The following is a 144,179-nucleotide window of genomic DNA, read 5'->3' on the forward strand; positions in this document are numbered from 1 at the left end:
TTGAACATTAATTTCTTGATAATTAGAGGAGTGAGTCTCTTGACTCTCTTTGTGAGGATTTAATTCAATACATTAAAATTTAAGTTGATGAGTTAAAACAAAATGATATTGTATTAATTACTCAATCATAGTATGTGGCTAATATAATATGAGACTTAACTGCTCAATTAATTAAATAAAATTTTCTTATTTTTTTAAATAATTAATTAAGACATTCATAGAAAAAAAAAAAAAAAAAAAACTTTTCAAAGATGCTTATTAAGATTTTTTGTTGCTAAATAATACATAAACATATTCATCTACATGTTAGAGTTGACAATATTGTATCAATTGCTTTAATTTTATCATTATTATATAACGTGAAACTTGACCAAATCAACTACATCACTTTTATTATATATACTTTCAAATTTCAACTAATTATGTACTTGACTTTATTTAATGCTTGGTCATTGTGAAATTCTTAAATTTGTGCGTGGAAATCACTCACTCCTCCCCACAATAAATCTTAATTTTATACAAAGTATGGCCGACATGCAAGACTATTATTGTATAACTCGTTTATATGCATAGTATAATAAAAATAATCACACTTACATATATATATATATATGAATTCAAATTATATCTAATTACACTTTTTTTTTTTAAGTTATATATGAGTTTTACTATCTAGTCTTTATCACTTTCTTTTCTTTTTCTTTTTCTTTTTTAGTTTTTTTTGGATATACACTAGTTTATTATTTTTTTTCAATTTTTATTGGGTTTTTGATGATTTATTTATATAAAACTCTTCATCTTTTGCAGAACATTAACTCACATATAATAAAAAATTTAAAAACTTAAATAGGACACATGGTACAAAATTAGATAACAATTGAAATACAATTTAAAATCTAATTAGATTTTCTCTCAACTTTGCCTTTATTTAATTTTATATATATATATATAGATTATTTGTAATTCACTTGAACTTAAAAAATCTTTCTCTAGTTGTAAGTTTGGTTGGGTTAGGAGAAAACTAAATTCTGCAATCCATGCTACTGCTAAGCTTGTTGTTAGGGATTAAAAGCCAATTTTGTTGTAATAAGCATGAAGCCCCTAAAGTCATCTTGGATACTTGCATGCATTATTTTAGGTGTCTTTGTTTGACTTAATTAATGAAGTTTGCAGTTACAAAAAAAAAAAAAAAAAAAAAAAAAAAATTGTTTATCTAATTACTTTTTCTTTTTCCTTCCCCTAGTGACCTTTCAATTTTTTTCTTTCTCACTTTTCTATCTCCTACTTTTTAAACCATGTGCCCGCCATTAAAATCTTAATCAAATATTAAACATGAACTCTAGTTTTGTAAGACTCATGTGCCCTTACTCAGGAGGCAACATAATAATACCGCGATTGGTACTATTATAATGGGCAAGACTTTAGGCGTCTTTGTTTGACTTAATTAATGAAGTTTGCAGGTTATAAAAGAAAAATTTTCTCACTTTTCTATCTCCTACCTTTTAAACCATGTGCCCGCCATTAAAATCTTACGCAGATATTAAACATGAACTCTAGTTTTGTAAGACCCATGTGCCCTTACTCAAAAGGTAACATAATAATACCGCGATTGGTACTATTATAATAGACAAGATTTAAGTACAGTACTTAGGTATTGTTCTTTAGTTTTTTCTTTTAAAATTCTGCCATTTTTTTTTTTTTTTTTTTTTTTTTTTTTTTATGGAATGGAAGACTATTTTTTAGTTAAGTAGCCACATGACTAAATTTTAAGAAGGGAACTTAAGGAATGACATCTAAAGTACTATACTTAAGTTTTGTCCTATTATAATACTATTTGGATAAATTAAAAAATTGTTTTTAGTTTTATAAACATAAAATGTTGCGGAGAACAAAAATGTCACAATTCGTAAGTCAGAAAAATAGTAATTTTTAAGCCATGCGGATCAATTAAAGGATTTATAAAAAGGGTGAGTATAGGACACAACGCTTTTGGCAATATTTTTGTTTAATAATACTATTCAATTAATAATATTATTAAATTGAAAATTATATATGAAGCAACAGATTATACCTTTAAAATCTAATCTTGATTCTTGACCATAAATTATAAACTAGATAAGATTTGAAAATAGCGAAACGAATTCGTAAAACGATTTTTTTATTTTTATTTTTTAAATTTTTGATGAACAGATTATACCTTTAAAATCTAATCTTGATTCTTGACCATAAATTATAAACTAGATAAGATTTGAAAATAGCGAAACGAATTCGTAAAACGATTTTTTTATTTTTATTTTTTAAATTTTTGATGAACGTAAAAACGATATTGACGTAACTGTTGTGACACAAGAATAAAAAAAATTGACGTAAAACATGGATCCAGAAACAAAAATCACACGACTGTTTTCCACTCACACAAAAAGACACCATATCAACTTTTGCCGCGTTTAAATGTCTGGTTCCAGCTCCTAACCAAAAAAACAACAACAACAACAACAGCAGCTAGCACTTATTTAACCAAAAAAAGAAAAAAAAAACTTATTTATCAAGATAGTTTGTTTGCATGCTATTGGCTTTGAGTATCATTATCATAATATTATTAAATTGAAAATTATATATGAAGCAACAGATTATACCTTTAAAATCTAATCTTGATTCTTGACCATAAATTATAAACTAGATAAGATTTGAAAATAGCGAAACGAATTCGTAAAACGATTTTTTTTATTTTTATTTTTTAAATTTTTGATGAACGTAAAAACGATATTGACGTAACTGTTGTGACACAAGAATAAAAAAAATTGACGTAAAACATGGATCCAGAAACAAAAATCACACGACTGTTTTCCACTCACACAAAAAGACACCATATCAACTCTTGCCGCGTTTAAATGTCTGGTTCCAGCTCCTAACCAAAAAAACAACAACAACAACAACAGCAGCTAGCACTTATTTAACCAAAAAAAAAAAAAAACTTATTTACCAAGATAGTTTGTTTGCATGCTATTGGCTTTGAGTATCATTATCATATATGCTCAACATGTTGAATCAAAATAAGTATATATTTGAACATTAATTTCTTGATGATTAGAGGAGTCTCTTTGTGAGGATTTAATACAATACATTATAATTTAATTTGATGATGAGTTAAAACAAAATGATATTGTATTAATTACTCACTCAATATTGTTACTATCTAGTATGTGGCTAGTATAATATGAGACTTAACTACTCAATTAATTAAAGCATTTTTTCCTTTTTTTTTAAATAATTAATTAAGACATTCATAGAAAAAAAAAAAAAAAAAAAAAAACCTTTCAAAGATGCTTATTAACATTTTTTGTTGCTAAATAATACATAAACATATTCATCTACATGTTAGGCTCAAGTTACATTAATTACTTCTTCTTAAAAAACACTACTTACTTGATTCTTAAAAAAAAAATCACACTAATTACTTTCTTATATAGTGTAGACCCTAGAGATAGATGCTTAAACTCTATTGTTTGTTCTTATCCAAAAAAAAAAAAAAAAAAAAAAAAAAAAAAAGAGAGGTTATTACCTATGTTACACCATAAACCTATTTATTGCGTTAATTTTCTAATTCAATTATTGGACTATACATTCCATTTTTTTAATATTCACACTTAGAGTCTGTTTGAAATCTACTTATTTTGCTGAAACTGATAAATGTAAAAGTTAGTTGAAATAATACAGTAAGATCCATAAATAGATCTTTGCCAAACAGACACTAAGCATGGATGGTATAAGGGAAAAATATAATTTAATATGGGATATTAAAAAAAACATTTAATACTCTTTCATCTTTGTAAAATATATTAAATAGCTTAATATTTAAAATGTAATATAATACATATGCGTTGTTTTCTCTTTATATTTCCACCTCTTTTATCAAATTTTCCATTTTTTTTTTCTTCTCACTATTCTGTCATCCTTTAATAATTAAAAAAAAAAAAAAAAAAAAAAAAAAACCTACATTTATGCTGAGAAATCAGTCTATCTCGGACCTTCTAAACCATGTGCCATTGTGCCCTAAGTCTTAATAAGATATTTGGAATGTCTTCTTTAAGATTTGACATAAGAGTTTGAAAAGTATTCTATCCAAATTCCAAAAACGTACGTTATAGTTGACAATATTGTATCAATCGCTTTTATCATTATTATATATCTTGAAACTTGACCAAATCAACTACATCAACTTGTATTAGATATACTTTCAAATTTCAACTAATAAGTAATAACGCACTTTGACTTTATTTCATGTTTGGTCATTGGGAAATTCTTAAATTTGTGCGTGGAATTCACTCTCTCTCCTCTCCACAATAAATCTTCATTTTTTGGTAGAAGACAATAAATCTTAATTTGATACAAATTACGGGACTTCTCAATAATAGCTCAAATTTAACTCGTAAGCCGACATGCAAGTGAAATATAATTATTACTAGTAATTGCTTACCCAACCTATTATTATTATTATTATTTATAATTCACTTGAACTTAAAAAATATTTCTTTAGTTGTAATTAAGTTTGGTTGTGTTTGGAGAAAACTAAATTTTGCAATCCATACTACTGCTAAGCTTGTTGTTAGGCTTAAAAGTCATTTTTGTTGTAATAAGCATGAAGACCCTAAAGCCATCTTGAATACTTGCACCCATTATTTTAGGTTTGCAGGTTATTAAAAAAAAAAAATTGTTTACCTAATTACTTTTTCTTTTTCTTTCGCCTAGTGTCCTTTCAAATTTTTTTCTTTCTCACTTTTTTATCTCCTACCTTTTAAACCATGTGACCGCCATTAAAATCTTACTTAGATATCAAACATGAAACTCTAATTTTGTAAGACCCATCTGCCCTGACTCAGCAGGCGGCATAATATAATACCATGCGGATCAATTATGGGATTTATAAAAAGGATAAGTATAGGACACAACACTTTTGGCAATATTTTTGTTTAATAATACTATTTCATAAATTATTTTATTAATTAAGACAGTTTAAAACTATTTTGACATATAATCTTTATAACATTGAATTACTAGTTACACAAAACATGAAGAGACGGGTTTCACTAAAACCTACATCTAGTCTTCTCCACGAGACAAATTCAGTGTTGAAAGATATAGGAAAGTTTACTTCTTAAAATAACTTTTAAGTTTTATTATTTTACTAAATATATTTCGAAAAGGTAGTAAAAATATTAAAGTATATTTTTGTCCCTTAAAGCTTTGGGTTGTTTTTACTTTGGTCATTTGTGTTTCAAAATTTTTATTTTGGTCCTTTATGTTCAATTTTTTCTTCATATTGGTCATACTAAGTTACTGTCCATTTCCGTGAGTATAGTGAGCTTTCAATTTTTTTTTTTTTTTTTTTTTTGCCTAGAAGAAGGAAATCTCTGCATTCCATGACATTTTATAACTAGTATTTCCTAAAACAATTAAACATAAAGGAAATCAACGATTGAATTATTAATAGAAATAAACGACAACCTAATGAAAGTGAAAGCAAATATAAAGAGGCGAAATGTTTGATTCCGTCTTCATGTTAGCCCCATCGTCAATTTCTATGTGTATAGTGACCGTCATTTTATACATATCTTTTTTCACAACATTTTAGAACTAATATTTCCTAAAGTAAATAAACATGAACACTCAACAATCAAACCATCATTAATGGAAACGGATGACAACCCAATATGAAAACAAAAGAATCTATTTTTTAAGAAGAAAAAACAAAAGCAAATACGAAAACGCAAAATGAAGACTTTAAAACATTAAAGGCCAAAAAGAAAAACAATCCTCCTTTTTTTCTTTTCTTTTTTTTATTCTTTTGAGATAAAAGATAGAAAAAAACAATCAAATTTTTAAGGTTTTTAACCATACATATCATTTTGTTTTAAATATACAATAAAAAATAGTAGTAAGTTTTGATCCTTGAGTGATATAGCAGACCCTCATTAAAACAAAATAAAATTCATTTTTAAAAAAGACTTGAGAAAAGCTAAATCTCAATTTTTAAAAGCCAAAAATATATTTTATTCTCGTGTCTTTCAAACACGATCTATTTATTACATTTCTCGAGACAAGATTATTAATATTTTTATAAAGTTATCCACTAGTCTAACACCCATATTATTAAAATGAAAATTTTAGTAAAGTAACAGATTACATATACCATTTACGTTCCTAAAATCTAATCTTGAAATAGAAACAAACCCGTAAAAACGATATCGACGTAACTGTCGTGGCACAAGAAACAATACAGAAGTTGACGTAAAATATGGATCCAAAAAAACAAAAAACAAAAAAATTAATAATAATAACGACTGTTTTCCACTCACCCAAAAAAAAAGACACCATATCTACCCTTGAAAATTTAAATCGCACTATTACTACCCATTACCCATATACATAAGGTACGGCATTGCAAGTAACACGAAGAACCAACCGTCAACGTTTGCCGCGTTTTATACGTCTGGTTCCAGCTCCTAATAACAAACAAACAAAAAAACAACACTTATTTATTAACGGCCTTTTTTTCCGCTCTATTTGTGTGGAACTAACGAGTACAAAAAATTAAAACCATCTCTCTCTCACTCTCAACCGCTTTACTTGGATCTCAAAACCTCTCCACTTTCTCAAATCTTGTCTAATTTTATTTTCACAAACTCAAACTCTCCCATTCATTCTCTCTCGGTATCGAGAGCTCTCGAGAAATCAATCTGCTCTCGATCCGAGTTTAAATAATATCATAGTGTATCATATCATATTATGTAAGTGTAAAATTGTTGTTTGTATTTAAGTATTGGAATTAGAATTTTTTTTTTTAAAAAAGTAATGGAGAATTTAGCGTCGCAATTGAAGCGAGGGATATCGCGGCAATTCTCGACGGGTTCGCTGCGGAAGACGCTGAGCCGGCAGTTCACGCGGCAGGCTTCGCTGGATCCGCGGCGGAACAATCAGCGGTTCAGCTTCGGACGGCAGTCGTCGCTGGATCCAATACGGCGTGGGGGCCAGGGAGGAGAGAGCGACAGCGGGGACGGGGAGAGCGCGGACCTCACCGTGCCGGAGAACTTGGACGCGACGATGCAGCTGCTGTTCATGGCGTGTAGAGGCGACACGAAAGGAGTGGAGGATTTGTTGAATGAGGAAGGGATTGACGTGAATAGCATTGACTTGGATGGGAGGACTGCGTTGCATATTGCGGCGTGTGAAGGACATGTTGAGGTTGTTAAGCTCTTGCTCAGCAGAAAGGCCAATATTGATGCTCGTGATCGCTGGGGGAGTACGGTACTAACTACTCCCATTATCTTTTAGTATTTTTTTAAAAAATTTTATTCTAAATTAATTATTAATTAATTAATTAATTACGTGTGCACGCATTTATGAGTTTTGAATTCACAACCTTTCTATTAGTTAAGGAAGTGTCATTTGAGTTAGAGCTTATTTGCAGGTTTTTTTTTTTTTTCTTTTTAAATTACATTTTTTTAATTTTAATTTTTTTTTTTGGTTTTTGGGGGTGGGTAGGTGGAATTGGTTAATTACATTTTGTTTATATGTGGTTTGGGTTGAATTTAATTTGTGGAAACTTGGTTTAAAAAGTTGTACTTTTGGTAATTTTTCCTTTAAAATGTGGGTTTTAATGATTTTGAGCTAATTTTTATTAAGGAATTGTAGATGGAGTGAGCAAAGTGCATCTTTTTAGATTATAGGTTGGCACACCAAGTTTGTTCTAAACTATAGATGGGTAAAACATAATTATCCTTTTTTAAGGTGGGGGTGGGGGATTCAATGAGCATTTTTGTATATGTATATGTTTGATAGAATTCTAAGTTTGGATTCTTCACAATTGGGTCAAGAAGCATGTATGTATTCAGGTTCTAAAGACTACATTTTACTTTAATTGGTTTTTGTGTCTATGGTCTTCATGCTACTGCATATTGACCGCCTAAGTGACACATAGTTCCCAACTCGATCTATGTTCTGTGCATGTGGGTTCATTCTGTGCATATTGGTTTTTAATTGGGTTTCATTTTGTCTGTCAGCTCGTACACGCACGCACGAGCACGCTCAACATACATTTGTATGTTAATCCGAGTTGCTTTCATCTTTTACTTTCCGTCTTTTGGCCATTCTATAGATTGAGGGAGAACTAAATTTTGCAGTGTTATGAAAGGTGTCCAATTAATGTCTTCTCTGCTGTCTTTCCTTTCAATTTGGCCTTTATGTTAAGCGCTCTTTATCTGGACAGGCAGCTGCTGATGCTAAGTATTATGGACATATGGACGTTTACAATATTTTAAAGGCCCGTGGAGCCAAAGCACCGGTACAATATGAATGTTTTATTTATTTACTTTTTATGTTAGACTTCATGCCTGTTAGAGATTTATAAATTAGTATTCTGCATACTTTTAGAAAACCAGGAAGACACCAATGGCTGTTGCGAATCCTCGAGAAGTTCCAGAGTATGAGCTTAATCCACTCGAGCTTCAAATTCGGAAGGGTGATAAAATTTCAAAGGTATGGTCCTGTTCCCTTAACTATCAGTAGATTGGTGATGTTTTGGAAACTCACATGTAGTTCTCTTTAATCAGCACTGATTTGTATGGGAGGCATAATGATGCATATAGGCTGCTTTTTTTTTTTCTTTTTTTTTTCTTTTTTCTGTTTTTTGAGGGAGGGCTGGGGGCTCTTTGAAAAAATTTTCAAGGAATAATTTGTTCTTGGTGCATTGCTCTATATCATGCACGACTCTTTGCATCAGTTTTTGTAAATTTTGTAAGTGGTCAACAAGCTGCTAATTTGTCATATGTTGAGATATCTGTTGAGAAATCATATTTATTTTAACTTGTGCAGCATGCTCCATATGCTAGAAATGATTTCTCTTGTTAGTCCTGGAAAGTGATAGTCATTGTTTGCTTTAATCATGTAGTATACAACTTGTCCATGATAACCTGGAATGTAAACTTTAGGAGATATATACCTATTCTTCCTTAAGAGTGTATCTGGTTATTACTTGTAAGGCCACTATGCCAATGATGGTGTGTGAACCTAATAGCTTGATGTATGCTGCAATGCTAAATTGTCAGACAAATCTTGCTTGTATAGGTGATTTAATTCTTTCCTTTTCAGAGTCATATTGTGTTATGATATAATGTTTGCTTGCTTCTTCAATATTATCCTTAGTTCTACTGTCCATGGATTGAAAATTCTTTAAAAAAATTTGCAAGGAGAATGCTTTGTATCTTGATAAATCTCTGGATGTTTCTTCAATCCCTTCTTTTCTTGAATGTTCTGTTTGTGATAATTATTCTCTCCCTTCAATATTATGTTAAAATTGAGCTAATGAAGCCATCTGAAATATTTTTATGGATAACTTTGTTCATTTATCTCTTTGCAGGGAACATATCAAGTGGCTAAATGGAATGGTACAAAGGTATCCGTAAAGATACTTGACAAGGACAGCTATTCTGACCCTGAGAGCATGTATGCTTTCATCCAATTTTGAGTGTTTTCCTCCTATATGTAGGATTAGTCCTTAAAGTAGCTTATTCAAGTATTCTTTAAATCCTAATATAAACTATTAAGACTCAACTTCACTTCTGTTCCGTTCTAAACTATATAGGATCTCACTTTATAGCTAGCATAATTACATTATTCATTTTTGTTCTGACAAGGACCTCTGTATTGCACCCTGATTCTTGTCTAGATTTTCATTTACATTGCAAAATTATTTTGCATTTTGGGAAGTAGGAAGGTCTAATAGGGGTTTAAGTTGCAAAGGATCAAAGGCAGATCAAAGTTTATATGGGTAGAAGTGATTACAAATGATATGGTCACCAAAGATGTAACCAAGTGGATGACTTTAGATAGAGTTGAGTGGCAAAATAGAATTCAGGTAGTGGAACACAATTAGTCAGAGGACTCATGTAACTGATGTCTATCATTTAAAAGAAAAGCTTAGTTGACTTCACATGTCACAAAGGATGGGCTAATGCTGCTTTTGTGTCTAAATATGATTTCTGATTTCAGATTACTAGGGTGCCTTGATGATGTACATAAGTAGATTACTTGCTCATGCTATGCATGGATGTGGGATACTCCTGGAATAGGGGAACTAATATTTTTGACATTTTATTTTTGCATTTAAACCAATCAAATACTGGTTTTGATTTACAATTATTCCCTTGTTTGTATGGATTTCTAAAGAATGAAAATCTGGGGAAGATTTTGAAAGCCAAAAGAGCCAAACCATGAATGCATATATCCTTCAATCAATGGAGGTGGTAAGGCAAATTCATAGGATCTTTGGTGCTATGGAAGCTGATGAACTATGTGGATTTTTTAATGACTATGTGTTGGTGATCTTGTCTCCCCCAAGGAATTTCCAAGGGACAGTAAAAGAAATTATTTTCTTCTTGTTCTTCTTCCCCCCCCCCCCCCCCCCCCACCACACCCCCCCCCCCCCCCCCCCCCCCCCCCAAAAAATGAATATGAACTTGCTTTGGGGCCAAAAAATCTGAAGAAGGGGAAGAGTATAAAGCCTTCAGTTACTTTCTGGACATACAACCACTTGTTTTTTTATATCATCTAGGCATCTAAAAAAGTGCTATAATGACACATATTTTTCCTCTAGGAGTCAGTGAAGGACTTGACTTACTGTTTATTTTCTCTTATATTCTTTTCTGGCGTTGTTTGAGTCATTCTCTGGAAGTTGGCAGTATTGTCATCTTTTTGGTCGCTAGGCCTTTTATTGATAACTCGGCACCAACTGATAGAAAGCTTTAGATTAGTTACTTTCCTGATCTAACTGATTGTCACATTCTTCACCTTGAAGTGACTGAACATGAACTATAAGTCTCTGTATGCAGCACACACTTTATTTTTGTCATGAGTACATTAGCTATCCAGTGTCATGGTGTACAGACTGTTTTCATCTTGTTTGTCAAAGTATGCGACTTTGTTCAGTCAAACCATTCCAAATAACATTACTTATATTGTTTATACATTTTTTTTTTTTTTTGTTAAAGTTTATTTATGGTTAATTAATAGAGTTTGGTTCAGCAGGATTATTAGATTTCTTGGTTTTTTTTATTAGGTAGCTGTAGGACATTATTTTGACATCCTTATTTTTCTTACTTTTAACAGAAGTGCTTTCAAACATGAGCTTACATTGTTAGAAAAGGTCCGGCATCCTAATGTGGTTCAGTTTGTTGGAGCTGTTACCCAAAACATACCCATGATGATTGTTTCAGAGTATCATTCAAAAGTAAGCAAGTATCTCTCTCTCTCTCTCTTCCCCACCCTCCTAGGGTGAGGATGGGGAATATGCATGTGTTTCTGTGTAAAGATTATTTTTTGGTAGCATATGAACACACTAACTAGAGTGGAGAAAAGTAGAGTAGAGAAGGAGGAGACTTGAATAGTCTCTCCCTTGCTAAGTGGATGCTTATCTAATACATTCAACTCTTATAGTTGCCATGTTCAACAACTACTTTCTGTTTTGAATTGTAAGCCTTCTTATTTGGAGGTTGTGATATTTTATTGTTGCATTTTAATTGTCATGTTGCACTAGTTTTCTATTTTTCAGTTGTGGCCTACTATAGGTTTAACTCCCTTTTTTCCTCTCTCTCACTCTCTTCTGATCAAATCACAGATTTTGAACCCATAACATTCATTCCATACCAGTTGCAGATAATTCCTTGTCCAGGACACCTGTGGATTACTGTGAAAATGAAAATCTTTTGGGAGGAGTTTTTTCTTGGGTTGATTAATTTTTCTCTACCCAGAATAGATTTAGCCTACTTTTTAAAATTCTGAGGAATGCTGCATTGATTTGTTAGAAATTTTCACTTTTTTTTTTTTTTTTTTGAATTTAAATATTTTAGTCAAAATTTGACATTGCTTATAATGGTGGTGATTTTCAGGGTGACTTGGCATGTTACCTTCTAAAGAAAGGGCGTCTCTCTCCATCCAAAGTTTTAAGATTTGCTCTTGATATTGCTAGGCATGTCCATCTTGCTGTAATCATATTCTAAAGGCTTTGTGGATGTTATCTTTTGAATAGAAAAGTGACCCCTGCTTCTTGCATATATCATACACATACTAATTTTCTAAGCGTGCCTTTTGTTTTTAATTGGCACATATCTACGAAATTTCTCAAACTGTTTATAGTTACTTAATATTTTTGACATAAATTTCCAGCTTATTCATGTTCTTGGTCAAATTTGTCTTATCAGGGGCATGAATTATCTGCATGAATGTAAACCAGATCCAATCATCCACTGTGACTTAAAGCCAAAGTAAGGCAACCAAATGCAAAAGTTGATTTGATGGGTATTGCAATTGTAAACTGAAATTGAGTTTTTCTTGTTGGGATATACTTTAATGTTAAAAATTTTGGTAAGGTGCCAGAAATATTTTGCTCGATAATGGGGGTCAGTTGAAGGTTGCTGGATTTGGATTGCTCAGATTGTCAAAAATGTCACCAGACAAAGCAAAACTAGTGCAGCCAGGGGCTGACCGTTCAAGTAAGTTCTTGCATACACCATATCATGAAACTCCTGCATTTGATTTTTAGTATACTTTATTGGACAGAGCATAATGTGCACTCTAGATAAAATTGTCTTTTCTTTTGACAGTATGAATATTAGAGTGTAATCTTTTTACGGATTCAAAATCCATTTGGTTTCTCAGACTCTGTATTTTGAACATCTCGTTGGCCTAGTGTAATACACTCCTTGAGCTAATTTAGAAAGATGAAAACAGAATTTGAACTAAGAGAGGTGTCTTGATTTAGTCAAGTATTTGAACAAACCAAGATGGTTTGTAAAGTCCTTTTTGATTTGTTAAAAAGAGTTGGAATTGTTACCGTTTGCTGCTAAGGAGTTCTTTGTCATGAAAAACTATTTCTTCTATGTTTTTGTTTGTTTGTTTTTTATTGGATAAGTAACAAAGTTCTATGGATTTTCTTATGGATATTGCATGTTCTTGCTAAATTGAATAGAATCACAGTTTAACACTTGTAGCCAAAATGCCAACTGTGAACAATTATGCTTATCCAATCTAGTGACCCAAGACTACAATGTTGATAAATGCGCCGGGTGCACTTAAGTGCAAAGGCCTCTTGGAGCCTAGGCACAAAGCGCAGTACCTGATTAAATTGAAGAGCGCATTTTTGAAAAATCATGTAATAAATTTGAAATTAATTATTAGTGGGCAATATAACAATCAAGTTATCAAATAATCTTATAAAATTGAAATATAATATTTAATTGATTCTTTTGTGCTTTACACAATATGTACAAATATGTTATTTGATAGCCATAATCAAAATCAAGACGTGTATTTCATGGTTGAATCCAATATACCCAAAATAAAAAGGCAAAAAAGTACTAGAATGGGAAATAATGGTTTCTATGCCACAAAAAAAAAAAAAAAAAAAAAAAAAAAAAAAAAGAAGAAGAAAAAAAAAATGCGTTGCAATCCTAAAAGAATATAATCATCATCCTCATTAAGCATAGGACCATTATCATTAGCATCATTAGATTTGTAACGCTCATTATTTGCCTCATATACTTCATCCAAATTAACAGCCTCTCTCTCATGAGGAGTGTTGTGAACTAGAACTTGAAATTGTTGCCCTCCCTCGTGACTTCATTCCTACTTGAGTCGCCTTTGATTGGGATGATCCATATGTGAAGTGTGTTCCCCGAATGCATTTACTGTCTAGAATTTGTAAAGGCGTGGAGGGGTGGGCTTAGGTGAATGATATGATACCATAAAATTGACTTGTGTATGACAAATCCATGGTGTATATCAACACCACCAAGATCTTATTGCTACATTGCATCTGGTTAATTTTTTTAAAATAAATAATATTATTCTTTCACACTGTACTTCCATTTTGGATTTCCAGCATTCTCTTAGTTTCTCTCGTTGTTTGGTTGTAATTGTTTTAGATACTTTGTGTTCACCATCGTGAACATAGGAGTTCTTGTTTCTTTTTCTATTATTTCTTAGTACTTATCAAAAATAGTAATAATAATAATAAAGCGCACTTTAGGTGAGCTTTTGCAAATGTGCTTGTGCATAAACACACTTTTACCAACAGTGCAAGACAGGCAATTTGTTATTAATAGAATCTACCCAACCTGGAATATTAAGTATATCCCTTCTTTAAATTTTTGTTTTCTTTCAATTCCATTGATGAAAATGCTATTTGGTTTTAATGTATGCACTAATTGATGAGTAATTGGTTGTAGATATTATTTGTTAATATATACTTGATGTACAATACTAAACATTAATTACTTGAGAAAATCTGGGGTTAGCTGCTATGGGCTCAATTAATTATTTGTTTTATTGGTTCAGACTTATATATGGCACCTGAGGTTTACAAAGATGAGATATTTGACAGAAGTGTGGATGCCTATTCTTTTGGTCTCATTTTGTATGAGGTACTTTTCTTTTCACAATCTTGTTTACGAGCTAAAATGCTTAATAGGTTGTCATGTTTAAATACTTAAATCCAAAGAAGTATTTGGGATAATTTTCACTTTCTCAGTTTCTTATATCTTCATTCCAGGTATGTTTTGCTTTTTCTTTAACCCATTTTCTAGCTGTGAATGACTTCACTTGTAATATCTTTGTAAGTTTATATATTTGATTCTGTTTTGGGAGATTTAATTGGTTTGGCATGTATCTGCCTCTACAACATGAAGGTTTTTTTTTTTTTCCTCCCTATTGTTGAATATGTCAGTAGGATATTTATCTCATAGTTTTATGTTGGTGGCTACTCATTATTAACCACCTGTTTTTTCTACTTTTTTTTGATGGGCTAGATGATTGAGGGTACACAACCTCTCTGTACCAGGTCTCCAGAAGAAGCTGCAAAAGTTTTGTGTTTAGAAGGAAAGAGACCACCATTCAAGATCAAAGCAAAAAGTTATCCTCCAGATCTAAAAGAGTAAGTTTGATTGTCTAGATAACTCACCAAATTTGCAATATGTCAAGATGTTTAACTTTCTTCGCTGAGATGCCCCTTCCTTATAATTCTGCATTTGAGAATCGATTTTCTTTTGCAAGTTTGATGAAATTTGTTAACCCAGTAATAGGGTCTTTTAAAATTGGGGCAATTCTTGAACATTCAGTAAGCTTGTAAGGTTTTTGTTGGCAATGCTTTGTTATTGGGATTTAAACTGCCTAGACAGTTGCTTGAAAATCCAGGTTTGGTATGGGTCTTTTTCATGGATGAGAGAAGAAGGGTTTATGGAGGTAGTAAGACCATTGGGTGCTTGGCAATTCATGGATATTCTCTGTCACTCCCATTCATGGAGTTCTATTTGATATCCTTCTTGTTACTAAGAAGATTTCTTCTAATTTGACTTCCTCAATTTAACAAGTTCAAAATACGTGTTGGAATTTCAGTGCAAGTCATGCTTTCAACTTATGAAAACTTGCAGAGCTTTCATTTTCTTTCAGTATAAAATTTTTATGAATGTGATGAATAATCTTTGACAACCTCATATGGAATTTATTTTTTCTTGTTAAATTTGAGAAGTTCTGCCTTTTGATACGTAATTTTACATATGCAGGTTGATTGAGGAATGCTGGGATCAAAGAGCAGTTGTTAGGCCAACTTTTTCTGAGATTATTGTACGGTTGGACAAAATAGTAGCAAATGGGTCAAAACAAGGATGGTGGAAAGATACTTTTAAGCTTCCTTGGTATGTTTCTCCTTCCAATTATCTCTAATAATTAATTTGTTGTATTTTTTTGACATAAATAATCCATATCAAGAATCTTGAAATATTTGATAACCATTGTTGAGCTTACAGGCAGAATTAGCCTTCCACAGTTATTGAAAAGCAAATAAATCTTGCACATGCTTAATGAATATCCAAGGCTCCTAGATGTGGGTCAATTTGTTGTAAAACTTTTTTGTTTTTTCTCTCCCTTTCGTGTCACATTGAATTTGAGATGCAGTATAATAGAACTGGTGTGGAATGTATAATTTTCCAAAAAATACGTTCTCCTAGAAGGAGGAGCTAGGGGTCAAAAATAGGGTTTTGCATTTCAAATTCTAGGATTGGTACTCTAGAATCAAGCTTGTTTGCAATACTTATAGGGGCATTAGAGTGGAAGAATGAAGTGAGGAAGTCGTATTTTTGGATTTTGTTTATACGCAGATGCAGTATATATTTAAACAAACCCAAGTGAGGGTATTTAGTCATTCGCCTGATAAATTGGGCCACTTGTACAAATTACTCATGGACAAATTTCACTACTGAAAGTTGAAACATGCTCTTCAAGATAAACTTAACAGATTTTCAGGTGACCATGGTAATCCAGTAAATATTATTAAATGTGTGAAAACACAAGCAAAGCAAAGGAGCCCATTGAATATTCATTCACATGATACACAGGTGACAGTACAATGAAGTATGACAAATGAGATGGTATCTGTTAACTTATTCAGTCTCATATCTATTCCTAAACTTACCACCCCAAAATCTCCACATACCATGACTTTTAGTAATAAATTATCTATCTCATTCAACCAAACTAATAATCATGCTCAGGGCATATCCTCTAGGAAGGGAGCTCTTAAACCATGATATGGATGTTGGAAACATTTGGCCAAGGAGCTCTAGCTTAAATTGCACCTTCTCCTAGTGGAAGGTTTGGTTATGGGTTCAAAACTGACCATGTGCATGTTTAGCTTACCTAAAAAAGAAGATAATATGTGGAAAATATGACAGGAAGATGTAGTTGTCTCTCGGCCGTGAATCCCCTGTTTCAGCAACCTTATATATATGATTATTGATAAGAAAAGGTTGTGTTCTTAAACTTATCTTATTTGGAGTATAGGGAATGAGTATAGAACACTGATGTAAGATGTGAATTCTTGTGGATTACTCAATGCACTTTAGCTTATCTGTAATTCAAGAGGTTTTTGCTTTTGATTTCTTCCCCTAACATATAATGATGCAATTATGTGCAGGATATAAGAGGCGGCACTCAATATCATAGGAAAAGGAAACGAGAAAAACATTAAGGGATTTTATTGGACTCGAGGAGTTTTGGAGCTTACTATTGCACTATTCCCCTTTTCAAATTTATTCAGAGTGAGAGAGCTTGAAGAAATCAATTGGATAAAGATTGGATAAAGATCCATAAAGGGGATTAAAAAAAGTCCCTCATTCTTTGTCCTCTTCAGGAGCTGGGACAGTCCCTTTCTATGTATAATGTGTGAAAGAGCTTTGTTTTAGACCATATGTTTACATACACAGATAGTAATAAATTTTGTTGTTGCATACAGAGACTTTTACTACCATAATTTGCAGCTAAAGGAAGAAAATCTAGAATATTAATCAATTGCTATGAATTGAAAACCTAGACAGGAGTCATAAGAGCAGAATTTGTAATTTAATCATTTTTTTTTTCAATTGTTAAGTTAATCACACACCCAAAAGGTCATATTTGATCACCTAGACAGCCTAGATTCAATTTGATAAAACTTGCATTTTCACTCCATATGATGCTAAAATTCTACTTAAACAAAAGAAAGAGGCTTCGGTTGAATCATTAGAATGTATGATAGAAGAGAAGCAAGGAACGAGGTAAGGAGCTGTAATGGTGCACCATGAGTTTCTGGAATACATGTCAAGGCTTTCAATTTTAGCACTTTTTAGTACCATTACTTCGGTAGAGCAAAAAGTCTTCATATCTAGCTTATTTGACCTTTTTGTCATTTCATTTTTGCTGGAAATTGATTATCGATTAAAGTATGAATTCACATTGAAAAAAAGTGAGTTTTTAGATAGTTGTATGGCAAAAGCGAAATTAAAAAGGTAAATGAAAAAGTTGACGGTAAATAGAATCTTTCATTTCAACTTCCATATTTGATATTACTCTTTTATATTCTTGCAAAAAGTATAATCTACTCTTTTGTTTTTACAAAAAAAAAAAAAAAAAAAAAAAAAAAAAAAAAAAAAAAAAACAAAGTATAACTTATGATTTAGTTGTGATTTACACTATACTTGAAAGTTTGATGGGAGAGGAATTGAGACTTGAGAGGATAAGAGAGAAAGAGAGAGAGATGAAAAGACATGAGAAGAGTGTGGAGTGGAATAGATATGAGATACTTTTCTCGTGTTTGAATCTTTTAAAATTTGAAAGAAATGGGGGAAAAAGAAAGGTTGAGGGGTGGTGTAGGGGCCTTTTTTACGTATTGTGCATTGGGTTGAACTGCCTCCTGCGGTAATGAGCCCGAATGTTTCTGAGTAAGGGAGTTAGGGTCAGTCCAATTGTAACTCAACTTGGGCAGGTTTGTGCACAAATTATGCCTCATCTGCCAGGAGTAGGATTACGGTAAGCAGAACTGTTTCAGATGAGTTACGGTAGGCAGATATAATAATAACAGCAAAACAGAGTACTCTAACTATTTAAACAAAAATGGCCAAGTAATTCCTACTTATAAAACATGAATACAATTTTGATAATGTCATTTACAGAGAGAAATAAAGGGGAACGAAAATAATATGAACTAATCAAGAAACGGGCATAGAATCAAGTTTTAAGTTTGGTCCGCCGAAGCAAAACCAAAGAGGGGAGAACGCCTCTTCTCAATGCAAATAATCTCCTAGGAAAAAAAGATCCTATCGTGGGGATTAATGGTTTTGAGGGAGTCGGACCTGAATGGTTATTGCCCAAAAGGAATCCTTGTTACGTTTTGGAAGAGAGCAATATTTAAAGGGGGAAAGAGAGAAATCGACCTACTGGTGCATGCTCATTGTATTATCTCTCTTTTTTCCTTAATTTCCTCTCTTCTTTCCTCTGTTTTCTATCTTTTCTTTCTCTTTTTTTCTTTTTTACTCTATTTTCTTTACTCCGTGACTACACTCTGTTTTTCGATCTCTCTCCCAGGGCATAGCAAGGGTCCTTTTATAGTGTCTACCGTGACCAGTTTTTTATCACTTTGCCCCTTAACCGCCTTTATCTGATCTGGGCGTACTTGCCAATCACTAAAGGGCTTGTCTGTGTGTCACTTACCCTTGCCCGACAAAAGCAGGTTTGTTTCATTCGTCAGTCCTTCGTAGCACTCTTACCTGCCATGGCATAAATGCTTTCTCTCTCTACCCTCAAGGCATGCACCTAGCGGTTCCCCTCTCATCCTTGCCTTTTTTGGGTGGTCTGTCATCCCAGCAGGACATACCTCCTAAAAGGGTTTGGGCAGGAACCACAAAATAGGCCTTTTCCCCTCTCCCCACCACCAAACCATACCCCCTTTACCTCTTACCTCTGGCCCATGGCCCCATCACGTCCCATATTGGCTGGGTACAGGTTGGTGGTGCCTGAGCCTTGCGCGTGCTTTCCTTTCAGATATGTCTAAAAGTCTGTCTACTGCTCATGTGTTTGCTATGATCTGGAGACTCTCCCTCCGTGTTTTCTGACCTCTTATGTGAGCTTTTCTTTGGTTTCCCACTCCACTCAAGAGCTGGACTTTGTCCGATGATGGGCCTTACATTTTTTTGGTCCACTCTCAGTTTTCTTTATTTCTTGCAACGTTGTATTGTTATTCCTGCCGTAATAACTTAATCCTACTGGACCTCTTTTGGGCCAGCTGTTTATTCCTTCTCTCAGTGGCTTGTCATGGCCACTGTTTTGCTTTTACTTATAGGCCCCTATGTCCCTTTGGGCTTTTCTTTGGGCATTCATGGCTCGTTTGCTTTCATTGGGCTTCCCTGGCCCAATAACCTTAGACTCATCCTTGGGGTTCATGGGCCTGTCATAAATTCCTTATTCTCTTAGTTTGCATTGCCTTGGGCCTGCGGTAGCCCTTTCTCGCTTTTTTACCTCATACACTGCCTATGGAATGCTATTTCTTTCTTTCCGGGTTTCTTTGAGCCCACTTGCCTCTTCAAGACCCATTTGTTTATTTGTTGGGCCTGTGATTTATTATTCTTGCCGCTTAGGCCTAATGGTTTTTGCTATCTATTTTGTTAATTCCTTGTTATCCTTATTATTGGGCTTTCTTTCTGTCTGCCTGGGCTCTCACAAATGGCCCTCAACAGGTGGAAAAGATAAGAAATGATAAATATTAATATAGGAAGAAATCGACAAATATACCATTAATTTATTGAACTCTATGTTTATAAAATAATAAGGGCAAAATAGGAAGTAAATATACCAAATCTTTATTTTACTAACAACCAAAATCCCTCCTCCAAATTCCTCCAATTTGGGAAATTAAAAATAAGAAACTATATTAAAGCCTTTATTCTTCCCTTTATAAAAATAATAAATATAGGTATACAATATTTCCTCCAGTGGAGGGACAAATCTCTCCCTTAGAAGGTATTGCCCGCTTTAGGTAAAGACTCTCATGGATTTGCTCAATCCCACATTGGAGAGAGACGCTTCCCACCCACAGCATATATGCATCAGCTCATATGTGGGGTGTATGTGAGTTCATGCATATATGTTGCGGGTGGGAGGCGTCTCTCTCTGATGTGGGATTAATGGATCCATATAAAAGTAATTTTAATTCAATCACAACTTATACCAAGTTGTGAAATTTTTTTCCTAACATTATTATTTAAAAAAAATAACATTATTATTTTTTTTCCGTTAATTTTTAAGCTTGATATGATCCATGAGCTTGTTTTTTGCTAATATGATACATGAGGCTCTGGATTTCAGGTTCTTGACCATTCCCGTTCCCAAAATACTTTGCTTTACTATGTTTGGACTATTGAATTGTTGGTTGAAAATTATTGTAGTTACTAATTAAGAGTTCTTCTAGAACCATAACTTTTGTGCCACAAACTCTAACATGCAAATTGTTAAGTAGTGGCAGCTCCACTTGTGAGTGAGGGTGGTCATAAGACTATCCTAATTGTCAATAAAAAAAAAGTTTAAACTAATTTGTTTTTCCTAACCCACATGATAATATTGAGAATTGGAGTTAAAAAAAAAAAAAAAAGAGTAATATTATGCCTACAACATTTTTACAAAAATTTCACAAATAATCCTAGGTGGCAAATTATTATTGGTTTTAAATTGAGTCCATTATTGACATTACTTTTTTATCTATAAATAACAATTTATTACCTATGATTTGTTGTGAAACATTGTGAACTTAAGATTTCTCACAAAAATAATTTAGTGCAAAACATAATCCTTGTGAGGGCCTTTTTTGTGTATTGCGTGTTAGGCTGGGCTACCTCCTGCGGTAATGGGCCAAAATGTTTCTGAGTAAGGGAGTTGGAACCGGTCCAACTGTAACTCAACTTGGGCCGGTTTGTGCACAAACTATGCCTTGTCTGCCAGGAGTAGGCTTACGGCAAGCAGAACTGTTTCAGATGAGTTACGACAGACAGATATAATAATAATAACAAAACAGAGTATTCTGATTATTTAATAAAAATGGCCAAGTAATCCATACTTATAAAACATGATTATAGTTGTGATAATGTCATTTACAGAGAAAGTAAAGGAGAAAGAAAATAATATGAACTAATCAAGAACGGGCACAAAGTCAAGTTTTAAGTTTGGTCTGCAGAAGCAAAATCAAAGAGGGGAGAACGCCTCCTCTCAATGCAAATAATCTCCCAGGAAAAGATCCTACCGTGGGGATTAATGGCTTTGAGGGAGTCGGACCTGAATGGTTAATGTCCAAGAGGAATCCTTGTTATGTTTTGGAAGAGAGCATGATTTGAAGGGGGAGAGAGAGAAACCGACCTACTGGTGCATACCCATTGCATTATCTCTCTTTTTTTCTCAATTTTCTCTCCTCTCTTTTTCTTTTCTTTCTCTTGTTTTCTTTTACTTTGTTTTTTTTTTTTTTTTTTTTTTTTACTCCGTGAATACCCTCTGTTTTTCGATTCCTTTTTTAGGGCATAGCAAGGGTCCTTTTATAGTGCCTGCTGTGACCAGTTTTTTATCACTTTGCCCCTTAACTGCCTTTGTTTGGTCTGGGCGTACTTGCCGACCACCAAAGGGCTCGTTTGTGTGCCACTCACCCTTGCCTGACAAAGGCAGGTTTGTTTAATTCGTTAGTCCACCGTAGCACTTTTACCTGCCACGGCATAAATGCTCTCTCTCTCTACTCTTAAGGCATGCACCTAGCGATTCTCCCCTCAACCTTGTCTCTTTTGGGTGGTTTGTCATCCTAGCAGGACGTACCTCCCAAAAGGGCTTGAGCAGGAATCACAAAATAGGTCTTTTCCCCTCTCCCTACCACCAAACCATACCCCCTTTACCTCTTAACTTTGGCCCATGACCACATCCGTTCCATATTGGCTGGGTACAGGCTGGTGGTGCTTAGGCCTTGCGCGTGCTTTCCTTTCAGATATGTCTAAAAGTCTGCCTACTGCTCATGTGTTTGCCGTGATCTGGAGACTCGCCGTCTGTGTTTTTTGACCTCTTATATGGGATTTTCTTTGTTTTCTTGCTCCATTCAAGAGCTGGACTGTGTTTGATGATGGGCCTTACATTTCTTTGGCTCGCTCCTTAATTTTCTTTATTTCCTGCAATGTTGTATTGTTATTCCTGCCGTAATAACTTAATCCTGCTGGGCCTCTTTTGGGCCAGCAATTTCTTCCTTCTCTTAGTGGCTTGAAATGACCACTGTTTTGCTTTTACTTCTGAGCTCCTATGTCCCTTTGGACTTTCCTTTGGGCATCCATGGCCCGTTTGCTTTCTTTGGGCTTTTTCGGCCCATTTACTAATTCCACACTCCCATGGGCTTTTTACTAACTTCATTGGACTTCCTTAGCCTAATAACCTTATTCTCATCATTGGGTTCATGAGCCTGCCATAAACCCCTTACTCTCTTAGTTTACATTACACTGGGCCTGTGGCGACCCTTTCTTGCTTTTCTACCTTATACACTGCCCATGTGATGCTATTTCTTTCTTTTTGGGCTTCTTTTCAAGACCCATTTGTTTATTTTTTGGGCCTGTGATCCATCATTTCTGCCGTTTGGGTCTAATGGTTTTTTGCTATCTATTTTGTCAATTCCTTGTTGCCCTTATTATTGGGCTTTCTTTTTTTTCTGCCTGGGCTCTCACAAATGGCCCTTAACAATCCTTATCTCTTTGAATAAGAAAAATAAATGTCTAAATAACAAAAATAAAAATTAGCTTAAATAATAACAAAAAAAACCCAAGCAACAAAAAAAATTAGGGCAAATATTCAACAAATGAACAAAATATTCAATAAAAAACTCATTAAAAAAACCAATATCATTATTTCAGGCCCTCTCTCACTTTAATATTCTTATCTCAACATTTTCTTTTTGCTTTTCCATTTTGTTAGCAAAAAAAAAAAAAAAAAAAAAATTATAAAATTTTGTATATTTGCATGTTTCTTTTTTGTGTGTGATGACTATATATTCAAGTTTTTTATTTTAATTTTTTTATATAAATATTTTGTATAATTTAAGTTTTTTAATAACTACCCTAAAAGAAATTCTTAAAGCCGTGACAAAAATTAAATTTTTGTCTATCAATAACAACCAGTCATTTAAAATTTTATTGTGAAAAATTATAGATATAATATTTCTCATCATTTTTATATGGATCTACTCTTTGTTCTTCATCACAAACAATTAATCACATCAAAATTGTGATAAAAATAGTGTCCCTAAATTTTCTAGATAACCAAACATCCGCCATTGACCACGTGACAAAGACAAACTGAAACAACCTCTCCTAATTTTTTCTTGCAGAACAAGTATATAGCGATTCCCAAATTTCCACCTGGATCCAATAAAAAAAAAACCCAACAATTGTCAACACATAAACGCGAGTACGTTTCTCCAAAAAAAACGCGATTACACCCCCCAACACGACGTCGTTCTATAACACATTCTCACACTCATTTTGATCTCATTACTCATAAGTCATAACCCCTTCTAAAACCTCACACGTATCTCTTCTCTCAGACCCTAAAATCTCTCTCTCTCTGCGCGAGATCGATCATCCACCGTCTGATTTAACCACCAACGGCCCTGATTGCTCACCAGAAAAACAACAATGTAAGTCTATAACTCCATCTTCTTCTTCTTCTTCTTCCTCACAATTTTCAACAAAAAAAGGCACCGTTTTAGTGTCGTAAAAAAACCGAAAATTGTCGATGTTTCTTGCATACAAGTTGTTGTGTGCATGTAATAATCGAAATTCTCGTAGTTGAGTTGCGTGGTATAGTTTTGATTTTTTTGGTTTTTTAAATTCTGTTTGGCTGCGTAGAAATTAGAAGGAAAGGAAAAAGAGAAAATGAAAAATGTTTTTTTTATTTTTTTATTTCATGTTATTTTTAAGTTTTATTATTATAATATCGTTTAGATAAATTGCCGTTTCATTTTCTATTGCAAATAAATCGCGCATAGTTTTGATATATATATATATATATGTTATTTTTAAGTTTTATTATTTTTGATATATATATATATATATATATGTGTGTTTTGGTTTTTTAAATTTTGTTTGGTTGCTTAGAAATTAGAAGGAAAGGAAAAAGAGAAAAATGAAAAATTTGTGTTTGATTTCAAGTCATTTTAAAGTTATTTTTATTATAATAATAATAATAATATTATTTAGATAAATTAACGTTTCATACTCTATTGCAAATAAATCGCACACTATATATATATTATAAAGTCTACGATTATTATTTTTTAAATAATATAATAATCGCCTATTTATTATTTTATCTAACACTTATTTATATATTTTTAATAATTTTGTAAATCAATCACGCATTTTTTTTTTATAATATTTATAAAAAAAATGTACAAGTTTGTACTGATTTCATACTGTTTTACTTGTTCTTTTTAAAGAGGCATGTAGTTTTGATGTTTGTACAAATGATTCTGTACAAATTTGCACAACAAAATGTCATTTTCTTCTACTTGATTTTTTGCCAATGAATTCTAGCTCAAATGCAACTCAATGCAAATTTAGCTTATATATATATGGTGAATAAATTGTTGAGTTTATTGAAACATGGTAATTCTTCTCAGTGATGTAATTATGCTTGGGCCTTGGTGATTATTTTACGTAATTCACTTTGATAAAGAAATGTATTATATGAGATTATAGTGCAATGCCTTCAATTTTTATTTGATTAATAGTTTATGGTAATTTCATATATTTTTTGTCGTTGTTGTTAATGATCTAGCAGCTTAACTGGGTGGTTTTTTAATTTTCAGAAATGTGAATCTGTTTCTCTTTGTAAAGAGAAAGGTATTCGGTAATGGCTTCTCGGGCAATTTTGAGGAGGAAGAGACTTATTTCTGGTTATGTGAATGGCTCCACTTGCTCAATTCAAAGTTTCCCCTGTATTGGTCATGGGCATGCTATGCAAAATTCGGATTCATGGGGTTCGAGGTCCAGTGAGGAATACCCTTTTACATATTTTAATGGCAGGAGTGGTGGGGATAAAGATTCCATGGCAAAAGAGGGAATATTAAGCTTTTCAGGTTTAGGACAAATTAGGCATAGATATTATGGGACTATGGTTTTGGGTTTGGGAAATGTAAAATCGGAGTACATTTCTCCAATGGGGATCAGAATGTCAGCACTGTTGATTCGAAATGCTTCTACAGCTGCAGCTAAACAGTCTAACATGGGCAATGATGATGAAGAAAATGAAGAACTGATGGATAAAAAGAGAAAGGAAGCATCTGCGGAGGAATGTGATCAAGCTGTTGAAGGTTTGAGTAGTGCAAAGGCTAAAGCGAAGGCCAAACGGTTGCAAGAATCTCAAAAGGCTAAATCTGTTTTGCAAAGAGTATGGGCCACGTTTTTAGGGATTGGTCCTGCTCTGAAAGCTGTAGCTTCTATGAGCAGGTTAAATTCTTTTTCTGAATGATGCTTATATGTATTATTCAACTGAAAAACTTTTACTAACATGATTTTACTAATGCTGCTGCTTTTGTTGGTTTTACTATTTCTTCCTGCAGGGCAGATTGGGCCAAGAAGCTTGTTCATTGGAAAGATGAATTTTTATCAACTCTGCAACATTACTGGTTGGGTACTAAGCTACTCTGGGCTGATACAAGGATCAGTTCAAGATTGCTATTAAAACTTGCTGGTGGGAAGAGTCTCTCCAGAAGGGAGAGACAACAACTAACGCGAACCACAGCTGATATTTTTAGGCTAGTTCCTTTTGCAGTTTTTATCATAGTGCCATTCATGGAGTTTCTGTTGCCAGTATTTCTTAAATTATTTCCCAACATGTTGCCATCAACCTTTCAAGACAAGATGAAGGAGCAGGTACTGATTGTGATGGGTGTTGCTAGTGTTTTACCTTATTTTTCACTTAACTCACATGATGTTTTTTTCTCATCTGCTTTTTTCTTGCACTTTTTTTTTGGAACTTGTTATGATGGTTCCTGCATGGAATTTTTCTTTTTAAATCTAATATAGTTGTCAAGTTTTGTTACGAATTAGTATTTATTCATTCTCAAATTATGAAGATCTTAGTTCCTGGATGCAACAATAGGATGTTTGTGTGTGCGTTAAACTGTGAACTCTGGGAGCTGTTGTGCTGTAGCAGAATTGAGCAACTGACCACAGAAAAACATAGAAAGTCTATGCTTATGCTTTAATATCTAAGTAAATGCAACAAAAGCTGATTATAGTGCATGAGATTCTTTTTCCCCTGATGAATGGAGTGTATGACATTGCTAACCATGAATTTAAGCCATTTCTTGTGGGGAAGGAAAAAAAATTTGAATATTTTGTTTTTCCTGACCGTAACTTAAGTGGGCAACATACATTCTCTTGCTCTCTCTTGTGGCATGTTTTTCTGTTATTGCTTGTCTGTATGCATCTTTCATAGCTTGTACTTTATTTTTTATGTTTTTTTCTCTTCAAGGAATTGCCTGTGTCTGTAAACACATAATTATTTGTGAACCCCTTGTCTCTTAAAATTAGTACCTTAGCTCTTAAGGAGACAAGTCCTTGTGCAGTTGTAGGCAGACACACGAACTTGCATCTTTAGATAATGTTTCTGTAGAATATATTGATGCACACTTAGGTTCATTAAATTCTTTAAATTGACTATTTGGTTTAATTTAATTGCTCAATATGTAGGAAGCACTGAAAAGGAGGCTAAATGCAAGAATAGAATATGCCAAGTTTCTCCAGGACACAGCGAAAGAAATGGCAAAAGAAGTTCAGAACTCACGGAGTGGGGAAATTAGAAAAACAGCAGAAGATCTTGATGAGTTTTTGAACAAGGTTAGGTGCTCAGTTTCATGATCCTCTGTGGTTTTCCTCTCTCTCTTATTATTTTATAGGAAAAAAATGCAAAATTGACCCTCTAACTTTCACTCTTTTTCATTTCAGTTCTCTAACTTTCAGTTTTGTCAATTCAGTCCTCTAATTTTCAATTTTTGTCGATGTAGAATTTTGTTAAACCCCAATTATGAGCTGCCGTTAATGTCACTGAAATGACGCTATTTTCCTTTTTTTTTTTTTTTAATTATTTTTTAATTTTAATTTATTTTTATAATTTTGGAATTAAAAGAAAAAAAGAAAAATCTGTAAAAAAAATAAAAAATAAAAAAGAAAACATTTAAGGGGAATGACGACGTCGTTCCCCTTCCCCTGAAATTGTCGTAAACATCGTCCAAGAACTCCAAGGCCACAGATCACACACCTCAACACCAACTCTGCCACCCTCACTCTCCTATCAGCTACCTTCACATTTATGCTATGAGACACTGGGACATTGCCAAGACTTATACCAACACCCAAATAGCTCATCCTTAATTCCCAACACACACACTTTCAAAAGTCTAGAAAACACAGAAGAGAAATTAGAGACAACCCTCAAACTCACACAAGGCCTCCCAAGCACTAACTCACAACCGCCAGCAATAATTTTCACTACTTTAATACACAAACAGGGCAGACACAACTTTTATTTATTTATTTTTTCAATTGCTCAATATTTGGTGATGGAGATTAGTGCAAGCCTGTGAGGTGTGCCAAGTGGTCAAAGCTAGAGGCAGCAGAAATGCATGACCTCTATGGAGAAAGGGTACTTCATTGTTTTATAAGTACGCAAAAAATCAAAACTGAGGAGCTCATCTTCCTCATGAATATTGGACTCGTCATTGTCCTTAAAGCCCTGGAAATCTAGCTCGAAATCGTCGTCAACGTCGACCACAGGCTTCAAGAATCTCCTTCCCGAGGTGGGTTTTTTCTGATCTCCCCAGAGATAGTCCACTGTGAGCCACCAAGCCCCGACCGGTGCTATGAAGTTGGTTTTGATTTCAGGGGAAGGGGAACGACATCGTTGTTCCCCTTCAATTTTTCTTCTTCTTCTTCTTCTTCTTCTTCTTCTTCTTTTTTTCTTTTTTTTTACAGATTTTTTTTTCTTTTAATTCCAAAAAAAAAAAAAAAAAAAAAAGAGGAAAACGGCATTGTTTCAATGACATTAACAGCAGCCTATAACTGGGGTTTAATGGAATCCTACATTGACAAAAATTGAAAATTAGAGGACTGAATTGACAAAACTGAAAGTTAGAGGATTGAAATGAAAAAGAGTGATAGTTGGAGGGTCAGTTTTGCATTTTTGCGTATTGTATATAAATGTTTTAACATTTTTGCCTTTTATTTAAATGCAGGTTAGAAGGGGTACCAGTGTCTCTAATGAAGAAATTTTGGGCTTTGCTAAGTTGTTTAATGATGAACTTACTCTAGATAACATCAGCAGGTTGTTATCATGATCACTTTGATATTATCATGATCACTTTGAGATCTGAAGTTATATCCCCATGCACATCCTTTTCTGTAACTGATATCAATATTATTTGGCTATTGTGTGAGATGCAATCATGGCTTCTCTGTTTATGCTTCTTTTGCTCCTTTCAGGCCTCGTTTACTCAGTATGTGCAAATACATGGGAATCGACACTAAATTATTCAAATTTAGTTTTTCAGATGCATACTTACGTTACATGCTCCGAAAAAGGCTTCAGAGGTGAGATACACACTTTTACATAATCAGCATATTATTTAATTTTTAAAATATATATATATATATATATATATATATATATAAAAGGGTCATGTGGTTTTGAAATTGGACATAGTGAGGGTCAATGGAATAAAGGGTTAAGAGCATAGGACTAAGATGCAACTTTTTGTTGAATTTTGACATCATAATAATATGAGTATGGATAACTTCACTTGTTGGGAGCTTGTTAGCTTACCCCTTAGCTATGGGAAATTATTGAAATCCTTAATGCAGGTGATTTTCTTTTGGCAATGAAGACTTTTTTTCTTTAACTTTTTAAATTTTTTTAAAGTTTTTGCAATGTGAGGTTATCAGTTATGTGTTAAAGGAATCTCATACATAATTTGTTAATTATTATTAGAGTTGGGTCATCATTTTGTTGTTTGGGGATCTTGTAAAAACTCTACAAAATCATGTCTTGAAAATATTTACATAATTATTACTCTTTTTGATGTCTTTTCATGATTGACATTTGACATTATCAGTGAACTCCCAAAACTTATATTTTTATCTCTAAATGTAAATATCCTGGTAGGTTTTTAAAAATTCATTACAAGAATATTCAACTTTATGTGCTAAAAAAATTAGGCTTGTATTACTTAATGTAAGCGTGAATTCATTGAATGCCCCCCTCCCCTGTTTATTATTTCAGGATTAAAGCTGATGATAGATTGATTCAAGCGGAGGGTGTGGAATCCCTTTCAGAAGCTGAACTTCGTGAGGATTGTAGGGAGCGAGGCATGCTTGGAAATCGTTCAGTGGAAGAAATGCGCCAACAGGTTTTTTTTCTTAAGCTGTGCCTATTTATTTCATTCCATTCTCCTGCTTAGTCACTAAGTGTTGTGTAAGGTTTGCAAACTTGAGTCTGAATTGTGTTTACACTGTTAGGCGATATTAGTTATACTAAATGCGCCAAGAGCCTTGTAGCTCAGTGGCATTCCCTGGTCTACTTTATAAGGAGAGCTAGGGTTTTGAATTTCCCTACCGCCACTTGTTCTAGCAATTGAATTATCAAAAAGGTTTACTAAGTTTCCCCACTTCCTCCGCTGTTGTGTATTGAAAGAAAAGAAAAGCAGGGGAGTTAGTTGTGTTGAAGTAGATAGTAGCTCTTTTCTTCTTATAAACTGATTTGAATTATATCAAACATATTTTTGTTCAGTTTATTAATTATTGTATGAATATTTAACTTCTCCATGCAGCTTCGTGATTGGTTGGATTTGTCTCTCAATCATTCTCTGCCATCTTCTCTTTTGATCCTTTCCAGGTAATTTGAAGCCTCACCAGTTAATCTGCTCACCCTCTTTGCATTCTGTACTCTAGGACATCTATATTTTGTTGATACATATGTAGGGCTTTCGTTGTGTCCGGGAAGTTGAAGCTAGAGGAAGCTCTCCAAGCTACAATCTCTTCTCTGCCAGATGAGGTTACAGATACAGTTGGTGTTACAGCTTTGCCATCTGAAGATTCTGTGTCAGGAAGGAGGAGGAAACTGGAATATCTTGAGATGCAGGAAGAGCTAATCAAGGTTGATTTTTGTTAATATTTTTCTCCACATGCTTATATGAGCTAGTTTTGGTGTTTGCCTAGTGTTTTGTGAACCATAAAATAAGTTATAGATTAACTAAATCATTTAGGAATAAGAAAATGGTTATTTAAGTTACAGTAATATGCATAGTATCTGAATAAAATGGTGTCTAGTACACTACAAGACTTCTGTCTCGAGGATTATTCCTTAGCAATTTCTTGAGCCTCAAGTACTTATCTTGAATTACTTGATTTGTATTAACTTGAATTATAGGAGGAGGAAGAGAAAGAGGAAGAAGAGCAAGCCAGAATGAAGGAATCTAAAGCTAGTCAAGAGGACCTGGCACTGAAAGAGATGACTGGTCCAACAGCAAGAGAAGCACACGAACAAGCAAGAGAAAGAACATTAGAAAAACAAGAGCACCTCTGTGAACTCAGTCGTGCATTGGCTGTTTTGGCTTCTGCATCTGTAAGGACCGTGAATTAAAAGCTTTGAGTTGTTAAAATACTGTTTTTCAATTTATTTTCTTAACATTGTCTAGTATTCTTGTGTAACCTGTAATTTATTTCATCCCTTTTCTGTTTTTCCAGTCAGTAAGTAGAGAACGTGAAGAGTTTCTGAGCCTTGTCAATAAGGAGGTATTTATTTATTTTAAACTTTATGTGGAACTTGATCAAGGTTAACATATTTTCTGCACTTTTGTGTATTATGTTGGCTTCAAAGTTTCATTCATGGTAGTTATTAAGGATGTTGCATATAGAGGAGAATGTGGATAAAACAAAAGAAAAAAACAGAAAAGGAAAGAAAAACTCTAGGCTTTGTTTTATATATCCATAAGGAGCAATTATACTTCTAGTTCTGACTATTGACATGCTTCTCTTCCTCAATAAGGAGGTATTTATTTATTTTAAACTTTGAATATCTATGATGTGGAGCTTGATCAAGATTAGCATCTTTTCTGCAATTTTGTGTATTATGTTGGCTTCAAAGTTTCATTCATGTTAGTTATTAAGGATGTTGCACATAGAGGAGAATATGGTTAAAACAAAAGAAAAAAACAGAAAAGGAAAGAAAAACTCTAGGCTTTGTTTTATCTATCTATAAGGAGCAATTATACTTCTAGTTCTGACTATTGGCATGCTTCTCTTCCTCAATGTCTTGCTTGTTCAATGTTTGCAATACCTTTGATTGTCAAATCAATTTATCTCTTGACTTGCGAAAAGGAAAAAAATAAATTTCTCTGTAATTGAGTAATATGATGTTTTTCTTTATTTTTATTGTTCATAGGGTGGATATGAATTTTGTTATGGGATAGGGTCATATGATCTTTTATTGTTTGATTCCGATAACCTGAATGATTCACCAACTAATGCTCTTTATAAAAGTCAGCTCTGTCATGTATATTTTTCCTTATATTAGTGCTTGCAGATGATCATGTATCCTATGATTGTTATTTATCTTTTGCTAACATTGTCATATGTGATTGCCTTGATGTTTCAGATAGAACTTTATAATAGCATGGTAGAAAAAGAGGGTACTGATGGTGAAAAAGATGTTATGAAGGCATATAGGGCTGCTGCGGCTGCCCGAGAAGAAAGTGATAATGCTGATGAAGTGGCTGAAGGTGAAGAGGTTTCATCAGCACTCATAGAGAGAGTAAGAATATTTCAGTTCCAAGTAATTTTTTCCTTGTGTTTTTCAGTTCCTGGTATAAGCATTACCAGTGCACACAACATGATACTAACTATCTGTATTGTTTGTATTCTTCAGGTTGATGCTATGCTCCAAAATCTTGAACAGGAAATTGATGATGTGGATGCCAAAATCGGTGATCGTTGGCGACTACTGGACAGGTTTGTAATTGTCTATTGATCATGCTTCCATTGTTGTTCTTTTCCATGTGTATGATCAATGAAGATTTCCTGTGGTACTTGAGAAGTTTTCTAGTAGTAATTGATATGGTATCATATCAGTCAAGTGGGTAAAGTTCCAGAGGTAGAACCTTGTATGTGGATATTGGCAGCATACCAAGGCTAATTCAGAAACAGAAAGTTTGTGGGTATCGTGGCTAAGCTTATGGTTCTTAATGAGTTTTGATTTTTATATGGCAATGAAGGTCATTGAGTTCAGATTAAGAATGGAGGTTTGGTTGCGATGGTAATTTGATTTTATCAGTCAAGATGGATAACTCCTATTAGGTCATAGGCTGAGGTTCAAACAACATTTTGATTTTGTAGATGGTAAGGTTTATAACCGGTGTTGTTGTAAGTAAATCATTGGGGTTATTTAATATTTATTTATTGATTATTGAAAGAGCACAAAAGGGGCACAACTCTAGTACACAGGATGTATTCAAGAGAGACTGTCAGTTAGTTTGGGCTTGAGACACAGAGAGAGAGAAACAAGATTTTAAGAAATACAAGAGAATAAAGTGATATTGCTTGGAATCAGTATTATTTTTGAAGTATAAAGAAGTATCATTATAAATTTTCCAAAGAGCTTTTACAATGACTCATTCTAATATCCCTAAAGCTAAAACTTGATTGCAACTTTTGACCCTGGACTTATAAACATCACTTCAACCTCCAAGGCATTTCTACTGTGGTAGCTTTCACCTTTTCTCAATCTTCATTTACCTGTTTGCATCAGATAAGCTGCTTATGTGACAGACTACTTCCATATGGACAACTGGGAGAAGTTTGTTACATCTTCATAGTCCTTATAGCTCATTTTCATTGCTAATGCCTGGTCTCTCCTAAAGAGGAGAGTCAGGGTTTGAATCCACCGTATCTTAATATGGGTTCAAAGGAACAAATCTTGTCTTAATATGGGTACTTCAAGTAGTCAAATGGTATTAATGTTGCATGTATGCAGGGATTATGATGGGAAAGTAACTCCGGAGGAGGTTGCATCTGCCGCTATGTACTTGAAGGATACATTGGGCAAAGAGGGTGTACAAGAACTCATTAGCAATCTTTCCAAAGATGGAGGTCAGTTTCTTTTCCTCTCTTAATTTGTGATGTTCTATGATGTGTATAATTCATTTATAAAGATTATCAACTGTTCTTGTGCATCGTGAATTCTCCAAATAACCTTATTTTACAGGTAGTAATAGAGTTGCAAGGAAGAAGATGAGTCCTTTATTGCATAATATTTTTTACAAGTTTCAGCATATGCATGTTTTTAATTTTCTCTTTTACTGGTTAACTGTTTTGAAGATACACTTTTACACATTAAAAAAATGAACTCTTCCCCCGTCTAGTGGTTAGGATAATTGCCTTCCAAGCAATAGACCGGGTTCAACTCCCAGCAAACGCATGGTTACAAAATGTGTGTACCAATGACAAAAAAAAAAAGAAAAGAAAAAGAAAAAAGAACTCTTCCCTCTGCTTTTTGATTTTCCCCCCTGTAGCATATAATTCTATCCTTTTGAGGAGCGGATTTAGGAAAGAGATCATTTTGTCCAGGGTAATTATGCAGTATTAGCTATCTGGCTTGTTCTATTTACACATGAATTCAAAAAGAAAAGGGAAGAAAGCTTCTGATCAATTAAGGGTGCATTATTAAAGAGAGTAACTGAATCATTGTCTACTTCATTGCAACAGATGGGAAAATTCTTGTAGAAGACATTGTCAAGCTGGGTAGTAGGGCAGAAGATGCAAATTCAGCTGAAGACAGGGGTTTGTAGAGGGTGATATTCTAGTTTGATTTCCAATTGTAGATCTTGATAGATGCTCTCAAATCTCACGTCTAAAATGGTTCTGAACCAAATTCCTTTTGCTTCAAGTTCCAGTGGATAATTATTTTCCTCATGTAAAAAAGGTTTTTAAGACTGTTGTAGCAGTCTGATGCAAAAGAAATGCTTGCTAGTATGGTAAAAGTACATCCTGATAGATAGAGACAATATATGTACACACACAACAATACTGGGGCCTTCTAGGGTATCCTAGCTATTTTTTGCACTTGAAATGAGAAAAAGAAAACCCTCCCTTATATTAGATCTATGGTTGTGTAGTAACTTAAATAAGAGCCTTGTAACTCAATGGCAAATATAGTTCTTGAGATAATTGTCAGGGTTGTTCATGTTTCGATTGACACCAATGGAATTGGTTGAAACTGTGTTGAGCCAACTTTCTCAAAGCATGTGACTGGACCACTTGGAAATTGCAACTAGCTCGTCAGCCTCTCTATTTTTTTTTTTTTTTTGGGTGCATTTGGCTGCTAAAACCGAAAGTAATTTCAATGGTTATAGTTCAAAGTGGTGTGGTATTTGGAATCATCAGTCTCAAGATTTTAAATTAATGTTGAGCTTACAAGTTAGACTTGGTGAAACTAGGGAAAAGCGATTGGAAAATATTAGTTTTGATGTAGAATGATGAATTTTGATGATTGGGTGCGATTGTGATGTGAAGTTACTTGACCTTTGGTTAATTAGGTCAAAAATTACCAGTCAAAGGCCATTTAGTTCCTTTTAACAATTGGATTGTGGAATCGACTAATCCAACATCTGATTAGGATAAGTTAAACATTTTTGTCATCCTCAAGGTCTTAATGTAAAACATATGATCTTTTGAATTTATAAAGTGAAAATTAGTATTTTTCTTAATACTTTAATTTTTTATTGTGTCCACAGTATTACTCTATTAACAATTTAAATCAACTCAATTTTTTTTGTCCAAAACATTATTTTTGTAATTGTGTTTATACTTATTGGTAAATATATATTTCAAAAATATTATATGCAGTTTAATTTTTTTCAAAGTCAGGGTTTTCAAATGAACACCCAAACCATAACTGGGAGCTGCCACTGCTTGCATATGCCTTCCTCATATTGAGTTCATGCAATGTATAGCCTTGATTTCCCTTCTGTTTATTTTTCATATATTTTAGGTTTTCAAAAGCTATCTAAAAGATATCTGTAATTAGTTTGTGAGGGATACAATCATTTTTGGGTCTCTAAAATTATATACAAAAGGATCTATTTGAGTCTCTGTTAATACCTTTGAAATAATTTTTTATACTATTGCATAAGTAGATAGTTTTATACTATGTGATTTCTTTTGGGTTTTTAATATTTGGAGAAATTATACTTTATCACTCTAAAGGCTCTAAACTATGCATCAAATTATACTCTACATCCTAAACTATTTAAACGCATACTTTGCACCCTAAACCATCACACTCATCACATTTTGCACTTTGGTGTTATTTTTACTGTTATTTTTAACGGAATCCTACTATATGTGATAAGCACATGCTTTTTGCTCAGGTGGAACAAACTTAAAAGGCTAAAACACTCTTTTTCAAAATAAATTAAATATAACTCAATTTTTTCCACATCTCTTGTGTGCGTGCCTCTCCCAAATTCAGATTCTTGTAAACCTTAAATCCCTAAGTCGAAAATTGTTTTGGCTCCACCAATGCTCCAGAGTACCTCCACCACCGCGACACCATCCCTCTACCATCACACTCATCTCACTCTCTCACTTTTCACCCAAAAAATTAACCTAATACCCCAATTTTTTCACCCAGATTGAAACCCCAATCCACCATTGTGATGAAATCCCTAAGTCCCCAATTATTTAACAATGTCTCAATCACACGGCAGTGCAAGTGCAAACTCTAGGTCACATACATTGGTCAACTATGAGAATGGAGCCTTTTTTTTTTTTTTTTTTTTTTTTTTTAATATATATATATATATATTTTATACAAGATAGAATTCTACTCTAACCTAATCTAAGTGTATATGTGTGTGAAACTCCTTCCTGAAGATTTGAACATCGGCTCTTACCCCTCATACTCCACAAGCACTTATACTTGTGGAGTTAATTGTTGGTAAATGAGATAGTTGAATTATGTTGATTCAAATTTCACGATGCATGTGAGGATGCCAATAACGTATACATAGTCATGGAGTATGTATTTTCTTGTTTCTGTTCTACTTTTAATGCAGACTATTTTCAGCATTTCTGAAAGTGTGTCTTCATTCTTTTTCTCTGTTTTTCTATGTATATACACGTAACCCACAAATTTTTAATTAGATAGAAATTATATTCTCTCTTGTCTTTTAGTTTTTGACTATTTTGGCTTTTTACATCTGATATGAATTAACTTTTCATCTTCCTACATCATGGAGGTTTTGATTAGGTTAATCATATTTATCAAATGTATTTATAGATTTATCAAAGTTATAAATTTAGTTTATAACTTTTCATGCTTCCCAAAAGTGCTTCCTACAGGGGATTCACACTCATTTATCTGTTACTGTTTAATAAGATTTTCTTTTTTGGCTGAATAATTGTTTGATAAACTTGATAAATTGATTTGATTTGATTTCCAGCGGATGTCTACCCATGGAAAAAAGAGGGTAGTTTTTGAAGAAGGCTGAAAGTTGTAATTATTTTTGTTTTTATTTATTTGTCCCATATATGGTTGTTATGTGCAGATGAAAGACCTACATACTATGTTGCACCTGAAGTCCTCATACGTCGTATAATCACCCTCTTCCATGTTTTGGTTGTATTTTTTTTCTGCATTATATTTTAATTTTAGCCAAAAACATGCTTTCAATATTACAAGTGGGACAAAATATATTCTATACAGTATGGGGACCAATTGAAGACACCACCTAAGTCAATACAAACACATAATAATATTCTATTAAGTGTTAAAAACACACACACACACAATCCCTAACTACTAGTCTCAGCACTCATTAGTAAACATTATTCCATTCATAATCATTGCTTCCCCTCAAAAAAAAAACACCCAGTCATGATTAATAATTCCAAAAAGGTGACCCCAACTGTCAAGCTCTATCTACTGGTCCCAATCCACTTTTCGTCAATAATATACCCATTCGGACCCATCACACAACCCAACCATTATAAATAGCATTATTCATCAACCAATGAAGCGAGATAGTGAAACTGAAGACACAAGACACATGCAACGAAGCGAGAGAGTGAATTGAGTGAGACTAAAAATTACTACTTGAGAAAACACTTCTTTGCTCAAAAGACACGACTCACACGAGAGACTGAGTGGGGTTTCAATTTGGGGAAAAAAAAATTGCGGTTTCAAGTGGTTTTTTTTTTTTTTTTTTCCTTCTAGTGAAAAGTGACAGAGTGAGAGAGTATGATAAGTGAGAGAGTGTGATAAGTGAGAGAGTGAGAGAGTGCAAGGTTCCAATTTGGAATGGTGGACAGATGGTGTTGCGGTGGTGGAGGGATGATGGAGAGATGGTGGAGTAGAAGCAGTTTTCGAATTGGGAATTTAGGGTTTACAAGAATATGAATTTGGAAAAGGCTAGCACTTACATTAGACAGGGAGAGAGATGTGGGAAAGAATTGGTTTTTATTTTAATTGATTTGGAAGAAGGGTGTTTCAGTCTTTTAAGTTTGAACCACCTAAGCAATATGCATGTGCTTGTCATGTATAGTAGAATTTCGTTAAACATAACAGCAAAAGTAACATCGGGGTGCAAAGTGTGCATTTGAATAGTTTAGAGTGTAAAATGTAACTTGGTATAGTTTAGGGTGGTAAAGTATAATTTTCCCTAATTTTTGGGATCAATATAATACGTGTGTAATTGATATTTATTAGGATATGATCTGTATTTAGAGTAGACAGTAACATTTTCATAATATCATCTTCAAAAACTTTCTCATTAATGAAAACACAAAATTACATGAATGCAACAACTAAAAAAAAAAAAAAAAACCACATAAATGCAAATGATGTAAACCTACATGAATATATAAAGGGAAATGCTAACAAATGGATTGTTTTGACAGTTTTTTTCATTTCCTATAAAAGTAGTGTCAAAACTTTTCTAAAATGGATTATTAACCAATGCCGTAAGGACAATCGTTAACATAACCCATATATAAAAGCTATCTTTCGAGATTTCCAACAATGACCTTGTTTTACATAACTTTAGGTGTGCATAATTTTTACTACAAACTCATCGATGTTCTTATCAGAGCTTCCACCTTCATCCAAAGCCTCATTAACTAATTTCTTCCATTTTATTGCATTCCTTTTCAGCTCCTCCCTCTTTTTTCCCATAACCTCATTAATACACAGCTCAATTTCTTCTCTTGTGACCATGCCTTTGTCATCCACCTTAACCCTAATCCCGACCTTCCACACATCCATGACAAACTTAGAGTTGGTAGTTTGGTCAGTCCATTGTGGCACGGTCACCATTGGCACACCCAAGCTCAGTGCTTCGAGTGTCGAGTTCCAACCACAGTGAGTCACGAAGCAGCCGACAGCCTTATGAGACAAAACTTCTAATTGAGGGCACCATGACACCACCAAACCTCTCTCAGTTGTCTCCTCTATAAAGTTGGTAGGAAGTTTCTTTGTTTCTGTCTCTCTCTAACTACCCACAAGAAATACCTATTACTCCTCTTTAGGCCCAATGCTAGTTCTTCCATTTGCTCTTCTCGTAAGGCAGCCAAGCTTCCAAAAGATACATAAACAACTGTGCCAGTATCCTTCGAGTCCAGCCATTTCATGCAAGCATCAACATTTGGTTTGAAGAGGCTCAGATCGTAATTCTTGTCGTCCTTCAACCTCTTGTCTAAGTACATTGATGGAATTGTTGGTCCTATGTTCTTGATTGTCCATTGGCTTGAAATCCAGCTCACCACCTGATGGAATTCACCCACAACATATAGATTTGAATAAATTACACCTAAACATCTTGAACACAAGTTCATTGGAAAACAATTGATCGAAAATAAATTCATCATGTGTATTTATATCTTTTCATTTTTCTTTCCACTTTGAATATGAATATGACGTTCCAAACTTAAGTTTTTTTTTTATGGTATATCCCTAACCACCGGTATTTAATAAAAAACAATGGAAAGATGAGTTTTATATATGCAAGTGTCATTTCTTTCTTTATCATACATGGATAGAATATTTCTCAAAAAACATTTATTGTTTATCTAGAAACCATTTATCTTGATCATCTATCAAAAAATTAATTGGTGACTTGGATGGATAGGTTAAAATCCTATTTTGTGTGTATATATATATATACACACCTTTTCTTCATATATCTAAGGAAAAAAAAAAAAAAAATCATGGTCATGGTAGCAATTCAGAAAGAAAAAATCATCGTCACGGTAGCAATTTCCATGGATACGCTTTAGCAATTTCCATGGATACGCTTTAACCGAATTTACTCTTTTAACAATAATCAAAACTTTGTTTTGAAGAATTGAATACTCAATTTTTTGTCAAACAATTGTTACCCCATAAGAATGTCAGTCTAGCTCGATTAACTAGTTGGCTTGGTGGGATCTATTAAATATGATGTATATATCTCCATGTACCTATAATTATGTATATTGAATGCATGAACCAATGACCTTTAAATCAAATGACATATATCCTAGTATTTCTAATGGAGAGAGATTTCCAAGTTTGCATCCCCCCTGTGTCATTTAAAATGTATATTAAAAAAAAAAAATTGTGTTATGAATGTTTACACGCAAGCAAATTAAAAGATATATTTGGTGAAATTATAGAACAAACTTACCTCCTCTTCCAACTTATCAAAAGAGCTGCAAAATACCCAATTCACTTCATGGAAATTATGGAACTCATCCACGCAAAGTCTTAGAAGAAGTGGATACAAATCTGGCTGAGAAATGAAGGACGGCATGTCATCGATCCTTAGCAGTGGCAGCGAAGGCAATGATACTTCAGAAACTTGTAGAGGAAGTGTAATTCTCCCCTGGAACAAGTGGTAAAAGATGGCAGCAATTGTGCATGATTGAGTTATAAACGGAGCTCCACCAACACCATGTTGTTTTGCTACCTCTAGTGCCCAAGGCAAAATGCTATCATAGACAACTAATTTAGTAGCATACCCAATGCTTTTATTTCTCTCAATAAGGTCTTCCAAACTATGTGAAAACATGACTTTGAAGCGCTCGATATACGCTTCCATGGTTTCTACTGTTGGACACTCCCCGGAGTCATCAGCAATCGGCTCAATTGTGACAGAGCTGGCTTGACCATCCATGGATTTGACGATGGAGTTGGTGGAAAGTAGGGTCACCTTGAGACCCTTTGAAGCTAGGCGTTTGGAGAATTGGAGCTTTGGGTTTATGTGGCCTTGTATAGGGAATGAGAGTACAACAACATGGGTAAGAGTAGCTCTTTGTTCTCTCTCCATTTTCTTAAGCTTGTTTTTCTCACTCAATGAACAAAAAAGGACTTGTTATAAGCAAGAAACAAGGAGATTATGATGCTTCAATGTTGATTGGTATGTTTAAGATATGGGGAAATTATTGTGTAGTCCGGGACTACAAGGTTAGCATGCTGACTTTGTAGTCCCAGCCAATAGGAGCTTGCCACCAAATCTAAAAAACTCACGTCAACCTACCTGGCAGCTCAGCACATGCTCTACTAACATCTGCTAACACCGTTAGGTTTGTGAAACTTCAAATTTAAACAACTTTTTGCTCACAGATAAGCTCCATCTCCTCACCTACGAGTTACTTTCTTCCTCTCTCATGAACGGCGGCTCAAGCACTCTCTGGTTTGACTCTAGAACTCTCCAGACTTTTCTCCATGCGTCTTTCCCTCTTCTAATCCATAGCTCCAGGGCCCATTCCCCTTGGAGTGACCAGCCATCCGTAAACGGTGAGTGCACCTAAAAAAATCATCTTTTGTGGAAATTTGTTCTTTTCCTGCACCTTATCTAGTTCTGAAGCATGTTATATAATTTCCAAAAGCTATGGGATTGATGGCTTGTTTTGATACCCCACCCAATTTTCATTAGCATGATAATGTCCTATGTAGTCTTTATGTTTTTGGCTTTCTGCTATTGCAACAATGATTAGAAAAAAAAGAAAAAAAGATGAAGCAGTATTTGTTCATTCATTGGGTGTATCTCGTTTTAACCTTTTGAGTCTTTCTTTGATAAGAAAATTTGAAGAATAATTGATTTTGATAGAAGTTAAAAAGGGAATTTTGAAGTTGATCACTGTCCATAAAGAAGTTATGTAGAATTGACCTCTAAATCAATAGGCAATTGATTCTTAAAAAGTTAGCTTTTTAGATATACTGATTATGTCTGTGTTTGCTTCATTTCTATAGTTCTACTATTATTTCCTATTTTCTCTTATTAAATGGTATTCTGTATTCATGAGATTGTTATAAATTTTGGTCTCATTAGCGCTGAATTTGTGTGGTGGGGATTGACATTCTGAAATTGGTGTTCAATTACTATTTTCGGTTCAATGAAATTGATGCTCAATTGCAAAACCCTGATACCAAATTTTAAGGACAGATTCTTTCAATCTTTTGTGTTTTGCTTATTTCCACTCTTTTGTTGTGCAGCAATGGAGTGAGCTAACTAATAAAGCTATTCAAGGGCTTGGAAGATGATCTTGTGCTAGTAGTCAAGAACTTGACTTATAGGATTTTAGTATTGAATGTGTTTGGCTATTGATGTGTATTCAATTCTACTCAACCAAATTCAGTACTTCCAGCTTTGGTCATCTATTACAAAATGTCAAAGATGAGATAGCCTCTTTGTAGTGTTGAGTTTAAACTTGTACATAAGACAAGCAATACAAATGCTTAATATTCTCTGCATGGTTATAGGGAGAGCCTTTGGACAAAAGTTGATGGCACTTGTAGTCGCGCCACTTGAGATTGACAAAGCAATTGATCTTGAAGCCCACATTTTTCCTTTTATTTTTGGGCGGGAATTATGTATTCTAATGGTGGGAAAAATTGGCCTTGTAATCAAATTCAACATTTCAATTGAATTTGTACGTTTTTGGAACAATTTCTTTTTGTTATTTATTATGTGTGTTTTGTTTTTATATTGCATTTGTCACTTTTTTTGTTTTTTGTTTTTAGAAAGAAGTTGTGCTTTTTTTTTTTAAAGTTCAAAGCCTATTCCAAAACATTATCATGAATGATAATATTCGGAAATTTGTTTCAGCCATATGACTTTATCTTAGTTATATCTTCCAAGAATTGTGCATGTCTTGCAAGTGTATGAGTTGCATAATTTGCATCTTTGCTGCATAATTGGCTTGAAAACATTTCAAAAGATAAATCACATTCTCTTGGTTTGTGCCATACATCCTTGTAATGGTTTTGTATAAATAAACAAAGACACTTAAGTGTCAAAATTCGACAATTCAACATAATACTCAATCCTTTTTGCCTCATTACTTGTTTCAAACTAAAAGTAAGTTAACATATATCAAATCTAAATCTTCAGTAAAACTGAAAATTAGTCCTGCTAACTTCAAGATACATGACTTCATTCCTGCATGAATGCTTCAAAACCTTTCTGCCAGTGTAGCTTGGCTGGGGTTCTATCATTCTGCAACGTTAAAGAAAAAAAAAAAAAAAAAAAAATTCAATCAGCTCAATAACATCCTAGAAGACCAATCCTCTATTTACTAGCAAAAATCCTACATGATTCATTTGGTTTCAAGCGAAATAGACCAGCAATTCGACTGGAACTTGAATCATAATTGCTACAAGCACTTTTCTAGTACTCCGTAGTCCACACAGCCACACCTTTTGGGACCATAAAAGCCCTTTTGGATCATAATTTATCTATCATTTACTGCAATTAGAGCAGAAGTCAAATAAAAAGCCTAGTTGTAATGTTGTATCCTTGATTGGGTGCCCCTCATTATCTGTAATTGCAATTCAAACTAACCAAATGCTTTAAGAATACTGCCAAGTCATGCTCAAATTTATAGTGGCACCCGAAGTAACTAAGACAATGCCTATATCTCCAAAATTAACATATGAAGAAAGCATGATAAATTGTAATATTTGGAAGAAAAATATGGACTTTGCCAACAATTGGGATTTTCACAAACTTCTTAATATCAGGTACTTGAAGGGGCATAATAGAAGAAACAACATTGTTACCATTCAAAATTATACATGACTGCACTGTTATAGCCTACAGAGTACAACTCAAGAATCAAAGCCAAGCAGATCACAGACCCAAACAACCTGAAAAACCCATAAATCCCATAGCTTTTGAAAGAGACCAGATCAACTCAACCCATGAATCCCACAAAACAGATCTTACTTTCCTTCGCTTTCCCAGAAACCAAACAGAGCTCATTAAAATATCCATAAAAAATGACAGAGATAGAGAGAAATAGAAAAGTTACTATCATAATCAGCTATGATCGACGGATTTCATTACTTAAGCAACATGACATTATTTTTCATAAAAACAACACAGGGTGCAGGAAAAGAACAAATTTCCACAAAAGATGATTTTTTTTTTTAGGTGCACTCACCGTTTACGGATGGCTGGTCACTGCAACGGGAATGGGCCCTGGAGCTATGGATTAGAAGAGGGAAAGATGCATAGAGAAAAGCTTGGAGAGTTCTAGAGTCAGACTAGAGAGCGAGATGTTACCACATGGCCATGGGCTAGATCGGTTTTCGTTTTTAACGATAAACTGAAACAGCATCAGAGAATGAGCCGAACCAACGGAGGCGATTGCAAAGTGCATGGTGCTTGAGCCGCCGTTCATGAGAGAGGAAGAGAGGAAATCGTAGGTGAGAAGATGGAGCTTATTTGTGGGCAAAATTTTGTTTAAATTTTAAATTTGAATTTTCACAACCTAACGGTGTTAGTAGATGTTAGCAGAGCATGTGCTGTGTTGGCAGGTATGTTGACGTGTGCCTTTTTTTTGATTTGGTGGCATGTGCTGTGTTGCATGGATGACGTAATCAAGTATGTAAGATCAGTTTGATTAATTCTAAACTACGTGAAGCTGACTTTGTGGTCCCGGACTACACAATAATTTTCCTAAGATATGAGTTACATATTTATAGACATTAATGGTGGTACATAAAATGCATGGATGACGTAATCAAGTATGTAAGATCAGTTTGATTAATTCTAAACCACGTGAACATTGGGACTGCTTTCTAAAGCTAATTAAGTCAAAGCATGTGACTAGTCACTAGAGTAGACACTTGGAAATTGGAACTAGCTTGGCAACCTCCGTTGAACTATCCTTTTTTTCACATTCGGCAACTAAAACCTAAGAAATTTCAATGGTTAAATAGTTCAAAGTGATGTGGTATTTGGAATTTTTTTCCGAAGATTTCAAATAATTAATAGTGAGAATACATAAGTCTATGCTAAATCAAATTATTATACAGAATTAAGCAGTTATCTAGATTGAAAAATCAATAGAAAACACAACAGCAAAAACTCTAAAACCATAAAAATATTTCTCTAAAAAAAGCCATAAAAATATTGCTAAGACTACCATAAAAATTAGTGTTTTAAAATATTGTTGTTTTCCTCAATATAATTTATTTTACCAACCCAATCATAATTTTTCTTTAATTAAATCTTATTGTTTTAATTTTATTTTATCTTGTGGTTTACTAATCAACTCTATTGAGTATACACGTGTAAGTAAAATCTCATATTAGATATTAATAAAAAAAAAATGAATGGTTAATATGATATAGTTAAGCTTAAACCCATTAGACTTGAACCTTTTGGGTTAAGTGTGTCTCTCTAGGATAACAACACTGAAAAGACTATTTTTTTCTTGCATTTTTTCACTTTTTCAAAATTTTTCAAGATACAAGTATATTTTAGCACACTTTTATTAAAAAACTAAATAAACTATTCTCAAACAGACACTTAAAAACTTATAATTTTTCCTTTTAGAAGGTATTTGATTCGCCGTAATGTTATATTATATTACACTATAATATTAGGTTATTGTAATATTATATTAACGTAATTTTAATACAAGAATACAATATTACATTGTTTATAAAAGTAATAAAATTAAAATAATGTAATATATTTTATAATTTTAATATATGACAATATTATAGAAAAATAAAAAATTTTAATATCAAATCATGTCATATAAGTATGTCACAGTAAACTAGGCGACACTATCAATAATTGATCAACTTTTGAATGTGTCTCCTGTTAGGCTGTTACGTAGGCGCTGAGGGAATAAATATTCTTTGCTGAATCACCGAGGAAATAAACTTGTGATTAGCCAATAGCATTCGACGACATCATTGCTTCAAGGTAAAACATACATGATACGTGGGGGCAAGAAATTGGTGTAGAGAGATAGATACACAGACAAGAGACAAAATTATGTACATTCTACCTCTATGTCACACTCACATCCCTAAAATCAGGTGCCCGACCGACTCATGATTTTACTCTCTTTTTAAATGTAAAAAAAAGTAAATGGATTTTCTTTATTAGCTCCTTTAAATATTTTTAGGCTTATGCGACATGACTCACATTACACTAAAAATATTAAAGGAACAAAAGAAAATCCATGTGCTTGTTGAATTGGTCTTTTATAAGTAAAATATTTTTTATTTTTTTTATTTACATTTCTATTTATTTAAAGTTTTAGTCTTAGATCTAGATTAGTAGTTTAAGTAATTATTTGTCCTATGGGACCATAAATGATTATGTACATGTGAGGACATCTCTCTACCAACCACAACTCGCCACATAGACGAGTTGTAGCATAAATTGTGGCACTAGATTTATTCTTACAATTCAATTTGGTTTGTACTCTGTAGCCCTTTATTCTGCATTAACAATTACTTATTTAAGGTGTAACAATTCTATTTAGGGCTTTGATAATATATATATATATATATATATTTAAGGTTTTTTTTTTGGATAAACGTTAATAATTTGTATCAATTATAATTTTGAAATATATATTTTTATTTTTCAAAAAAATAAAAATGACAAACTTTAGAGATAAGCAGTAACGATAATTTCTATTAGTTTTTTTAGGAGTTCTCCTAGTTTTTTGTTTTTTATATGGGGTGTTTTACTTTTAATAGGATGAAAAATGAATTAAAAGAAATGCTAAATTTTAGGAAATAAAAAGATGAACGTGAAAGGAAAAAAATCTTAAATTTTAAGAGTTCTGTTTTTGAATTGAAAATGGAATTTGTTATCTAACATTTATGGCCTTATTTCTAAGAGAAGTTACATTTCATTAATGAGTGTATTTTTGAACTACAAAAAAAGTCAAATTCAAAGAAGAGAATCTTCTTACAAATAGTATAGATAAATTAGGTTAGCCAAAAAGAAGTTCGTAAGAAAAAAGAGAAGATCAGTACAAGTGAGTAAGTTTAATGACAAAATTCACGTTCTTGATGGTGAGGACTAAGGACTTCTTCAACAATCTCTCATTCCCTAGCACTCTATTTAATTTCTTTCTCCACAAACTCAATACTGAGGCAAATCCATTTCTTCAATGTTGTTAAATCAATGACCAAAATTCAACATTGGGCCTTTGGATTTTGATTATTTTCTTAATTGCTGTGACACCGTCTAATTTGGGATGGATTGATTAAGTTAACCAGGCCTTCCATGCCTAGTTGAATTTTAGATCTCAAATGTTTTTATTTTATTTTAGTTTTAATTTTTAATTTTTTAATATAATTTAGGCCACTTGGCATCTTACATGGAATTCTAGATGGCACTAAAATTAATATTTTAATATCACATGTCAGTTTTTTATTTTTTTTTTCATTCACCACTTAATGGTAAGGACTATTTTGACATGATATTGAAGAGTGATGGACTAAAATGATACATTTAAAAAGCTAGGATCAAATTGAGACATAGTGTAAAGATTAGGAACCAAACATGTGATTTACCCAATTTTATTATATTTAGATCTTGCTTGCAATTCACTTAACAATAATACTTAATATATTTATTGCATTTAGAAACAATAAATGATTTCCAAGATTTAATCTTAGTAGCAATAATTAGCATATTCATTGTATTAAGAAACAATGTGTCAAATGAACTTAAAATTTATCTTTTATAAGAAATGCTATGCTTACAATACTTTCATAACAAATTTTAAATAGTAGATTGTTACTTGCTGTTAATGATGGGCAAAAAAAGTAATTCCAATAGTTGGTTTAAATTAGAACGAATAACAATTTATCATCTAAGATTTTTTTATGAAAATATTGTAAAAATATTATGGACATAGTATTTTTCATTTTTTTATTTTCTTGCTAGTATGAAATATTTGTAAAACAGAAATCACCTAGACCACAAGATTCATCTTCTTACTCACCTCCTAAAAAAATTCCTGAAAACTGTGTGTAGCTGATATTCTTTAAGATATGATTTATATTTATTTTAGAGTAGATCGACAACAAAATTTCCGGATTATCATCTGTCCTACAACAAGCTAATAATTTTGATAAAAGAAAACTGACCTTGGTTGACAAATTCTAGTGATTTTTGTGGGCAATTGGTTGACATTCGAAAAAATTGGATCCTACGATTGATGACCTTCTATTAGAAATTAATTTTCTTATTTCACCTTCACTTTTTTTGAGAAAATATTTATTCAAAACTTTTTCATTAATCAAAACACAACATTAAATGAATACGAGTGATGTAAACCTACATGAATATTGAGAAACCATCTTTCATGGTTTCCAACAATGACCTTGTTTTACATAACATCAAATTTGTACAATTTTTGCCACAAACTCCTCGATGTTCTTATCAGAGCTTCCACCTTCATCGAAAGCCTCAGTAGCTAATTTCTTCCATTTCAATGCATTCCTTTTCATCTCCTCCTTTTTTTTTCCCATAACTTCATTAATACATAGTTCAATTTCTTCTCTTGTGACCATCCCTTTGTTGTCTACCTTAACCCTAATTCCGACCTTCCACACATCCATGACACACTTAGAGTTGGTGGCTTGGTCACTCCATTGTGGCATGACCACCATCGGCACACCCAAGCTTAGTGCTTCGAGCGTCGAGTTCCAACCGCAGTGAGTCATGAAGCAGCCGACAGCCTTATGAGACAAAACTTCTAATTGAGGGCACCATGTCACCACCAAACTTCTCTCAGTTGTCTCCTCTATAAATTTTGTAGGAAGTTTCTTTGTCTCTGACTCTCTAACTACCCACAAGAAATACCTGTTACTCCTCTTTAGGCCCAATGCCAGTTCTTCCATTTGCTCTTCTCCTAAGGCAGCCATGCTTCCAAAAGATACATAAACAACTGTGCCAGTATCCTTCGAGTCCAGCCATTTCATGCAAGCATCAACACTTGGTTTAAAGAGGCTCAGATCGTAATTTTTGTCGTCCTTCAACCTCTTGTCTAAGTACATTGATGGAATTGTTGGTCCTATGTTCTTGATTGGCCATTGGCTTGAAATCCAGCTCACCACCTGATGGAATTCACCAAAACATTCACAACATATAGATTTGAATAAATTACACCTAAACATCTCGAACACAAGTTCATTGGAAAACAATTGATCGAAAGTAAAATCATCATTTGTTTTCTTTTGTTGTGATTTTTATATTTTTATTTTTCCTCCCAATTTGATTATGAAGTTAAACTTAATTCAGCTGCCCTTAAGGTAATAATTAATAATTCATTTTAGGAAAGTTTTGATATCACTATTTTGATAAATAGAAAAAGCTGTTAAAATATTAATTTTTTTTTTCATAAAAAATTTTTAAAAATGGTTTATTAACAATTACTTAAGGACATCTGTTGACATTTCCTTTTTTTATATAGTACATCTCTAACCACCTACTTTTAATAAAAAAAACAAAGAAAAGTTGAGTTTCATATATTCAGGTGACATTGCTCTCTTTATCATAAATTGATACAATATATAACAAAGTAACATTTATTATTTCTTTGAAAACCATTTATTGTTTGGAATTGATGATAAATATATCAAAAAATTAATTGGTAGCTTGGTTGAATAGGTTAAAATCCGTTGACATTTCCTTTTTTTTATATAGTACATCTCTAACCACCTACTTTTAATAAAAAAAACAAAGAAAAGTTGAGTTTCATATATTCAGGTGACATTGCTTTCTTTGCCAAAGGCCTTGTAACTAAATTAACATCTCCTCATGTACAAAGTGCTTGGGGGTTTAGGGGAGAAAGAGTTTGAGCTGCGGGATTAGCAGCATGTTGTAATTATTTCAAAAAAAAAAAAGGTGACATTGCTTTCTTTATCATAAATTGATACAATATATCACAAAGTAACATTTATTATTTCTTTAAAAACCATTTATTGTTTGGAATTGATGATAAATATATCAAAAAATTAATTGGTAGCTTGGTTGAATAGGTTAAAATCTGTTGACATTTCCTTTTTTTATTTTATTTTATTTTTATATATATAGTACATCTCTAACCACCTACTTTTAATAAAAAAAACAATGAAAAGATGAGTTTCATATATTCAGGTGACATTGCTTTCTTTATCATAAATTGATACAATATATCATGAAGTAACATTTATTATTTCTTTAAAAACCATTTATTGTCTGGAATTGATGATAAATATATCAAAAAATTAATCGGTAGCTTGGTTGAATAGGTTAAAATCGTATTGTGTGTGTATCATTGTCATGGTAGCAATTCAGAAAGAAAGAAAAAAAAAAGATCATCTTCATGGTTTCAATTTCCCTTGATGTGCTTCAATCATATTTACTCTCTAACAATAATCAAAACTTCATTTTCAAGAGATGAATACTGAATTTTTGTCAAAAATTGCATGTCACCCCCATAATAAGAATGTCAATCTAACTGGACTAACCTTTTGGCTTGGTGGGAATTATTATGATGTATATATCTCCGTGTACCTATAATTATGTGTACTGAATGCATGGGCCAATGACTTTTAGTTCAAATGACATATATTATGGTATTCCTAATTGAGAGAAATCTTCAAGTTCAAATCCCTCTCTACCATTTAAAATGTATAAAAAATAAAAATAAAAATGTGTTTTGAATGTTTGCACTTGCAAATTAAAAGATACATATGCTGGAATTAAAGAACGAACTTACCTCCTCTTCCAACTTATCAAATGAGTTACAAAATGCCCAATTCACTTCATGGAAATTATGGAACATTTCCAGGCAAACTCTTAGTATAAATGGGTATGATGCCGGCTGGGAAATGAAGGACGGCATGTCATCCATCCTTAGCAGCGGTAGTGAAGGCAATAACACTTCAGGCTCTTGAAGAGGAAGCGTAAATCTCTCCTGATACAAGTTGTAATAGATGGCAGCAATTGTGCATGATTGAGTTAAAAACGGAGCTGCACCAATACCATGTTGTTTTGCTATGTCTACTGCCCATGGCAAAATGCAATCATAGACAACTAATTTAGTAGCATATCCATAGCTCTTATTTTTCTCAATAAGGCCTCCTAAACCATGTGAAAATATGGCTTTAAAGCGCTCGTCATACGCTTCCATTGTTTCTGCTGCTATAAGCTCCCCAGAGTCGTCATCATCATCAATGGGCTCAAATGTGACTGAGGTGGCTTGGCCTTTCATGGACTCGACAATGGACTTGGGGGTGAGTAGGGTCACCTTGAGACCCTTTGTGGCTAAGCGTTTGGAGAATTGGAGCATTGGGTTTATGTGACCTTGTAAAGGGTAAGGGAGTACAACAATATGGGTAAGAGTAGCTCCTTGTTCTCTCTCCATTTTCTCTCACTCAATGAACACACAAAAGTATTTGTTAGAACTTAGAAAAGCAATAAACAAGGAGAGATATTTATGATGCTTCGAAGTTGACTGGTAGGATCCTTTTTTTTTTTTGAGAAAAGTTGACTGGTAGGTTTGAAATATTGGTTTGCATATATATATTTAATGATTGGTGATAGACTTATAAAAAGAATGCATGATGTAATTAAATATGTAAGCAGACCTGTTTGATTAGTTGATTTTGACAATCACGAGTGGGGTAGCTTTCTAAAGCCATGTCATAGCAACTATATACGGATCACTTTGGAAATTGGAACTAGCTTGTGAAATTCTACCAACGTTCGGGTAGCCTGGTAGGTTAGATACCAGTAAGTCCCAGTATTTAGGTTCGTTACTCAATAATTAGTTACGTCTCCGTCTCTGTACTTCTTATATTTTATCTTCATTTTAAACGGTCTAAAAAATAATAAGTGAGTTTTTATAAACTAAGAGTATAGGGTTTCGTTTGATAATAAATAAGGTGTTACTATAGTCACATTTAAGTAGAGAAACCACGCTAATCACCCCTCTACTCAATTTTTTTTTTTAACAAAATAAAAAAAAAGAAACTCTGCTCTACTTTCCTTTTTTGCACATGTGGCCTAAAATCAAAGAAATTTCAACGGTTAAAACGAGAATTTCTAATAGAAGTCATAAAAGTTAGTAATATATATATATATCGTTGTTTGATCAAACCATGCACTTAAAAAAAAATCCAATTATAATAGAGAGAAACATATCATAGCCTGGAAATACTTTCCTTCTTAAATATATATATTACTTATATAAATTTAAATTGTTAACGTTGTTGGATTTCAGCCTGATTTTATTTTAGCGTGTTGAATATTGGATTTCAATCAGTTATTACAATTTGGGTAAAAACTATTTATAGCTTCTTAAGTGCTACACGAGCACAATTTTATGTTTTATTAACTATATGACCAATGCACTTTCTTTCTACAAGTAGTTAATTACAAGTCCCAAAATCATATATTTGAATTTAATTGTAAAACTTAAGATACTATACCTAAATAATTTTATGGTTTTCCCTAAGTTTTAACATTTTGTGTGCTTATATATATACATATAAATATATATATATATATATATAAAAGTCTGGTTAATAAATGCTCTTAAGGCATTTATTAATAAACCATTTTTAGAAAAATTTTAATATTACTTTCACAAGAAATATATAAACTATCAAAAAAATTAATTGTATTTTCTTTTTTCATAAAACATTTCTAAAACTAAAACTAATCTATTAACAAATGCTTATATCATCTATTAACTGTATACTATTATATATATATATATATAAAGTTTTATAGAAAAACTATTTTTTTTAAACTCTTTATATCTTCCATAAAAGTAGTATAGAAATTTTCTGAACAACCTCTAAGGAAAACTCCTATTAAAAAAATACCACTTCATCAGCTTACTTTTGCACACGTGACTTGTTTTGTAGGTATTAAGGAAATAAATTATAAAAGGCCAGGGACAAAAAAAAAAAAAAAATTCCACAATTTTTGCTCCAATTTGCCACTTGGGTGACCTTTGAGCAGTAAAAGTAAAATAATAGATCCTCTGAGTAGTAAAAATAAAATAATAAGTTCATAATTTTATTATTTACGATTCACCATGTGAGAAAAATTGTTTTTTTTTTTTTTTTAAGTACTTAGCATTGATGAATGATGTCATCAAATTGCTTTTGCATTTTTGTGAGTTTCTTTGATGACATCATTGCTTACGTAAACGTAAGTGCTAACAAAATGAATAATACAAAGGATTTAGGAAAGTATAATTTCATGAGGAGCCAAGAGTAATTCTATGTCACACGACTCACATGTCCAAATCAGATAGCATTTTCCTTTATAATATCTTATATTTTGTATTGGTCATGTACAACTAAAGCCCTGCTTGGATGGAGAGAGAAATGAGGCGAAGTGGAAGAGAATAGAGTAGTATTGGCTAAAAAAAGCTAATTTATGCTAAATTTACTCTACTTTATTCTTTCTCAATCCAAACAAACCATAAAATATCATTTTATACTTACATCGAATTTAAATTATATTTTTTATATTTTTTTTTAAGTTAATAATTTGTCCTCTAGGATTATAGATTTTATTATAACTTCATATTAAGTGTTTGTTTGGCAAAAATTATTTGTTAACTTATTTTACTATTAAGTTTATTTTTGCTACTATTCATGAGTTTTACTGCACTTTTTGATATTATTCATAAGTTTCACTGTACTATTTTAGCTAATTTTTACCTTTATCTACAATATTTTTAGTAAAAAATTTTAAATTTTAATAAAATAAGTGAATCTCAAACAGACCATAAGTAGACATAGAATTACTTAATTAACATGCAATTGTTACAAGCATCATGTTCACATAATTTTCACAGTTCCCTTTTTACCATTTTTTTTTTAACACGGATATCTATGCCTGGGAGATTGGGGTTTATTAAAAAAATTTTAAAATATTTATAACAATGGTATATTACTGATATTTTTTCTTTCTTTCTTTCTTTTTTTTTCTTAAAAAAAAAAAAAAAGTTTATATACAATATGTACATAGAGTTAAATCAACTTTTGACTTTCATTGTCTAATCAATAGGCTGCGAATATTGTCAAGATAGATTAATATTTTATTAAATGATCAAAATCAAAATTCCAATTATAAAATTCTAATATTTTTATACCATTATATAATCATGACCCCTTTGATTGGTGAATTATTATTACCTCTAGGATTAGGTAATAATTAATTTGTTAATTAAACACATACGGGTCTTATCTAGATTTTTCAAGTTTATGTCATACAGTTAGGGGTGTACACGGTTCGGTTCGGTCGGTTTTGAAGAGATTTTTTGCACCACACCTATAGGGTGCGGTTTCACCCTATGCTAAACCGCACCTCACTTTTGGAAGATAAAAACCGGTCTGCATAAGGTGCGGTTAATCCTAACGACTCGGTGCGGTTCGTTCGGTCATATGGACTAGATTTTTAAAAATTCCTATGCTAAGTTTTGGACTTCAAAGCCTTAAAAAAATATCATTTTGAGCCCATTATGATTTCTTTTTAACTAAGCCTTTCTCTATTAAGTTCCAACCACAAGAAAACAACTCCAAATCTGTCACCAAACTCATAATCAAGTCTCAACAATAATTCAACTTTAATTCATCCTGTCAAATTAAACATGTACTTATTAAATACATTAACACATATAAAAATCTAAACCTGTCACAATATTTCAAATCAAACACACAACTATTAAATATCAAGTCTCAACCATAACAAGAAAATCCCAACATAGCAACAACATTAACATTACTATTTCTATCATAATAATCACATCAAATATAAGTAGTAGCACAACCTCAAAGAGTAGTAGTGCAACACTACAAAATAGTTAAAATGGTGCTTGAGAAGCACTATACAAATATACATAATAGATGTTGGACCAAAATATACAACTGGTACAATACACAACTACATATTTTTCACAAAAAATGAATAAGACTAATAGTGTGTTCATTCAATGCTTGTGTTGTCATATGTGCATCTAGTAAACAAAAATAAAACAGAGCGCAACAACAAAGCATCAGGCGAGCAACCAGCAACAGTCCAAGCACCCAAACACTCCTAATTTGGCCCTCTCCATGATTAAGTCAGCATCCACAAAAAATTTCTGCAATCAGCCAGTCAACAATTCCAAGTCATCATATACAAAAAACTCCATCCCTACAATGTCAATCCCCAAAAAATAATGATAAGTAAAAAGTAGAAAGCAATACTTGACAATTAACACCATTACAAACAGCAGCCAACAAACATAAGAAAATTACATAAAATTTTTAATTTACCTCAGATAGCTTAGTCCAAAAAACAACCCCACCTCCCAAATCAATCTAGAACAGAAACTGCACCCACAGTGGGTTTTGGTGCAAGCTCTAAAAGGGGGAAAAAAGACAAAACAAATTGTATATAAATAATAACTCACAAATAAATAACAAAAAAAATACAAGAGAATTTATAAATAACAAAAGCAGAAAAAAATTAAAAAAGAACATAAACACATTACCCGATTCAAGTTCACGGTTTTCCACTTCATCCATTGCCTCTCGCAGGTTAATTGGTTCAGTTGAGTGCTTGGTCCTCAACCAATTTTGTGTACAAATTAAAGCTTCAACAGTATTGGGAGACAATGAGCTACGGAAAGGATCCAAGACACGACCTCTTGTGCTAAATGCAGATTCTGATGCAACAGTAGAGACAGGAATTGCCAAAACATCACGGGCAACTTGAGAAAGGATTCTATATCTTGAAGAATTCACCCTCCACCAATCAAGAATATCAAAGCCTACTGTATCTGGATCAACACTAGCTTCTAACAAATATCTTTCCAATTCAGATTTGCATTCTACACTATCCTCATCTGCTAAGTGCTGTTTGTAAATGTTATTGTACCTCTTCATCCTCTCTTCTGCACTACCAAAACCACTTAGCATAGAGGACATGACAGCAACATCACCACTATCAAACTCACAAGTCCCACTAGCACTAGCACCACATGGGGTCCCCATTGCTCCACTATAATGCTTGTACAATCTATTCAAAACTTCCCTAACTCTCAATCCTAACTCGTCTGCCTTCTCCTTGTCATACCATTGCTTAAACCAAAACCTCACATATTTCAATTTATATCTAGGATCAACCACAACAGCCACAAACAACATCAGATTTATCCTATCAACACTACCCCAATACTTATCATACTTCAATTTCATTCTTTGTGCCATACCCTTTAACAAAGGATCACCCCTACCATTACACAAATGATTTAACTGGTCTTGAAGACTAACAAGCTCATGGAAATACACATTAGTAGTCACAAACAAGGAACCAGAAAATCTTAAAGTCGCCTCATAGAACATACCAAGAAACTTTGTAAAAAGTCTTACATTTTCCCAATCTAAAAACCGAGGGGGACCATTAGATGGATCCTCAAAATAACGAAGGAAATGCCCATCATCTTCCTCCATCCTTTCAAATGCAGCCACAAATTTTAGTGCACTTTCTAACATCAAGTAAGTTGAATTCCACCTAGTAGACACATCAAGGCACAACAAACTTTTGCTTTGAATTTTTTCTTTTTCAACACATGCCTTAAACTTCTCAAATCTATTAGGAGAGGATTTCACATACCTCACTACATTACGAACCTTAACAATTGACTCATTCAGATCCTTTAGCCCATCTTGCACAATTAAATTCAAAATATGGGCACAACAACGCATATGAAGGAACTCACAACCCAAGAGGCTACCCACCCTATCTTTTGTTTTTCTCCTAAGATATTCTATGGCCACATCATTTGAACTTGCATTATCAACAGTAATTGTAAAAATATGATCAATCCCCCATTGATGCAAACAAGACTCAACTACCCTACCAATGGTCTCACCCTTATGATCAGGTACTAAGCAAAAATTCAAAATCTTTTTATGATAAACCCAATCAACATCAATATAATGAGCAGTCAAACAGAGGTAATTAAGGTTTTGGATTGAAGTCCAAGTATCAGTTGTCAAACACACCCTTTGACCATCTATTAAAACCTTTCTCAAACTCTCCTTCTCCCTAATGTAAAGTCTAAGACAATCCCTTGCAACAGTAACCCGAGAGGGAACTTCAAACCTAGGCTCTACCTCTGCCATAAAATCAATGAACCCACTATGCTCAACAAACCTAAAAGGCAGTTCATCAACAATTATCATCCTAGCTAAGGCCATCCTTAGTCTCTCCACACTAAACTTCCTTAACACAAGCTCATTACAACCCTCTCCCTCCCCTTTTTTTTTACTTTGGTAACTCAAAGTGGTTTGACCTTTATCACGCCTATAGGGATACTTCTTACAACTAAATTTTATATGAGACCACATGGCAGAGGTTCCATTTCTTTTTGGGTGACAATTATAATTCTTTTTACAATAGTTGCACTGGGACTTAGGGAAAAGGGGGTCACATCCCTCTATTTTAGAAAAATGGTCCCATATCTTAGAAGGATCTTTACCACCATTAATAGTAGCTTGTTGAGTTTCTGTTTGTGTTTGAGGGGGTGCAACACCTGATGGTGGAACGGGAGATTGTGTATTTGGTTGATTAGCCTCAGCACATGAACTAGGAGCAGGCTCAGTAGAGGGGGTGGAAGAAGAAGCACAAGTAGCCATGATCTAATTACAAAAATATAAATAACAATCACATATACATAGTAATTAAGGAATCAACAACAAATAAATTATACAAGCAACCTTTAACTTAAACACGCAGTCATCCACTAATTTCAATAAAATATTAGTAAACAAAAACTATACAAGCAGCTTTCTCAGTGCTAAAATCACAACAAGACAATCAACTAAAATCACAACATATTAGCATGATATAATAAACTAAAATCACAACAGTATAATCAATCAATAGGATGATCAATAAATAAATTTACAATCTTTGATCCCTAGAAACAAAATCAAGCAACAAACAACATGAGTGAACCTTAAAAATAAATATTATATATATTTAAAACTAAAATCACAACAGTATGATTAATCAAAAATAAATTTACAGTCTCTGAACCCTAGAAACAAAACCAAACAGAAAACAACATGAATGAACCTTTTAAAAAAAAAAAAACACACACTAAAACTAAAAGCAAAATCAAACACAAACATGAAAGTTTGACACAACATGGTGAGCTGAAAACAAAATAAAAAATAATCCTTAAAAGAAAATCAAACAAAAAAGAAAAAAGAAAATAAAAAATTGTGAATCCAAAACAAATATTAATAGTATGAGAAAATACCCAGAACTATTTAAGCCTTCGAGATTTATTCCTTTCCTAGGCTGAAGCTGAATCTTTTAAATTACCCCTGATATTACAAGAAAATAACCAAAAAAAAAAAAATTAGAATCAACAAGAAACATTAGTGAGCATAAAATAAAACTAAAACAAAGTAGGGGTTAGGGTTACCAAACAGAACTACATAGTGGCAGAGCCACGGTGGAGAACAGAGATGAAAAGAAGATTGACTGTCTTAGCCTCTTAGGTATTAGAAATTTCGTGAGACCTTGAGAGGAAGGTCTTTCTTTGTGAGAGAGTGAGACTGAGAATTAGAGATGAGTCTTGAGAGTGAGATTGAGAGCTTGTGTTCTTAAATAGGGAAAGGTTAGGTCGGAGCCTAAGATTGAGTATTTGAGAGGGAATAACTACTGTTTGTTCGGCGGGATTAGGGTATGGAAAAAAAATTACGTGGCTGAGTGCAAAAGAGAAGAGAAAAATGGTTGGTGGGAGCCTGAAAATCTGAGATTGAGAGGGAAATACTATTAATTGTTCGGCGGGATTAGGGTTTGGAAGAAACATTATGATTATGTGGCTGATTGAGAGCAAAAAAAGAAGAGAAAAATGGTTAGGTGAGAGTTGAGATTGAGAGGGAAAAACTAATGTTTGTTCGGCGGGATTAGGGCTCGGAAGAGAAATGAAGGTAGCCATAAGCTATCTAACTGATGAGTAATGATTGACTGAGTTCCTGAGTCTGAGAGGCGAGAGTTTGAGACTTGAGAGAAGCAGAGTGAGAGTCTAAAGAAAAGAGAGGAAAAATGAGAGCAGCTGAGTAAAGAAGAAAAGACTTGTATGGCTGAGATCAAAAGAGAAAGAAAAAAAATCTTGCACGGACTGACTCAATCAGTGACAGGCATGCTTTTTTTATTTTTTATTTTAATTTTTTAATATATATTTTTTTTTCAAAAAACGCAAGTGGCATGGCTGTGTCAAACTAACCCATTCGGCCACAGCATTCTTTTTATTTTTTTAATATATATTTTTTCAAACAATGCAAGTGGGAGACACTGAGTAACTTGGATAAGACCACTCAAAGACTCAGAGGACCGTTCCTCCTGACACACACAAAGCCTCACACTCTCACATGTTAACAGTTAACCTTTTCTTTTATTTAAAAATTTCTTTTGATAAGGAGTGAGTCAGTGAGACAGTGACGCACTGACGCCTGGACATTGGACAACCTCCGTATTTTTTTTTTTTTTTTTTTTTTTTTTTTTTTTTTTTTTTTTTTTTTTTAATTCTGACACTAAAACGACGCGGTTTTGAACCTGATAGTAAAATTTTAAAATGGTTCCAAAACGGCGTCGTTTTAAATCAGATTTAAAAAAAAAATAAAAAAATAAATGCAACGGCGTCGTTCTAATTTAAAATTTAAGTGATTCCTTCTTCTTCCTTTGCTTCTCTCTGTTTCACGCTAAAACTGCAAGTCTGCAACTGCAACCGGTACTCTCTCTCTCTCTCTGTCTCCCTCTCAACTGATGAATGATTATATATTATATATGTTTAACTTAAATATATATATATATATATATATCGGTTCGGTTCGGTTTCTCTTCGGTTTGCAGATCTTGCTGCCGACCACCGCACCGGCCGACTTCGGTAACGGAAAAAGCCTACCGATCATCGCGCCGGGAACCTTCGGTGGAGCTATCAACGGTCGGATCGGCGCGGTTTCGGACGGTTTTGTCGGCGCCGGTGAATTCTTGAACAGGCCTACATACAGTGACTTAGTTGGGCTATTCTATTATAGAGGGGATAGGTCAGGTCAAATAGAAAACCATATTCTTTGATTTATGGTTTTTACCAACCATAGAGAACCTGAATATTCTTAAAGTAGAGAACATAATTTTTGTACCTTAGCTTGATTGGTTATGTTCTAATTTTTACTCCTGTGTCTTAATTCGATTGATTTTTCAATTAAGATTTTCTTTTCTATGGTAAATTAAATTAAATTATACATATATATATATATATATATTTTTTTTTTTGTATTTTCACCAACATGATTAAAATAATTTGGGACCTTGATTGTCTCACGCTCCTGATAAACACACTCCATACACATTGTATTAAAATTTTACACAAGATGTCTATACCAAAAAATGTGAAACAATAATTTTCCAACAATTTGAGGAGACATTGTATTGTTGGTATAGATAAGTCAACAAATACATGGTTTTATGATTTTTATCCATAGTTCAAATAACCTGATATGTCTGAATTAGCTTATAGGTCCTTCGTTTTATTTTGTTCTTGGCGAGGTACGTATTACAGGGCAACTACATTCACAAAATCTTTTTTTTTTTTTTTTGGGGGTCCATTTTGCATAATGTGGGGTTTTTAAAAAAAAAAAAATATTTTTTATATTTTTTAAGTCAGGGTTTAACAATTGATACATGGATTCACAGGACTCTTAAATGTTGTATCGTTTTTGTTACAAGAAGATTACACAGAAAAAAGATGATCCAACGTATAACCTTAATTAAGAGTGCAATCACACGACTTATTTAAAAGAAGTTCTACTGCAAACCATAAATTTCTTATAAACCATTATCTGAATGAAGAGTTACTACTTACATTAACATTAGGTAACATTAGGAATGTGAAAGTTTTGTCACAAACTCCTCTATATTCTTATCTGAACTTCCATCTTCGTCGACTGCCTCTTTAGCCAATTCCTTCCATTTCATTGAATTCCTTTTCATCTCTTTTCCTCTCTCTCCCTCAATTACTTCCCTAATGCATAGCTCTATTTCTTCTTTGGTACCAATGCCTTTTTCATCCACTTTAACCCTAATTCCTACCTTCCACACATCCATAATGTTCTTTGCATTAGTTGTTTGATCCGACCATTGTGGCATCGCAATCATTGGCACTCCTAAGCTCAATGCCTCGAGTGTCGAGTTCCATCCACAATGAGTCATGAAACATCCAATGGCCTTGTGAGCCAATACTTCTAGTTGAGGGCACCAACTCACAGTTAGTCCTTTCTCTGCTGTTTCTAGTAAAAAATTATTGGGAAGCTTTTTCTCTTCAGATTCTCTAACAACCCACAAAAAGTAGCAATTGCTATTCTTTAGGCCCCATGTTATCTCCTCCATTTGCTCTTCTCCAAGGGTTGCCATGCTTCCAAATGATATATAAACGACTGAGCCAATTTCTTTTGTGTCTAACCATTTCATGCAAATGTCCATGTCGGGCTTGAAAATGTTAAGGCCATATTCTTTGTCATCCTTCAATCTCTTGTCTAAATACATTGATGGAATTGCTGGTCCAATTGTTTTAAAAGGCCATTGGCTTGCCATCCAATTTATTACCTATAGGAATTTAGAAAGCAGAAGCATATATGTATACGTAATAGAATCAGGTAAAAAAATAATAATTACGAAGACGATGAAGTACTCTTATATCATACCATCATGGTTCAATGATATACTAGAGATGGAAAGAATATCATTCTTTTATACTTCCATAATTTTTATTGGACAAAAAAGACCACACACAAGCATAAACACTATAATCTATTCTTAAAGAGACACACAACTACACCATATATATATATATATATATATATATATCACATAAGTTTCTCAAATATATATTATCACACAATTTATTACATATACATATTATTTTCCTATATATAAAAATTTTTATTCAAGTCAGTTTTATATGATTCGAGATCAATATTTTATTTTGATTAAGTCATATGTAATTATATTTTAAATTATAATAATCATGATTAAAATTCCTTAAATATTTTAAATCAAAAGTTTTTTTTGTATGAGAAAGGTCTTTTTTTATTATAAATAAACTAAACATTACACATTAAAATATAATAATATTTTTAGAAAATATAAAATTTATACGTACAAATCATAATAACATTGTCTCTTATAATTGAAAAAGAAAAAAAATTTCATATATATATATATATATATATAAATATATATCCTAAAATTTTTAATAAAGACATCAAAATTCAAATCATAATTATCACCTGGCTCAATAAGCATCTCCTGATATTTTAATAAAAACATGCAAGATTTAAATCTTAATGGTCACCCACCACTATCGATTTTATGAAAAAAAGAAATAGAAAAGAGAAACCTACAAATACAAAATGAGAAAATGAATTGTTTTTAAGAAAGAAAAGGGGCTTTTACACAAGATATTTCCTTGTAGATTTTTGGAAGCATATTCATTAAAGGCTGTTAAAGTTAATGAATTATGTGTCAAGAAAATGGAATGTTTTACCCCAAAAAAAAAAAAATAGAGATATTAGTATTAATATAAGTATTCGTACCATTTTTTTTAATGTGAAAGTGGAAATTAAGTATAGCATCTCAAGAAGCTTGCATATATATACTCTTCTATAAAATAAAAAAAATTAAAAAAAAAAAAAAAAAAAAAAAAAGAAGAAGAAGAAAATTGAATATATGAATATGACATAGATGGATTATTGAACCTCATCTTCCAACTTGTCGAAAGTGTTGCACAAGAGCCAATTCGCTTCCTGGAGATTTGAGAATTGATTCACCACAAGGTTTAACACATCTGGGTACGAGCCCGTATCAGAAAGAAACGTAGGCATATCATTGATCCCTAGTGATGGCATCGAGGGCAATGATATTGAAGACCCTTCTTCTAAGGGCATTTGAAGTGTTCCTTGATGTGCATGGTAATAGATGGCATTAACAACACATGACTGAGTGAAAAATGGAGCTCCATCTAGTCCAGATTGTCGAGCTACGTTTAAAGCCCATGGCAGAACTGAGTCATACACAAGAAACTTTGGAGGGTATTTGGAGCTATTAAATCTTTCAATGAGCTTTGGTAAGTTTTGTGAGACTTTAGACTTGAAACGCTTGAGTTTTTCATCAGAGGTTTCCAAATCTTGGACTTCCTCAGAGCCATCAGAGATGGTCTCAAAGTTGATAGAAGTGCTTTCATGGGCTTGTATAGACTTGCTAATACGACTAGTAGCAATAAATGTGACTCTAGGACCCTTTGAAGCTAGGCGTTTTGAGAATTGCAGCATTGGGTTTATGTGACCTTGTAGGGGATAAGGAATCACCAGGATATGAATTTTCCTCTCCATTTTCTTCTAATGCTCTCAACACTCTGAAGAAGTTGAATTGGAGAAGAAATGCTTTTGTTCAATGCTGTCAGTAATTAGGTGAAGGACTAATCAAACTGACATTTGTGTCTTGTATGTTTGTACCATTGAGAGTGAACGTGGCCCACATATCACTTTTTTCTTTTGCGCTTGGCCCACATTGATTTTATAGAGGAACGCTGGGATAGCCATTCTTGCGTCCAAATCTACATCCTTTGTCAACTTCTTTTATTCGAGTTTATCATGAAAGGAATGAAATCTAATAAAAAATTGACACATAAATAAGGAATGAATTTGAGTGTAAGACGCAATGCGTCCCTCATATATGTCTGTTTGGATTGAACTTATTTTTATTGAAATTGAAAACACTGTAACAAAATAATTTTTAAATGTGTGAATAGTATTGTAGAACTCATTTTTAATAAAAAAATTGCTAAAAAGTGAAATTTGTGAGTCCATGAACAGTACACAAATGCACTGTTCACCATGAAAAAGTCGCGGCTATTGTTCATGAACAGTAACCACATTACTTCCTAGAACACGTGATAAAAAAAAAAAAAAAAACCCAGAAAACGCAAACTTGTAAACATAGACGCCCAATCCAAACGAATGCATAATTGATGTCTATAGGTACTTGCCGACTATACTAATATCAATATCAAAGTCTTGTTTCTAAACCGGGCAACTATTTAATTTCATAAATAGTATTATGTAAAGTATATATTGTAAAAAAAATAAGTGGTCAATATTTGTCACTTTAGAAAAAACGGTTCATTTTACATGCTACTATTCATGCAAATTAATAATTTTCCTTCTAAATTTTGAGGTGATAATAGATTTTAAATTGATTAGTTAGAGTTAGATTACATGTTTTCATATTCATTTAATTTACTTTAAAAATGTAGAAGTGATAATTGATCAATAAGTCTGAGTCGAAATAGATTCTCAAAAAAAAAAAAAAAAAAAAGAGTTGAAACATAATTCATAATAAATTTCACAACAAAAAAAATTTAAAGATAAAAATAAAGTAGTGTTAGTTACAGTGGAATCAATATCATTCTGGCTACAGTTTCGACTTAGGCTAGAAAATGAAAGTACATACTAGTATATCAATGTAACGTTTTGAACTTATTGCTACTTAATGAATTTAATAGTATATATATTATTTACATGTTTATATTATATAAATTTAATTGTCTGAGAAAAGTCTATATAGGGTCTGTTTGGATAGAACTTATTTTGCTGAAACTAAAAATACTGTATCAAAATAATTTTTAAAAGTGTAAATAGTACCGTGAGACTCATTTTTAAATGAAAAAGTTCCTGAAAAGTGAAATTTGTGGGTCTCATACACTGATCACAGAACACAAAACTGATAAAAGATGGTTGAAAAGACAATAAACAATGGCTACTGTTCATAAACAGTAGCCATTGTCTCCCAAAAAGCGTGAAAAAAAAAAAAAAAAAAAAAGCGTCAAAACCTAAACACAAGGACGTGAGATAATCCATATCCAAACTCTCTCGTAATATGTTATAAATGAGTTTATACCTAAACCAATCCGGCTAAACCCAATAGGCTTAAGTTTATCCATAAAAAATAAAGGAAAAACAACAAACACAAGACTAGACCAAAAATTCAATGAAAAATAGTATATGAGATATGAGATAGTCACGTCGGTGGGATTAGTTAGTAAACATAGAGCTACTTAATAAACATGCAATAGTTACATGCATCCTGTTCACATTATTTTCAAAATTCCTTTTTTACTATTTTTTTTTTAAAAAAATACAGATATCAATAAATGGAAGATTGGGGTTTCTTAAAATTTTGTTAAAAAATATTTATAAGAATGATATATTACTGATATTTAATTTTTCATTTAATTTTCTTTATTTTTTTAATAAATTTTTTATACAATATGTACATAGAGTTAAATCAATTCTTTTGACTTTCATTGTCTTATTAATAGGCGGTGAATTATCGAGATAGATTAATATTTTATTAAGTTATCAACATCCAAATTCCAATAATAAAATTCTAATATTTTACCCTGACACCTTTGATTGGTGAATAACCTCTAGGAATAAGTAATAATTAATTTGTTAATTAAACACATAGCTTAGGGGTCAATCTAGATTTTTCAAATTTAAGTCATACAACGATTTAGTTGGGTTATTCTATTATAGAGGGGATATGTCAAATAGAAACCATATGCTTTGAATTACTGGTAACCATAGAGAACTTAAGAACTTGAATATTCTTAAAGAGAACATAATTTTCTTACCTTTACCTTGAAAGGTTCTATTCTAATTTTTACTTCTGTGTCTTAATTTGATTGATTTTGTTTCAATTTAGATTTTTTTTTTTTAACTTAAATTATATTTTGTTGTATTTTAATTGATATGATTAAAATAATTTGGGACCGTGATAGTCTCACACTCCCAAAAAACAAACCCTATATGCATGGTATTTATATTTTACACATTGTGTGTATAGAGCGTGTATACCACAAATGTGAAATGATAATTGCAAAAATCTGTAGGTAAGTCAACAAAGAATGTGATACAATATTTTACACATTGTATTGTTAATTGGCATCGGTAAGTCGAATGATTCAATCCGTAGTTGTAATAACCTGAAATGTCTCATTGTCAGTTAACACATTTTCTGAATTAGCTTAGGTCTTATGATTTATTTGTTTTTGTGTAGGTACCTATTGCAGGGCAATTTCATTCTCAAAATCCTTTATTTATTTTTATATCAAGTTATTGTTTTGTTACAAGAAGGTTACAAAAAAAAAAGAAAAAAAAGAAAAAAAAAAAAGAAGATGATCCAACGTACGTCCTTAATAAATGGTGCAATCACATAACTTTAAAAGAAGTTTTAGGGCAAATCATGCATTTCTTCTTCACATTATTTGAATGAAGAGTTTCTGCTTACATTAACATTACGAATGTGAAATTTTTGCCACAAATTCGTCTATATTCTTATCTGAACTTCCATCTTTATCTACTGCCTCTTTAGCTAATTCCATCCATTTCATTAAATTCCTTTTCATCTCCTTTCCTCTATCTCCCCCAATTACCTCCCTTATGCATAGTTCTATTTCTTCTTTGGTAACAATGCCTTTTTCATCCACTTTAATCCTAACCCCTACCTTCCACACGTCCATAATGTACTTTGCATTAGTTGTTTGATCCATCCATTGTGGCATCGCAATCATTGGCACTCCTAAGCTCAACGCTTCAAGTGTCGAGTTCCATCCACAATGAGTCATGAAGCATCCAATGGCTTTGTGAGCCAATACTTCTAGTTGAGGGCACCAACTCACAACTAGCCCCTTCTCTACTATTTCTTGTAAAAAATTACTGGGAAGCTTTTTACATTCAGATTCTCTAACAACCCACAAAAAGTAGCAATTGCTATTCTTTAGGCCGGACGTTATCTCCACCATTTGCTCTTCTCCAAGGGCTGCCATGCTTCCAAATGATATATAAACGACCGAGCCAATTTTCTTTGTTTCTAGCCATTTCATGCATGTGTCCATACTGGGCTTGAAGAGGTTAAGGCCATATTCTTTGTCATCTTCCAATCGCTTGTCTAAATAAATTGATGGAATAGCTGGTCCAATTGTTTTAAAATGCCACCGGCTTGTCATCCAATTTATTACCTAAATATTACCTAAAGGTATTTAGAAAGTAGAAGCATATATGTGTAATAGAATATAAGGTAAAAAAATATTTAAAATAATAATTAGGATGATGATTATGATGAAGTGGATAGCATTCTTTTGTCCTTCCATTATTTTTATTGGACAAAAATGACCACACACAAGCACAAACAACCATATAATTTATGCTTAAAGAGACACACTCCCACACACAATTGTTCTGCTCCGAATAAAAAAGTCAGCTTATTTTACTACGTATTTAATTTATTTTTTCTACTATTTATGGGTCTCATTATACTATTTCAACTAATTTTTATATTTATCTATAATACTTTCAGCAAAAAATTTTTAATTTCAGCAAAATAAACGGATCCCAAACAGATTGTATATATATGTTTCCTATATATAAAAAAATTCATCAAGTCAGTCTTATAGGATTCAAGGCCATTATGTTATTTGGTTAAGTCATGTGTAATTATATTTTAAATTATATCAAGCACGGTTAAAATTACTTAAATATTTTAAATCAATGGTTAAATAAATTAAACAATATTGCATATTAAAATATAATAACATTTTATAAAATATAAAAAAAAAGTATACAAATCAATTTATTTAAAATAAACTAAATAAAAAAGTCACTTTTATATGCCTTAATAAATACAATATAATATAAGAAAATATAGAAATAACTATACTACATGAAAAACTATCTTTTGTTTATGGATAACAACAGAACAAAAAGAAAAAGAAAAAAAAGTATGTATTCATGTATCTCTAACTCAATACTACCAAGAGTTTTACAGCTAAATTAGCATCTCCAGATGTTTTAAATAGATACATATAAGATTTGGATCTCACCACTCACAACTATTGATTGAAAAATCTATAAATGCAATGAGAAAATAGATTATTATTAGAAGAGAAAAGTAGCATTTACAAAAGAGATTTGCTTATATATTTTTGGAAGGGTATTCTAATTTAAAGGCTCTTAAAGATAATGAATAATATAGGGCGTATGGTAACTATGTATTTTTTAGAAATATATTTGGGTGAAAAGAACATTAAAAAACGTGTAATATTATTTAAAAACTGAAAAGTATTGCTTAAATTATCATACCAAACAACTTCATAATGTTAAGAAAATTGATTGTTTTACCAAAAAAAAAAAAAAGATAAAGATATTAATATTTTAAATATGTATTCCTACCTTCTTCTCTTTTTTATTTTTTATTTTTTTTATTTATTATTAATTTGAAAGTGGCAATTACCAAGCCTGTATAATAAAAAGGAAAAGATACCATATTTTAGTTAATTAAGTTCAAAATTCATTTACATCATCATCTGTCCATGCAAGGTAGTAAGAAAATAATTTATACTGATAATATTTATTTTACATTTATATTAAAAAAAAAAAAGTAAATGATGGTTATTATATTAAAAAAATTAAAAATATTTTTTTAAAATTAATATTTTAATAAAATATAGTATAAAATAGATAATATAAACTAAAGTATTAAAAAAAAATGTGTAAGTAAAATAGAATAAATTCTTACTGACAATAGTTATTTTACCTTTATATTATATATATATATATATATATATAAAAAGTAAAGGATGGTTATTACGTAAAAAAATTAATATTTTAATAAAATATATTGTGAAATTGATACCATACCCTAAAGTATTAAAAAAACTGAACGTGTAAGTAAAATATAATAAATTCTTACGTTAAATAGACAAAAATATTTTGCAAAATGCAAATAATATTCGTAAGATTTTTTTTTTTATAAGAATCTTAATAAGCTTTGAATATATGACTCTTTAAAAAAAAAAAAAAAAAGATTGAATTTGAATAGATGACATTAATTGATACATGGATTAGTGAACTTACCTCATCTTCCAACTCGTCGAAAGTGTTGCACAAGAGCCAATTCGCTTCCTGGAAATTTGAGAATTGATTCACCATAACATTTAACTCACCTGGGTACGATTCCATATCACGAAAAATCGAAGGCATATCATTGATCCCTAGAGATGGGATCGAGGGCAATGATATTGAAGACCCTTCTTCTAAGGGCATCTGAAGTGTTCCTTGATGTGCATGGTAATAGATGGCATTGACCACACATGACTGAGTGAAAAATGGAGCTCCATCTAGTCCAGATTGTCGAGCTACGTTTAAAGCCCATGGCAGAATTGAGTCATACACAAGAAACTTTGGAGGGTATTTGGAGCTATTATGTTTCTCAATGAGCTTTGGTAAGTCTTGTGAGACTTTAGACTTGAAACGCTTGAGTTTTTCATCTATGGTTTCCAAATCTTGGACTTCTTCAGAGCCATCAGATATGGTCTCAAAGTTGATAGAAGTGCTTTCATGGGCTTGTATAGACTTGCTAATACGACTAGTAGCGATGAATGTGACTCTAGGACCCTTTGAAGCTAGGCGCTTGGAGAGTTGCAGCATTGGGTTTATGTGACCCTGTAGGGGATAAGGAATCACCAGGATATGAATTTTCCTCTGCATTTTCTTTTAACACTCTGATGAAGTTGAATTGGAAGAGAAATGCTGACTGTGAGTGTGAAGAACTGATGGTTTCCTTGTAGGAAAGTACATATATTGTTCAATGCTGTCAGTGATTAGGTGTAGGACTGATCAATTAGACAATGGTAAGTGTCCTGTATGTTTGTGCCATTACGTGGCGCACTCACTTTTGATTTTACATATATTACTTATAAATTAGTGTGAACTATCATGATTGCATGGATCAACGTTAGAATTGTCATGATTTTGAGTCTTTTGAGAATGGCATTTAGTTTTGAGTCTTTTTAAACAAAAGCAATCATACTGTTTGATATCATTTTTTTTTTTTTGGTCAGCTTTTGATATCATTGACATGTTGTGAATGTACTCATTCATCAAAAAGAAAAAGAAAAAGAAAATAAGAGAATTGATTCAAGCATTCACGCATAAGACAAATGAGATGAAAAAAGCAGAAAAGCCGTATTATTTGTCACAGTCCCGGGTGTCAACAGTTCGCAAGTATTTCTTTCAAATAAAAAGGTGTAAATAATATTTTCTACCAGTTAATTTAGCACCTTTTTGTTTACAGATTATGGGTGTTTTTAGATATCATTTATTTATTAAAAATTAAAAATTTTTTATTAAAAATATTATAGTAAAATAATTTTTAAAAAATATGAATAATGTTGTATGACTTATATTTACTTAGAAATCTGTATTTTGCTAAGTTTGGTAGTACGTGAATGGTACCCATGAGACCCACTAAAAAAAGCTGAATGCGCGGATTAGGCAAAACATCCATTCCAAATGCACGCTATAAATGAAAATTATTTCATTATTCAGTTTATTTTTACTACTATTTATGGGTTCATTGCATTTTTTGGTACTATTCATTAACATCACTGTATTATTTCAACTAACTTTTACCTTTATCAACAGTACTTTTTTCAATAAATTTTCAATTTTAGCAAAATAAGCCGTATCTAAACAGACCCTTAATCTATGTTATTATCAATTTATACTCAATTTAGTTCCTACTGTTAATTTATTAGTGAAAAATACTTTTTTTTTAAGTTTTTATATTTGGCGTCCATTCTTGATGATAACTCTTTATTATCATACTAAGATACCATTCGTTTTTTGATGTAGACGGGAATTGAATCTCAGGTCTCTTATTTAATTATTAAAGACATTATTGGTTGAGTTAATTGAAATTCATAACAAGAAATACTTATGCACAAATAGTTTACATTAGCATGTTTAATGTTAAAATATTAAATAAAATGAAGTGTGTCAAAATTTTAATGGCCATGTCAAAATATTATAAATGTCAAAATTTTAATGACCATGTCAAAATATTACAAGTTGAGCTGATGGGAATTTATAGTAAAAAAACCTTATGTACAAACTGTTTACATTATTATTACCATGTTTATTGTTAAAATATTAAATGAGATAGAAAGTGTCAAAATTTTAATGGCCACCTCAATATTTAGATGTCAAAAAAATCACATCAGCTTTTAATAAAAAATCTTTTCTCAAACAAAATTTTTCCTTTTAATTTTCTTTCCATTTCTTTAGTCAATTAGAATTTTATTTTAAAGACTTATTAGAATTTTATTTTAAAGACTTATTCACTATTCTTCTTCCCTAAACCCAGATTCAACAGTTTAATCAGATTCCAAAATTTCAAACGGCATCAAGGGATCAAAGTGAGCTCGAAAACTAAAAGCGACAATCTTGCTTGTTTATTCAAAACCATTCCTGGACCCATTGCTATCTCTATGAAGGCGATAGATCTGATTGTTTTTCTTTTTTGTTTTTGATTTTTGTTTCAAGGATCATCAAGAACCGTGAAATCTATATATAGAACTAGGGGGATTTAGATTCGTCACTTTTAGCAATAAGAAGTCGAAGGGACATCGAAGTTTATACGAAAATCTAACTTTGTTTAGACTTTAAAGTTTAAACCCAACAAAGGGGTTTAAAAACGTACGAGGTTGTCTTCTTCTTCAAGGGCCGAGCATGATCTGATTAAAGTCGGGTTTGGATGATGGATTGGTTGAAAAATAGAGAGGAGGGGAAGTAACGGAAGTGACTTTTGAAGTTAAGCGATTGATCATCAATGATTGTGTTTTTGTTGGGGAGTGAAGGTTGATTCCATGTTAGGACTTCGGAGTGTGAAGATATTAAAGGTGAAATGACATGAAGATGATGCTGGAGGAGGGTTTTTTTTTTTTTTTTTTTTTTTTTTAAATAACTATACAACCCAAACTATATTATTAGTTAGGCAAGTTTTGAAACAAATTTGGTTTCTAACAAATCGAGTCCTGAGGACTCGATTTTGGGAAGCTGAGCTGGACATGTTGTCTATGTAGGCCTGGAAATCGAGTTTATCGGACTCGGTTTTTGTACATGGAAATCGAGTCTGCTGGACTCGGTTTTGATTCATAGAAATCGAGTCCACTGGACTCGGTTTTTGTTCAAACACGGGCGCCATGCATGAAATAACTTAACCCTTGTTTACTCTCCACAAAATAGAGCATACCAAATCACTTTTGTACTGCAAAACTGGATGGCAGACCCAATTTTAGTTGTGCAAGAGATGTTCTCTGAACTGAACTGAGTGCAGTTTGTACCTTGAGTGAACATATCAGATACCAAAGTTTCTGGTAGAGGAGAGACCCAAGAGTGAGAAAAAGCTCTTTGTGCCATGCTCAAAATTATTGCTTAGGAAATGTGATAGACAAAGTCATCAAAGTCAGGCTATGAAAAATCACGGTCAAATATAACCTTCCATGTTATTTCATTCTGACTTTGATTTGGTCATAGCTTGGTTTTACAATTGGGCCGCCTAAGAAGTTTACATTTCCTATACAAAGATTTTACTTTTCGTACATAAGGAGGGAAAACTTGCTAACTAATCTTTTGTGGTTTGTTGCCATGTCACATGTATAATGTCTAGCCATGTTAGCATATAGCAAAGTTGTAATTGATTTTGTTATGACCTTGTTGTGATTCGGTATGCTCTGTTTTGTACAGAGTAAAACAGGGGTTAAGTTACTCGCATGGCGTTCGTGTTTGAACAAAAACCGAGTCCAGTGGACTCGATTTCCATGAACAGAAACCGAGTCCCACAGACTCGATTTCTATGAACAAAAACCGAGTCCAACAGACTCGATTTCCATGTACAAAAACTGAGTCCAATGAAGTCGATTTCCAGGTCTACATGGACAACTTGTCCAGCTCAGCTCCCCAAAATTGAGTCCTCTGGACTCGATTTGTTAAAAACCAAATTTGTTTCAAAACTTGCCTAACTAATAATATAGTTTGGGTTTTATAGTTATTTAAAAAAAAAAAAAAAACCCTGGAGGAGGTGCTTGAGTATTCAAACAAGGTAGTGAAAAAATTGAGCATTAGATATACAGTGATATTCCTAGGTTTCATTGTGACTCAAGAGTGGGATTTTTGTGGTGTAGACACATCATCATCTCACTTAATATTTTAACATTAAGCATGCCAGCTATGCAATCTATTTTTCATGTAAGCATTTTTCATTAGGGTAGGGACTAAATTGGATGTAAATTGAAAATAACATGGACTAAATTAACTTATGCTAAGACGTAAAGACCAAATTGATTATGACTCCAAAATGTAAGGATCAAAATAGTGATTTCGCCAAAGAAAAATAGAGATAATTTGGTAAGAGTATATAAACTTCTCAATCTGACTCATGCACACCTCTAATTTTTCCCATTGAATAAGTATAAAAAAAGAAATACACTACTTATACATGAAAAAGTACTCTAGGGTCTGTTTGATTGGAAAGGTAGATGGAAAAATGAGAGGATAGAAAAGATATTAATTTCTTTTCTTTTTGTTTAGTTGTGAGTGAAAAAGTGAAAAGATGGAAAAAGCGAGTTTGGATAAATTTACTCAGATACTTTTGTTAAAAAATGATGCCCAATTAAAACAAAAAAATTGACAAACAACCAAAAAATATTACAGTCACCCAAATTTATTAAAAAATAAAAATCACGTTCTAGAAAAAAATCATGTATAAAAAAAAAAACAAACAAACACTATCACACTCTAGCCCAGGGAAATAAAGAAAAAAAACAAAGAAGAAGAAGGAAGAGGCAACATCCAATGGGAAAGCAAAAGAAAAAAAAAAAAAAGAGAAGAAAAGGCAAACATTTTTCTTCTCCAAAAATAAAAAAAGAAAACATTTATTATAACTGGAATTGAAAAAAAAAAAAAAAAGGCCCATGTGCAACTTACATATGGGTATTTTTGTTATTTTCATGTTTAAGTTTTTTTTTTTTTCTATTTTGAAGAGGAAATTTATTGGACATCCTTTAAAAAATTTTCACTCCTCATTTTCTCTTTTTTCTTTTTTCTATTATCCTTAAAATTCAAACCCACCCTAAGAGCATCTCCAACAATCAATGCATAGCCAAAATATAGCTAATATTTGCTCAAAATTTCTACTATTCATGCTCCAATAGCTTCTCTATTCCTCAAAAAAAATTTTTTTTTTCCGCTAATTAACAGTAGCCCATCAAGTCTGATGGGCTACTATTCATTAGCTATTGAATTTCTTGAATAAAATATTAGAACACCTACTTATTATATTAATTCTTTCTCTCTCCTCCAGATTTCTTTTTCTCTCTCATTCTCTTCGTTGCTTCTTTTTTTTTTTTTTTTCCCCTCTCATTCTCTCATTCACTTTGTTGCCGTTGCTTCTTTTTTTTTTTTTTTTTCCCTCTCATTCTCTCATTCACTTTGTTGCCGTTGCTTCTTTTTTTCTCTCCGTTGCTTTTTTTTTTTTTTTCTTCGTGGCTTCTTTTTTTCTCCATTGCTTCATCCACCGATGTAGAAAATGCTCCAGTTTTCCATTCTCATATGAGGCCGGAAAGTTTATTGGCAACAGGCCGGCACGAAGTGATTCACCTGAGTCCCCACATCCGCTCTTCTCCGCCCACAACTAAAACAATCCTGGATTTCTCTCACAAAAGCTGAAATCAAACTAGTATGCCAACTTCAATCATTTGAAATCATATTTCTAATTGGCTATTTTTTGAGTTTAGAAAAATGGGTTTTTGGGTATATGATGAGTTTGTGTTCTGTTTGCTATTGATTTGGATTTTGGGGTTTGAAGGGAATAGGGTTGATTGTTTATTTCCAGGTTTGGAACTGAGTTCAAAATGGGTTCAGATTGAGGTTAATCTTGAAATGAATTTGGATTTGTGTTTGTGTTTGTTCTATAATTTATTGTTCCCCTGTTTTTTATTCTTGGTGGATATCGTATATGATGGGTTTGTGTTTTGTTTGCTATTGATTTGGATTTTGGGGTTTGAAGAGAATAGGGTTGATTGTTTATTTCCAGGTTTGGGACTGAGTTCAAAATGGGTTCAGATTGAGGTTAATCTTGAAATGAATTTGGATTTGTGTTTGTGTTTGTTCTATAATTTATTGTTCCCCTGTTTTTTATTCTTGGTGGATATCGTATATGATGGGTTTGTGTTTTGTTTGCTATTGATTTGGATTTTGGGGTTTGAAGAGAATAGGGTTGATTGTTTATTTCCAGGTTTGGGACTGAGTTCAAAATGGGTTCAGATTGAGGTTAATCTTGAAATGAATTTGGATTTGTGTTTGTGTTTGTTCTATAATTTATTGTTCCCCTGTTTTTTTATTCTTGGTGGATACCATATATGATGGGTTTGTGTTCTGTTTGCTGTTGATTTGGATTTTAGGGTTTGAAGGGAATAGGGTTGATTGTTTATTTCTAGGTTTGGGACTGAGTTCAAAATGGGTTCAAATTTAGGTTAATCTTGGAATGAATTTGGATTTGTGTTTGTGTTTGTGTTTGTTCTATAATTTATTGTTCCCCTGTTTTTGATTCTTGGTGGATACTTGACATTAGTGTGAACAATGGTCCAAAGTTTCAATTTACAAGACACTGACAGTAGGGAATAAACTTTGAGGAAATAATGGTCCAAAGTTTCAATTAGAGAAAGCTTAACCATTAAGTACTTGCTACAATGATTGTGTGTTTTTTTGGTGGCAGCAACTTGGGAAATTTGTTCCATGGGTCATAATGCAAATTATGCACATAATATGCTTTTAAATGACTCAGATTCTGATGATTATTTTGAGATAAGTGTGCTTCTTGCATTGGAAGAAGAACGATTAGAAAGAGAGGGGGCGTCAACGTCACATCGTGGTTCTGTTCTAGGCCATAGGATCATCCAATGTGATCATGAGCAAGGCCGCCATGAGCAAGGCCGCCAAAGACTTTTTCAAGACTATTTTGCAGAATCACTAGTATATCCTCTTAACATATTTCGAAGGAGGTTTCGAATAAGTCGTTCTCTTTTTCTACATATTAAATCTAATCTAGAAGAGAAAGATGAATATTTTGTTCAAAAAAGAAATGCTGCTGGAGTGCTTGGTTTGTCTTCCCTTCAGAAGATGACTGCCGCACTAAGGATGCTTGCCTATGGAGTAGCAACAGATTTTACAGATGAATATGTGAGAATTGGAGAAAGCATTGCAGTAGAGAGTCTCAAAAAATTTGTTGAAGCGATAGTCGATATTTATTCTAAAGAGTACTTGAGGTCACCAAATAGCAATGACATTACTAGGTTGCTAAGAGTTGGTGAAAGTCGTGGATTTCCAGGGATGCTAGGGAGCATTGACTGCATGCACTGGAAATGGAAGAATTGCCCATCAGGGTGGAAATGTCAGTATACTGGTCATAGTCGTGAGCCAACAATTATTTTGGAAGCAGTAGCATCATATGATCTTTGGATATGTCATGCATTTTTTGGGTTATTGGGTCCCATAATGACATCAACGTGCTAGACCATTCTTTTATATTTACCAAGCTCACTCAAGGCCTTGCACCTTCGGTGAATTACTCAATCAATGGTCATGATTATACAATGAGATACTATCTTACTGATGGTATATATCCTTCATGGTCCACTTTTGTAAAGACAATCCGAGCTCCACAAGGTAAAAAGAATAGTCTTTTTGCTACAACTCAAGAGTCAACAAGGAAGGATGTAGAGTGTGCATTTGGAGTGCTTCAAACACGATTTGCAATTGTTCGTGGGCCTGCACGTCTTTGGAGAAAAGAGGCTCTTGATTACATTATGAAGGCATGCATAATATTGCACAACATGATAATTGAAAATGAACGTGATGCCAATGGAGCAGAAGACTTTGATTGTGAACAAGTGCCTGAAAGCATCCCTACAACAGTGTCCCACGAGCCTACAGAAGAATTTAGTCAATTTACAACGTTCATTGTAGCCCATGAAAAATTAGAAATAGAGAAACTCATTCTAAACTCCAATTGGATCTCATTGAGCACTTGTGGCAATGATATGGCAAGATGTAGGATCATCTAATTTTAAGTTTTATGCTCGCATTAATTTTTATGTCTTTAGTCTTTATTGTAATTTGAAATTTCTCTTCATTTATTATGTTAGTCTTGTATAGGTAAAATTCGATGTAATTTGAAATTTATCAAATTTATGTATTAATCTTGAAATTTATCAAGTCTTTTTGAAAAATATGACTATTAAGAAATATTACCATTTGAAAAAATGACCCTTTAAAAAAAGGGTATTGAAAAAATATAATTGTTAAAAAATTTGAAAATGTTACTGTTGGGAAATTTAAAAATATAACTGTTAGGAATTTGAAATATAGTTGTTATGAATGAATAAAGAAAGATTAAAGAAGATTAAAGAAAGAATAAAGAATGAATAAAAAAATAATATTTAAATGAGAGAGAGAATGAGATAGAAAATCTGTTGGAAGTATATTTGAAAAAGTTGGTAGGTAAAAATTAAATGTCACTGTTTATTCTTTAAACAGTACAAAAATTTGAAAAAACTATTAGAGATGCACTAACTCTATAAACTACGATTACTGGAAAGTAAAGTACAAACGAAAATGTGAATATGCAAGGTAGATTGTGTTTATTCATTAAAAAAAAAAAAAAGAAAAAAGAAAAAGAAAAAGGTTGCTTGTGTTTAACTTGATGGGCTCGTGGCATCTAGTGGGTCTAGCCCAGACTTGATGGGATAGCGCATTAAGTGAGATGCCTATAAAGTCTCCAAGGTTAGCCTTTAATTTAGAGCGACGTGACAACAATTTAGCAGTGTCAGAGTCAGACACATTGAAAATGGCTGAATAAACATTAAGTGCGTTGGACTGAGATCGTTGCACATGTTCCAATATTATACTAAAGGTATAGTTGAATTTTGCTTATCGTTAAAAATTAGAAATGAAAAACTAAAAATATTATAATAAAATAATTTTTAAATTTATGAATAATATATAAAATTTAATTTTAAAGTTGTTTTTATTAAAAAAGTATTTATAGATTTTGTAAATAGTGTACATAATTTTTTTTTTTTTTTGAGGAACTAGTTTACAGAATCTATTATTTAAATGCCAAATGCGCCGGATGCTAACGCAATCTAAACGATCACAATCTAAACGATCATTAAACTATCAATCTTAACCATTAAATTAAAAAAAATTAAAAAGTTAAAGTAAAAAAATAAAAGGGTAAAATTGATGTGAGAGTGAGTTGGTGAAATTGCACCCGGTCCAAATCCAAGGCAGTTCGGCCATTTGTAGAATAAAAAGAAGAGCTGTACTAGTATCACATAAAGTGACACAATTTGTGCCATAATTCACCAGCGTGGCGAGTTGTGAGCGGTAGAGAGATGATTTCACATGGGCCTACCATCACTTCTCTGACGAGTGCCACTTTATGTGGCACAAGTTGTGCCACTTTATGTGGCACAAGCATTATTCTAAAAAGAACCTTAGATTGCCAGAGAGATACGAGCGCAGAGAGAGCTACAAAATGCAGTTAGAAATAGAGAGAGAAAATACACATTCTATTTCGGGTATATACTTCCTCATAAAATAGAAAGAGAAACTAGAAGGAGGAGCATTTAGTTTGTTTGATGTTGGGTCTGTTTGGGATTTATTTATTTTGCTGAAACTGAAAATTTTTTGCTGAAAGTATTGTAAATAAATGTAAAAGTTAGCTAAAATAGTACAATGGGATCCATGAATAGTATCAAAAAGTGCAGTGGGACTAGAGATGGCAATTTTTCCCTGCCCTGCTTAACCCGCTCCTCCCCGCTTCGCCCCGCACGGGTTTTCCCCGCCCCGCAAAGGCGATAGGGTGGGGATGAGGCAAGATTTTAGCCCCGCACTACGGGGTGGGGCGGGGATGGGTTTAGGCTTTTTAGACCCACCCCGCCCCTCCCCGTTCCCGCCTCGCCCCGCGTTACTAAAGGTTATAATTATAAAATTTTCATACCCTAAAACCCTACTATTTAAACAAACATATTAATATTAGCATATTTTATTCTATCCAATATGATTCTCTGCATTTATTTTGTTGTGTTATACTATGAGATTTTTATTTATTTATTTTTTAATGATTGTCTTGTTAAACACTTGGATATGTTATTCAATTTTTTCTAAAAACTGATTTGATTTGATGGGATAAATTTAGTTGTAATTTCAAGTATATTTTTATTAATGAAATAGGTTTCATTAAAAAAATTGTACTAGTTGCAGGGCAAATTAACAAAAAGTAGAGTTTTAGGGGGAGGGGCGGGGCTTCATGGGGCCCCAAGGGGTGGGGATGGGGTGAGAAAGTATTCCCCGTCATGCGGGGTGGGGTGGGGCGGGGATGGGGCAAGACAAAACCATACGGGGTGGGGACGAAGACCCCATCCTTCGGCCCCGCCCCGCCCCATTGCCATCCCTAAGTGGGACCCATAAATAGTAGCAAAAATAAGCTGAATAGTAAAATAAGTTGATAAAAATAATTTTTACCAAACACACGTGATGTGATACTGTAATGTTTGATTATTGCAATTTTTTAATAATGCAATTTGATTATAAAGGGAAATACTAATAGATGCCCTTAGAACAATGGTTAACAATCTATTTAAAGAAAATTTTTATGGGAAAAGAAAAAAAAAAACAATTAATGTTTTAATAGTTTTTTCTATTTCCCACAAAAATGATGTCAAAACTTTCCTAAAATGAATTGTTAACCATTGCCTTAAGAGCACTTGTTAACATAATCCATAACATTATGGTGTTTGGTTTGGCTCCTAATTATCTTTACATTTATTATATTTTTTGGAATGAATTTCAAATAATGCGCATGAGAAATAACTAAACAAAATTACATTTTTAATTAAAAAATCACAAAATAATTAAACAATTTTTTCTCCAACCGAACTAGTCAAATCCCTTAAAAAAAACAAAAAAAAAAAAAACAAATTTCTTTCACTTTCTCACCAACCAAACAATTACAATCTACTGTATTCATGAACAAAGAACAACAAAAAACCTAAACAAAATTCTTCTTTCCGGCCGACACTTTCTCACCAACCAAACAAGTTAGATCCACTAATAAATAAACATAAATGAGAAACCAATTCAAAAATGAAATCATAAGTCAAGAGCTCCAGCACTAAAGTCGATGAAGTAGAAGTCGGTGACGAGATTTACGTTTTTCTTCAACAAAACTACAAAATCCTGGACAGTGAAATTGCTTTTGACTGGTCTTATTATCATTCTAGTGCGAGGGACACACTTAACTACAAACCATCATCATCTTGTGGGTTGTACAAGTAGGGATGGCCATGGGTAGGGTATGGATCGGGTATACCCATACCCTACCCGAAAAGTTTTTCCATGGATACCCGATTATCAATATCCATTAGTATCCATAACCGAATCTTACCTGATATATTATCTATGGATATCCATATCCTACCAGAAACCCGAAACCCATTTAATTTTTTTTTTTTAATCCAAAACATTTTAACGTAAAAACTAACTAATCTTAAAAAAGAAAAAACTAATCAATTTTTTTTTTTTTTTGAGATAGACATAGAAATTTATTAGATAAAACCAATGCAACGGTGAGACAGAGATTTTACTCACATCCACATCCACATCCACATGCCACCAAACCAAAAATAAAAATGAACAGAGTGTAGAAATTCATATTCCATTCATCATCACTTGGTTGTAAGAAAATTTTCTTAAGAACAAATGGAAGCAAAATACAAAACTTGCTGCAAATAACTATTCATAGAGTTCAAAAAAATTCATTTTATTAAATCTCAAAATTCCAATAACCCCAACTAAACCCAACTGAAGCTAACTCTCTAAAAATTAAAATCAGGATCAACATTACCACAAACATAAAATTTCACAATTCCAATGACCCAAACTAGACGAAAAAAACAAGAAAGAAGCAGAGCTAACTCTTAACCAAAAAAAAGAAAAAAAAAAGAAAAAATCAAAATTAAAAAAAAATCCCCAGATACCCAATACTACAAATCCATCGGAATCAACATTACCACGACCAAAAAAAAAAAAAAGCCTCAAAATTTCAATAACCCAAATGGAGCCTAATCATTAAAATCAAGCATAGCCAAATCTAAACAACAACAAAAACAATTAAAAATAAAAAAATAAAATTGTAATAATCCATAAAAACCAAAATCTAAAAAGTGATAAGATCCAACATTACTGCAACAAAAATCTGAGAACCCAAATGAAATCCAATAATCAAAATCAACAAACCCAAAATTCTAAAAATCCAACATTTCCATAGCAAAAACCTCAAAATTCCAATAAACCCAAATGGAATCTAACAAAATTATGAAACAGACAATAAAAAAAAGCTCAATATTCTAAAGTTTTTAAAAAAAAAAAATCCAAAAGACCCAAATGGAAACCTATTAAGAAAATTACATAACAGCCACTTGGTAGCGATGTGAAACAATGTCATCAGAATCGTTGTCGATGAACTCGTAGTCTACCATGTTAGCATCATCGTCACTGTCAAAAGCAAAAGCATTGGTGGTCTCACCATCTTCATCATTGTCTTTGTCACCACTATAAAAGTCATCGTCCTCAACCGAAACAGTGAGGAGAGATAGAGATAGAGAGAGAGAGAGAGAGAGTGACGGTGAGGAGAGGCGGAGACTGGAGAGCTCTAAGAGAGAGTGACGGTGAGGACTGAGGAGAGGTAGAGAGAATGTGAGTGATGGTGATAGAGGTTTAGTGTTTTTTTTTTTTTTTTTTTTTTTTTTTTTTTTTTTTAATATGGGTCGGGTTTGGATAATATCCATACCTTACACGAATAATTCGGGTAATATCCATACCCTACCCGGTTAAGCTCTATCCATGAAGAATCGGGTATTACCTGAAACATTTGGATTGGGTAGGGTTGGATATCCATTACCTAATAGGTATGACCATCCCTATGTACAACTATAATCTTCCAAGTGGAATGCATGTGTAAACTATGCATTCCACTTGGATCAGAGCTCTGTTGTATTCAGCTTCTTTAGTATTATTATTATTATTATTATTATTTTGGTGAAAAGGAGCTTGAATTAAAAAAACTAAAGAATACAAAGTCTAGGTTATGCTACACCCCAAACATCAGCTAATAACTGGTACAAAATACTGGAAGGAGGTTGCAAATACAAAGCAAAATTATCACTACTAGAATATCATTCTTTGGCCAAAAGATTCACGCAATGATTCCTTTCGTGGTAGGTATGTTGTATTCAGCTTCTTTAGTATTTCCCTAGCAACAAAATTAACTAGAGCAATCTCAATTATTAAATAGAAGAATTTTCATGTTAAAAGCAAACAGCAACAATGATATGTGTAAACTATTACTCTGTTGTAAACTATAGCATAGTTAAGGTTGGCCATTGATGATGTCAAAAAATTGTCAGTTGAATTCCTTGTTAGTACAAATGAACAAAGTCAAGTCAGTGGCTACTGAATCCTGCAAAAAGGAATAAATAGGATTGGAATACACCGATGTGTTGTGTGCAAAGGAGCCTTTGACGAGCTAGTCAGTAAGATCAAAGCTCAATTATATAGAGAAATCACTATTTGGTTAGAGAGTTGTTGTACATATGTTGCATAAGTAGGCTTGGAATACACTAGTGTGGTGTGTGCCAAAGAGTCTCTGACGAGCTAGTTAGTAAGATCAAAGCTCAATTATACAAAGAAATCACTTTTTTGCTAGAGAGTTGTTGTACATATATAGTTTGTGTAAGTGTTGCCTACCTTTGCTGTGATTCTTTGCGCCTTTTTATAGGTGTTTGCTCCTCAAAATGGGAGTAAATGCCTCTCTTTATGATTATGGATCTGTTGGTAATGAATGTAGAGACATTATAGGTTTTAATGGTCTTTTACCCGTTGGTTCGTCAGTTATACTTTTGCATGTTTGGCGTGGTAACCGTTATTCATATCATTTATGGGGAACTTACTTAATGTATGCTGTAGTTGTCCATCACATGAATGATGTTGGCTTTAGGGGCGGCGCTACTTGACATGCATGCATAGTATTATCCTACATTAATAATTATTTTTTTATGTGACATTAATAATTACTTGATTCAATATAAAAGTTATTAAATAGGTGATTTAATTTAGATATGATGATGATTGGAGATTGGCAATATAGTTTTTATAAGTGATAATTACAGAAAACCCACATATGGTATGACCCGTTTTCACTTTACTTATCCGTGGTTTAAAACTTTACACTTTGCCTACCTAAAATAACTTCCGTTAAGGATCTGTTACCCACCTCTCCTTTTGCCATTAGAAAAACACATTTTTAGAGAAAAACAAGCATAACAAAAATAAAAAAGCTAGGGTTTTGATTGCTTAAGAACTTCTATAAGAATAAAGTGGAGCAATTCAAAGTGGGTTTGTTTGCTTATTCAAGTGTTTTGCTATTGTGGTTGGGATTCAAAGTGGGTTTGAAGTTGGAATTGGGGTGGGTTTGCTACTATGGTTGGGTTTCATTTGAGCTGCCTCAAATGAAACTCCATGGCTGACCCTTCACGCCACCTCAGCAGTGAGCTTCTCCTCACCAATCTCGAGCTCTCACTCCAATCTCTGAAGCTTTCCCAGGTTGAGCCTCCATCGGACCTTCATGGCCGACCCTTCAAGCTCCCACAATAAATCTCACCGAGCCCTCTCTCTCACTCTAAATCCGAGCTCAATCTCTCTAAGCTCTCGGCCTGAGCTCTCTCTAAATCCCTGTTCTCTCATCTCTAAAACTCTCTCAAACGAACTCCATGGCTGCCCCTCTTAAGCTCACCCCCTCACATCAATGTTGCCACCTCAGACGGCCTCACCTCATCAGACCCTCACCGAGCCCTCACCAAACCCAAGCTCCCTCTCTCTAATCTCTAAAAGCCACTTAGGCCGAGCCTCCCTCGGACTTCCAAGGTCACCCATCTTAGTGGATGAGGTTTCGCGTAAAGATAATCTCTTGTTTTTTCAGGATTTTGGTCCTTCTTGTTGTTTATGTCCCAATTTCTTCTCTTTTGCAGATTTTTGGGTTTGCCATAGGTAACACATTAATAGCTTTTCTTTGTTGGGGTATGGATGTTGATTTTTTTTTTTGCAATGTTTGGATCTTTTTGGAGGTAGATTGTGCCTTTTGTATACACCAGATAGTAGCACAGAGGAAAGACGCCCAACATGAGTTCAAGGGATAATTGTTTGACTATGTTGAAGAAAGATTGTTGGCCGGAGATTGCCAGTTTCATGAACCCCAGTGGATGAGATTTCAAGTTCAACGAGAGCTATTAATCAAGAAAAAAAAAAAAAAAAAAAAAAAGCTTCGTTGACAGACCAAATTGAAGAGTGATGACCAAACGTGAGGAAGCCATATAACAAAGAGGGGCTTGTACAGCGCATGAACCACTAAAAGTGATTTTCATTGAGCCATTTGATTGGTGTGTTGTTCCTCCACTTTGTTCTCATTGAAGTTCATGAGCAATGAAAACCCTTAACTTTTTTATTCTTGTTATATTTGTTTTTGTCTAAAAATGTGTTTTTCTAACGGCAAATGGAGAGGTGGGTTACGGAAGGCTAATGGGAGTAACTTCAGGTAGGTAAAGTGTAAAGTTTTAAATCACGGGTAGGCAAAGTGAAAACGGGCCATACCACTGGTGAGTTTACTGTAATTATCCCATTTTTATAATGAAATGGTACACTCTTCTATATTGATGATCCGTATACATGTGGCTTTATAGCCAAGGTTTTCAGACCCGAACCGTTTATTGAACTGTAAAAGGGAGAGGTTCAAGGTTTTTAAGGTCGAATTGAGGTTGAACCGGGGTCGAACCGTGATGACGTCATAATTAATTTAATAATTATTTAAAATATAAATAAATTAATTAAACTTAATAGAGGAGTATTTTTATTATCTTTTTTTTTTTTTTGGTTAACTGTGGACTTATTATAAAAAAAAGTGTAGTGATTTTCTGTTTTTATATTTTTCAGATCAACATGGCACTCTAATTTTTATAAAACTAAAAAAAAAAAAAAAAAAATTGAATAGCTTAGAAATCAAAAAAAAAAAAAAAAAAAAAAAAAAAACGTGGCCTTCATTGTCATTTCTTTTAATCTTATCTGATTACCTCCACCTACCTCCACTTTCTTTTAATGCCCCCACCTACCTCCACTTTCTTTTAATCTTATCTACTTTTCAGTTTTCAGTCTTTTCTTTTCTCTTCGTTAGTTTCTAACTTTAACTCTACTCTCTCTTTTGCAGATATGGAAGAAGCATCAACGGCGACGCTAAGATGTAATCTACCCAAAAAAATTACCTTCTGTGTTGGGGGGCATAAGTAGGATTTCTTTCTTGTAATTTACTAAGAATATTTTTCTCTTTTTTCCCTTAATTTTATTTCTATATATGGGTTGGTTTTGAAAATCAGCTTTGACTGTGTCACCGCACCCGCGTCGGAAAGGTCATTAAGTTCCGTTCGCCGGCATCGACTCGTTCAGTCGGCCCAAAGCTTGGTACGGTTTTGTCGGTGAGGATCCATTTTTCTGTGTTTTTTTTTTTTTTTTTTAAGGTTCAGATTCAAAAGGAAGTAGAGAACCGTGAGAAGCGGTCTGATCACAATTCTCAGAACCGTGAGGTCTGACTGCAGTTCACATGGGTCCCTATTTTTTTCCTGTTGAACGGATCTGGAGGCTAAAAGAACTGCAAAAAGGAGCGGTTCGAGGTTTTCCCGGTCGGACCGTACAGTCCAGTCCGGGTTTCAAAACCATGTTCATAGCAAGAGATTAAACATAAATCATACATTTCTTCTTAACCATTATTTGAATGAAGAGTTTTTGCTTACATTAAAATTGAAATTAAAAGATTTGAAGTTCAATTACTACCTACACTAAAATTAAGAGTGTGCAAGTTTTGCCACAAATTCATCTATATTTTTATCTGAACTTCCACCTTTATCCATTGCCTCTTTAGCCAAATTTTTCCATTTCAATGAATTCCTCTTCATCTCTTTCCCTCTCTTTCCCTCAATTACTTCCCTTATGCATAGCTCTATTTCTTCTTTGGTATAGCAATGCCTTTTTCATTCAATTTAATCCTAAGCCCTACCTTCCACACATCCACAATAAACTTTGCATTAGTTGGTTGATCTGTCCATTGTGGCATTGCAACCATTGGCACTCCCAAACTTAATGCCTCTAGAGTCGAATTCCATCCACAATGAGTCATGAAGCACCCAACTGCCTTGTGATCTAATACTTCTAGTTGAGAGCACCAACTCACAACTAATCCCTTCTCTGTTGTTTCATATAAAAAATTTTTGGGAAGTTTTTTTACTTCAGATTCTCTAACTACCCATAAGAAGTCACAATTGCTATTCTTTAGTCCCCATGTTATCTCCTCCATCTGTTCTTCTCCTAGGGCTGCCAAGCTTCCAAATGATGTATAAACCACAGAGCCAACTTCTTTTGTGTCTAGCCACTTCATGCAAGTGTCCATATTAGGCTTGAACAAGTTGAGACCATACTCTTTGTCATCCTCCAACTGCTTGTCTAAATATATTGATGGAATAGTTGGTCCAATTGTTTTGATAGGCCAGTGACTTGCCATCCAATTTACTACCTAAAAGAATTTGAAAAGTAGAAGCATGTATGTGTAAAAGAACCAAGAAAAAACAAAAAAGATAAAGAAGATTGATCAAAATGTAATATAAATTATTCGATATAGGTAAAGGAAATGTATAAGTTGTGTTCTATAACATTTGCTTTAACTCAAATATACTTCCTTCTATTTTCTTTTTAAGGACACTTTCTCTTTTTATTTTAATGGAATGCATGCAATTTTGGCATTAATTAAAAAATTCATGCATAATAAAAAGTATGAATATATAATAATTTTCTGGAGTTCAAGTCTTAGAATTGGAAGCCGTCATAACTATATTAGATTCAATGTATTAGACTTGTAGTGCAAGCAAAATAATTCTAATACTACTTTGTAATGCAAGAAAAGTAACCCTAGAATTAATATAAATTTTTGACTTTTATACATACTCTCAATGAAGTCGTTGTAACACATAATTCAAAAAAAAAAAAAAAAAATGTAGTCGTTTATCAAAACCATAATTATTTTTGTTGTTTATGAAACCATAAAATTTTATTTTTCTAATATTAATGGAAGTCGTTTTTATAGGATGATAAATGACTTGATTTGACATTGAAGGGTTAAATACAAAGAGCTCTAATCAAACATGCATATTGTTCTACAGAATTAAGTATTAAAATTTTATGATAATTTAACTAGGACAAAGATTCCTCAAAAGAAAAAATCTTGGAAAAATCCCACTAAGAGAAAAGAAACATTATTACTATTTCTTAATATAATCCACAGAGTAAGAGTTGATCGATATATATATATATATATATATATATATTATATACGTATACATATATATGGAATAAGATTTTGGTGCATGTCCTAGACATCTATTTTTATATCATGTAACTATCATCTGTGCATGGATTATTAAACCTACCTCATCTTCCAACTTGTCGAAAGTGTTGCACAAGAGCCAATTCACATCGTGTAAATTTGAGAACTGATTCACCACAAGCTTTAACACATCTGGGTACGACCCCGTATCTTGAAGAAACGAAGGCATATCATTGATCCCTAGTGACGGCATCAACGGCAACGATATCGAAGACCCTTCTTATAAGGGCATCTGAATTGCTCCTTGATATGCATGATAATAGATGGCATTAACCACGCATGGCTGAGTGAAAAATGGAGCTCCATCTAGGCCATGTTGACGAGCTACGTCCAAAGCCCATGGCAGAAAGGAGTCATACACAACAAATTTTCGTGGGTATTTCGAGCGATTATGTCTCTCAATGAGCTTTGCTAAGCTCTGTGAGACTTTCAACTCGAAACGCTCGAGTCTTTGATAAGTGGTTTCCACAATTTGGACCTCCTCAGAGCCATCAGAGATGGTCTCAAAGTTGATAGAGCTGCTGGCATTGGCTTGAATGGAATTTCTAACAGAGGTTGTAGTGATAAATGTGACTCTAAGACCCTTTGAGGCTAGGCGCTTAGAGAATTGGAGCATTGGGTTTATGTGACCTTGTACGGGGTAAGGAAGTAATAGGATATGAGTTTTACTCTCCATTTTCTTCTAGTGCTCTCTTTCTCTGCTCTCAAGAATTTGGAGGATGAAAACGAAAAATTCTTTGATTATAAAAGAGATGAAGTGTCGTAATACGTATTTGTTTCCTCTGAGGAATTACGCATTCAATGTCGTCATTGTTCAACTTTGGAAGAGTTTACGTGATGATTACGTTAGCGACGTATTTCTTTTACACGGCATATTGTTTTCTGTGTAATACAAAGCCATGTGAAACAGGTCTCCATTGTCCATTGAACGTGGCTTCCTTGTCGCATTTGCCATTTTAGGCCGCACAATTATTTATATATACAGGCTATTCAATTTTACACATTATTTATCTCAAAAAAAAAAAAAAAAAAAAAATTACACATTATGAAATCATTTTTTTTTTTTTTTTGAGAAAGTTATGAAATCAATTTTGTAATACATACTGTGGGGCCTGAAATTTGGAATCCCGGCTCACTTTACATTAAGGGCCCAAAACCCAAGCCGAGGAGCCCTACTGCCGAGGAGGTATGATGAGAACCCCTTAATGGCCCAAGAATGTAGCCGAGGACAACCTCACGCTCAACGCCTCACAAAACGCCTGAAGAAAAGGACAAACTCAGTACAAGAGCAGTACAAGCGAGAAAGCTGTCAACACCATAACGTGGAGCCCAGCACCTGACAAGCCCATACCCCATACCATGCTATCCAGCTTTTTCCAACCACTCTGACGTGAGGATTGATAGGACGAGTAATTGCCCCAAGTAAGGAGAAACTGACACGTAGATGAAGAAGAGGAATTGAATACTAGTATAAAAGGGAAAAGAGAGCTAAAAAAAAGGGGGCCCCGGAAAAAGGAGGAGAAAAAGGAGGAAGAATGGTGAGAAGATACTGCTCCTCGGATTAATTCCGAGGAGTCAGACCTTTCAAATCACATCCATGTAAGGCTTAGCTATACAGGCCAAATCCACCTTCGTATGGGCTTCCATGAAGATCCTGGCTAAACCGTTGCCCGACGACCAAGGTCCAGCCTTTCTATCCCACTCTCTACAAATCATATTATTCGGGCCCTTAACATACGAGTCCAATGTCATCCCCGAGCCGTTAAAAATCGTGTCCCTACAATTGGCGCCGTCTGTGGGAAGGCTTGCGCGTTGGCGCAGGTGGCGGTAGAGTCAACTCTCTAGCAAGCAGAGGTTCGCAGGGTTTCCTCCATCTCCGGCGGCATGCGGTTGTTGCTCCGACATAAACTTCTGCTAGGGGCTACGCCTTGCAGTGCCAATGGCGCGGGCAGCTCTAGGGGCTTCTAGCCTCAAGCCAGCTCTCCCCGCCCTGGTCTAGGGGCTTACGTTCTAAAAATAAATAAATAAAAAAGAAAAATTACAAGTTTTGGATAGAACCAAGGCCTTGCATGGTCCTCGGACTCAAGCCTATGGGGAAACCAAGTACTCAAAAGAAAAATTACAAGTTTTGGATAGAACCAAGGCCTTGCATGGTCCTCGGACTCAAGCCTATGGGGAAACCAAGTACTCAAAAGAAAAATTACAAGTTTTGGACAGAACCAAGGCTTTGCATGGTCCTCGGACTCAAGCCTATGGGGAAACCAAGTACTCAAAAGAAAAATTACAAGTTTTGGACAGAACCAAGGCCTTGCATGGTCCTCGGACTCAAGCCTATAGGGAAACCAACTACTTAAAAGAAAAACTACGTTACATGGACCTTAGAATCTATCCGAGGAGAACTCCCCATCAACAGTTGGGTTAATCCCTAGTCTACTCTCAGATCCTCAGTACCAAAGGGATTGATGCAATATAGAGCAATATGTTACCAAAAACACAATCGAAGTCCCTCACTGCTCGGCTACCCTCTCGGATGAATTATTTAGAGTTTATTGTTCTCAAACATTTGTCTTGCATGCATCGCACAGTGCTCGGCCGTTATCTTGGTTAGTTCCAAGAGTTTAATTTATTGAGAATTACCATTGTTATACTTGATAATGTCAGTAAGTTCAAACTAGTAGGAATTTGTTTTAAGGTTTTTTCCTGCTATAAGTATCATTAAAGGAAAGTGTATATTTAATATTCATGCACAAAGTAGTTGTTGCAGAAAAGAAAAGTATTTGAGATTAAGCGAATTCATTTCTTATTAAGACAAAAGAACAGTACAGTGTACAATGAATGAGCTTAAATAAGCTCATAATTAAAACTAACTACACTAGCGAAAAGTAAAGATACAAAGGAATGAAGGAAAAGCCGAAGAAGAGGTGCAGAGAAGAGCTGCGTTGCCGCTTCAAAATTTCTTCTAAGGAAGCCATTCCTCAATACTTTTACATGCCTACAACTCAGGCAGCCAAAGAACCCAACGTGGGGCCTACACCGTTGAAGAAAAGGTGCAGAGAGCCCGGCTTCGGGCTAGCGCAGCTGAAGAAAAGGTGCAGGGAACCCAACTTGAGGCCCGCACCGTTGAAGAAAAAGTGCCGGGAACCGGAAGTTGAGGAGCCTCCACAAAAATTTGCTTACAACAAGGCAGACGGCGCTGATGGCGGAAATTCTTTCTTCTGACACACCAAAAATCTGATGTGACCAGAACCTGCTTCGGATTTTGACTGAAAGAGGTGGGGGTACCGTTCCCACCTTATCCAAGCGGGAGGTCACCTTAAATCTGTGCCTCCCCTGCCCAGACCATGCCACCTTAAGTCTTGGAGGGGTCCGGTGCCTCTGTGGCGGGTAAGGTTCCTCCACCTCCACCCAAGCCTCAAACATATTGCACTAAGGGAAGACGACACTGGATGTGGGAACTGGTTATGGATGAAAGGTTATAATTTTGAAGAGAGCAGAAGGGTTTATATGCCAGGAGAACAACTACCTATCCTGCTTATATAAAGGGTAAGGTGGTGTCATTTAATTTGAGCAGATTCCCAAGAAACGCTGCGGACAAGGCAGCTCTGGCACAATTTCCAACGCCATCCACCACCGCAAGATTTAAAGGTCCTCGTGAAGGTGCGCCTCGAATACTGAAACGACAAAGGACACTGCGCGGATGAAGAATAAAGTAATGCCTCTTAATTCGGCACATCTCCCATGCAAATGGAAGAACACAAGCAGCGGTAAGGTACGGAACTTGAACAAGTCACGAGGTGGGCTCAGCATCACCAAAACCCTCTTCCCCAACTAAAAAGTCGGGAAGCAGGATTTTGAGGGGCTATTGTGGGGCTTGAAATTTGGAATCCCGGCCCACTTCACATTAAGGGCCCAAAGCCCAAGTCGAGGAGCCCTACTGCCGAGGAGGTATGATGAGAACCCCTTAATGGCCCAAAAATGTAACCGAGGATAACCTCACGCTCAACGCCTCACAAAACGCCTGAAGAAAAGGACAAACTCAGTACAAGAGCAGTACAAGCGAGAAAGCTGTCAACACCATAACGTGGAGCCCAGCACCTGACAAGCCCATACCCCATACCATGCTATCCAGCTTTTCCCAACCACTCTGACATGAGGATTGATAGGACGAGTAATTGCCCCAAACAAGGAGAAACTGACACGTAGATGAAGAAGGGGAATTGAATACTAGTATAAAAGGGAAAAGAGAGCTAAAAAAAAAAGGGGGCCCCGAAAAAAGGAGGAGAAAAAGGAGGAAGAATGGTGAGAAGATACTGCTCCTCGGATTAATTCCGAGGAGTCAGACCTTTCAAACCACATCCATGTAAGGCTTAGCTATATAGGCCAAATCCACCTTCGTATGGGCTTCCATGAAGATCCTGGCTAAACCGTTGCCCGACGACCAAGGTCCAGCCTTTCTATCCCACTCTCTACAAATCATATTGTTCGGGCCCTTTACATACGAGTCCAATGTCATCCCCGGGCCGTTAAAAATCGTGTCCCTACACATACATATTTTTTTTCTAATGAGTTTCTATTCTATATTTAGACCTTCAATTATACAATATTGTTATATCATATTTTCTTCAATTAATAAAATCAATAGTTTTATATAGAAACACAATCATAATAATTATTTACTAGTAATAATTAATAATTACCATAATTATATTAATAAATATCATAATAAATAAAAATTAATTTTTTTTGAGAATATTAAATAACTATTAATTATTATGGTAAATATCTATTAATAAAATTTATTATTAAATATTTGCAAAGCACAATTAATAAATTTCAAATTAATAAGTACACATTAATAACTATCAAATTTCATATTTAGCATTTCTTACACAAACACAATCTAAATAAAATTTTGGGCAAATTACAATTTACCCACCTGTGGTTTGGCTGAAATTTATGTTACGTACCTGTGGTTTAAAATTTGACATTTTACCCACCTGAAGTTTGATCAAAATTTAAGTTGCCTATCTGTAGTTTGAAATTCTACAATGCAATTTTTCCGATGGATAGTTTTTGATCTTATTTGATCTTGTATTATTATGTTTTTTGTGTTTTTGGAGGAGGAGAAACATAAAAGTGGAGCAAAATTACACATTTAGCTCTATTTTTAACCAAGATGGGTTATAGAAATCTAATTGAGCTAATTTCAGGTGGGTAAAGTGTTAAATTTCAAACTATAAGTAGGTAACTTAAATTTTGGCAAAACTATAGGTGAGTAAATTATAATTTACTCTAAATTTTTATTAATAATTTTCGTAATTATGTGTCTATTCTCTATTAAACCCTCAATATCATTACGCGTTTTTAGCGTGATGATTGCTCTGCAAATATAAGTTCTTGTGGAGTTAGAGGTAAGGGTCGAGGTTCAAGTCTTTAGGAGGGAGTCTTACACATAAACATTTTGATTAGGCTAGAATATGATTTCAATCGCATAAAACCCTCAATTTAGAATAAAATCATATATTATAGGTTACAATATGTATAAATAATTGATAAATCCAGAATCCCGAGGTCCAAGAGCTATACCAAGATTTTTTTTTTTTCACATAGAAAAATGGTAATTTTTTGTCTTTCCAAATAATTGATAAATCCAGAATCCCGAGGTCCATTTTCTTCTAATGCTCTCAACACTCTCAAGAAGTTGGATTGGAGAAGAGAAATGCTTAACAATCAAGAACTAAAATGACGTAGTGCATAATAATTTCTCTTTAGGAAAGTAGTTATTCAATTTGTCAGTTAATATCTTTGGAATGTGCTAGATTCATCTATCCAAAATTTTAGTGATGGGTAAAGTAGATTCATCTATTCATTAAAGGTGCTAGATTCATCCATACAAGGTAATTAATATCTTCATAATGTTTTCTCTCTATTTTATGGGAAATTATAATTTCTTTAGAATGTCATTATTTAAATAATATTTTCAAGATTACAAATTTTAATTTATTTATAACTAGTAGTGGTATAGTGCGTTGCACAGTTTTTTTCTTTTCCAATTCAGTCTATTTGGTTTATTTAGTCTACTTTAGTCAATTAGGTGTTAGGTCTTTTTCAAGCCATTCAGTCCAAATTGGTCCATTGGGTCTATTTTGGTCCATTCGGTCCAACTGAATTCATTCTATCCAATTTGGTCCATCTTGCTTAGTTTAGCCTACTTCGGTTCATTCAGTACACTTATTTAAGAATTGGAAAAGACAAGTTTGGATTGACAAGTATTACCTATACCTTTGTTATTAGTTAGGGTCGACAAGTGTTTCTAAAAAAGAATTTAGAAATATATAATGTGGTCGACAAGTATTACATATACCTTTGTTATTATATAATTCTTTTTTTTTTCTTTTCTCATAAAATACTTCTAAAAATATTTGCTAAACCAATACCCTTAGGGTGTCCTTTAACTTTTTCCTTAATTTAACTACTTTTAGTCCTTTTAATAATATTACTTGAAATTCATTTAAAATTACTTCTGATCCATTTGTAAATAAAGTTTTCTTACCAAAATTATTATTAAATGAAAAAGAAAACAGAAATTTCTTCTACCATGTAGTGAAAATTTGACTATTCATTTTTTATATGTTTCCATAATAACTCAATTTTTATTACTTCTTTGAGAAACATAAACAATAAATAATTAAATAAATTACATCAAAGTATAAACTTACCATTTCCATTTTTTTTTCCAACTTTTTTAGCACTAGGGATAAAATTGTAATATTCTGTAAATGAAGATCCTCTAGATGACCCTAATAACCCTAAAATCCATATCAAAGCGGTCATAGTGCAATGAAGGACAGATTGATGCTTTTTGTGTGTGATTATTTAAGCAGTGCAAAAGATGAAGATGAATTCATTATTCTATAAATGCTTGAATCTGTTTGTTTAATCTGTGATTTTACTATATTGATATGCATGCATAGGGTCACCCAACGTTAATAACGATTTGAATCTATACAAAAGTTATTAGATAGGCCATTTAATTTGGATACAATGATGAATTTGAGATTGACAATATATTTTTTATAATGGAATGATACCCTTTTTATTGATGATCTGCATACATGTGGTTTCATAGCAACAGATTATAATGAAAAAAAAATCATGCATTTCTTCTTTTCCACTATTTGAATGTAGTGTTTTCGCCTACAATAATATTAGGAGTGTGCAAGTTTTGCCACAAATTCCTCTATATTTTTATGTGAACTTCCACCTTCATCCATTTCCTCTTTAGCTAATTCTTTTAACCTCAATGAATTCATCTTCATCTTTTGCCCTCTCTCTCCCTCTATTACTTCCTTTATGCATAGCTCTATTTCTTCCTTGGTAGCAATGCCTTTTGTCATTCAATTTAAACCTAACCCCTACCTTCCAGACATCCACAATGAACTTTGCATTAGTTGGTTGATTTGTCCATTGTGGCATTGCAACCATTGCTTGGCTCCCAAACGCAATGCCTCAAGCGTCGAGTTCCATCCACAGTGAGTCACGAAGCACCCAATTGCCTTGGGAGCTAATACTTCTTGTTGAGGGCACCAACTCACAACTAATCCCTTCTTTGTTGTTTCTTATAGAAAATTTTTGAGAAGCTTTTTTACTTCAGATTCTCTAACTACCCATAAGAAGTAGCAATTGCTATTCTTTAGTCTCCATGTTATCTCCTCTATTTGTTCTTCTCCAAGGGTTGCCATGCTTCCAAATGATATATAAACCACTGAGCCAATTTCTTTTGTGTCTATTCACTTCATGCAAGTGTCCATATTAGGCTTGAATAGGGTAAGACCATAATCTTTGTCATCCTCCAACCGCTTGTCTAAGTGCATTGATGGAATAGTTGGTACAATTGTTATAATAGGCCATTGGCTTGCCATCCAGTTTATTACCTAAAGGAATTTAGAAAGTAGAATCATATATGTTTAACAAAACCATGGAAAAGAAAAATAAAAGAAGATGAGAAAGAAGTACTAAGATCTCCTATACCATGCCATCTTTGGTCATTGATATAAAAAAAAAATATTGTTAACTAAAAATGGAGAGGATAGCAGTATTACAAATAGAATCTAAAATTATAAAGGAAATGTATACGTTGTGTTTGGTAATGTCTATTTATTCTAGCTCAAATGATACTTCCTTTTTTCATATTATTTAAATGCATCTAGAGCTGCATACAAGCCCGTGTCACAAAGAAACGAAGGCAGATCATTGCTCCCTAGTGATGGTATCGAAGGCAATGATATTAAAGACCCTTCTTCTAAGGGCATCTTAATTTCTCCTTGATGTGCATGATAATAGATGGCATTAACCACACATGACTGAGTGAAAAATGGTGCTCCATCTATGTCAAGTTGTCGAGCAATGTTTAAAGCCCAAAGCATAAGTGAATCATTCACAAGAAACTTTGGAGGGTATTTGGAGCTATTGTCTCTGGATGAGCTTTGCTAAGCTTTCTGAGACTTTTGAGTTGAAAGGCTGGAAACTTTCATCTATGGTTTCCAGATTTTCGACTTCCTCAGAGCCATCTGAGATGATCTCTGTCTTCTGGCTTGGGCTTGTATAGACTTGCTGATAGAAGTGGTAGTGACAAATGTGACTCTAGGACCCTTTGAGGCTAGGCGCTTGGATCTATGTGACCATGTAGGGGACAAGGAATCACTAGGATATGAGTTTCCCTCTCCATTTTTCTCTATGCTCTCTCAGTCTCAGTTCTCAAGAAGTTGGAGGAAGAAATTTTTTTGACAATTTGCGTTTGAAGAATTGTGTGTGTATATATATATATTAGTGACACGGCAGATCGTTTGTTTGTATGTCTAGTCATTTCAAATTTGTAGTTTCCATTGTGATTGGAGAGTGAACGTGGCTCACTTGTCTTTTTTAACATATTTTTGTATTTTACTATGGTTTTAGTGCCACCCGTTTAAAAACCATTTAATCTGAATATATTAAGAAAGATTCATAAAATTAATTATAGTATTTTTGACTTTCAAAAATACCTTTAATTTAATTAACTTAACCTTATTTTTAAAACATAAAAATTGAAATTAAAACAGTAAATTGACAAAAACTTAAAAATAAAAAACCCTACCCCAACCCCATGTTCTATAAAACTACTCCATGTTCAATAAAACTCCCCCCTCCCCCATGTACCCAACTAAAATACCCCATATTCCTATTAAAAAAGGGATAGTGTAAACGGAGTCAATAGACACAATAAAGTGCCCGTTAAAAAACAAATTTTTGTCAAATTATTTTGCTTTAATGTCAGATTTTTTACCAATTTTATAGAGTATAGAGTTAATAAAATTAATTTTTTAAGTTTCATTTATCATTTAATACTATTTACAGTCACCTCATTAATTTATACTAATTTTTTATTAGGTAAATTCCAAACTAAATTATTCTTAACAGGTATGGTAAGGTGTTCGCTAACCTTTTCTTTAAAAAAATAAAGCTAGTACGCAGAAGAAAGAGCTACTATTAATTATATCCTACTTTTTTGGGCAGCTAAGTTAACTTTTACCCAAAACTGAGTCAATCTTTTTGGAGCTATAAAAAAAAAATTTTTGACACGCCAACTTTTAGTAATGAGACAAGACAAGTTGTTCTAGACTTTCTAGTCTTGACTCTTGAACATTATAAACTCATCCTCTCTAACTTTCCCACCCTTTTATGGGGTATATGTTTGTTCTCCTCTATGTGAGAGATGAACTATACATCTGAAACAAGATATATTTCCTCCTTTTTCTAACCAGATGTAGGATGAAGACTTTATTTTACTATTATTTTTTTAATTTTAAAGGAAACAAGTGAACACAAACTACGTGATTTTTATTTTTTATTTTTTGAAGGGAAGAAGAAGACTGATTATTTATTTATTTTATTATTATTTTATTAAAAGATAGAAAAACTAAAAAGAACTCGAAGGCGAAACAATTCAAAAACCATTTTGCCTTTTGAGTTTTCGTGGACAAGTTGTAATAAATGAACCTGTTTTAGAGGATGTTCCTTTTTTTTAATTCTTTTTTTCTTGTGTAAAGCATGCTATCACTTCGATATCAATTAATGTATTTACTTTTTGATAAATGCCAAATCTTAAGTTAAAAACTTTTAGTAGTAAGTAAAAAAAAAAAAAAAAAGAAAAAAAGATAAGAACTAATAACAAATCACTCCTTAAAATTTGTTGTAAAAAATTGTGGACGTAAAATTTTTCTTCTTTATTATATGAAATAATATATTCATAATATTTTCATAAAAATTTATAAAAGAAATTATTCTATTTATATGGAAGATCACATCAGCAGTGCTTAAAGTCCCCCACTCCAGTAATATAATGTCATATGCCCCATTTAAATGATTCATTATCCTAATCACACCCTTCCAAATAAAAAATATAAAAAATAAAATAAAAACACATCTCAGTTCCAACATCAGCAGCAGATCAACGACAATCCTCTGTCCTACTCAGGCACCATTAGGATGGTGAGCTTTGTGGTGGTGATGATGAATCCGAACACCCGCAACAGGATGCCGTTATTTTTGCCCCCAAACACCACGTTGTTCTCCTCGTCCCCAAACAGTTGCAACTAAATCTAGAATGGGTTTTGTAAGGCTTCTTGGCTTGGGTTTTCTCACCGTTAATTTTCTTTTGCTTGAATAGAGGAAAAATACCAGGCATGGTTTTTACAGAGCATTGTGGAGCCCAAAGCACAAATTTCCTTTAACTAAAATATATGAAAAAGCTAATAAAGTGTTCATGTGGAATTTGTTGAAATAGGTATTTATTTAATTGGAATTAGTTTCATCAGTGCTGCAATCAAAGCTCTCAATATTACTTCCGCATCCCAGTGCAGAGAGCTAAAGATATTAAAGTTTGAAGTGTGGTATTTCAATTTGTTGAAAGGAGGCATGAGATTACATATATTGAAGTTTAAAGTTGACATTTTTATTTTGAAATCAATATGTGTTTCAATTTAATTTTAGGTAGTTGTGGATAGGGGCATGAGATTGCTTAGATTGTTGGGTGGTTGTTCTGAATTATTTTTCCATAGAGATATTGTTAACACCAAAGATGGGAACTACCAATATTCTTGTTTTAAATTTGGAGGGCATGATTAGGATAATGACTCATTCAAATTAATCATATGGCATTATATTACCGGAGTGAAGTACTATTAGGCATTGCTGATGTGGTTCTCCAAAAGTACCGCATAATTTCTCAAATTGTAAATAGCAAGTTGTTATTGGTAGACAAAATAAAAAATAATTCCAGTGATAACAAAGTTGCCTTGCCTATAGGTATGGGAGAGGGAAACACTTTGAAGATAGTTTACATAAGACAAAATGTCTTTTACTAAGTGACCACCTAAGGTTACTTCCGCAATTAAATTCAAATACTAAGATGCATTGATATTTTTTTTTTTTTCAAAAACAATTAAATTCATTCCATCCAAATATTTGAATTTTATGTAAAACTTAAGCTATATCATAGCTGAAATATTTCTATTTTAAATACCAAAAAAAAAAAAAAATCACATTGAATTAGAAACTTTAAAATTATTTTTGTTGATAGGAGGGGAAGGTTCACCTAGTTGGCTAGATCGGTTATGAATGACAGAATGAGGAGAATGGAGGAAAATAAAATACGAAAGGATAAAAGCTAAAGTCAGGTGAGGTGGGTAGATGAAAAATCTAGCCTTTTTTTTTTTTTTTTTTTTTAGGAATGATGAAAAATCTAACTTAAAAGGGTATTATAGTCTTGTGACCAAAAAAAAAAAAAAAAAAAGAATTTTAGCAACTATACTAAGTATTTGTCTGGAAATAACTTATCTAGTTTTTTGATGAAATTTTCTTTTGTTAAAAAAATTGAAAAAAATGAAACTTTAAAATATCACACATAAAAACTAAAAGTTAAAAGTTAAAAACAGACTCTAAAACACACAACAACAATTGTCAAACTATTTTCTACTCCCAAAAATTCAGAATATTTTATTCTATAAAATGCAACCTTAAGAATAGCAGGCTGGCTCCCAATAACAAAAGCATTTTACACTTTTACTAATTATAACTTTTAAAGTCTTTATTACTATTAATATTTTTTTTTGGGGTAATGAGTCTTTATTTTATTTACATACGAAAGGTATAGGTTAATAGGTGATAAAAATAAGATGCGTCATGTTAACAGATGTCTTTAGAGTAATGATTAACAATCTATTTTAAGAAAGTTTTGACATCACTTTTATAGAAAATGGAAAAAACTGTCAAAATATTAATTTTTCTCTTTCCCATAAAAGCTTTCTTTAAAATTCCAATTGCTCCATGTGGTGGTCCTCCATATCTTAGATTATTCTAGGTGGAATTTGATCAAATTCAAGGTTTTGACTGATCTATTGTAAATACACTATTTTTTGGAAGTTTTGACATTACTTTTATTGGAAATATAAAAAAGTTGTCCAAACAAATAATTCTATTTTTTTTTAATTTCTCATAAAAATTTCTAAAAATATTTGCTAAACCAATGCCCTTTAACTTTTTCCTTAATTTAACTACTTTTAGTCCTTTAATAATATTACTTGAAACTCATTTAAAATTACTTCTGATCCATTTGAAAATAAAGTTTTCTTACAAAAAATTATTATTAAATAAAAAAGAAACCAGAAATTTCTTCTACGTACCATGTAGTGAAAATTTTCCAATTCATTTTTTTATATGTTTCCATCTATAATAACTCAATTTTTATTACTTCTTTCAGAAATATAAATGATAAATAAATAAATTACATCTAAGTGTAAACATCCTATTTCCATTTTTTTTTCCAACTTTTTTTCGCACTAGGAATAAAATAATAATCTTTTGTAAGTGAAGATCCTCTAGATGACCCAAACCCTAAAATCCATATCAAAGCGGTCATAGTGCAATTAAGGACAGATTGATCATTTTTGTGTGCGTGATTAAAACAGTGCTAGAATCGTTATTCAATAAATGCTTGAATCTGATTGTTAAATATGCGATCTTACTATATTGACAATTTGACATGCATGTATAGGGTTATCCTACGTTAACAATGACTTGATTCTATACAAAAGTTATTAAATAGCTAGGAGATTTAATTTGGATACGATGATGAATTTGAGATTGAAAATATATTTTTTATAATGAAATGATACCCTTTCTATTGATGATCTGCATACACGTGGCTTCATAGCAGCATATTATAGTGAAATGATGCATTTCCTCTTATCCACTATGTGAATGAAGTGTTTTCGCTTACAATAATATTAGGAGTGTGCAAGTTTTGCCACAAATTTCTCTATATTTTTATTTGAACTTCCACCTTCATCCATTGCCTCTTTAGCCAATTCTTTCCATCTCAATGAATTCATCTTCATCTTTTGCCCTCTCTCTCCCTCTATTACTTCCTTTATGCATAGCTCTATCTCTTCCTTGGTAGCAATGCCTTTTGTCATTCAATTTAATCCTAACCCCTACCTTCCACACATCCACAATAAACTTTGCATTAGTTGGTTGATCTGTCCATTGTGGCATTGCAACCATTGGCACTCCCAAACTCAATGCCTCAAGTGTCGAGTTCCATCCACAGTGAGTCATGAAGCACCCAACTGCCTTGTGAGCTAATACTTCTAGTTGAGGGCACCAACTAACAACTGATCCCTTCTCTATTGTTTCTTGCAGAAAATTTATGGGAAGCTTTTTTACTTCAGATTCTCTAACTACCCATAAGAAGTGGCAATTGCTATTCTTTAGTCCCCATGTTATCTCCTCCATCTGTTCTTCTTATCCAAGGGTTGCCATGCTTCCAAATGATATATAAACCACTGAGCCAATTTCTTTTGTGTCTAGCCACTTCATGCAAGTGTCCATATTAGGCTTGAATAGGTTAAGACCATAATCTTTGTCATCCTCCAACCGCTTATCTAAGTGCATTGATGGAATAGTTGGTCCAATTGTTATAATAGACCATTGGCTTGCCATCCAATTTACTACCTAAAGGAATTTAGAAAGTAGAATCATATATGTTTAACAAAACCATGGAAAAGAAAAAAAAAAGAAGATGAAAAAAAAAGAATTACGAACTCCTATACCATGCCATCTTTGGTCAATGATATAAAAAAAAATTGTTACCTAAAGATGGAGCGAATAGCAGTACCAGTACCACAAATAGGATGCAATCTAAAATTATAAAGGAAATGTATATGTTGTGTTTGGTAAAGTCCATTTATTCTAACTCAAAGATACTTCCTCTTTTCATATCATTTTAAAGCATGTAGTGTACTTATTTAAATTCATATTTAAATAACTAAAGAAGAGCATGAATATATTAACAATGTTCAAGTTATAAAGGCTCATGATCTGAAATCGTTGTTTTTAGGTTAACTAGATTCAGTATACTGTAACTTACTTGTAGTGTAGGCAAAATAATTCGACTTGTAATGCACGCTTTAGTCTACTGTACATACCCTCAATGAAGTTACTGTATCATATAATTTAAGACAATAAAGATTTATTTGCTGAAGTGCATTTCATTGTATGTGTTGTCCTCCTATGCACTTTTGCTATCTAATTTTTCTATCTACTCTAACAATTATTCTAACATGGTATGAGAATTATCTCTTGAATTCAATATTAACTTGAATCCAAAGTTATCTGTATCTCAACAATTTTAACCAAAAAAAATTTAAAAGTAATATTTTAGCACCGCCACAAAATAACTATCTCTATCCTCTTAAAAACTAAATAAATTAGGTGTCATCTCCCATCTTCAAGTCTTCTCCATAAAGATATCTTCTTATCCCCAATTTATGTTCCTTTTACATTGTTAGGTTATGATTCCTACTTATGAATAAAGGCACAATTTTGTTTTCTCTAAATACAACTATTAGTTTGAGAGAGGTAACAAAGAGTCCATGAAAGTTCTATTTATAGATATTATAAAGTATAAATATACTAGCCACGCAAAATTGTTTAGGACAAATATAAATAGATGTAAATTTTCTAGGATGATAAATGACTTGATTTAAAATTAAAAGGTAGGGGTTGTTATGAAACACACATTTTGTTTTAAAAAATTTACTTTCTAAACTTTTTATGGTATTTTAAACAAGATAGAGTTTTCTACTAAATTAAGTGAAGGAATCTCTCACAATCTATTACGTGGTTGTTTATAAGGACATGCATATGTATTAAATTACATAATTCATTAAATAATTTTTAAAAGTCTCACATAATTATTAAGTAATTTGTGTTACTAATAATTCATATGGGTGCTCATTTTAGTTGCAATGTAATGCTTGTAAGAACTTTCCCCTAAACCGTTGAGCATTCTTTTAAACTTCTGTCATTTTTTTAGACTAAAAATGACCAAGTGGGCAAATATGTTAGGTAAGATTTAGTTATTTTGTACATATCTTGGCTCATATGATACTCACGTGGTCATTTTTTGTCCCAGAAAAGTAACATTAGTATAACATGAGGGTCAGTTGAGTTATTTCAAATAACAGAAGGATTTAAAATGTCAAATTTGTAACACAAAGGATGTTTTTAGTAATGATCCATACCACACGGGTCTTTTTGCATTTAACCCAAATTTAAATATTTTGATAGAAGAAATTTTACCAATTTTTTTAAAAAAGCAGAAGAAGTGATATGACGTGTGCTCATTTCTTATAGCGAATAGTATATATTGGTCAATCGGCAGATACACTTCAAAGATTATTTATATTTAATCCATATGCTATATTTAATAATAATGCTCTCTCAATATTTGATGATCATAATTACAAAATATTTTCACACTATATATTTTCCAAATCTTAGGATTAAATGGTTGTAAGTTGTAACTTAATTGACATCATTTCGATCTCTTAAGTCTAATTTTACTATTTCATTTTTAGGGTTCAATTTTATGCTTTTTCTAATTGTAATATGTCATATAAATATTGTCATGTCTGCTTTATTTATTTATTTATACTTTGGATATTTTAGAAGAAAGTAAAACAAAAAATGTGAAAAATTGTGATTGATGTCTCATATAGTATAACACTGAAAGTGTGATATAAGATTTTTATTCAAAGTCACTAATGTGTACGTACGAGTTGAGATTTCATAACTTATTCTTAATGCAATCAATTTAGCATGTATGGTTTTCATAAAAAAAAAAAAAAAAAAAAAAAAAAAAAAAAAAAAAAAAAGCATGTATGTATTATTGAACCTACCTCATCTTCCAACTTGTCAAAAGTGTTGCACAAGAGCCAATTCGCATCCTGGAAATTTGAGAATTGATTCACTAAAAGGTTTTGCAGAGCTGCGTACAAGCCCGTATCAAAAAGAAACGAAGGCAGATCATCGCTCCCTAGTGATGGCATCGAAGACAATGATATTGATGACCCTTCCTCTAAGGGCATCTTAATTTCTCCTCGATGTGCATGATAATAGATGGCATTAACCACACACGACTGAGTGAAAAATGGAGCTCCATCTATGCCAAGTTGTCGAGCAATGTTTAAAGCCCATGGCATAACTGAATCATACACAAGAAACTTTGGAGGGTATTTGGAGCTATTATGTCTCTGGATGAGCTTTGCTAAGCTTTCTGAGACCTTTGACTTGAAACGCTGGACACTTTCATCGATGGTTTCCTGATTTTTGACTTCCTCGGAGCCATCAGAGATGATCTCAAAGTTGACAGAGCTGCTGGCTTGGGCTTGTATAGACTTGCTAACAGAAGTGGTAGTGACAAATGTGACTCTAGGACCCTTTGAGGCTAGGCGCTTAGAGAATTGGAGCATTGGGTTTATGTGACCTTGTATGGGATAAGGAATCACTAGGATATGAGTTTCCCTCTCCATTTTTCTCTAGTGCTCTCTCTGCTCCCAAGAAGTTAAAAGGAGGAAAAATTGTTGACTATTTGCTTTTGAAGAGGTACATATTCAATATCATCAGTTTGGGTTAAGGATATATAATAGCAGTAACACGGCAGATTGTTTGTTTTTATGTCGCAAACATGTTTCCATCGAGATTTGAGAGTCAACGTGGCTTACTTGTCTTTCTTAACATATTTTACTAAGAGAAATGATATGTTCACAATATTTTTACAACAAATTCTAAATGGTAGGTTGTTGCTGGTTGTTATTGTTAGGGCAAAAAAGTAATCTTAGTGTTAGTTTCAAATTTAAATCAATAACAACTAACCACCTGTGATTTGTTGTAAAAATATTGTAAAAATTTTGTGGACATAACATCTCTCCTTTACTAATTATAAATCTTTATTTTATTTACAAAAGAAAAGGTATAGTTGATAAAAATAAGATAACGACTTATTCTTAGTTATAATTTTATAGTAATTAACAAATAATAACTGGTTGGCTTCTTAATGTATCACAAATTTGTCTTGGAAAGTACAACCTTGTTTATGACTTATTCGTTTTTCTTCTTTTTTTTTTTAATAAAAGAAAAAATAATAATAATACAACCTTGTTTATGACTTATTCGTTTTTCTCCTTTTTTTAATAAAAGAAACAAATAATAATAATACAACCTCGTTTATGAAACCAATTGATATTATAAAGAAATGCACCAAGCAAACAATCTTGTTTACATTTACACGCAAAACAGCTATTCTACAAAGTCCAAAGGAGAGAGGAACTACAATATATATAAGGTATAAATGCACTTTTAGTTCATATATTTTGGCTTTTTTTTATTTTGGTCCCCTACATTTCTATTTCACCACTTTTAATTAGTCCTTAAACCAATTAACGCGTGTTATTTTAGTCATTTCCGTCAGTCAACAAACGAAAATAACTGAGATGACTAATAGAAGGATTAAAATATTAATAAAAATTTATTATAGCACTCATTAGATTAAAAAAAAAAAATTCAAGATCTATGTTTATCTTCAACAAGAACACCAAAGAACACAGACCCTCTACTTTAATATTATAATAGGAAATTTGAATATATAAACCAAATCAACAAAAAAAATTCAGTCTTCCTCAAAAATAAGCATTGATCGTGAGAGAGGGAGAGGGAGAGATAGATTGAGAGAGAGAGAGAGGTAAAGTAACACAAATTGGTGGGTGGGTTTGAAGGAGGCGAGATGGGGGGGGGGGGGGGGTCTGATAGTGGCGAGATGGGTGGGTGGGTCTGATAGCGGCGAGATGGGTGGGTGGGTCTGAAGGAGGAGATGGCGAAGGCGATGAGATCGTGTTAGCTTCTCGGCTTTGAGGATCGGTGTTAGCTTCTCAGTTTTGGTTGGGTTTGTAGATCAGAGATCGTGTTAGCTTCTTGGCTTTGAGGATTGGTGTTTCCTTCTCGGCTTTGGTTGGGTTTGTAGATCAAAGATCATGTTAGCTTCTCGGCGGTGTAGATTTGTGGCAAAGACGATGACGGTCCGGTGAGGCTGAGGCCTGAACATACGGCACAATTAGACCGGCGAAGGTTGGGCATGATCAGAGATCGTGTTGCTTAGGTTTGAGGATGGGGGCTTTGGAATTTATGATTTTTTATTTATGGTGTTTTTATGCTGAATTTTCTGGGTTTATGAATTTGGTTTCTAGTTTTATGAATTTTATTTGCTAGAGGTTTCGTTGTTGATTGAAAGATGAGAAAATCTAGGTTTGAGTTGTGATTTTGTATAACTGGGTTTTGTGGTTTGAGAAAATTTGAGAAGATCTACTGCTAGGTTTGTGTTTGTGTTCTTGCTGGAGATCGATTTGTGTTTGTGTTTGTGTTTGGTTGACAAGAAAGGGCAAGAAAATGCAAGTAAATCTAGGCATGTGTTCTTATGTTTAAAATTTGGGTTTGTGTTCTTTGGTGTTCTTGTTGAAGATGAAATAGATCTTGTTTTATTTTTTTTTTTTTTTTTTTTTTTTTTTAAATCTGATGAGTGCTACAGTAAATTTTTAATAATATTTTAATCCCTTCATTAGTCATCTTAGTTATTTCCGTCTGTTGACTGACGGAAAGGACTAAAATAACACGCGTTAGTTATTTCCGTCTGTTGACTGACGGAAAGGACTAAAATAACACGCGTTAATTGGTTTAGAAACTAAAAGTGGTGAAATGGAAATGTAGGGATCAAAATGAAAAAAAGCCAAAATGTAGGGACTAAAAGTGCATTTATGCGTATATATAAATAAATCATAAATGGATAGACCCTCCCTTTGAGTTTTGCTACCTTGGAAAGAACATCACAACTAGAATTCATGAGCCTCTGGAGATCTCCCTGTCTCACCTTAATTGTTTGAGCTTTTTGCATGATAGCTATTTTGATTACTTGCAATTTGCTCAAGATGAGCAAGTATTGCAGTGAGCATTTGTTGCATTTCTTTGAACATTCGTCATTGTTTAAAGAAGTCAAGTTACTGACCTCAGCTCCCAATTGGTCCATATGATGGTCTGGCTTTTTTTTTAATGGTTACTTTGAAACTTTGAGAGAATTAAGACCTCCTATTTTGATAAATAAATTAGTATAAGGGATTCCCAAACCTCCAAGTTAGACTAGCTAAAAATTTTTGACTTAATAAATTACAAAGGTTCTTTATTTATTTTCAACATATGAATTTATACAAGACAGATTAAAAATAGATAAGGATAAATAATACTAACTCCTTATAATCCATTAATAAAACTAATCTTAGTCCAAAGTAATATAATTATTCCCAATTCATACTAATTTATTTGAATAAATAAAGCATATATCTATTATTCACAATGATCTATATTCATAATCGACATATGAATTTATACCAAACCACTTTCAAATAAATAAGGATAAATACTAACTCATTATAATCTATCAATAAATCTAATCTTAATCCAAAATAATCTAATTAATCCGAATTCATTCTAATTTATTAATTTGAATAAATAAAACATATATCTATTATTATTTATCCAATACAAATTAAAATAAATTTCTTCTCCCAAAAAAAAAAAAAAAAAATTTAAGTGTTACATGTAGTGTAACTTTAAGCAGCATTTCACCATTTTATTTGTGATAGTTTTGACATTATTTTTTATGTTAGCATAAATTTACAATATAATCGTGCTGTTTTAGTTTTTGTTAGTGCTGCAACAGGGCATAGTTAGTGTTACAATCGAGAATGATGAGGTAATTATTTTGTTAGAAGAATGTCCATCTTTTCCAAGGTTTTATAAAGCATTCCGTTCCGGCCGGAATGACTGGAATTTTCCATCCTGGTGGGTGGCCCGGTGCAGGTAACACCCTTATTCTGTTTCGTCCTAAATGTCGACCTGTAGCAACCAAAAGCAGCATTCCAGCCAGAATTTCATCATACCGGTGAGACGTTGGTTCCGGACAGAAATGGAGAGTGGGTTTCTATTACTTTGCTTTTTTATTTTTATTTTTATTTTTTTATAATTTGGATCTAATGGTGGGTTCACACATGGAGAAGATAAACTGAATTAGAAAAGACAAGGGAAAAGGAAATAAAGAAATCAAAGATGACGAAGGAGCTGAGTTAAGAATGTCATAGGGTTACGGTAACCAAAAAAAAAAAATGATAAAGTAATTGAAGTCAAACGAGGGAATTACGGATCTGGAAGAAGAAGATAATTAAATAAGGAATAGGCTTAAGAGAAGAGGAATGGTGAGAGAGAAATGAGAAAGTACTTAAAAAAAAAAAAAAAAAACAAAGGGTAAAAGAGATGAAGGAGAAAATAGGAAGCTTCTAGTAAGGTAGCAATTTGTGTTCGCGGGTTGAGTTGTGTCGTGTCGAGCCATGAGTATTCAGCTATATGGATTGACTCAAACCCGATCTATTTATTAAATATGTTAAGAATCCTCAACTATAACACTACATGTTTATTAAATAGGTCGATCCAACACGATGCGTTTAACTCTTTTAATCAGAGGAGTCAATATCGTACCTGAGGCTGTACCAATTTGGCCAGCGGTACAATATATTTCAGATATCGATTAATACCAGTGTATCGTTTCAGGTTTACTGCTATTTTTTGTATTTATAAATATATATATATATATATATATTTTTTTTTATATGTATGTGTGTGTGTATATATATTATAATAAATATAAAAGTTTACTATAAAACATTTCCTCAATTCAAAACTAATTATTCATGCTTTTAGACTTTAGTATCAATTAAAAGAAAAAAAAAAAAAACACAATATAAAAAATAGAAAGCTTAAAAGTTACCATTGCATACTAAGAAAACAAATAATATTAATAAGTTAATGTAAATAAGTTACCATTCTGCCCTAACAAAAATTCAAAAATTACAAACTTATAAAAAAAAAAAATTTCTGTATTGGTCGGTACGCTTGGTACCGGCTGGTATTGCCCGAAATTGACCGGTATGGTTAGTATTTAAATTGGTACGAAATGTTGATATTTTGATATCGGTATACATACCGGCCTGTACAGCCGGTATCAGTACGGTATTGACTACTTTATTTTTAATTAACAAGTCATGTAAAAATTAATACAAATAACTCATTTAATAACTTATTTGATTAATAGGTCATACCTCACCTAAATAACATGTTATCAATTCCTATATATCTAAAATTAAAATACAATTACAAGCATAAATATAGTAATAAACATATAATTACAACAAAATATTAAACAAAAGCTAATATGACCCATTTATTTTAAGTAAAGGATCCAGGTAAAGCAATATATAGTTAATAGAAAGTGTTCAACTCTCCATCACATTTATGCAGAAGTTTCATGTGAAAGTATTTGCCTACATTAACATTAGGAGAGTTTTGCCACAAATTCATCTATATTTTTATATGAACTCCCATCCTCATCCATTGCCTCTTTAGCCAATTCTTTCCATCTTACAGCATTCCTCATTATCTCTTTCCCTCTCTCTCCCTCTCTTACTTTTCTTATGCATAGCTCTATTTCATCTTTGGAAGCAATCCATTTTTCATTCATTTTAATCCTAACCCCTACCTTCCACACATCCACAATGGGCTTTACATTTGTTGGTTGATCTGTCCATTGTGACATTGCAACCATTGGCACTACCAAACTCAATGCCTCTAGCGTTGAGTTCCATCCACAATGAGTCATGAAGGACCCAACTGCCTTGTGAGCTAATACTTTTAGTTGAGGGCACCAATTCACAACTAATTCCTTCTCTGTTGTTTCTTGTAGAAAATTTCTGAGAAGCTTTTTTACTTCAGATTCTCTAACTACCCATAAGAAGTTGCAATTGCTATTCTTTAGTCCCTTCTTGGACGGTTGCCATGCTTTCAAATGATATATAAACCACTGAGCCATTTTCTTTTGTGTCTAGCCACTTCATGCAGGTGTCCATATTAGGCTTGAATAGGTTAAGACCATAATCTTTGTCATCCTCCAACTGCTTGTCTAAGTGCATTGATGGAATAGTTGGTCCAATTGTTATAATAGGCCATTGGCTTACCATCCAATTTACTACCTAATGGAATTTAGAAAGTAAAGGCATACATGTGTAACAAAACCATGGAAAAGAAAAATAAAATAAGATGAAAAAGAAGTATTAAGAACTCCTATACCATGTCATCTTTGGTCATTGATATATAATTTTTTTTTTGCTAACTAAAGATGGAGAGGATGGCAGTACACAAATAGGATGTAATAAAAAATTGTAAAGGAAATGTATATGATGTGTTTGGTAATGTCCATTTATTCTAACTCAAATGATACTTCCTCTTTTCATATTATTTAAATGCATGTAGTGTAATTATGACATAAATAAAAATATTCATTCTTAATAATAATAAAAAAGAGCATGAATATATTAACAATGTTCAAGTTATAAAGGTTCATGATCTGAAATCATTGTTACTGGGTTAATTAGATTCAATGTACTGTAACTAACTTTTTGTGTAGGCAAAATAATTCTATTGCTACTTTTAATGTAAAGTGTAATTTACCATATAGACCCTCAATGAAATTATTGTATCACATAATTCAAGACAATAAAGATTTAGTTGCTGAAGTGCATTTCATTGTATATTTTGTCCTCCTATGCAGGTTTGCTCTCTGATTTTTCTTTCTACTAAAACAATTATTCTAACATGGTCTGAGAATTATCTCTTAAATTCAATTTTAACTTGGATTTAAAGTTATATGTATCTCAACAATTTTAACCAAAAATTCAAAAGTAATATTTTAGCACCACCACAAAATAACTATCTCTATCCTCTTAAAAACTAAATAAATTAGTTGTCATCCCCCATCTTCAAGTCTTCTCCATAAAGATATCTTATTATCCCCAATTTATATTCCTTTTACATTGTTAGGTTATGATTCCTACTTATAAATAAAAGCACAATTTTGTTTTCTCCAAATACAACTATTAGTTTGAGAGAGGTAACAAAGAGTCCGTGAAAGTTCTATTTATAGATATTATAAAGTATAAATATACTGGGCACGCAAAATTGTTTAGGACATATATTAATAGATGTAATTTTTCTAGGATGATAAATGACCTGATTTAAAAATTAAAGGGAGGGGTTGTTGTGAAACACACGATTTGTTCTAAAAAAATTAGTTACTAAACTTTTTATGGTTTTTAAAACAAGATAGAGTTTTCTACCAAATTAAGTGAAAGGAATCTCCTACAATCCATTGCGTGGTGGTTCATAAGAATGCATGTGTATTAAATTTCATAGTTCATTAAATCATTTTTAAAAGTCTCACATGACTATTAAGTAAATCATGCTACTAGAAATTCATATGGGTGCTCATTTGAGTTGCCATGTATTTTTCCTAGAAATCTATGATTTAAAAAAAAAAAAGTAAACGGGCGATTATGAAAAAGCATAAGCTTTTTTTTTTAAGGGAAGAGGAAGACTGATTTTATTTGTTTACTAGTGAAAGTCCCATGTGTTGCACTAATTTAATCATGAATTTTCTTTTTATATATATATTTTTAGAAATAATAACTAAATGAGTTATTATTACATAATTTTAGTACTTGTTTCTAACTAAATGAATGATTATTATTATATACTAGCCTCTGAGCACGCGCTCACGCGCGTGCTTAGAGGCTCTTCTATTTTTTGGGTAAGGATTAAATTAGAGCATTTATTATAATTTGGAATTATTATATTTTTCAATCACAAAAAAAAAAAAAAACCTAGGGGTGTGATGAGTGTCATGTGTGAAGAAATAATTTTCCAATCACAATAATTTTTCATCACAAAAAAATCTAGGAGTGTGATTGGAAAATTATTTCTCCACACATGACACTCATCACACCCCTAGTTTTTTTTTTTTTTTGTGATTGAAAAATGTAATAATTCCAAATTATAATAAATGCTCTAAATTAAGCCTTACCCAAAAAATAGAAGAGCCTCTGAGCACGTGCATGAGTGCAAAAAATAACCATACATATAATAATTCTTGTAAAGTCTCTCACCCGAACTTATCTAATATTCCATTCCAATGACTCCTCAATGCAATCCAAAAAGTTTGTGCGTACGTGAACTTGAGAGAGATAAAAGAATTAGGGTTAAACCAAGTATTTTTTTTTTTTTTTAAACTTTAATTAACCAACCAATGCACGCTAATAATCAGATAGAAACAACCCAGTTTTGAAATTTTTTCACATCAAGATTTTTTATAGAGAAGCAATTCAACTACACAGTTTGTCACAAAGAAAGAGAGGAAGTGCAAATATTTATAAAAACCGGCTAAGAAACACATCAAAATCATAAAGTAAATACCTAAAATCAATAATTTAATTTTCTCACCTCTATTACTTAGATTTTGTAACAAATTAGCATTGGGGCAATTCACCGAAAACTTACCTCTTTTTCTGTCTTCAAATAAGCAAAGAATTTTAGTTTTGAATTTTGATTGATATACTGCAATCGTCTTTTATAGTAGAAAATGGAAGCTTGGTTGGATAATGTTTTGGGAGTTAATTTTTGAAAAGGAAGATGAAAAGGAAGGAGGATATAACATGAAACTTAAATAAAATAAAATAAAAACTGGATAAGCAAAAGAAGTTAAAGAGAAGTTAAAATTTTTAAATTTGATAGTAAAGCAGTTTCTTAGGAGTAAAACATGGGAGAGTGGAATTCAAACAATTTGTTAGGAGTAAAATGTGGGAGTGGAATTCAAACGTGTTAAGGGTTTTTTTTTTTTTTTTTTTTTTTTTGAATTTGAAAAGAAAAAGGGTCGGCCATAGTTTTTTTTTTTTTACAAAACGTAGGATTTTTTTTTTTTTTAATACAACGTGGCTTTTTTTTGTTTTTAGTCACCACCAACATTTCAAAATTAAATTTAAAAAAAAAAAGAAAAAAAAAAGAAAGAGTTAACGTGATACATATATATATATATATATATATAAAGTAGAACTCAAATTTAGTGCAAATGCAGTTAGAAATAGATAATTGTGGTTAACATTTTGATAAAATGAAAAACCTTTTTTTTTTTTTTTAAAGAAATAATAAAATTAAAAACCTAATAAGAGAGTGATGGACATAAATTACATTTTAAAATAAAGAAGAAGGGGAAAAAAAAAAAAAGAGTTAACGTGATACATATAAGAAAAAAAAAAAGTAGAACTTAAAGAAAGTGAATCATAAACAAAAGAAAAGAAAACAAAGAGGAACTTGCAAAAGATAGAACCTGAAAATTTGTTGAAGCCTCTGACAGTAAATATCTTTAATATGAAGAAAAAGAGAAGATGATGTAGAGCTAAACTAAATGTCTTTAATTTGAAGAAGAATGAGAGAGAGAAAGTGAGATGAAACTGTAAAGCGTACGTGAGTTTGTGGTTTTAAAGTGTGGGAGATTTAATTTACATATCTATCCTCGGTGGTTGAAAACTTGTAAGTGGGTATGATGAGGGTATCTTAGGCATGAAAAATGTGGAATCCAAACAGGGGAAGCCCCTTAAATAGTAGTATAGATAAAATGTATAATTTTGCATATTTGTCCTTATATATAATATCTCTAATTAAAATTGTCAATAAAAACTTTTTATTTTTTTATTTTATTTTTTTTATAGTTCCTTATAATGAAGAGGGTGATTTGAACTCAAGCAATTATATATTTTCTAATACTTGCATATGTGTAAATTGCAACTCAAAAAAAAAAAAAAAAAAATGGGGTGCAAGAGAGATTCTAAGGAAAGACCATTGGTAAATATATATAAGTTTTGAAATTTTGATGATATATTTTTTAATTGAAGTAAGATTTAAAATTTTGAAATTTAGATGCATGTTGCATGTTTTGTTAAAATACTTAGTGTTACTTTATTTACAGAAATCGATAGGAATAAATAATTAAGTTGTTGTCTCTATCTTCTAAAACTTAGATGCATGTTGCATGTTTTGTTAAAACACTTATTATTACTTTATCTAAAGAGATTGATAAGAACAAATAAGTTGTTGTCTCTATCAACTAAAACTTGGATGCATGTTGCATGTTTTGTTAAAACACTTATTATTATTTTATCTAAAATGCATGTTGCATGTTTTGTTAAAAGTTAAAACACTTATTGTTAAAGAAATTGATAAAAACAAATAAGTTATTATATCTATCAATTGAAACTTAGATGTATGTTACATGTATGTTTGTGAAAACACTTATTGTAATTTTGTCTAAAGAAATTGATAAGAACAAATTAGTTGTTGCCTCTATCTAAAAAATTGTTTTTATCCAAAATATTGATATAGTTTGGTGAAACAACTTGGTGTAATTACGACCTTTAAATAAACTTTTATTATATAATATATGATTATTATTTTATTTAAAGATAGAAAAACTAAAAAGAACTTCAGAAAATCATTTTTCCTTTTGAGTTATGCGGAAAAGTGGTAAAAAAATGAGCCACTAAAACAGTGGACGTTCCTTTTTTCAAAAAAAATTTGGGTAAAGCATACTTGACCATCACTACGTTATCAATTAATTTATTTACTTTTTGATAAAAGCCAAAAAATTTTAAGAAAAAAATTAATGTATTTACTTTTTGATAAGTACCAAATTTGAAGTTAAAAACTTTTAGCGGTAAGTAAAAATCGTAACAGAACACCCTTAAGATTTGTTGTAAAAATATTATGAAGGTAAGATTTTTCTTTTTTATTATATGAAATAATATGTTCATAATATTTTTACAACAAATTATAAATGAAAAGTTGTTACTTGTAAAAAAAAATATTTGAATTTAATGAATGACAGATCTATTATGGACAACAGAATGAGGAGAATGGATGAAAATGATATTATAGTCTTGTGAAAAAAGAAAAAGAAAAAAAGAGTTTTAGCAACTTTACTAACACATGAATTGGAAAATTTTTAAGTACTTTTAGTGTATGGATAAATGGTGATTCCTCTTTTTATATTCATGGTGGATCCTACTATGAATTTAAAGAGTGGACTCGAACATAAATATAAAAAGAGAAAGCATCATTCTCCATGCTTTGGAAATATCTAAAGATTACTCACAATTGTCAAACCGTTTTCTACTCCTAAAAACTAAGAATATTTTATTCTATAAAATGCAACCTTAAAAATTAGGATAGCAGGCCGGCTCCCATTAACAAGAGCGTTTTTCATTCTTAAAAAAACAAAAAATAAAAACAAAAACAAAAGCAAAAGCAAAAGCAAAAGCGTTTTACTAATTACAACTTTATAATTATTTATTTTATTTACATCAGAAAGGTATAGGTTAATAGGTGATAAAAATAAGACAAATATTCTTAGTTGCCAAAGACATCAATGGCTTGTATTATGCTAGACTAGTTGCTGCTAGTATGGCAGCCGTCTCTGTGTAGTTGTTTTGTTTGTCTTTTTATATGAATAGCCTTTCAACCAAAAAAAAAAAAAAAGACAAATACTTATTCTTGTTTATTATTTATAGTAATTAACAGCTAATAACTGGTTGGCTTCTTAATTATGTATCAGAAATTTCTCTTCGAAAGTACAACCTCTTTTATGAGTTATTCCTTCTTCTTTTTTTAATAAAAGAAAAAAAATAATAATAATACAACCTCGTTTATCAAACCAATTGAGATTAGAAGGAAGTGTACCAAGAAAGCAACCTTATTTATATTGGTTAATTTAAGCCTAGGGAGGAACAATGAGAGGAACCGAATCACATGTTGCTGGCTACAATATGTATTAAAAAAAAAAAAAAATCATATATGTATAGACTCTCAATACCCAACGATTCAATCTCAACTTTTTCAAATTTCAAAAATTTTAAAATTTTTAACTTTTTATTTTTCAAAAAATTTCAACATTTTCAAAAAAATTTCAACTCTCAACTTTAAACTTTTTCGATCCAATAGTTGATATGAAAAGTTAACTTTTAATCTGAACCATTAAAAAGATATTGTATGATACAATAGCCCTAACTATTGCACTAAATCTCAATCCGAACTCCCTTGAGTTTTGCTACCTTCAAAGTAACAATACAACTAGACCTCATGAGCCTCTTGATGGATCTCCCTATCTCACCTTAATTGTTTAAGCTTTTAGCTTGATCGTTGTTTTGATTACTCACAATTTGATCAGGATGGGAAAGTATTATAGTGAGCATTTGTTGCATTTCTCTGAACATTGTCATTGGTTGAAAAAGCCAAGTAATTGACCACAACTTCCTATTGCTCCATGTGGTGGTCCTCCATAACCAGCTTTGATAATGGTTACTTTGAGTCCTTTAGGGAATTAAGACATCCTAATTGGATAAATGAATTAGTGTGAGGAAGCCCAAACCTCCAAGTTAGACTAGCTAATAATTTGTAACTTAATAATTCATTAATGTTCTTTATTCATTGTCAACATATAAATTTATACAAGACAAATTCCAAATAGATAAGGATAAATACTAACTTCTTATAATCCATCAATAAAAGTATAAAACTAATTATCTTAATCCAAAGTAATCTAATTAATCTAAATCCATACTAATTTATTTGAATAAATAAAATATATCTTTATTATTATTTATCCAGTACAAATTAAAATAAATTAGGTGTTACACCTATTGTAACTTTAAGTAAGTTCCACCATCTAAAAACTTTTGATTGTATTAATATTTTTTGAAAATCACATCATTGCCTCATGTTTTCTTCTTATATTTTCCATACTTGCAAAAACTCAAAAATATTCACACATTCAATCACCATATATTAAATTACTAATTGTGAATGATGGATAAAAAATAATAGGCCATGTAAACGATAGTCAATAAAAAAGTGTCCACTAATCAAAGTCAAGTACTTTAACATAAAGTGAATTGGGGTGCGTTCCTAGATCTACTAAACCAACTCAATAATTACAGATCTTAGATTAGTCTAGTACTTAAACATATGGTCAACTGGGGTTAGTTCCTAGGTCTATTGAACCAACTCAATAATTAAAGATCTTAGATTATTTTGGGTGGAATTTGATCAAATTCTAGGTTTTGATTGATCAAATGTCTACTAGAGATTTTTTTTTTTCTTGAATAAATATGAAATTATAGTACACTTCTATTTATAAAAAGTACACTTAACTCATAATTTACAGTTACTCTTAAGTATTTCTAAATATATATATATATATATATATATGGGTTGGGTTCAAGTTACATTTGGTATAAGTCTAAGTAATGTTACACCACCCAATAACTTGTTATTGAATTCATATTTTGAAAATCTCACCATTGGATTATATATTCTATATGTTTTTAATATACATGCCAATTTTTATACTAATCAGATGTTATTTACTATTTGATCCATAAATTCATATTTTATGCAATATTTTAAACTACAAAAACTTAAATTTAAACAATTGAATGATGACATGGCTATTGATTTTTGATTACTTTGAAACTTTGCAAACATGGAAAATATACAAAGATAATGTCATTCAACGGTTGATTTGTCAAAATTTACATTCAATTAAAAAATATTTAGTTGTTTAACATTGCTTAAATTTACACCTAATGTAACTTGAACTCAACTATATATAAATTGTAAGTGCAAACAAAAATATGAGAGGATATTATTCAATAATCCTTCTTTTAAATACAAGGTGAATTACGTTTAACTACTCCAAAATCTCGAACAATAAAACTACTCTTGACTGGTCATCATTCTAATGGTAGGGAGTAGGAACACACCATTATCTTCACGTGGGTTGTACAACTATAATTCTCCAAGTGTCAAGTTAAATGTCTGTTATGTGTCACGTATCAAGACACATTTAATTATTTATTGCGTTTTAAATTCACTCCTAAATAAATCTGATTTTAAAACTTTTTTTTTTTTAAAGAGTTTCAATTAATGGCGTCCGCTTCTAATGGTAGCTCTTTATCATCAAACCAAGACATCAATCTGATTTTAAAACTGTTTGTTCGTTTAGATCCCTTAAACCAGATTATTTAACATAATATATTAACCAAGTGATTACTTAGATTAATTATTCAAATCAGGTTAAACACAAATAAAAATTATCTTGCAAAGCAGCGGAAAGTAAATAACACCATGATATAATGACATAGGAAAACTGATAAAACGAACTGTTTCAAGGTAAAACCTAGAAATGATTTAACCTAGCTATCCTCAAGCGAAAGTAAATTCATTATAGAAGAATTGAAGTTTTTACAATTAGATTTAACCCTAAATCTATTGTTACCTCCAGTAGTAACTTATTGACACGATCACGTGCAAGCTCCAAATCCACGGACTTCTTCTCTTCTTGGATTTACTGCAACATAAGTACCCACGCTTGTGACTTTAAGATCGCACTCAAAGGTTTAGCAACGCAAACTCTCTAGTTTGTGACTCCAAGAGCACCCTTGAAGGTTTAGATCATTAGCAATTGTTGATCTTGTTGTAGTAACTTCAGATCTACCAGATCTAATGATATGAGAATGATTTCCAGTAGTGACTTTGAAAGAGGAAGGCACGATACCTTTTAGATTTCACAGGAGCATCTCCAAAGTCTCTTAAAAGCTCTGAAAACGTAGTTAGGAATTTTCCTTTATATACTAGAAGTGTTACACTTGAAATCTAAAACGTTTACGCAAAGTTTGGATTGAAATAAAATTCTGCAAAAATTTTATATCTGTGATTTTTGATTGGTTGGATCTAATTTTTGATCGATCGGATTTCATTGAATTTGAATTCTCCTTTCTGCAGCTTGAATGTTCTTGTATTTTGACATGTAGTACCTTGAGTATTATCTAATCAAACTTATAGATCTAGGAATCTATATCTAGACAAGTTTGTGCTCACAGTTTGCCAATTGTTCTAAACTTTAGAACCTAACAAAAACATATATGCAGCATTGATTTTTCTATTTAAAACTTTTTTTTTAAGAAAAATTTCCTATTTAAATTACTCCCTAACAACCACTAACATTTAGTTTCATTTGCTTACATTTAGTTTCATTTGCTTTGTGACAAAACGCTTAGAAATTAAACACTTTTGATGGTGAACTGAAAACTTAAACTCCTATTTATCCATGAGGGTTGTCCAAGCCAAGAAGGCAAGACGGGTTGTGCTTAGTAAAATGGTTGCCCAAGAGCATATGGGTTGTCCATGAGGCAAGCGCTTGGACGACCCCTAGCACTTGGAAAATTTCGTGGAAATTTATTTACAAGAGCCAGTAAAATTGGACCACATGTTATTATTTCAAAGGCATGAGTAAAATCCTGGTTCATCACCATAACTTCCTACTTGGTACTTAACTTCAAACGATGGTTATTCTAACTCCTACAGCAGTTGTGGAAGTCAACTTTGAATCCTCTGACCTCCTCAAATATAGGGGAAGTTACAAGATAAGTAACCGCTCTAAGAGCACACTATATAAACATTCATTCACAACAAGTAAAGGTAAGTTTGAGACAACTCCCAAAGGAGAGACGACATTCATCAAAGTTTGAGACAACATTCATTCATCAAAGTTTAGAAAAGGATAGATGACTACCGTCCAAAAACCCTTATAAAATAAAAGCCTAGAAGGCAGCTATTTAGAAGCTGGTCCTAAGTAATATGGACGAGTGAAATGTACTTGAACAATTTCAAATGGTCCTAAACAATGGACCTCATAAAAAATAGAAGAGAGAAAGAAAAAGACAATACTAAGATTAAAAATTTATGCCTTCATTGTGGGGGGTCATCTCCAACATCCTGAGTAGACTGAGTGGTGGCATCATCCTCAATATTAATATCTTCAGAGCTCATCTGGAGGAGAGAGCTTGTATCAGCACCAAGGTTGAGCTTAATGGAGCTAAAGTCAACTTCAGGGAAGTTTTCCATAGCGTCCATTCAAAAATCTTCAAAGCTCGCTGCGTAGTTGGTGTCTAGCAAATAAGTGAATTGTTTAGATGCTCTGAACCCCACTACTACGTCTTCCTTTACCTTGTTAAGAAGGGTACTCAACTCGTCATTCCTCTTTTGAAGGTGGTCAAGACGAGTATCCTTCTCAACAATATCAACTTTCAGCTCTTCAACCAGGTTCTGTAGCTCCTTGGCCTCATCTTTAGCCTTAGCTGCCACCTCAGCCCAACCCTTGCAGTCGTCCTTGACCTCCTGGATCCTCTTCTCAAGCAAGATCCTTGTCTTGTCCATCTCCGTGGCTTGCCTGGACGTAGCTATGAACTTTGACATGGCCTACACAAGTGATTAAAGAATTCTGTTAAGAAACATATATAAATAAATAAATATATATATATATATATATGTATGTATGTATATGCATATTACTAAGACAAGACGAGGTAAAAGTGATTACATTGAAAAGATCATGAACACCAGAATGCTCAAATTCTTTCAAGGACATATCATAACATGCAGCCACGTCCTCACCAATTATAGCCTTTTCAAACCTCTCCCAAGCCAAGTCTTCATTTTCTAGAAGGTTCATAGGGACCTTCTGGGAAGGTTGAAACGAGGGGGGAATAGTCTTGACGGGAGTGACTTCAATGGTAATGGACGAGTCAACATCAAAAATTGGGATAGATAGTTTGGAGGTGGGAAGACTTGGCTTGACAACCCTAGGCTTGTCAGACGTTACCAGGGACTTGATTAATCTACAATCTTTATCCCTAGATATGAATTGATAAAAACCAAGGGATTGGTTGATTTTTGAGGGTTTGTAGCAAAAGAGGAACTCATCCACAGTGAGAGAACGATCCTCTTCAAACACCTCCCTCCACAAAACTTGCATAGAGACGATCAATCTCCATGCGTTAGGGTTAAGTTAACACACTCCTAAACCTAGCCTAGTTAGTAATTCTCTAGTAAAAGCATTATGAGGTAACCTAAGTCCCCCCAAAAGATAAGCTTCATAGATGCCTATCCCAAAACGAGGGCTGCAACACCATTCTCCACGGACGGCTAACCTAGGGTTAAGGTCGTCTGGGATCTAGTACCAACTCCTAAGTGCTGCAAGCCTCCTTTCATCTGTTTTGGAAGGAATGCCTACAGCACAACTGTACACGGTCTCTACTTTGTCTGAAGGAGGAGACAGAGGAATACTCGTCAATGTGCCAGCCTAAGACCCAGAAGCTGCCCTTGTCCTAAGATGTTCCTGGAAAACCTCTAGAGGAACCCCAAGAACACCAGAGGTATATTTCTCGTTCGTGGTATTCCCATTACTACTACTACTACTACTACTAGAACCACTATAACTGGTGGAGTCATGGTACTCGTCTATAGCTTTATTTATACTATTACTAGATGAAGAGGCGACAACTTTAGACATGTTGGAATTTGAAGGAAAACCTAAGAATGAGGATAAGAAGAGTACCTGGCTCTAGATGAAGGAAGACTAAGGATGTGGAAATACTTCTAGATGAGGCATTAGACGAGGAATGTCAAGGGAGAATTTGAGAAATGTGAAGGGTAGAAGAGGAATTTCGTTATTTATAGGCAGTAAATTTTGGCATTTGAAATGACACAACCAATCAAAAAATGACACTTGGCATATTCCTCGAAGAGGTAAATCAACACGACTAGTCACCAATGAGGTCATGACACGTGGCACGACATTTAACAACCAATGTAAAGGCACGTCCAAAGAACAACTGTAAATTTTATGGTGCTTTGGACGACCCTTGGACAAGGGGGCAACTGATGGTGAATTGAAAACTTAAACTCCCATTCGTTTATGAGGATTGTCTAAGCCAAGAAGGCAAGAAGGTTTGTGCTTAGCAAAATGGTCGTCCAAGAGCACATGGGTCGTCGATGAGGCAAGCGCCTAGACGACCCCCAACACTTGGAAAATTTTGTGTGGAAATTTATATACAAGAGCTAGTAAAATTGGACCACATGTTATTATTTGAAAGGCATGAGTAAAATCCTAGTTCATCACCATAACTTCCTACTTGGTACTTAACTTCCAATGAAAATTATTCTATCTCCTACAGCGGTTGTGGAAGTTAACTTTGAACCCTCTGACCTCCTCAAATATAGGGGAAGTTACAAGACAAATAATCGCTCCAAGAGCACACTATATAAACACTCATTCACGACAAGTAAAGGTAAGTTTGAGACAACTCCCAAAAAGTTGGAATTCTAGAATTTGAGAGAGAAACTAAAGTATCGGAGGGTTCTTGGCCAGTCCACCCCGGTCACTTTTGATTGTGTGTTTTCTTTTCAGGTATTTCAAGTGATTACTAGACCATTGACGCCTGGAGCATTTAGTATACTGATTTTCTGTGCATCATCAACTTTAATTTCATTAAGCTATGTCTAACTTTAATGTCTTGGGTTAAATTGGACAATTAAAATAATAACATGAGTAATCTCTTTCATATAAAAGCCTTTTGCCTTGTAGAGAGGGAAAATTCTCAACCTATTACAAGCTGACACATCATATTACCAAGTCCACAATGTATAGCCAATTATAAAGCATCATGTACTGCTACTAGTTTCTACTATCACCATTCAGAAACCAAGAGAGTTTTGCCAAGTGTCATTGAAATAAAACATAAAAAGCATGCAAAATGCTAATCACACACTGGCATGTGTAAGCAATGACATAAGCAGTCCAATCGGGTGCTGACATGGGTCACCTTGAAAATTAAGACATTTCGGCCAATCAAATGATGCCATGTGTCTTGGAGGAAAAGTCTCAAAGCTCCTCTAATAAGGCTGTGACATATGTCACTAATCAGACTCTGCCACGTGTCACTCACCCACCTCCAAACTTCTATAAATAGAAGCATTCCTAAGGCATTTCCACACACCAAGACATCTACACTTCAAGCAGCATCAAAGAAGATTCAGAATCACTCTGAAGTACAGAAGCTTTGTAGGAATCAAGCCTCAAAGCCTTCAAGAACTTCAAGAACTTCAACTTTCAAATACGAAGAACATTCAAAGAGAAATCATCCAAATCATCTTCCTAGATCTCAAAGTTTGTTAGAATCAAGCTCAAAAGCCTCTAGAAACTTCAAGAAACCACAAATTGGTGAAGCTCTATGGATTCAAGCCTCCAAAGCCCTGAAGAATTTCCATCACAAAGTCTTTTGAAGATGAAGAACATGCAAAGAATACGAAGAACACACAAAGAACTTGAAGAACAAAGAATTTCTAACAAGCTTATAGCCAGAGATTCGTTGTAATTTTGTTTCAAGGGTCTTTGATCTGCCCTTCAGCCAAATTGAAGCATATTTGGTGTTTGAGTCAAAATCACATTACCACAATTTCAATCGACAAGTTTTTCAAGGAGATGGAATCAGTGGATCACATTTTTGTAATCACAAAGAATTGTACCACACATTGATCAATTCAAATTCATATTTGTGAACTATTTTACTTGTTTAATTTATTTTATACTCGAAATTTAGTCGTCCACATGCCTAAAGTAAATTCAACTACACAGATCCTAGTAATATATTAATAATTTATTTTAAAAAATATTAATAATAAATAATAATCGTTTAAGAAGTTAAAAAAGAAAAAAAGAAAAAGAAAAACCAAAGCACCTGTGTTGGGTTCTGTACGTGAGAACTACTATTCCTAAAGCCCCCAGACGATTTCAAAACAAAAATCCTAGATGCTATTCCTAAATCCTATTCCTAAAATAGTGTTAAGTACCCTAACCACGACCACAGTGGCTTGCTTCCCACTCCACAACCAACATCCATCCCCATGTTGTCGCCCTTGCCCTTGCCATCGTTTTGAAAACTGGAGGAAATATACGCAGGCGGGTTTGGCTTTGAAACGCTTGCACCAATATGTCCAACTATATATTTGAATTATCGAAGAAAATTATGCTAGACGTAAGAGCAAGCAAGAGTCCTCCATAATGATTTGGAAGACTTGGAAGGCTAAGTTGAGGGGGCCAATTAGAATGTGAGATTTGAAACTTGCAAGAACTTCATCATCATCTAGGAAATACGTTCGATCAGTTCTGAGATCAAGAGTGATTTTGAATTCTACATCACCAACACCAACGCAACTGGGTTAGAAGAAATTCATCGGGCTGCTCAAGATCTTGGATTTAAAGTGGTATCTTGATAACTAAGCAAGGAAGTAAGCAAGCAAGTTAGGGTTAGGGTTAGGGTTTGTTTCAAAGGGTGGAAGAGGTTTTTGGTTTCTAGCATTGAACTTGATTATACAGGTCTTAATCAGACCTAGTTTTCTGTTTTTTTGGCCACATTTAAAGTGGTTTTTTTTTTTGAGAGATATTTATAACATGCTACTAACCTCGTAACTTGAATCTTTTTCCCCCTAGACCCCAAGCACTTTGTACATGAAGATATGCCAGTTCAGTTACAAGGCCTTTGGCATTAAAGTGGGTCTTAACCAATATCATTGCAGCCTTCAAACACTTTTGTTTACATTATATGTCGACCAACCACATTCACAGAATGTGGGCAATGAACTGATGACCTACCAGGCTACCATGCATTAATTTTTGTGTCACCTTCTCTGTACATGCTACGTATTATTCCAATTTTTTTATATACTTTGAATTTTTGGCAAATGTCTCTTTTATTTAAACTTGATTTTGGTCATGTGTAAATGTAACAAAGTTACATATGTTCCGTAACTAAAGAGTTGCAACTTTCTCTCCCCAAGTTAAGAGCGTTTTCCTCTTCTGAGTCACTTTTCCCCTTATGGGTCATTGCCGTCGTTTTTCTTTGGACTATTTTACGTCACTTCTTCCTTTACTTCTTCTATCTTCCTCGTCCTTCTTTGTACTACTTCTTTCACTTCTATAGGTTAACCATCTTTTCATTCCTTTACTCCTCTGTTTCGAAACCTCTTTTTTCATCATGGTGTTCTACCTTTCCAAGGCTGTGCATGCCTAAGGCGTGTCACTGTGGTACCTAGTCAAACTTTTTTTACTTTCGCCCTGTTTCATCTTAATAAAACAAACATCCACTTTTCTCTTGATCTGTCCTTCACTTGGTTACCTCCTGAATATTCCTTTGTCTTGTTTCCCAAACTTAACTTTCTCATTGTTATCCCTTTCTATCCTAGTTTCTTCTTTTGAATCATACTACTTGTAACTGAGTAGCACTGCACTTTTCGGGTGCATGCAACTCTTTATACCTTACTCCATGGAAACCCACATTCAGGCTAGAGAAGTTGGCTGGACAAATAGCAGTGACTCTGATTTCAGTGTTGATCTCTTTGTTGAAGATCAAGAGTCTGACTAGCTATCCAGTGAAGAAGACGAGGTGCCATTTGCTAGACATGGCCCTTTGGTTCACTCTGATCCTGAAGAAATTGCGATCCAACGTGATTTTTGGAACCTCTGTGCAATAGGTTTTATTTTGGATTATAGAAAGTTCTCAGTAAGGCATCTACAACACATAATTGATAATGCATGGAGAATTAGAGGGAAAGTTTCAGTAGTTGGAAGAGAGTCTTACTTTTATATCCTTCACTTTAAGTTTGAGGATGACCTCTTACACATTTGCAATGAAGGGCCGTGGGCTGTCTCTGGAGCTTTATTAGTTTTGTAGAGGTGGAGACCAAACTTGAACCTGAGTCATTTACAACTGAATTTCATTTCTATTTGGGTTCAGTTCCACGGTCTACCTTTAGAATACCAATACCCTGAGTTAGCTGAAAAAATGGGTCAAATGATGGGAATCCTTGAAAAGGTGGATTGGGAGGATAGGATACCAAGAAATATTAGGTTCATGCGTGTTAAGGTTAGGATTGATCCTTGGTTGCCTGTAATTGCTGGCTTTATGCTCAGATTGGATGATGGGTCAAGGGTGTGGATCAGATGCAGATATGAGAGGGTTTCATAAGTTATGCACCAAATGTGGACTCATTGGTCACTCTCGGAGTCAATGCACCCATTGCATTGACGATATTGAAGTTATGTTGTTCAGGCAAAGGCTTAGAATCCAAGACCTTCACCAAGTTCAATTCGGGTTTGATGCTTTACAACCCCAATTCTCCAATGATCTTAGAGCCTTCCATAATCGCAGAAGGAGATGGACAACACAAATTAGATATGGCCTCTTTCATCAATCACCTGATCATGCAAACCCAATCAATATTAACACCCTTTTCCCAGATCCTAGTACCCCTAGTGCAACTAACTCACCACGTGCAACAAACCCAACATCCAATTTCCAACCTCCTCACAGCTTTTCTAATCCCACATCTTCTTACCCCTCTTCTTTAAACCAGAATCACCTCAATGATTCTTCCCTTCACTCTGCTATCAACCTCCTCAATATTAACCACCTAAATCATTTTGCTGAAGGATCCAACCCACTCCTTAACCAACAGGAAGGTGCAAGTTTGAACGACCTTAACAAAGTTCAGATAAACCCTCCAACCCTTGTTAATTCTCCCATTTCAAGTACACCCACCTCTGTCAGCAGGGAACCTGTAAGCCTCCCTAACATGGAACTTAGAAGTAACAATGACACTTCTAATCCCAACTGCTTTGGCAATGCCAGATTCTCAATGAGACCTACATGGTTACCACCTAATGATTCAAATCTTAAATGGACTTGGATTGAAGGATCTGGTCCATTTATAACAAATGGTCAAAGCTGCCATCCACAGTTTGAAGCCTTTGACACTGAGAGTGATACTACTGCTGTGATGTTTAATTTAGATCAATTGAATGAAGAAAGACCAGAAGCTAGGCAAGATCAAGGATGGGTAAAAGGGTGCATTCCAAAGTCCCCTGATTCCTTCATTGAGTCTTTGGTTCAGAAGTTTGACCGCGGGAGATTTAGATTTGACCTAGGGGGCTCAAGTCATGGGCCAAGTTTAATTGATCCATCTGTTGGAGAGGCCCATCTCAGTGTTGAACAGGGTCCGGAGTCCACACAGCCTTAATAAAACATGCATGCAAGCCCATCCTTTGAAAATCAACCCAATACTAATGAGGTCATAGTGGGAGAATTAAGCCTATTTGAACTTCTTAATTTTGGACCAGGGCCCCCATCTATCATAAGTTCAATGTCGTCATCTTCACAGAACACTTACCTTAGTTGCAATGAGGTGTGGGATTCAACCACTAGAATTGACACCATTAGAATCAGTTCTAGGAAAAGGATCAGAAAAGAGATTGGAAGGTTTGGCAGGAATATAAAACAAAAGTTATGTTGTGCTATGTTTGATGAGGAGGTTCTTCAGGTACAAACTTTAATAACCCCAGAAATTTCCACAGAAAACTACACTCCTATCTTTCATGCTGAATCAGTTTCAGGGCTTCGGGAAGTTGGCCTTCAATAGCTTCCCAATCAGCCATAAGGATCGTCAGCTGGAACTGTAGGGGGCTGGGCAACCCCCTTGCAGTTCTACAATGCCAAAAAAAGGCCCAGGAGCACAAACCAGATATTATCTTTCTAATGGAGACAAAGTTAGTTCAGAACAAAGGCAGAGAAATTTTGGAAAAATGTGGATTTTTGAATGGTTGGGAATTTCTGAGGGAAGGTTTGAGTGGTGGTTTACTTCTTGGTTGGCAGTAAAATGTGAATCTCAACATCCAATATGGCTCCAAGCACCTAATCCATGCTGATCCCCTTGACCATAAAGGTACTCCTTTCTCCATAAGTTTTATTTATGGCCAACCTGATCACACAAAAAGAGAAGCTTTTTGGTTAGAACTGAAACAACTGAAACCCATTACAAAACCAATTTGGCTTTGTATTGGGGATTTTAACCAAGTCCTGTGTCATGAGGATAAATTCTCCTTTAACACTAGAAGTATTGCAGGAGCATATTCCTTCTTTAATACCTTAAATGATTTGGAATTATGTGAGCTGGAGGCTAAAGGCCAAAGGTTTACATGGATGAATAGAAGAGAGGATGAGGCTTTTGTGATGGAAAAACTAGATAGAGCCTTTGCTTATGTGGAATGGATTAACACATACCCTCATTATGCTTTATGTAATCACCCTATCCTAAGATCGGATCATAGGTCTATATTGTTAGATTTCGAAATGCAGTAGCCTTTTAGAAGAAGACCTTTTAGATTTGAGAGGATGTGGTTGATACACAGTGCATGTAAGGATATGATTCAAAAGGCATGGGAAGTTTAGATTAAGGGGTCTAGGGGCTTTAAGCTCCAACACAAGTTAAACAATGTTAGGAAGAGGGCCATAGAATGGAATAGAACAATCTTCGGAAAAATTGAGAAAGAGATAAAAGAAAAACAACAGAACCTGCAGGAAATGTAAGACAACATTCAAACCATAGCTGATGTTAGGAAGGAAAGACAACTTAGAGAAGACATTGAGATGTTAATGATTAGGGAAGAGATCATGTGGACCCAAAAAGCTAGAAATGATTGGATTCTTAAAGGTGATCGTAATACCAAGTATTTTCAAACTCTAGTGAAGCAAAGAAGGGCTAGAAACAAAATTCTACATCTTAAGATTGAGAATGGGGAATTCATTGAGGATTTAGGGGTTTCTGAGAACACCTTAGTTACTCATTTTAAGGATTAGTTTGCTGAAATAGAATCAAGGTCTCTTCAAGAAATTTCTGAGGAACTTCAATCCCTTCCTATGCCTCAAATTGATCATCATCAGCAACAACTTCTTGACATGCCTGTAACAGATGAAGAAATTGAAAGGGCTGTTTTTCAAATGGGACCCCATAAAGCCCCATGGAATTCCTGCTTTTTTCTTCTAGGAATTCTGGGATATTGTGAAACAGGATATCCTTCTTTCTGTCAAGGCTTTCTTTCATTCTAGATCCCTTCTTAAATCTCTAAACCACACTTACATCACCCTTTCGCCCAAAATGAACAACCCTGAAGAGGTCACTCATTTTAGGCCTATTAGTCTATGCAATGTCACTTATAAGATCATCTCTAAAATCCTAGTGAATAGGCTTAAACCTCTCATGGATAAAATCATCTCACCTTTCCAGAATGCTTTTATCCAAGGTAGAAGTATCACTGATAACATCCTTCTTGCTCATGAAATCTTTGATACCTTAAAAAAGAAAAATAGGATGGAAAAAATGTTTTGGAGCCTTGAAAATTGATATGAATAAAGCTTATGATAGAGTCAATTGGACTTTCCTTCAAGCTGTCTTGCTAACCATGAACTTCAGCCCCATCTGGGTCAATTGGATCATGGAATGTGTCACCACAGTAAAATATACCTTACTTGTTAATGGTAGCCCAACTCAATCTTTCCAACCAAATAGGGGCTTAAGACAAGGTGATCCCATTTCTTCCTACCGCTTTCTTCTTTGTTCCAATGTACTCTCCATTGCCTTAATTCAAGCTGAAAATAGGAAACAGATCAAAGGTATTGCAATTGGAAGGTAGGGGGTTTCTTTCACTCACCTTCTTTTTGCAGATGACTCCTTGTTCTTCTTCCAAAATGATTGTCCATCCCTTAATAATCTAAAAAGGATTATTATGTGGTATTGTTCTCTCTCAGGTCAAAGTATCAATTTTGCTAAGTCTGACCTTTTTAGTTCACCTAATATTCCATAAAATGAACAAGATACCATTGCTAATTCTCTTCAAGTCAATCTTGTTCAGCAACCCAGTAGGTACCTTGGTATTAATTTTAAGCTTAGAGGTAGAAAAGTGTGTGACTTCCAGGACCTTGTTGACAAAGTCCAAAATAAGCTTAAGGGGTGGAAGACTAGACTTTTGTCCCAAGCTGGGAGAGCAACCTTAATTTCTTCTATTATACAGTCTCTACCCCTTTATACTTTTTCTTATTTTAAAGTTCTTGATTCTGTGTGCAAGAAATTGGATACCATTGTTAGGTCGTTTTGGTGGGGACATGAACCTGGTACTAGGAAGCTTCACTTGATAAATTGGGGTACAGTCTACAAACCTAAGAGGTTGGGTGGCCTAGGGTTCAAAAAATTTAATATGTTCAACCAAGCAATGATAGCAAAACAGTTTTGGAGAATACAAGATAACCCCAACTCACTTCTAACTAAGACCTTCAAGAAAAAAATACTTCCCTGGTTGCCCCTTAAGAGAATACCAACCTAAATCTCACCACTCTTGGGTATGGAGGAATATCACTAAGGCTCAATGTTCTTCCCTTCATCATGGTCGATGGCTGATTGCAGATGGAAACCAAATACCACTCTCCCATTCAGATAGGTTTCAATGCTCAAACCATGTTCTTAGGGAGTATGGTCTGCTTAATGGTACAGTAGCAGACTTAGTTGATAATCAATCTAGGTCTTGGAAATGTGAGTTAATTAGGAAAATCTACCCACCTTTAAAAGCCAAGGAGATCCTCCAGATTCCTCTTCCTAAATCCCAAGGCAATAGTGATAGGTTGGTTTGGAAATACTCTTCATCAGGTGCATATAATGTTAGTCAAGCATACCATCTGATTTACAAAGAACAGAACACTACCCTCTAGAATTCTTCAATCCTAAGGTCTTCTATTTGGAGTTTTTTCTGGAAGATGAAATTACCTTTGAAGGTTCTTATGTTCATTTGGAAGTTACTGCACAATTGCTTGCCTACTTTTGATAAGCTAAAGGAAAGAGGTATCCCAGTGGCAGGAACTTGTGTAATGTGTAACGATTTAAAAGAATTTGTTGTTCATCTATTTTTGGAATGTATCTGTGCAAGAGCAATCTGGCATGGTTCAAATCCTGGTTTGAGAACCTCTGATATGGAATGTACTTCAATTGAACAGTGGCTTAGTCAATGTATTGTGTCCAGTTCAGATTTGGAACAAGATAGAATGTGTTTCTTGCAAACCATTTTCACCACCCTTTGGTCAATTTGGAACCATAGAAATATGGTTCTGCATCAGGGTATATCTCCTAAGCCTATTGAAGTTATTCTAATAGCTCAATCTCTCGTGTGCAGGTATCAAATAGTTTTCAATCAAATGCAAGAAATCAGACCAACAGTGAAGCAGACCTTGCAGAGAATCCCTAATCAAAACTGGCAGTTGATCATCAAAGTGGCAGCTAGCAGAAATAGAAGAACTAGGAGATATGGCTATGCTTTTGAAGCTACTACTATGGAAGGGATCACTTTGTTCAGAGGTGTAGCCAATAGTGGTAGACAATCAGTATATATGGTGACTCAGGAGGCAATGGTGGAAGCCCTTTTCATAGCCAAGGATCATGGTTTCTACAGAATGCTTGTTCTATGCAACCATAAAAAACTAGTCCAAATCTGCAACTTGTCTAGCAAACCCTCGTGGCAAGATCAAGCTCTCCTTTCTAACCTTTGGCATTTAAAGCAGAAAAGCTTGTGTATTTTTGTCCATTTTGTTCCTAGACTAGTCATGACAAATGTACTTAACATAGCATCAATAGCTGCTAACTGTCCTGGTCATTTTGTAACCTGAACTAGCCTGTTAAGGCTTAAACTTTGTATCCTCCTTTGTGTTTAATGTTATTTAGCTCGTATTAAAAAAAAAAAAAAAAAAAAACTTGATTTTGGTCCATTTAATAATTCTACTTAAAAATTCTATTAAAATTACTTCAAATCCATTTGAAAGTAATCAATTTTTCTTACCAAAATTATTATTAAATAAAAAATAAACCTCAATAAATTTATACTTGTATTGAAAAATTGACTATTCAAATTTAATATATTTTCATAATAACTCAATTTTTATTACTTCTTTGAGAATTTTAAATATTAAATAAATTTATATCATCAGAATGTAAACATCTAATTTTCATCCTTTTCGATCACTTGTTTTAGCACTAATTCTTTTTTTTTGGGCAAGCGAAGATCCTATGGATGATCCTAATTAGGATCATCCACAGGATCTTCGCAATAAAGAACAAATTGATTTTTTTTAATGCTATTTATAATTTGATAGTTGCAATAGGGGAGAAAGTAATGGGTTCATTCTATACAAAATTTAAGTAATGCCTTATGGCTAGCATTATAAGATTTTAATATAATTTTGAAAGTTCAAATAGTGTAAAAACACCCTTGAACGTTTAGACCCCCAAATTACAACTTAACAAATTCAAGCATTATGTCAAACAACTAGTGTGCGGAAAATTAACATAAGCTATAATATGGAATTGGAAAAACTATCTAAGCCAAATTAAAATCACAACCCACAGCAGATAATAAAAGGCAAAGATAAAAGGGAAGGAAGATGCAAACACAAAGACAACACGCGATGTGTTATCGAAGAGGAAACGAAGCTCTTAGCGTAAAACCTCTTCGCTGCCCTCCAAGCAGTAAACAATCCACTAGAAAATGTAGTTGGGATACATGAACAGTAATAGACCCTCCAAGCCTAATCTACCCAGTGCACCTAAGCCCTCCAAGCTTCTTGCTCCAACGAGGTTGCGCCGAACCTTTTTCTTTTCTAGCTTCCCGGATTCCGCTACTAGACCATAGCATCAACCAATGAAGATTGGTTCCTTCCTAACTGCTTCCCAGAACACCAAACAGCCCTCTCACAGTAATGGATATGGTGAGAACAAGGTTTTGGTAAAAAGCCTCTCAAGGGTTTGGCAATGGAGAGGAAGAGAGTTAAGGAATTTGAAGAGGCACTTATGTAGAGATTGTAGATGAATCAATCTTGTTTTACTCTAGGGTTTCTCTCTCAAAATTCTCTCTGGAAGCTCTCTTTCTTTTGTGGGTATAAGGGGTATATATACTAGGGTGAGAGAGGAATGTGAAACATCAGGTTTCAGGGCTGGCTCGCGGCTTAGCCTCTCGACTTGACTGAGTCGCGAGATCCAGTCGCGAGATAACCGTATGGCCAGTTGTCCTGTTTTGTCCTGTAGTGCTCTAGCTAGCATGACTGTTCACCTTTTGGCATGCTTGGCACGTGTACTGCGTCTGGCGGCTTGCAGCCGCGAGTCACCCGCGAGGCCAAGCCGTGAGTCTCTGTTTTCTTGCACACTCTTGAGTAAACTTCACTCTATCTCACTCACTACCTTTACAATAAGCCTACCTAAATATAGGGTTACTAAATGCTGAAATACAAGCAAATTTGGCACGGAATAAAGCCAATTAGATGGTTGAATAAATTCAACCTTACAATCTCCCCCTTTGGCTATTCCGTGACAAAACCCTAAAACAGACTCTAGACTTAACATGTGAGCTGGGAACAGTTGAGCAAAACTTACTCACACCTAACTCTAGAAGCTGTGAAGCACTTGAATCATATGAACATAAGACTCCTGAAACACAACAATACACCATGATCATTGTAAGCAGAAAATCGTGAAATGCATATGAAACAGGCAATATGTGATCAAGCAAAGATGGAGTTAAGAAACAAACCATGGCTTCATCAACCAAGTAATCACTACAAGGTAGTGACCACAATGCTCATTCACACTTGGAATGAACACTAGGACATACAAGCTAACAAGCTCAATGCAAGTCTCTTGCATGCCAAACACTCAACCAATGCATAATACACTAAGTATATGCATCTAGGAACAATCCTACAAGGGCACAAGAGTGACAGTACTTAAAAGAAAATGTAATACATTTATATAGAAGTACTGATTTAAACAAATCATAAAAGGCTGCATAAAGCATGGTACAAACCATAAAGCCTACAAACAATGCATAAAACATAACCCTAAAAGCTTACAAAAGCAACAAGGGTACAAGCAGGTACAAAACACAATATATCAACTTAAATTGAAGAAAATATAACAACTTAAACTGAAGAAGAATGCAAAAACACTCCCCCTTAGGTAATATCCTCCCCCTTTAGGTAATATCCTCCCCCTCTGATCAGGCCTATCACTCCCCCTTTTTGTCATGGAATAGGCTATACATCCTCTTCTAGCCTTCTCTGAATTTGATCCAATTGAGTTTGAAGTGAGGTAAACTTCATATCCCATCGAGTGCTGTGATGATGTAGAGTAGATGTGAGTCCAGACATCTTTATATTCAACTCGTGTATAGAGGATACAATGTGATCAAGTTTTTCATCAAGGGAGAGAGTGCTGAAATGAGAGCCACTGTGAGATGCGGAAGTTTCTGGTTTGGCTCTCTTCCGACTATGTCCAATGCTTGCATTGAATGTACGCATGTTGATTGGACTCGGTTTCAAGAGAGGAGATTCATCTGCCGTTGGGTAAATTCCCTTGAGCTTCAAGATCCTTGAAATGAGACAGCAGAAAGGAATGCATGTTCGGGACTCAGTTCGTAGAACCGTTTTGCGCAGAACATGAAAGATATGAGCACAGATGTCAATTTCTACATCAGAGATTAGATCATAAAGAAACAAAGCACATCCGAAGTTCATATACCCAGTGCTTGATAAAGGGTACAAATTGTGAAACATCACAATTGTAAGCACTCTCAGTTTTGGAGGAAGAGAGGAAACACTGATGGATTTTCGATTGGGTGAGAACTCCAAGTCTTGTCCAAGACTTTCCTTGAGAAGCTCCTCATCAGGACAAAGATCATTATAAACCAGTGAGTGTCGAAATATTGGTCTATTGATGTGAAGGATTTCTGCCAAATATGCAGGAGAGACTGAAAAGCTCTTTTTCCTAACCCAGCACTTAAGTTCATCTTCTTCCACAATCGCGTTGGCATAAAATTCCTTTACCAAATCTTCATACGCGTCAACCAGATCAGAGAGAAGGTAATTCCAGTCCTTGTGAGCAAACCATTTCGGAATGTCAGTGTCATGAAGTGATGATTGATCCACAGTTCTTTCTAGTAATGGTGTAGCATTTTGGAAATAATTCTCATGAGACTGATAGGCTGCATAGAATCTGAACTTGTTGGGATCGAATCTCTTTGATGAAGAACGAGTCTCTTTTGTTTGAGGTGGGTAGTCATCAACATCAATGACGTGTTCCTTCCCTTTGGAACTGCCTCCTTTCACAGCTGCTTTCTTGAATGGTGACATGTCTAGTCTGAATCAAGAATAGAGGAAATGATAAAACACAATCCAACAGACGTTATTAGCAGTGGGTTAGTGGTAATTTAGGGATAATGAAGAAACCCTAATAGCTAGATGAAAATGACCAGAAAATAGCAATGAGGGACAAAAATGGCCCAAATGTAGCTACATAGTAGTGTGGGTTAGATTAAAACCACACAATTAGCTTAGAAAAACACACAGTCAACACAGGAACATTTTGAATCAACACATCAACAACGGATCAGACAAGATGAGAAACCAACAAATAACAAACCCTAGCTAAGCACATGATGAAGAACAAAACCAACAACTTAATAAAGCTCAAAACTGAAACAATAGCTTCCACAGGCTAAGCATGGACAAAGAGTAACTGTCGAACTAAAAACCCATCTCAAAATCACAAACAAATGCGAATAATCCAGAGGGAAAAACACAAAAACAAGTAAAATAGAGTTCAAGATAGAAAACCCATACCTGTTACTTGAGGATTTTGAGCTGAAAAGAAGCAACAATGGAGTTTGAAAAATGGGTGCACAGAGTGTTTGGGAAGGAGACAATTGAGAAAGAAGATGAACAGTCACAAAAGTTCGAGGGAAAACTGAAAAAAAAAAAATTAAAAACTGCCCCTGTTTTTGCCAAACACGCGTTTTTCGCGATTGAAGTGAGTCACCACAAAGTTTCCAGTTCAAGCTGCCAAAACACTCAAAGACAGAATTTAAAAAAAATTTCTAAGTGTTTTTCGCAGTTGGAAGGTCTACCCACTAGGGAGTCGCGAGCTGAGCCGCGAAAATCTCTGAGTAACCCTCGCGACTGGACCTTCCACTCGCGAACAAGTCGCCAAAAATGACCCGCGAAGACGCGACTGAGGCTCGCGACTTGACTTACCCGCGACTGAGTCGCCAAAACAGGGCAAAAATGGATTTTTGAAATTTTCAGATTTTTTAAACAAAATACTTTCCAAAAACACCTAAAACACTCAAAAATCTTTTTGTATTTGAATTAACAAAGATTGAGCATGTGAAAACACATTTCATCAAGTACAATCACACAAATGATTATGGCATTTATTGAACATAAACTTGTGTGTTGTGTGTGGATATCAACAATGAGATATTCCTTAGTCTAATGTGAAACTTCAATGATCAATTCAATCAAGGCATACACAATTAGCATTAGATCATGTGATCCATCTCAATTATAGAAATATGTATATATGACCTCCCACAAAACTTGATAACATATCTTGGAGCTTTACATTTGACTCCACTTTCAATCATAACATTTGATCTTTTTGATTTTTTGAGACAATCACCTCTCATTGTGAGAGTGATATTTTATATTTCACTTCAATGAACTAGCCTTTGGCTTTTTGAATAAACAATCACTTTAATTTTAGGTCGCTTACCCTTTTTCCTAGTCGAATACTAGAATGTGCGACAGGCTTTTGCAGCTCAATATCTCTTTTCATTTGGAGATTTACATTTGGTGAGCTCTTTTTAGCAAAAACAAAAATAAAGAGTGGGAAGATATATAGACACAAGTCTATATATGTCTCAAGATCATCATAACCATTCACTAATCATTCATGACAAGTTTGAAGATCTATTTACAATAATCACATAGATTTCAAGATTTCTCCCACAGTGATATTAGTGCAAAGAAACAAGTAATGCTCGAAAATGCACAAAGCCATTAGCACAAAGGTACAAGGCAAAACAAGTTTTGAGACAAAAACTCAACAATGTCAATCAAACTTTTTGATTTTCTAATTTTTATGTGATTTTTTGGATTTTTGACATAAAAGAAGAAAAAGATTGATTAAAAATAAAAAGGAGCAACAGTATTCACAAATAGACAAACAATCAATAATCATGCTGCACAAAGAGCTAACAAAGTAGTGTGTGCCCCAACACAAACAAGCTTATCATATTATAAATATGTGAAGCACACATCACACAAGAGAGTCAAGGAATTGTACCAACACCAATGGTCTTATGGAGTGATTCAAACCGTGGACCATCGAGAGGCTTGGTGAAGATGTCCGCCTTTTGATTGTCAGTGTGTATGAACTCAAGACACACAACTCTTTCCTCTACCAGATCCCGAATGAAATGGTAACGTATCTCTATGTGTTTAGATTTTGAATGCTGGACAGGATTCTTGGAAAGATTGATGGCACTGGTGTTTGTCACAGAAGACACACATCATCTCTTGAGGAATTCCATAATCATGAAGTAATTTCTTCATCCAAAGAAGCTGAGTGCAGCAACTTCCAGCGGCGATGTATTCTACTTCAGCAGTAGATAGAGACACGGAATTTTGTTTCTTGCTCATCCACGAGACAAGATTGTTACCAAGGTAGAAACAGCCGCCTGAAGTACTTTTCCGATCGTCTACACTACCAGCCCAGTCAGCATCTGAATACCCGGCAAGATAAGCATTTGAGTCTTTTGAATACCACAGACCATAGTTTGAAGTACCATTCACATATCGAATGATTCGCTTAACAGCAGTCAAGTGAGATTCTTTCAGATTAGCTTGGTATCTAGCACAAACACCAACACTGAATGCAATGTCCGGTCTATTGGCTGTAAGATAGAGTAAACTCCCAATGATACTCCTATATAAGGTAGGACTTACTTCTACTCCAGAAGAATCAACATTTAGTTTAGTGGATGAGCTCATGGGAGTGGAGGCATGTTTTTTTGGAGTCTAGTCCAAACTTTTTGACAATGTTTCTAGCATACTTCTCTTGTGAAACAAATATACCTTCCTTCTGTTGTTTGACTTGAAGACCCAAGAAAAATGTGAGTTCCCCCACCATACTTATCTCAAATTCCTTCTTCATCTCCTCAGAAAATTCAATAGCACGATCTTCAATGGTTGCCCCAAACACTATGTCATCAACATAAACTTGTGCCACAAGGAGATAATCTTCATCATTTTTGACAAACAGAGTTCGGTCGGCATACCCCTTTTTGAATCCTCTATCTAGAAGGTAATATGTAAGCCGATCATACCAGGTTCTAGGCGCTTGTTTTAAGCCATAAAGGGCTTTCTTCAATCTCAATACATGATCTGGAAAGTGAGGATCCTCAAATCCTTTTAGTTGCTCAACAAACATTTCTTCATTTAGATATCCATTCAGAAATGCACATTTTACATCCATTTGATAGAGTTTGAAGTTCATAGTGCATGCAATGGACATGAGAATTCGAATGGATTCGAGTCTTGCACAGGAGCGAAGGATTCATCAAAGTCTACTCCTTCTACTTGAGTGTATCCTTGAGCTACTAACCGAGATTTGTTTCGAATTATCTCTCCATCTTCATCAATTTTGTTTTTGAAAATTCATTTTGTGCCTATGACATGAACGTTTTCAGGCCTTGGAGCAAGTTCCCACACATCATTTCTCACAAACTGATTCAGCTCTTCATGCATTGACTCAACCCAATTCTCATCTTGAAGGGCCTCTTCTACCCTTTTTGGTTCAAATTGCGCAAGATAGCAGTGATATGTTACATGATTGGCTAACAGGATGTTTCCTTTTCTGAGGCGAAGACCTTCATCTAAAGACCCTATGATGTTGCTTTCCGGATGGTTCTTAATTACTCTTGAAGATGGCTTCTTTGATATGGAGACTTCATCACTTCGAGAGATAGGAGGATGGACTTCTGGAGGAGTAAGAGGACTTGATGTTCTAGACATCGATCTCATTTCCATTCTTGGGTTGATGGGAGTCGATTCTTCTTCTGGTGTAGGTTCTTCACCTTCTATATCAAGAGCTTCGACCTCAACATCGGGCTCTTTGGTGCTCGGCCCTTCTCCATCATCAATCATCTCCATCTTAGATAAGGCATCATCAATCTTGACATTGATGGACTCCATCACTGTCTTAGTTCTCTTGTTAAAAACTCTATACGCCCGACTCGTAGTAGAGTACCCAAGAAAAATACCCTCATCACTTCTCGCATCAAACTTCCCAAGATTCTCCTGATCATTTAGGATATAACATTTACTTCCAAACACCCGGAAATACTTCACTCTAGGCTTCTTTTCATTCCAAATCTCATAGGCGGTCTTCTTTGTTCCTACTCGGAAAAATATTCTATTGCCAATGTGACACGAGGTGTTGACAGCTTCTCCCCAAAATATTTGAGGTATTTGCTTATTAAGCAACATGACTCTTGCCATTTCCTGAATCACCCGATTTTTCCTCTCTACCACTCCATTTTGTTGTGGAGTTTTGGGGGCTGAAAATTCTCTTTTGATTCCATTCTTTTCACAGAAAGACTTGAATCTTGCATTCTCAAATTCCCTCCCATGATCACTTCTAATTTTGGCAATAGGGACCCCTTTCTCGTTTTGTAGTTTCTTGCACAGAATCTCCAACCTCTCACATGCTTCTGATTTTTCTCTAAGGAATTCAACCCAAGTGTATCTTGAGTAATCATCCACAATGACCATAATGTATCTCTTTCCCCCTAGACTTTCAGTTCTGGTAGGCCCCATTAGATTAACATGAAGTAACTCCAAACACCGAGAAGTAGCAATCACATTCACTTTGTGATGACTTGCCTTTGTTTGCTTTCCCATTTGGCATGCACCACAAACGGTCTTCTTCACCTTCCCAAACTTAGGAAGTCCCTCAACTGCTTCAAGTTTGGACACTTTAGCTACTTGTTTGAAATTGGCATGCCCAAATCTGTGATGCCACAGCTCCAACATATCCACACGAGCACTTCTACACGAAATGGGTGCCGTGGGAACTATTCCATAACAGTTATCTGTAGTCCGATTTCCCTCCAAAACCTGAATCCCTTCTTCATTGATGATCAAGCATCCCTTCTTAGAGAATTGTACCAGGAAATCATCATCATAAATTTGAGTGATGCTCAGCAGATTTGCCTTCAGCCCTTTTATGTATAACACATCTTTCAACAGCGGTAATCCAGGTATCTCAATAGTTCCTTTGCCTAGGACTTAAGCATGACTTCCATCACCAAAGGTCACATAGTCACCAACCTTTTCTTTGAGTGTCTTAAACAGTGACTTATCCCCTGTCATATGGCGAGAACAACCGCTGTCAAGATACAACAAACATGCATTAAACACCTTCAATGAGGTATGCACAAATAAGCTCACATGAGACAAACATTCTTGACCTTCAAACAAAAACTCATTATCAGGTTTCATGCTTCTTTCAGATTGACCTTTCATTTTCAGACTCTCAATCATCTCACACAACATTCTACTCTTTCTTTTATATTTCTTAATCAATGATTTAGATTCAGATATGCTACTGTGTAAGACATGATTCTGATTCTCAAAATATTCCAGCATGTGAACAAATATCCTAGCATGTTTCTTAGTTTTTAACAACTCTACAAAATCATTGGTAAAACACCCTTCAGACATATGCATAGAGTCATTTTCACAAACACTTAAGCTACAATTCAGCATTGTATTTTCCATAACAGCTACCACAACACAGGGGTCTAGGATCACACTTAGGTAATAAAACCACAACAAGTGTACCCGCTCTGATACCAATTGAAAGTTCAAATAGTGTAAAAACACCCTTGAACGTTTAGACCCCCAAATTACAACTTAACCAATTCAAGCATTATGTCAAACAACTAGTGTGCGGAAAATTAACATAAGCTATAATATGGAATTAGAAAAACTATCTAAGCCAAATTAAAATCACAACCCACAGCAGATAATAAAAGGCAAAGATAAAAGGGAAGGAAGATGCAAACATAAAGACAACACGCGATGTGTTATCGAAGAGGAAATCGAAGCCCTCGGCGTAAAACCTCTCTGCCGCCCTCCAAGCAGTAAACAATCCACTAGAAAATGTAGTTGGGATACATGGACATCAATAGACCCTCCAAGCCTAATCTACCCAGTGCACCTAAGCCCTCCAAGCTTCTTGCTCTAATGAGGTTGCGCCGAACCTTTTTCTTTTCTAACTTCCCGGATTCCGCTACTAGACCATAGCATCAACCAATGAAGATTGGTTCCTTCCTAACTGCTTCCCAGAACACCAAACAGCCCTCTCACAGTAATGGATATGGTGAGAACAAGGTTTTGGTAAAAAGCCTCTCAAGGGTTTGGCAATGGAGAGGAAGAGAGTTGAGGAATTTGAAGAGGCACTTATGTAAAGATTGTAGATGAATCAATCTTGTTTTACTCTAGGGTTTCTCTCTCAAAATTCTCTCTGGAAGCTCTCTTTCTTTTGTGGATATAAGGGGTATATATACTAGGGTGAGAGAGGAATGTGAAACGTCAGATTTTTCAAAACAGGGCTGGCTCGCGGCTTGGCCTCTCGACTTGACTGAGTCGCGAGATCCAGTCGCGAGATAACCGTATGGCCAGTTGTCCTGTTTTGTCCTGTAGTGCTCCAGTTAGCATGATTGTTCACCTTCTGGCATGCTTGGCACGTGTGCTGCGTCTGGCGGCTTGCAGTCGCGAGTCACCCACGAGACCAAGCCGCGAGTCTCTGTTTCCTTGCACACTCTTGAACAAACTTCACTCTATCTCACTCACTACCCTTACAACAAGCCCACCTAAATACAGGGTTACTAAATGCTGAAATACAAGCAAATTTGGCACGGAATAAAGCCAATTAGATGGTTGAATAAATTCAACCTTACAAATTTTTTTGTATTGCATTTTTTTTTCACGAAAAGCCATGTTGGCTCATAAGAGTTATGTAAGTTTTTTTTTTTTTGAAAATGGACTTGGTTTTTATTAACCACAAAGAAGGTACAACCATACAAAGATCTGCAGAAGCAGAACCAGACAGATTACAAATTAAGCAGCATCCGTTTGAATTAACAAAGAAATAAAAGGGGGAGTTACACCCCTCCAAAGTTGGGAATTTCCAGTCCTGCGCACATAATGGGCCAGGTCATGTGCCACTTGATTGAAGTCTCGGCTTATGTGCTGAAAGGAGCAGGACTCAAAGGAGCTGCGAATATGCAGAATTTCCAGGATAAGATGACCCGAGCTGCTGCCTGTATACTTGTTATTTATGGCCTGGATTGCTACCAGCGCATCTGACTCCAAAATAACCCGAGGGAGATGTAAATCTTGGGCAAGCAAAATGCCTTGAAGCAGGGCCATAATCTCCACCAGTTCTGCAGAATAGCAAGCTTTTAGGAGCTTGCAACTAGCTGCAACTGTCTGGCCAGTGCAGTCCCTAACGATTACTCCAACACTTGAGTTCCCCCCATGGTCCGAGGTTGCCCCATCAACATTAACTTTGAAGATTCCTAGAGGTGGGGGGGTCCATTTGATAGGTAGAGCCCTTGGTTGAGAGAAGTCTCAATCAACTACATTATTGAAGTCCTCCACCACACTCTTAGCCAAATGCCATACTTGTTGGTGAGAAAGGCAGCAGTCGTCATGGACTACCTTATTCCTGTTATACCATATTGCCTAGGCAATTCCAAAGAACAATTCCAGATCTTGCTGAGAATGGTGGGAGAGGATGAACATGGTTGAGTCAATAAAAGACCACCGAACCTCTTATGTGCCTAAGGGGTTTTCCAGCCATTGATTCCAAACGAGGGTGGGGAAGTCACAATTGAGAAGGGCGTGGTTAATACATTCAGGATCCTATTTACAGATTGGGCAGCCCCTATTATTGCTGATTCCTCTGTTGCAAATAGCTTCCATGGTGGGGAGACCTTTGATACAAGCTCTCCAGGCAAAGATCTTGACCTTGGCAGGAAGATTAAGATGCCAAAGTTTCTTCCAAAGTGATTTGTATGGGTCTCCTGAAGAACATTCCCCATCCTTCTTTGTTTCAAACAGGTTGAAAGCAATGTGATAAGTACTTTTCACCGTAAATTCTCCTCGGTTATTACCCAACCAGATTAGCTTATCTTCAGGCATGCTATGAGACAAAGGAATCCTTAGAATAGAGTCCGCCTCAAAGGGGAGAAACGTTGCTCTGACCAAGGTGACATTCCACCACTTTGTGAGAGGGTCAATGAGGGCAGAAACCATGGGAAATTCAGGATTATTGTTTCGAGGAGAAATAACCTTGTAAGTGGATGGGGTAGGCAGCCATCTATCCTCCCAAATGTGAATCAGCTTTCCATTGCCAACTCTCCACCTAGAACCCCTCCTTATGACTTCAAGGCTGCTGTGTATACTTCTCCAAGAGTATGAAGGCAAACTCCCAAGCTTGGCATTAAGTACATCACCTGTGGGAAAGTATTTTGATTTAAGGACCCGGGTAACTAAGGAAGGTGGGTTGGATAGAATTCTCCACGCTTGCTTTGCAAGCATGGCTTGATTAAAGGCTCTCAAATTCCGGAACCCCATGCCTCCATCATCTTTCGAGAAACACATCCTTTTCCAGCTGACCCAACTCATTTTTGCTTCGTTTTGCTTTTGACCCCACCAGAAATTTCTCATCATACTCTCTAAATCATCGCATAAGCTTTGTGGGAGTTGGAAGCAGCTCATAGTGTACGTCGGGATCGCTTGGGCCACTGCTTTGATGAGAATTTCTTTCCCTCCCATTGAAAGGAGTTTACCTTTCCAACCAGCTAACTTCTGACCAATCCTCTTTTTTAATATGGAGAAAACCTGTGTTTTAGACCTTCCAATGAAGGAAGGAAGCCCCAAGTATTTAGTATGCTTTGAGTCTTGCATTGGCCCCAGAATGTTAAAAATCTCATTCTTAATACCTTGGCTTGTGTTTGGGCTAAAAAACACTGAGGATTTGTCGGTGTTAATTTTTTGGCCCGAGGCTTCTTCATATCTATGGAGGATCAGCTTTAACACTTGGCATTCAGTAGGGTTTGCTTTGCAGAAGAGGATGCTGTCATCCGCAAAGAAGAGATGGATCACTCTAGGGTAGCCACGAGCAATTGAGATACCAGTTAGGCACTGATTTTGGGCTGCTTCATGGATGAGGGCAGAGAGACCTTCAGTACAAAGGAGGAAGATACTAGGGGAGAGGGGATCACCTTGTCGGATCCCATGAGTTGGTTTGATATTTCCATATGCATCACCATTTATAAGGACTGAATATGAAACTGAGGAGATACATTCCATAACCAAATTTATCCACCTAGTACTGAAACCCATTCTTTCCATCACACTTTGAATGAAACACCATTCTACCCTATCGAAAGCCTTACTCATGTCGAGTTTGGCTGCCATGAAGCCGTCCTTTCCTGCAAATTTGTGGTTTAGAAAATGCATTAATTCAAAAGCCACAATCACGTTATCAGTGATGAGGCGATCAGAAGTGAAGGCACTTTGATTCTCAGTGATGATGTGAGGCAGAAGGGGTTTTAATCTGTTGGCCAGAATTTTTGAAATAAGTTTATACACTACATTACACAAGCTGATGGGGGCGAAAATCAGTCATTTTCTTTGGGCTGTTTATTTTTGGGATGAGGGATATATTAGTTTTGTTAAGATCAGCCACAGATAAATTATTATTGAGAACATTAAGGATCATGTTAGTGATACCATTACCCACTACATTCCAGTATTTTTGATAAAATAAAGCAGACATACAGTCGGGGCCGGGAGCTTTG

The 144,179-nt window shown here is 33.8% G+C and overlaps 6 protein-coding genes, 3 long non-coding RNA genes and 6 pseudogenes across 11 annotated transcripts; 5 read left to right on the top strand and 10 right to left on the bottom strand.

Moving 5' to 3' along the window:
* Positions 1-6,532: 6,532 nt before the first annotated feature.
* On the top strand, positions 6,533-17,337 carry LOC126704391 (integrin-linked protein kinase 1-like). 2 transcript variants are annotated; one of them, XM_050403380.1, is made up of 12 exons: positions 6,546-7,305; positions 8,267-8,341; positions 8,431-8,535; positions 9,416-9,501; positions 11,164-11,284; positions 11,943-12,022; positions 12,255-12,317; positions 12,430-12,545; positions 14,389-14,474; positions 14,859-14,983; positions 15,612-15,743; positions 17,021-17,337. In XM_050403380.1, the coding sequence occupies exons 1-12, from the start codon at positions 6,853-6,855 to the stop codon at positions 17,025-17,027; spliced, it is 1,449 nt and encodes a 482-aa protein (XP_050259337.1). In that variant the 5' UTR covers positions 6,546-6,852; the 3' UTR covers positions 17,028-17,337. The 2 variants fall into 2 exon arrangements, with proteins under 2 accessions (XP_050259336.1, XP_050259337.1); XM_050403379.1 differs by lacking the exon at positions 17,021-17,337 and having other exon boundaries at positions 6,533-7,305; positions 15,612-16,318.
* Positions 17,338-23,865: 6,528 nt separating this feature from the next.
* Positions 23,866-34,577, top strand: LOC126701940 (uncharacterized). 2 transcript variants are annotated; one of them, XM_050400398.1, is made up of 15 exons: positions 23,866-24,061; positions 25,235-25,874; positions 25,988-26,300; positions 27,123-27,269; positions 28,664-28,752; positions 28,911-29,018; positions 29,707-29,833; positions 30,254-30,318; positions 30,405-30,579; positions 30,853-31,047; positions 31,170-31,217; positions 32,080-32,235; positions 32,350-32,432; positions 33,454-33,569; positions 34,185-34,577. In XM_050400398.1, exons 2-15 carry the CDS (start codon positions 25,279-25,281, stop codon positions 34,265-34,267), a joined length of 2,301 nt encoding a protein of 766 aa, XP_050256355.1. In that variant the 5' UTR covers positions 23,866-24,061; positions 25,235-25,278; the 3' UTR covers positions 34,268-34,577. The 2 variants fall into 2 exon arrangements, with proteins under 2 accessions (XP_050256355.1, XP_050256356.1); XM_050400399.1 differs by lacking the exon at positions 23,866-24,061 and adding an exon at positions 24,123-24,224.
* A 3,793-nt stretch (positions 34,578-38,370) lies between these two features.
* LOC126702168 (mogroside IE synthase-like) lies at positions 38,371-40,850 on the bottom strand (annotated as a pseudogene).
* A 1,826-nt stretch (positions 40,851-42,676) lies between these two features.
* On the bottom strand, positions 42,677-44,109 carry LOC126702169 (uncharacterized). Its single transcript, XR_007647670.1, has 2 exons — positions 43,902-44,109; positions 42,677-42,955 (listed from the first exon to the last, which is right to left on the bottom strand). It is a non-coding gene; the product is annotated as an uncharacterized LOC126702169 (long non-coding RNA).
* Positions 44,110-48,000: 3,891 nt separating this feature from the next.
* Positions 48,001-51,186, bottom strand: LOC126702167 (mogroside IE synthase-like). Its single transcript, XM_050400826.1, has 2 exons — positions 50,490-51,186; positions 48,001-48,843 (listed from the first exon to the last, which is right to left on the bottom strand). Exons 1-2 carry the CDS (start codon positions 51,135-51,137, stop codon positions 48,124-48,126), a joined length of 1,368 nt encoding a protein of 455 aa, XP_050256783.1. The 5' UTR covers positions 51,138-51,186; the 3' UTR covers positions 48,001-48,123.
* LOC126702170 (uncharacterized) lies at positions 49,642-50,110 on the top strand. The gene is made up of 2 exons (XR_007647671.1): positions 49,642-49,767; positions 50,020-50,110. It is a non-coding gene; the product is annotated as an uncharacterized LOC126702170 (long non-coding RNA).
* A 9,413-nt stretch (positions 51,187-60,599) lies between the features above and the next one.
* Positions 60,600-63,282, bottom strand: LOC126702377 (mogroside IE synthase-like). Its single transcript, XM_050401069.1, has 2 exons — positions 62,551-63,282; positions 60,600-61,399 (listed from the first exon to the last, which is right to left on the bottom strand). The coding sequence occupies exons 1-2, from the start codon at positions 63,181-63,183 to the stop codon at positions 60,677-60,679; spliced, it is 1,356 nt and encodes a 451-aa protein (XP_050257026.1). The 5' UTR covers positions 63,184-63,282; the 3' UTR covers positions 60,600-60,676.
* Positions 63,283-66,044: 2,762 nt separating this feature from the next.
* Positions 66,045-69,537, bottom strand: LOC126702376 (mogroside IE synthase-like). Its single transcript, XM_050401068.1, has 2 exons — positions 68,767-69,537; positions 66,045-66,872 (listed from the first exon to the last, which is right to left on the bottom strand). The coding sequence occupies exons 1-2, from the start codon at positions 69,397-69,399 to the stop codon at positions 66,150-66,152; spliced, it is 1,356 nt and encodes a 451-aa protein (XP_050257025.1). The 5' UTR covers positions 69,400-69,537; the 3' UTR covers positions 66,045-66,149.
* Positions 69,538-75,486: 5,949 nt separating this feature from the next.
* On the top strand, positions 75,487-76,814 carry LOC126703730 (uncharacterized). Its single transcript, XM_050402813.1, has 2 exons — positions 75,487-76,078; positions 76,291-76,814. Exons 1-2 carry the CDS (start codon positions 75,487-75,489, stop codon positions 76,812-76,814), a joined length of 1,116 nt encoding a protein of 371 aa, XP_050258770.1.
* An 8,208-nt stretch (positions 76,815-85,022) lies between these two features.
* On the top strand, positions 85,023-85,622 carry LOC126702379 (uncharacterized). The gene is made up of 2 exons (XR_007647738.1): positions 85,023-85,145; positions 85,236-85,622. It is a non-coding gene; the product is annotated as an uncharacterized LOC126702379 (long non-coding RNA).
* Positions 85,593-87,993, bottom strand: LOC126702378 (mogroside IE synthase-like; annotated as a pseudogene).
* Positions 87,994-94,500: 6,507 nt separating this feature from the next.
* LOC126703731 (mogroside IE synthase-like) lies at positions 94,501-95,185 on the bottom strand (annotated as a pseudogene).
* Positions 95,186-95,389: 204 nt separating this feature from the next.
* Positions 95,390-96,020, bottom strand: LOC126702430 (mogroside IE synthase-like; annotated as a pseudogene).
* A 4,460-nt stretch (positions 96,021-100,480) lies between these two features.
* LOC126703324 (mogroside IE synthase-like) lies at positions 100,481-104,333 on the bottom strand (annotated as a pseudogene).
* A 4,767-nt stretch (positions 104,334-109,100) lies between these two features.
* LOC126703732 (mogroside IE synthase-like) lies at positions 109,101-119,608 on the bottom strand (annotated as a pseudogene).
* Between the last annotated feature and the right edge of the window lie 24,571 nt (positions 119,609-144,179).

Source organism: Quercus robur, chromosome 10 (genome assembly GCF_932294415.1).
Source record: "Quercus robur chromosome 10, dhQueRobu3.1, whole genome shotgun sequence".
Classification (NCBI taxonomy): Eukaryota; Viridiplantae; Streptophyta; class Magnoliopsida; order Fagales; family Fagaceae; genus Quercus; species Quercus robur.

Bases quoted from the DNA above. Each gene is read 5' to 3' on its own strand.
- LOC126704391 (XM_050403379.1), top strand. From the start codon at position 6,853: ATGGAGAATTTAGCGTCGCAATTGAAGCGAGGGATATCGCGGCAATTC. The intron at 7,306-8,266 runs GTACTAACTACT...TTATCTGGACAG, and splicing joins GTGATCGCTGGGGGAGTACG to GCAGCTGCTGATGCTAAGTA. The intron at 12,546-14,388 runs GTAAGTTCTTGC...TTATTGGTTCAG, and splicing joins GCCAGGGGCTGACCGTTCAA to ACTTATATATGGCACCTGAG.
- LOC126701940 (XM_050400398.1), top strand. From the start codon at position 25,279: ATGGCTTCTCGGGCAATTTTGAGGAGGAAGAGACTTATTTCTGGTTAT. The intron at 28,753-28,910 runs GTTGTTATCATG...TGCTCCTTTCAG, and splicing joins ACTCTAGATAACATCAGCAG to GCCTCGTTTACTCAGTATGT. The intron at 31,048-31,169 runs GTAAGGACCGTG...CTGTTTTTCCAG, and splicing joins CTGTTTTGGCTTCTGCATCT to TCAGTAAGTAGAGAACGTGA.
- LOC126702167 (XM_050400826.1), bottom strand. From the start codon at position 51,137: ATGGAGAGAGAACAAGGAGCTACTCTTACCCATATTGTTGTACTCCCT. The intron at 48,844-50,489 runs GTAAGTTCGTTC...GAATTCCATCAG, and splicing joins TTGATAAGTTGGAAGAGGAG to GTGGTGAGCTGGATTTCAAG.
- LOC126702377 (XM_050401069.1), bottom strand. From the start codon at position 63,183: ATGGAGAGGAAAATTCATATCCTGGTGATTCCTTATCCCCTACAAGGT. The intron at 61,400-62,550 runs GTTCAATAATCC...AAATTCCTATAG, and splicing joins TCGACAAGTTGGAAGATGAG to GTAATAAATTGGATGGCAAG.
- LOC126702376 (XM_050401068.1), bottom strand. From the start codon at position 69,399: ATGCAGAGGAAAATTCATATCCTGGTGATTCCTTATCCCCTACAGGGT. The intron at 66,873-68,766 runs GTAAGTTCACTA...GGTAATATTTAG, and splicing joins TCGACGAGTTGGAAGATGAG to GTAATAAATTGGATGACAAG.
- LOC126703730 (XM_050402813.1), top strand. From the start codon at position 75,487: ATGGGTCATAATGCAAATTATGCACATAATATGCTTTTAAATGACTCA. The intron at 76,079-76,290 runs GGATGCTAGGGA...TTACCAAGCTCA, and splicing joins TGAAAGTCGTGGATTTCCAG to CTCAAGGCCTTGCACCTTCG.